This window comes from Carya illinoinensis, chromosome 10 (genome assembly GCF_018687715.1).
Source record: "Carya illinoinensis cultivar Pawnee chromosome 10, C.illinoinensisPawnee_v1, whole genome shotgun sequence".
Classification (NCBI taxonomy): domain Eukaryota; kingdom Viridiplantae; phylum Streptophyta; class Magnoliopsida; order Fagales; family Juglandaceae; genus Carya; species Carya illinoinensis.
The window spans coordinates 6,591,974-6,734,992 of record NC_056761.1 but is presented as its reverse complement, the minus strand read 5'-3'; the positions used below and the strand labels follow the sequence as shown (position 1 = coordinate 6,734,992).

Here is a 143,019-nt window from a genome sequence, read left to right as displayed (position 1 = left end):
AGCATGATTGTTTGCAATGGATCACTGCAAAGGATGCTATTGTTGCTTCCGAGTAGGGGGGAGTTCGGTCCGGTTCGGTTCGGTCCGGAGAGGTTTTGTGGACCGGACCGAACCTATTCGGTCCAGGGTTTTCTCACCCTGGACCGGACCGAACTCCCTCAGGACCGGTTCGGTCCGGTCCTATTCGGTCCGGTCCGGTCCGGTCGGTCCATTCGGTCCAAGGTTGACTTTTTTTTTTTTTTTTTTTTTTTTTTTTTTTTTTTATCTAATGACATTTTTTTAATACTTATGTAATTATATTGTAATATATTTAATATATATATATAGTATACTATTATATATATATTAGTAATATGCTAATACTATTAGTCTATTAGTAATAATACTATAACTAATAACTATATGTAATAATAACTATACTATAACTAATAACTATATGTAATAATAGTTATAGTGATAACTATATATGTAACTATATGTAATACTAATAACTAATACTATTAGTCTATTAGTACTAATAACTATACTAGTATTAATAACTATACTAGTACTAATACTATAACTAATAACTATATGTAATGATAGTAATACTATATGTAATACTATATTAAATAATAGTAATACTCTTATTACTAATACTCTATGTAGTTATAGTGATTTAATACATATTATAACTATAGTCTATATTAGACTATTAATATTTTTTTATACCATATATAATTATATAATTAATTATATACAACTATTATATAAATAATATATATAAATATATTTTTTTTTAATTTCTATTCGGTCCGGTTCGGTCCGGTCCGGGGTGAAAAGCTCCCGGACCGGGACCGGACCGAATCCTCTCGGTCCCTTAAAAATTGGACCGGACCGGACCGGTCCCAATTCGGTCCGGTTCGGTTCGGTCCAAACAGTGCCGGTCCGGTCGGTTTTGCCGGTCCGGACCGGCCGATACTCACCCCTACTTCCGAGTTTCCTTATGGCCCTTGGATGCGGGTGGGGGGTGCTCCTGCGACATCAAGATCTTGTATGGCTTCGTCCGCTGAGGATGACTCTGGCCATTCTTCCTCTATTGGTGATGATGGGACCAATGCACCAGTGATGGATTTGCGGGCTATTTTAGTTTCTCCACCACAACCGTTGATGGTTGATGATGTAAATTCTTCGCGTCAACCTGCTAATGAGGCATGTTCTGAACATGCGGCTGGGAGGTATGATGGGCTGGGTATGGGCTTTGGGTCCAATCCCACTTTAACTCAACAGGTTTCGGTCTCATTGGAGAAGCCCCAACCGGTCATTTCCATTTCATCTTCTCGCAAGGAAAATCAGAATCTCTCCAGGGTGAATCGCTCCCGTCGTGCTGCGTTGCCTCGCCTTTCGCTGACTCCATCGAAGCGATAGTTGCAAGCAAAGCTTCTTGGAGACTCGGGTCAATTGCTTCATTTGAAGAAGCATAAATTTGTCGAGGATGATTTCCTGGTGGAGGTTCCTATCATATCAGTAGAGGCTGAGTTTTAGCCCTGCCAGAGCCATGAAAATCATGAGTTGGAACTCCCGAGGGCTTGGGAACCCTTGGGGAGTTCGAACCCTTCGAGATCTTGTTCTGAAGGAAGATCTTGATGTGGTGTTTGTTATGGAAACCCGATCAACTAATGCCCATATGGAAGTCCTCAAGGTTTAATTGGGCTTCGCTTGCTTCTTGGCGGTAGGCAGCATTGGCCGGAGTGGTGGAGTTTGCCTCTTCTGGCATCGAGAGGTAAGTCTTGTTTTAGGTACCTACTCTCAATTTCATTTTGATGTATTTGTTTTGGATACAAATTCTGGTGTTTCTTGGCATTTGACTGCAATTTATGGACATCCAGAGACTACTCTTCGACGACATACCTGGGATTTGTTACGTTTATTGAAGGACCAAATTTCTGTACCGTGGTTATGTTGTGGGGATTTTAATGAGATTTTGGATATCTCTGAGAAGTTGGGTGGTCGGGAGACGCCTGCTAGTCAGATGACGGAATTTTAGGGATGCATTGGATTACTATCAATTGCGTAGTATACCTATTGTAGGACCTTTGTATACATGGAGTAATTTTCGGGAGGGATCTGCTCTTGTCCATGAACGGTTAGATCGATTTCTTAGTAACGTGGATTGGCTGGATTTATTTCCTAATCATAGAGTTTCCAACCTTATTACCCCTGTTTTTGATCATGCTTGTTTGGTGTTAAATACGGAGGGTTCTATGCAAACTGCACCTAGGGAATCTCACTTGTTTAAGTTTGAGTCCATGTGGGTGGGGGAAAGGGGTTGTGAAGAATCTATTGCTAGGGCTTGGTCTTTAAATTCTAATACTTCATTGGCTGATAAAATCAAGCAGTGCAGTAGCCATTTATCCGATTAGAGTAAGGCCTATTTTGGCAATGTTCGACATGAATTGGCTCAGAAATGACGGGAACTGGAGCAGTTGCAAAATATATCTTTCCCCTCTTATCCTTTGCAGGATATAAGAAAGGTCAAGCATGATCTTAATTATTTGTTGGAGAAGGAAGAATTAATGTGGCAACAAAGGTCCTGTCTGTAATGGTTGGCAGATGGGGATCAAAACACAAAGATTTTCCACTTTAAGGCTTCACAACGGCAGCGGCGTAATTTTATTGCCAGGCTACGGAATGACGATGGTGTTATGCATAAAGGGTCAGAAGTGCTTCTATTAATACATGAATATTTTTCCACTTTGTTTTGTACAACTCACCCACATGATTTTGTTGCAGCCCTACACCCTGTCCAATCTTGCATATATGAGACTATGAATAGTGAGTTGAAGCGTGTGTTCACAGATGCGAAGATAAAAGCAGCTTTGTTTCAAATGCAACCTTTGAAAGCTCCAGGTCCAGATGGCATGCCTCTGTTATTTTTACAAAAGTATTGGCATTTGGTGGGTCGTACTGTTATTCGCTATGTTTTACAAGTGTTGGACTCAGGTGTCATGCCTCTTGATTTAAATTTAACCCATATTGTGCTGATTCCGAAGAATAAAAATCCTGAGTATCTAAAGGACTATCGACCTATTAGTCTATGTAATGTGGTTTATAAAGTCATTGCAAAGGTTTTAGCTAATAGGCTGAAATCAGTTTTACCAGGAGTTATTTCTGAAAACCAATCAACTTTTGTACCTGGACGGCTAATTACAGACAATGTTCTTGTGGCTTTTGAGACTGTGGATGCTATTCGGCGAAGGAAGCGTGGGAAGAAGGGCTAGATGTCTATTAAATTAGACATGAGTAAAGCCTATGACTGGGTTGAATGGATTTTTTTGGAAAGATTAATGCAGCGTATGGGTTTTCACTCTAACTTTAGTTGCTTAATAATGATGTGCATTACTTCTGTTTCGTATAAGGTTCTTGTGAATAGCTTCACCACTCAACCTATCACGCCATCCCGTGGGTTACGTCAAGGGTGTCCTCTTTCTCCCTACTTGTTTGTTCTTTGTGCTGAGGCTCTCTCTTTATTATTAAAGCAAGCTGATGCGCAACATCATTTGAGGGGGGTTAGTGTGTGCCATAATGCTCTCCGAGTTAGTCATCTCTTCTTTACCGATGACTATGACCGGGTCAAATGGATTTTTTTGGAAAGATTAATGCAGCGTATGGGTTTTCACTCTAACTTCATTCGCTTAATAATGATGTGCATTACTTCTGTTTCGTATAAGGTTCTTGTGAATGGCTTCACCACTCAGTCTATCACGCCATATTGTGGGTTATGTCAAGGGTGTCCTCTTTCTCCTTACTTGTTTGTTCTTTGTGCTGAGGCTCTCTCTTTATTATTAAAGCAAGTTGATGCGCAACATCATTTGAGGGGGGTTAGTGTGTGCCATAATGCTCCCCGAGTTAGTCATCTCTTCTTTGCCGATGATAGTATTGTATTTTGTCGAGCCTCTGTTTCTGAAAATGAATATATCAAAAATCTGGTCTATCGTTATGGTATGGCATCGGGTCAGCAGCTGAATATGGGGAAAATAGAACTTCTTTTCAATTGTAATACCGAGCCAACTATTCAATCTGCTATAAAGGGAGTGTGGGGTGTTCAGGATGTTCAGCACCATACTAAATACCTTGGCCTACCTTCTTTTGTGGGCAAATCACGTTTTCAGACCTTTAAAGCAGTTAACGATAGAGTTTGGGCAAAATTGCAAGAGTGGAAAGAAAAGTTGTTGTCACAAGCTGGCTGTAAGGTATTGATTAAAGCTGTTGTGTAGGCCATACCGACCTACACTATGAGTTGCTTTAAGCTCCCAAAAGGTTTCTGCAAGGAAATTGAGGGTATGTTTGCACGATTTTGGTGGGGCCAAAGGGATCAAGAGAGAAGGATGCACTGGCTGAAATGGAGTAATATGTGTCAGTCAAAACTTAATGGAGGCTTGGGATTTCGGGATTTAGAAACTTTTAACTTAGCTTTATTGGCTTAGCAAGGATGGCGATTACTTCACTCACAAGGATCTCTTTTTGCATCTATATTTAAAGTAGAGTATTTTCCCAACTTTGACTTTTTACATTCGGTGCTTGGCTCTAAACCTTCATACGTATGGCGTAGCATCTATGAAGCGAAGGCTGTGATTAAAGCTGGTAGTTTATGGCATATTGGTCGGGGTGACAAAATAAAGATTTGGACAGATCATTGGCTTGCCGAGTCAAGTCCAAGGAAGGTTATTGCGTGCTGTATACGCTCATCGAGGATGCTGTAGCTGATTTGTTGGATAGTTCCTCCCCTAATGGGTGGAATACTGGCTTGGTGCAACAGATCTTTCTTCCTTTTGAGGTTCATTCTATTCTCAACATACCGTTATTCCTTCATTGGGGTGATGATAAATTAGTGTGGAGTGGTACTAAAAATGGGGTTTTCACTGTCAAGTCAGCCTATTATATTGCTCTTAATTTGAAAACTGTTGTGGAGTGTGGTTCGAGTAGTCCAGTGTTGGCTTTCTCTTCATTTTGGAGGGTTTTGTAGAATTTACAGCTCCCACCTAAGATTAAAAAGTTTATTTGGAGGGTTTGTAAAGATAGTTTACCTACAAAGAGACTTTTATTTAAACGGCATGTTCTGGCCTCTTCCACTTGTGACTTTTGCCATGATGCTTGTGAGGATGTTTTTCACATTCTATGTCAGTGTCCTTACTTTCTTAGAGTGTGGGAAATGTATTTTGGCAGGGATTTGAGACTGTTACATGGCTATTATGAGTTTGATAATGTTGTTAAAGCAGTCATAGGGTATAATGATCCTATTCTCTTAACCCGTTTTGTATTGACCACCTGAGGTGTGTGGAAATTTAGAAACCTGAAATTATTCCAACAGACAAGCCTGGATGTGTGCGTTGTAGGTGGAAATTGTTTTGATTTTGTTGAAAACTACCAATTAATCCAGCAACATGTCAAGGTTCACCCCAATATCTCCTCTCTGCGTTGGAGTCCTCCACCATGTGGGGCTTTTAAGCTAAATATTGATGGGACTATCTTTGACTCCTTGAACATCAGTGGGGTGGGAGCTATCTTATGGGATGATATGGGTCGTATGGTCATCGCACTGTCTTGGAAGGAATTGGGTATTCACGTGGTGGAGGATATAGAGGCCCTTGCTGCTCTACGGGGCTTATAACTGATTTCTCACATGGGTATATCTCATTTAATTTTTGAAGGGGACTCCCTTACTGTGGTCGAGGCTTTACGTTCAACCAAGGGGGATGCATAAGTGCAATATTTTAATTTGTGAGATAAAGAAGCTGTTGGCCACCTTTCCATCCTATGAGGTTATGCATGTTGGACGACATGGCAATATGGTTGCACATTCTCTAGCACACTATGCCCAGTTTGTTGATGATACCTTGCAGTGGTGGAATGCCCCTCCAGATTTTATCTGTAACAGACTTGAAGTGGATGTAAGGATTTTCATTGCAAACTAGTGCTTATCTGCTGTTGTTATTGTTCAAAGGATGATGTCTTTGTATTTGACTTTTACTTCTATGAATGAATATCGAAGTGTTCTTAAAAAAAAAAAAGAAGAAGTGAGTTATGATGTGTAATTTTTTTCAATTGAAGTCGGACCGAAACCTATAGAAGTTGGAGTAGGAGTTTGGAATCAACACTAACAAAGCAGAATTCGAATTTAGGAAATACCAAGTTCCAATTCAATCGGTGCTCACTCCAAAGGCAACAAACATAAAATCATTCTATCTATAAGTTATTTTTTAAAAATATGTAAAACTTGATTACGGGTACTAAGTATTCCTTCGTAACTTACATTATATAATCATACCCGCATTCAGAAAAGAGTTTGTGTACAAAATCTGGATATTAGACCGGATGAACCCGATTTTACAAATTTCGGATTGGACTAGAAAGAAACTGGCCGGTTGCACAGTTCTAATAAATGCAAAACTTGGAACCCTAAACCTATAATTTATGACAAATATTTTAGCCACAAAATAATTACATAATCCCATAAACTAAAATAATTTGTCAAATCGTAAAGTTAATTTTATTGTAGAACAGATCTGATAAATCACATAAAACTATGTCAGTTTGTGAGATTACTTTAATACAATTCCTTTGTGGTTGTAGCACTTCTCATAATTTATATAATTCGCTGCAAAATCACTACACTACCCCTTGAAATTTGTTACTTACATTTTTAATTTAACTCCATGGTTATATATTCCCATCAAAATCCTCCCACCTCTCATCTTTCAATATCCCAACCGACCTCTACAAATTAATTCAATCCCCATGATCATCTACCTTATCTCCTCCCCTCCTTCCCATATTTATAATTCTTCATTTAAAAAATTAGGTTTAAACATATATAGGAATAATAAAACTAAAAATAAATAAATCTTCACAAGTCGAACAGGGCCTAAATAGTGTGCGTCAATTACTTAGAATGTGGAAATAATAGTATATGAGCACATCGAAAGAGTAATATGTGGCCTACAAAGGAACCAATCAAACAAAAACAAAGCAAAACGAAAGGTGCAAAGCGGGTGTTGTGCACAATGGTACATTCATACAAAGATTTAAGCATACTCATAATCTTTAAGATAGAACTCCCAGTCCATATTGGTTACACCTTGAACTCCAATCTATTTCCAGTCACTGAAAAGATGGATACTCTCAATGCATCTGAATGAAGTAACATAAGCTGATATAAATACCTAAACCATGGACTAGTAAGGAAGTTTTCCTTCAGATTTCATGATATGCATCTTGGAAAGCAAGCAGATGGTAAATGCAGCATATTGATTGTGAGTCTATATATATTATAAAGTGTACCCCTTCCACCACTAAAGAGAGACCAATCCAATGACATGCTACTTTGAGAAAGCACATTCACAAACAAAACCTTTTTTTATTTGTACACAAACAAAACTTCAATACATTTCTCTAGAAAACAATTCCCTTTTTCGATTGCCTGTAACCTGTCTATAAATGTGTTGAGCATCACAATCCTAAAATGTTGGTCAGAGCACAAGAGCTGAAACTTGTGGCCCAACTCTGGCTGAATGCAACCAACCAGCAGAATTGGCCGGATGGGTAGGTGAGGTGAGTAAAACATAGTCTCACCAAATATGTTCAGCAGCAGAACCAACAAAATTACACGACATCAAACAACAAAACAACAGATAATCCATCTGAATCAAGAAAATTCTAATGAACAGCCTAAAGATGAGCTTAGATTAGGCATTGAGCACCTACTGGATCAGGGGGCATTGAATTGGGCTGCTATACACACATCCAACCCTTGAATTTGAGAAAGGGCTGGATTTAACTAACCCAGGCCAGTAACTGAGGGAACACTTGGTCCTTTGAATCAAAATAGAAAGAAGGAACGGAAATCTGTGCTATTGTGAAGCAGGTGTCTTCAGTTTCAGGTATTTCATCAATATCTCACGTACAGATGATCTTCTGACATATATTTGATAGATGGAAAATAGAATACTAAAAACCTAGATGCATAAAGGAAAAATATCCACTTTGACTTGGCAAATTTTTTTTGAAAACCTAACTGATCCAGACTCTTGAGATTCTGAGTAACCACCTAAATCCTACATCACGGTAGGGCTGGCTTTAAGAACAACCTTAAAGAGTGAATTTAGCTCCTTCATACTAGTTCAACCGACACAACCAGCTCAAGCAGCAGGGTACAAGAGCTTCACCCTTTTTTTTTTCCCCTTTTGTACGGTTACTGACAAAGCAGCCACCCCTGAAATAGTGTGTATAGCTAATGAAAAAAAAAAAAGAATTCATAAGAACAATACAACACTTTACTTCCACAAGCATGACCTTTCAACCACGAAGCTAAAGGTCACTTGGAAAGCCCTGCAAATACCATTGAGTAAAAAAATTAATTGTAAAAGTTTTTAACAATAAAATGGCACAAGAATGCGAGTTATCTGGCAGTTGCACGAAGAAAATATAGGGCCAACTTCATCAAGTCATCCATTGTGTGAGCTATTGAGCAAAGATGTCTACTAACCTCATGACAACCAGAGGATTAGGAACCGAATATGATTGTCTTACTTGTGCTCCACTGCATCCTAGGCTGTATCTAAACCAAGATATAGAGCTTGACCAAAAAAAAAGTTTATTCTACCAATTTTCCTATTATGGCGATTCTCGCAACAAATCACTTAAAACTTTTATTATAAGTAACAGGTCACTTAAAAATTTTGCTCCACATGCCCATTAAATGATATCCATTATAATCTTTTTTTATAAAATAAATTATATCTATTTTAACCCTGCAGAAGAAAAGCATAGAAATTCATTTCTTTATAGGTAAGATAAAAGTTTTATTGAAAGAATAGCATAGAGATTCATATAAATATATTTTAAATGAGCCTAACACAGTATGAATGTACAGCACCGAAGTTCCTAAACTTTATGCAGACATTCTTGTGCATGGCGCACAGACAAGGATGGCATCCAAACTCTTTATAACTCAAGTGAGAACCCCAAACATATGCCAAGTTTCAACATTTAAGTGATGCTAACGAGACAATATTTCCTTATAGAAGATTGTAATTCAACTTCTTTCTTTCAAATTAGCACACAAGGCAGTAAACAATGGAAATAAGAGGAGAATCCTCGCACAACGTTTAGCACTCTATACCCTAACAAGCAAAGCCCAAAATAAATAAGACGTTTTGAAATTGAACGATCAATGCAATACAGTGTAGATTGTCTACTAATGAATATGATTATTTGTCAATCTCATAAAAAAAAAAGTGTAAATTTATCATGCAATCGTCAGCATATAAAAAAGTCTAATTCAACTTCTTTCTTTCAAATTAGCACACAAGGCAGTTAACAATGGAAATAATAAGAGGAGAATCCTCGCACAACGTTTGGCACTCTATACCCTAACAAGCGAAGCCCACAATAAATGTAGCGTTTTGAAATTGAACGAGCAATGCAATACAGCGTAGATTGTCTACTAATGAATATGATTATTTGTCAATCTCGTAAAAAAGTCTAAATTTATCATGCAAACTCCAGCATATAATATAATCTCCAAAATATACTAGAAGGGTAGTTGCATTCTGTAAAATCCCAAGTGCAAAAAATATATTTTCCTAAAGAGGACGCATCCAATGGAATTCAGAACAGCACCAAAGAACTCGAACCTGCTGTTTTATTTGGGAAAAAAAAAACTAATAAGCAGGGATTATCCACTTAGGAAGTTTTTCATCAATGTGCACAGGGAAATGACTCTCAAGATCAATTGGCAACCCAAAGAACAACATCTCCACCAAACCAGCAACCCCGCCCCCCCCCCCCCCCCCCCCCCCCCCCCTCTCCTCTCTCTCTCCCGCAGGCATCACATCCATAACTTTTCACTGCCTAAGCGGCTTCGCGTTGACCTCAAGATGTAAAACACAACAAATCCATACAAAAAGAAATAAAATAAAAGACTTTCCTTTTAGGAAGCTCTCGGGTCGGTTCCGTGCTGCCAAACATAGACGAGCTCGTCCCAGCCGGTACTGGCGAGCAAACCCTCTACAAGCACGCTCATATCCACCCCGACTGCAAACTCTGTGTGGTGATCGTACCGCCCCACGAGAGCGTCCTCCACCATATAATCCCACAAGCACACGGTCATGTCGTACGAACACGAGACCATCAGACTTTGCCTGTGCGGCGAGAACTTCACCTTCCTCACTGCGTAGCCGTGCCCATTCAGAACCGAGACCGGGACCCTGTAGCTCCTCACGTCCCAGACCTTGATCGTCTTGTCCACGGAGGCCGTGGCGATGCAGCAATCGTCGTACTTGTTCCAGTCGCAGGAGAGGACCTCGAATTCGTGAGCGGGGATGATCATGGTGGAGCCAGGCTCACGTACATCCCAGACGCGTAGGGTGCAGTCGCCGGAGGCTGAGGCGAATACGTCGCCGTGGCGGGGGTTCCAGACGGCCGAGTAGACGCAGTAGGCGTGCTCCTTGAAGGTGCGGACGGAGGTGGGGCGGTCGATGGTCCAGAGCTTCACGGTATCGTCCCAGGAGGAGGAGAGGAAGGAGTCGCGGCGGACGGGGTTGTAGTCTGCCGAGTGGACCTCGCGGGTATGCTCGTGGAAGGAGCGGATGGGGTTGGAGGAAGCGGGGAGGGCAAGGTCGTAGATCTTGAGGGAGCCATCGGCGACGGCGGCTACTAGGAGGGACTCGTGGGACTCGGACCAGGCAAGGTCGTAGACGCCGTCGGCAGTTTCGAAGGAAGCGAGCTCAGAGATTTGGGGAGTTGGAGATGAAGGCAGGTCGAGGACGTGGAGGCGGCCGTTGCCTAGGATGCCGAAGTTCTGGGAGGTGGCGACGGCTAGACGGGACTCGTAGAAGGGGCTGAACTTGACGGAATAGCCGTTGAATGGGGTTTTGAAGACCGGCATGGCTGCGACGATGGCGGGGGAACGATCTAAAGAATCTGAGGTCCTTCGATTTTATCTTCTGCACTGCTTGGTTGGCTTGAAATTCTGGAAAAAGTAAATTAAAATTATATCCAAAGTTATTTACCTTTTTTCCTTTTCTTTTTTTTATAATATTTTCTGAATTTCATTTTGGTTCAACATATATAGTTTTTTATTGTTTTTTCTTCTGAATCGGATAAAACACTGATTCATTGACTGCTGTATTCTCCTGATGTGAGTATATTTTATTTTATTTATATTTTTTTTTTGTTAATATTTTTAAAAAAATTATAATATTATTAAAAAAATTCTTTCTTAATTATTAAATAAAAAATAATGAGAACCCACCACGAGAAAACCCAACGGAACACGAAGCATTTCTCATTAATAAATATTCAATTATGGACAAGCTTGGTGGGGTTTAGGGCTTTCACTCTGGAAGAAACTTTTTGACCCATTTTAACTCTTAATTTGATTCCACCCTACTAATTTGAATTTATTATATTATTATATTAAACTCTTAAACTACTTGCCTTGCTGTTTTTGTATAATATTATATTCATTGCAATTATGGACAGGCATCTCGTGAGAGGCGCTAAGGGATGAAGAGGATGGATATGCAACTGGGGTGGTCAGCCACAACCTCTAAATTAAGGCTGATGTTTCACTTTTCCATGGACTGGTGGTAGTGTCGTCTATGGATTATAGATGCACGAGGGGAAGACAAAAAACAAAACAAAACTAACTAGCTACAGCCATAGGCCAGAGGAAGACTGGGGTATGATTGATTGCTTTCCCACATGTAAAGTGGGCCATTGATAAAAACTAGGATCCAGAAACCATAATAAACTTTTATTACGGGCCATCTTTGTTTCATAGCTTATAATCTGGGTCCCTCTCCCACTCTTATTACTTTAGGCCTTTGGGTAAAGTGTATCCAAACTGATTTTACTAATAGGCCCAAATTCCTATTTTCTAGCGACAAAATAAAACCCAAACCCAAACCCATGGTCTACTACTGATGACATGCTGCCTGCCTTTCATGACTTTCTCTCACCCCACCAATAAAATGTTGGTGCATTTTTATTTTACAAATTAAAGCCGAATGAATAAAGACACGACACTCAGCATAATTAATTGATAAGTAACACCGAGGGATGGCTGCCATGACCGATCCAGCAAGAGACTTAGATTATGATTCCAGCTAGCCACTCATACTTGCCTTGGTGTTTTTGTATAATATTATATATTAATCTATAGTAGCACCAAAAAAGTGTTCTTCCGAAAGTTTACTCTATTATTATTATTATTTAGTTCCATACTGTCTGTATAATTTGGGAAAAAAAAAATATGGGCATGAATATGGATTGAAGATCATAATGGATCTTCCCTCCTTACTCAAAGACAGGTCTCCCCATCTACATGTGCAAAGGAGGGATTTTGTCTAGAGTTGCTAATTCATATTATTAAGTCAATTTGAGTTAATCTTAGCTTGACTCATCAAATATTTAATTTCCTTGTAGTGAGTACTGTACCTTTTATATATATGGATGAAGCCTGAAGGGGAGAGTTTTTGGTAAACTACGATCGATCGAGCTCATAGTTTGGTGTAACAAACGTACAATCCTAATGCTATATATATTTAACTGTTGTAAAAATGTGGGAGAAGTACTCAGCACATGACCTCCTGTTGCCCGGTAGAAATTAAATGCATGTCATGATCCAAACTCATGCATATATATGGCCGATATATATAGAAATGTAGACTGGCAATGACATGATGGCAGCTTTCTTCAGGAGCTTCTAGTAATGGGTGGACAGATACATGTATATACACACACACACATTATATATTTTTACACACACATGATATATATATATATATATATATGTTGTCTGGTTTTTTGTGGACTCCATTATTCTATATGATGATAAGTAGTAGTGCCCAAGCATATAAAAATACACTGAGAAACTTTGAGGATGGCAAATCATTTTGTGAGAGTTCTGAAAAAGAGATGATGATCCAACTTTCCGCTTAAAAACTTGCATGCAATTTAATTGGCCTTTTCTGAATATATATTTAAACATCGATCTTATGGCTAATGACAATCATGGCTTCCTTTTGCTTGGATATATAGTTGGCATCCCAAAGCACCTCTGTTCCTGAAATTTAGATCTAGGCCGGTAGTACTCATCCATATATGATATATGTACTATAGTACCTAGCACTTTGAATCCAAATGCATTTTCTGTCCTTCGAGAAGGAAATTGGGAATGCAACCCTGCTAGCTATAGATCATAACCTTTTGTTTTAGTTCAAAGTAGCTAGCTAGCTACATGCATGCATTGAACTTTAATGTGGATCTTCAAAAGAAAATGTGTGACTTGGGAACCAGCTAAGTGTAGTAGTACAATATAACTGGGAATGTTGCATGTATAAGGGTTAGCCTCTCTAAGATGGATCCTGAAGGCCGTTGGTTGATATAGTTTCCAAAGGAGAGGGTTTTGAGCTGACCATTAATGATATATTTTGTCTTTTTAATAAATATCTTAATTTGTAAATATTTTTTTTTCTTTTTATTATTGTTCATCACTCGGCCAAGCTAGGCAACGGAAATGCCAATTTTTCTCAACCCAAAGTCATCATTGGATGGCTAGAGATCGATTGACTTCAAGGCAGTAACTCTAGCAAATGGATAATAGGATAAAAAGCAATATTATTTTCCATGATCAGAACCCTAGCTAGCTAGCTTTTATGGGCCCTCCCCCCCCCCATACCTACTCACATGTTACCCACTAACATCTACATCCCAAAGTACTATTCAATATGCATGTGGATGATGAGACACAACTAAAAATAAATATTAGGCATGCAATCGAAGTACTTGAAAACAGTACTCTTGTTAACTACGTACGTACCTTGAAGTTTCCATCGATCTTAATTATAGCAAATGATCTTCAGGTTAGCTGACAAGTAAAGTGGCATTGATCCAAAGGTCAAGAAAGAAATTATGGACATCAAATCAAATCATATATATGAACACTTGCTCGATCTTAAGAGATTAGCATGAAGAATTTTTCTTAGTGGCATGTCCTTTTACTTTTTGAATTTCATGGCGTACTTCCAAAAGAATCTGCTATTTTCTTCTGCAACTGAAAAAGAAAAGAAAACAAACAACCACCCCATTCAAAGATTTTAGTCATATACTTTTGTTTTTCTTCGTCAAATCATCAAATCTTTTGGTTTCTAGTGCTTTATTTGGTTAGATTTTTGTACCATATTTATTTATATTTACTCCATGGATCAGTAAATATTGGGAGTAATAATATCAATTAATTAAGGATTCAACTTCTTCTAGTTAGAAATCGGGATGCTAAGTATATATTCTCTTGTTTCGTTTATTTCTGAAAACAGCATGGGATATTAACACAATTAATAAAAACATTAATTAAAAAAAAGGAATTTTTTTTTTTTTACACGAATCTAATAATAGAGACACGTACGTACAACAGCTTAATCTAGGATCGATCTCTCTTATACATTAGCTAGATGAGAAGCAGCTTTCACTGGAGTCAAAGCACCTCACAAAACCTAGATCAAGTACCAGGAGAGATAGAAGTAAAACAAGTCTTTCAGACCTCACTTCCCAAAGAAAGCTACAACGCACATGATCTTGCTTGGTGACATTGATAGATCACAATCCTCTCTGATCAGAAGAAGATTTTCTCAATACATGCCCCATTTTCCACCCCGGCCTCTTTTTCTCTCAATTCAATCCAAACAAACCCATCTTTCTCTCGTTGACCCTACACAACAGTGGCTAGCCTCCTCACCAACCATTAATGAGCATCTCTTCCCATCACGTTTGGCCAGATGTTAGCATTTTGATAGAAACAAGCAGGCTGGGTCTCCCCTGGCAAAAGGTTCTTGTTTTAGCTTACTTGGCAGTCCCAATCATGCACCGACATGTGTCACCCCGTGAGTCCCCCCCTCCCAAACCCTTTTTTTTTTTTTCCCTTTTCTGATATTTAACCTTTATAATTGAACTTAGTGAACAGGAAGGGAGGACTATATGATGAATCCAAAAGGCAAAAGCACAGAGTGAGATGCAATTATTCATGTCATGGTTTTCTTTCTAAGCAAGTGCGAAAAGAAATTCTCTCCCCCAAAAGCAGAAAAAGGGAAGGGATAGAAAGCATAATATAAACATCACTTGCTATAAAATTTTCAGGTGACTGATTCCCACTCTCATTGTGCCAAGCATCAAAGAAAAGATCCTTCGCTTTCTCTTAACTATTTCTCTCTCTCGCTCTTTATTTCCTTTCTCTCTCTTTATCTTACTCCCACTTCTCCAACTTTCTCTCTCTATGATCAGACACCAACTGTTATAGAGGGAGGGGGGAGAGAGAGGATTAACCATGAAAAACACCATTAGATGCTGCATCTCTTGCATTCTACCATGTGGAGCTCTCGACGTAATTCGCATAGTACACTGCAATGGCCACGTGGAAGAGATCAGCGGGACAATCCGAGCCAGCGAGATTATGAAGGCCTACCCTAAGCACGTCCTAAAGAAACCCTCTTCTTCATCAGACGAGGGTTGTGTACCAAAGATTGTGATAGTCCCCCCGGACGCAGAGCTTCGACGCGGAAAGATATACTTCCTCATGCCGGTACCTTCAAACCCGGAAAAAAATCGATCGAGATCATCATCCACGAGAAAGAAAAGAAGATCAGAGCCCAATAACAACCCCAACAACGCTACGTCAATGACAAAACCATTGATATCGGATCAGTACTTGAGTGAAATACTCTCGGATCAGAAGCTTTCCACGCAAAGGGATCGCAGCAGGCGAGACCGTGTTGGGGTATGGAGGCCTCACTTAGAGAGCATTTGTGAGTCACCAAGTGATCATGTTTGACGGCGACCGGAGTTTGATTATCTTCTCGTGATTCATTTAATTTGTAAGGTTCCTCCATTAGGGTTCATAATCTCCATTTGTTTCTTTCACTTATTTTTATCGTTCTTCTTCTCCTCCTTTTTGCTTAGTTTTCCTCTGTTTTGTTTATGGCTGTATATAGAGGCATGTGCAAGAAAAAATAATGCGATATTCTGTTAGGGTTTGGAAATGGTGGCGATGATATGAACAGTTTTGTCTGGTAGGAATTCGGCATCCGATAAGATCGTAATTACGCTACCATTACCGGAATTCGGATTGTGATGTCCTGAAAAAGAGGTAGAGGGAACTCCAAAGCATTGTGGGGTTCTTTTTGTTATATATTGAAAGAGAGTGATCACCAGGGGAAGAAACTGTTTTTGAGGTAGACCCACTTCTACTGTTCACTGTAAATTTCGCACATGAATAATTATTGGAAGGTGATTGCTCTATCATGATCATTGTATGATCTTATTATGTGGACGGATCGGACTAGTTTGGCCATTCAATATTAGGCAGAATTAATGTTGTGGTTTCCAAATATTGGTCACTATTTTTTTCAAAATTGTTTTTGATCTATCTCCTTGTGTCGGCAATGTTGTAGCCACCAGTTTGGCTATATATTTATATATATACACGATTCAATAAGCATAATTAATATTGTGGTTGTTTGCAAGCATTAGTCATCCTTTTGTATCCGTGAATGATGTAATAATGCTGTCATCAAGCCATCAACCCTTTGATTCATGGAAGATTAATACAGTTATCTCATAGTTAAATGAAGATATGTGCTACAATCATAAAAATATCTTAGAAAAATAAATCATTAAATTGATGTCTTTATATGATACGTTATATCTATTTTATAATAAAAATAGTTTTATAATCTCATGTACCACGTCTAGTCACGTTAATTTGTGGATTTACTTTTGTATAATATTTTTGTGACTAAAACATTTCTCTTAAATGAAAATCAAATCAAATTAATAATACCATTCATACACAAATCATTGTTGGGTTGCATGTAGAACCTAATTCGTGATTAAAAAAGGTGTAACTCGTGAGTTCGCTCAAGCGAAACTCAACCCGTGAGTTCGCTCGAGGTGCACTCGACAATGCGCTTGAGCGAAACTCAACTCGTAAGTTCGATCGAGTCTTCATAGACAATGGGCTCGAGCAAGACACAAATTCTAGTGTTCACTTAAGCGCAGACACACTACTCAAGCCAATATTCATTGGTTGTTCGCTTGAGGTACGCTCGACATGCTGCTCGAGCGAATGACTTATTTTTTTTAACAATTATGATTTCCAGTGTTGTTTTCTATAAATATGTAATATTTTGACTTTTTTGTATACGTTTTTCAATAGTTTTTAGTGAGAACAAAGAGATGCAAAGTGTGAGTACATATTGTGAGAGAGAAAAAGCCTTAAAGGGTGTGAGTTGAAATTGTGTGAATGTAACCTCCCCTAAATCAATAAAACTTGTATAGTTCTATAAATGTAAGCACGTTACCAAACCACGTAAATTGTGTGTCATTATATGATGTTGATCGTTACTTTAATCTGTTTGTCATAGTTGGTGAGTGTTTTTCACAACAATTATAATAGTCAACTTGATGATTTTTCTTTATTTTGCGCACACATAAGTCAATTTTCATCCACTCATGAATTTGGCATTCCCATTTGAAAATTGACCCATATCACATTTCATTTATATATTTTAGTATTTTTGATCTTCAATTTGGGTGGCAGGCATACAATGCAATTAACTGCACGTTCATTCGATCGGAATTTGAAGGCATTTGATGAAATGGATTGGCATCAATTGCTGTGTTTTCTCACTTTGTTATTGACTGATCAATGCATATTCGATACCGCCAATCGATCTAATCGCCAAACCGCATCGACCAAATAACAATCATCACCTCTATATATATCCTTCGTGGGAGAGAATATTGAATTTTGATATATAGAGTACTGCAAACCCATTATGTATGAAGTACTAGTTCTCCATGATAATAAAGTGTTTCTTTAGATGAACAAAAGTCACTTTCAGGGTGGATCATGAAATGATAGACCCCACGTTACTTTCCACCATAGAATAATGCAACTCTAGCTTGCACTAACAAGTGGGCATGTCTTTAAGCATTCTGCTCTCTTAGCTAGAGAGGATTATATGGTTCCCATGGCATCCTGTAAAGGTAATTGCACTAAATTTTGACCTCCCCTATATGCATGTTGTCTGACTGGCAGATCATGCATGCATATTATATGGTTGAGCCTTGAGCAAGCGGCCCATGCTCTGATACCATGATGTATATATATTTGCAGTTTCCAGTCCCACCAATATCATGACGGCCAACGAAAAGGTGATCGATCGAGTTTCAGATCAATATCATTTAAACGTAATATATATAATTAAAACCTGGTGATCATGATCATAATTCGTGCATGCATGGCATGTCATGACGTCCAATATTAACAGTGGGTCACTTCAATACTTCATCTTACCTCAGCAGTTTGAAGCATGAATCCTCTTTCTATATATGCTCTGCATCCGAGGCTCTTAAGAGAAGTTCTTGATCAATCAAGAATCATATATGAAGATAAAGATGAAGTTCGATCGAAAAATTAATAATTAGCTGACTAGACTGTTCTACTAGCTAGCTTTGCTGATTCACCCTAAAGTAATTAAGCCATATACATATATGATGGATAAAAAAGAAAACATCACTACAAGGAAAACGGCCTTTTGTGGTCAATTTATAGCGGTGAAAAGACTATTAACAATTAAAATTAGTTACTAATAATCTTTTCGCCGCTATAAATTGACCGTAAAAGGCCGTTTTCCTTATAGTGCATTGATTTATAAATAGGGAAGTCAAATTATTTCGATGCTTAATTTAATATTCGTACGTAGTCGAAGTAGCTAGCTACGTACAGATAATTAAAAATATTTCGTTACTTATTCAGATGTATAAAATTATAAATCATATGAAAATAAGTACTTTTCATCATTTTTTCTTTTTTGTTGGCTATTAAAACTATCATCCTTTTATAGCTTTATGTCCGCTTGATTAATGTCAACGAAATACAAAAACTTTTGTGACGCATTAGCAATAAGAAAAAGCTAAGGTCACAGAGGCATTCCCATGGGGATTGAGTTGTCTTAATTGTGACTTTTTTAACTTAATAGTTAAAGAAGTATTTTATAATAAATTTTTTATTTTATTTTAAAAAATGATTGAAGTTGTTTAGAAAGGACTTGAAAAAAAAATCACACAAAATTAAAAAGTACAAAATAAACTTATCGGTAGGCAGTGTTGAGCACTGCCCTTGACAATATGGAAAAATCTAGTTGCAAGTACAACTGTGTATTAATATGTGCACCAATTTAATGTAATTGGTCAAGAAGTTGATTTTATAGAAAACAGTACTAATTTAAATTTTGAATATAAAAAAATCAGTATTAGTATTTAGATTAATACGTGACTTTATTTATACGTAGCAAAACTCTAACAACATATAGGATATATACAGTAGGGACATCAGTACACGACGGAAATGATTAATTCAATGCCCTCTATTTTTTTTTTCTTTTTCCAACAGCGAGAGTGACCTAGCTAACAAATTAGTTTGGTCTTTTATCTATGTAAATTTATAAGAAACCAATGCCCTAAACCTTGAGTAATTTCTTTTAGGATGTCATATATACACTCATGTTTTAATGAGAAATCAATACATTTTTAAAAAAGTTCACAGCACTGGCATTGACTTAGCCAATTTTTGCCTGACTTTTATTAAAGCGGTCTATATTGGAGTAGTTAAAATTTCAATACTCCACTTTTAAGCTACAGTAAAATCAAACTATTTTTCAAATTTGGAGTTCTACTGTTATCTACAAAACAAATTTTTAGTCTAAAAATATCCTCCAAGTTCTATTGTTCTACAATTCTGCTTTTCAGTTCTCATTTTTCTTTTTTTTTTCTTTTTTTCTTTTTTTAGTTAGACTTTATTTGATAGGTAATTAGGTTGAGGAAAAAATAGTTGTGAAACAATAATTTTAAATAAAAATTACATTATTAATTAATTTATGGAGTGTATTTACAAAATATAAAAAATTAAAAATTATTATTAAAATATATAATATTATATTATTATTTTGACTTTGAGTCAAATAGTTCAATGTGAATTAATATCTCCAATAACTTTACCTTCAGTCAAAACTTGAAGTCAAATTTTAAACTTAACAATGACTAGACCATTGCCAATTCTCTAAGACTGGCCTAAACTAAAGAAGTAAGTTGAAATTATTCTCTTTTATCTCAGTCTAGCTGGTAAGTGCCCTAACTAGATGTTAAGGCCGCTCGAATGCGTTTTAAATAAGTCATTAATTATTTCATAACACCGTTCGTCTTGATAAATTTTTTCAACCCTAATCTAAAACTTGGATAATCGGATTCTAGACACAATTATTGACTCGATGATGGATTACAAACCCGCCCATATCCGAGTGTGGATTTTAATTTTACAAAATTAGATTATGCTCAATCCAAATATCCGAATATGGTCCAGATTATGACCCGAGCGAGTATCCGGCCGCATTGTATGTCGGACCTGTACCCAAGTGAACAACACTACTGTTTTTTATAAATTTGAGGGAGAAACTATCAGGAGATAAAATGGAAGAATTAAAGTGAGAGACTTTCTCAAAACTCTGAAAATGAAATGTGCAAAAAGAAAAAATGTCTAGCAAGTTTTTTGGTAAAATAATGAAGAAAAAAAAAAAACTGATACAGATTTTGTGTGTAAAAGTTACCCTCTTGGTGCAGGATACCAAAGATCGGAGATGCAAATCGCAATCTGTTGGTGCCGGGGCCTTTGCATCGATCGAGTTTGGTCGCTGTCTCTTCACACTTTTACCGTCCTGTCTTCTGCTGATAGCGACAAGCAATCTGGGTAGATTTGAATTTGGATAAAACTCTATTATTAGATCTTGAATTTGTATATATAGATTATTAACAACCTAGGTATACAAGTTACGCGAATTTCAGGTATATCTATTTTTTCAAAAGAAATTTATAGGACTGACATATCTTATGGTTATAAATATTATTTGTTATAAATTATATATTTTTTCCAACGGACTTGTTTTTATTTAAGTAAAATGCCAATTCTAAACCATATATAGATTGATAATTTTGCACGTTGTACATGTTCGATAATCTCATTAATTTATAACCCAATTTCTTATGCAGCATATTTGTAATAAAAATAATGATCAAATAAAATTATATTGGGTGATTTATCTTGTCTTATTATTATATAAATTATCTATAAATAATACTTATATTTGGATTTCGTCCATCGAAAATAATTCTTATTTTGTTTGGTTACATTTTTATTAAAAAGGAATAGTCATAAGAATAGACCTTCTTTAAAATCAAGAATAAGAGCACTCACAATGAATTTTGTAAAACTCATTGTTACGTAAAATTTAAAGAAAAGTTATTTAAAACTAGCAGCCAATGAATGCTTCATTTTATTTCTATTTTACATTTGTATATAGTGTTGCTGCTAGATATAGAAGTAACTGTACACAAATATAAACATATTTTTATTTGTTTTTATCTCTTCTTGTACTTTTTCTCTAAAATTAATTTCTCTTATTGTACTTTTTCTCTCATAAAATATTAAAATGATATGAAGAAAAAATAGATAACCTAATGTATGATGTATTGTAAAAATTAGTACGTAAAATAGAAAAAGTGAGATTTAGTGATATATTTTAAATAATAGAATAAAACATCCATTGGGAGTGCTCTAACTATTCCTTCCAAAAGTCGTTCTCTAAAATAAGAAATGACTATTCCTCCTAAATATGGCATAAACAGATATAAGAGAGATATTATTATAGAAATTTTAAAAACTTTTTTAACAAATATTGTAGTTGGCCACCAATGAGAGGCATGTAGTTTGTATATTTAGAATATTAAGTGTATATCTAATTAGTAGTAAAATAATTTGAGTTAAGATTTTTTATTAAGTTTTAAAAATGATTGAAAAAAATTAATAAGACTATTAGAAAATTAAAATTTTATTTGAATATAATTTTTTAATGTATATATATTTAATTTAGGAAAAATAGTCTTGTTTTAGGTATTTTGTTTAAGAGTTGGAGAAAGTTGTAATGATTAATTAATGGTTAGATAAAAAAGTTGTAGATTTGAATTTGAAAATTTTTTATGTGTTGAGTGATGTTTGAGATGGAAATATTTAAAAATACTTGAAAACAGTTGTGTTGTCAAATGGACTCTAAGTTCTCGTTTGGATAGTCAGATGAGATAAGATGAAAAATTTGTGAATAGTGATAAAATGCTATGTGAATAGTAGTAAAATAGCTTGAGTTAAGATTTTTATTGGATTTTGAAAAATGAGAAAAAAATTAAATAAAAATATTATAAAATTAAAATATTATTAGAATATAATTTTTTTATGATTTAAAAAAGTTAAATTATTTCTTATATTTTATATGGAAGTTTAGAAAAATTATAATAATTAAATAAAAAAATATAAAAGAGAAATTGAAATATATTTATATTTAAATAATATTTAGATATTGCAATGAAACAAATTGCGTATCCAAATATACCTAAATCAGAATATTCATTCAGTTTATAACCATCTAAAATATTGCATCATATTTTATTACAATTGAGGTGTGCTAAATTGTAATATATGTGTTACTTGAATAGTGAGTTGACATTATATAAGTTAAAATGAAAGTTAAAAATTAAATAAAATATTATTAAAATATTAATTTTTAATATTATTATTATTTTAAGAATTGAAAATATTATATTATTTATTATATTTTATATAAAAATTTAAAAAATTATAATAATAAAATAAAATAAAATATTTTTACTATCTAAATCAGACCATAATCAAACTGAATTGAATTATAATAAAATATAGCTAAAAATTCAATCTCAGCGTGATTAGTTTAAGTTGTGATTGGTAAATTCTTTAAAAAATAATAAAAAAATTAAAAAAAAAAAGGTGGGGGTGGGAGAAAGAAGAGAGGAATCCGAAAGCAGATAGAGCAGGAGAAGTTGATCGTCTGGTCCACAGAGCAGTGGCAGACACTGGATAATATTGCCTCGTGGGTAGCATCTGCGGCTCCACTAATAGTAACTGCCATTCCAACGGAACAGCCGAGAGAGAGAGAGAGAGAGAGAGAGAGAGAGAGAGATAGGCCCACGTGAACTAACCAATCCAAGGTACATAAGTTAGGAACCTCAGTTTGGAAGCTCAATTCAACCTCCTTGCCAGCTCGACGGGACCGGACCGGACCGAGCCGAGCCGATTCCATTGCAATTACATCGGCCCAAAGCCGATAGCCCAAATGGTCGATCCTCTCACCTCACGCGCCCGCCCCCGGCGACCCCTCAACGGCTCGACCGTACCGTATGAACCCCAAGACTTACGGCTCATGCGCCCGGCACTTCATCGCCGCTTACTCACCGACCATTACCCCCCCCCCCCCCCCCCCGTGTTTTTGTTTCTATGCTTTGCCTTCATTCCTCCTTTACCCCCTTAAACCAACCATCCCCCGCTCCCACCCGAAACTATAGTCACCACCACCACCTGGCTCCTGATGGGTGACCTTACGGATACCCTCTCGCCTCCGTCGACGACCCCACCGGCCGCTGCTCACTCCCGCCCCTTGCCGGTCCGAGAGGACTGCTGGAGCGAGGACGCCACCTCCACTCTGATTGACGCCTGGGGCAGCCGTTACCTCGAGCTTAACCGGGGGAACCTCCGTCAGAAGGACTGGCAGGACGTGGCCGACGCCGTCAATGCCCTCCACGGCCACACCAAGAAAACCCACCGTACTGACGTCCAGTGCAAAAACCGGATCGACACCATCAAGAAGAAGTACAAGATCGAGAAGGCTAGGGTTTCTTCCTCCGACGGAACCCTCGTCTCTTCTTGGCCTTTCTTCGAACGCCTCGACGCTCTCATCGGATCCAACGTCTCCGTCAAAAAACCGCCTCCGCAACCGTCTCCGTCCTTGTCGCCTTCTCCGCCGCTGGCCGTCCCTCTCTACAGCAAGAAAACGGCGCCGTCACCATCTACTGCGCTGGTGGTGTTGCCGCAGAAGAGGACGGTTTCGGCGATGGACGAGGGGTCTTTCAGGAGGAACTACTCGGCGATGGCGGCTGCGGCTGCTGCTTCGGCGGAAGATGACGTGGAGGATGAGGATGAGGAGGAGGAGGAGAGGGAGAGCGAGGAGGTGGAGGAGATAGAGGGGATGAGGAGGCTGGCGAGGGCGATAGAGACATTCGGAGAAGTGTACGAGAGGGTGGAGAGGGAAAAGTTGATGCAGATGGTTGAGTTGGAGAAGCAAAGGATGCAGTTCGCTAAGGACTTGGAGGTGCAGAGGATGAATATGTTCATGGACACGCAGGTTCAGCTCGAGAAAATCAAGCGTGGCAAACGTTCTAGATCCAACGGTGTGGGAAATTTATCATCTTTCTACAATTTGTTTTCGTTCTAATTCATAGATTTTGGACTTGGGTGAATATAGATATGGATCTATAAAGGAACAATATTAGATCGTAAGCACAATCCGGTATTCAAGATTATGTATGTTGTCAAAACTCATTGACTGGTGAAACTTGATGACTCGAATGGTTTGAGGAAGCTATACATCTTGAAGGTTTTAGGGAACTCTCCCCTTGATTGTTTGTTGGTGAAAAGAGTAATCTTAGGCAGTTTTTAAATGCTCTAATGTGAGAATTGTAATGACATGGCGTTTATAATTTTTTACTATGAAAGCGGACGCTTGCCTTTTTCCTTTTATTTCTCGCTTTGCTAGTTTGAATGAAAAGGTGCTCATTATTTATTAATTAAATGAAAGAAGGTAACTGTAAGGTCACTGCACTTGAAACAGAAAATAATAATGAAGCCAATTGTGAAGTTGGCATTCTCTTTTATCAATTGTTCAAGCATTTTGGGCGTCAAATGGCAGTAAGTTGAAAGGTCTTTGTTTGAGTTACATTTGTGTCTTTGAGGTTCCAGAGCGCCCATGATCTTGAGGCACGGACCTTGTTTTGAGAATTAGTGATGAGCTTTTGGGCTATGAAGCATAATAGCTGCTTAATGCATGCATGTTTCATATTACTTTTGCTTGTTCTTAGAATTCTATGGCATCTGACTGATAGGGTATTTGTGAGGCACGGACTTTGTTTTGAGAATTAGTGATGAGCTTTTGGGCCATGATGCATAAGAGGTGCTTAATGCATGCGTGTTTCATGTTAATTTTGCTTGTTCTCAGTTTGTTAAGGAGGGATCCTTTCAATTAAATGTCTTTTATAGGTTGGCGAGTTGGTCCTGGATTTATGCTTTGAGAATGAGTTTACTTCTGGAGGCTTGAAATGGTGTTAAATAGTATGTGGAATTGCCTGGACAGGATGTAGATTCATGAATTTCTAGCGCTTTTCTGTTTTCTAGTCAGGTGGTTCTCTTGTATACTTTATAATGGGGTAACACACTGTTTTCTTATTAAATATCAATAAAATTTACCCTATAAAAAAGGTTGGAGATTTGCGATGTGCATGGTCCGATCATTTGTCTAAAAAAAATTATACAATAAAATCAGGGTTTTGAAAAGCACTGGAAAAATTTTTTTTTTTTTTCTTCCCATCGAATAAAATATTTTGATAATTATAAACTCAAAAGGAGAAGTTCCAGCACTAAGGTGGTTGGTGTGGTAAGGTGAGCAACTCCTTTTTTCAAAGAAGAGTGCCATCCTTCTTTCTTCAGTCGAGCATTCCATAACTTAGTGAGCACGGTTATTGAATCTTTTTGTTGAGCGTTTTGGTATTGTAAGATACGGTTGATAAGAACTGTCAACAATTACATTCTGCTTTTAGTAATGGAACAAAAGACTCACAGTTCGAGTTATGTAGGATCTTTTGAATTGCAAATATCTGAATCCCTTGGAGGGAGTTTTATTTTTTTTAGTAATATAAAAATTTATGGAAACTAGTAAATACCCAAGTGTTGGGTCAAGCTTTATAAATTCAAATTAGTTAAAATGGACTGCAGAAAGAGATGGTGACCCAATGTGTATGAGGTTATTCTAGGAGATTTCAGCTTCCTCTGAGAATTATGAAATGGATATTCATCTGCCAGATTTTGTAAGTTGTACTCTCCTTACCTGTTTTAACACAGTTGGTTAGTCTGTGTTGAACATGCATCACAGTCCTATGTGGTTTTTAGCACAGGAATGCAAGTAAAGGTTTTAGCTGAGAAACATTCAGGAATCAGGATGCTGATTGGTTAGGAGATTGTCATAAAGAATGCATTTTGTATTCTCTTGAGTCGATCAAGTAGCTTGTCCTGTTCTCAGATATTTGAGATTCTCTTGAGTCGATCAAGTAACTTGTCTTGAATCAGGATGCAGGTTTGGGGTCAGTAATTTTCACTATTATGCTGTTATTGTTCTTCTAGTTGCACTTCATACAAAGTAGACCCATTTAAGTGGGTTAACAATTAACCTTCTACTGGGATGGGGTTGGTTTTGTTAACTAGGTTGGAGGTGCGTTTTAAGATGTAATGTCTAAACTTGAGTTGTCTACTTTCTTTCTTTCAATTTTTTGTTTAGTTTTTTTATTTTTTGTTTGTTGTTGGGGGGAGGTGAAGGGGGTGTTGCAGTGACCTTAGGTTGGGCTGGAAGAACTCTGTCTCAAACCTGTCTATGCTATTTCCCCATGGAGGCACTGTGGTGAGATATGGAAACAATAACCAGTATGTTTTGCATGCACTAAAAAAATTGGGCTCGTAACTCTCCCATCTGGATGGGAAAGTTGTCTATCTCTGTTAGTTGGAATGGAAATATTCTGAGGACATGAATTAACTCCCATTTCTGTGGTGACCAAGGTGCAGGTCCAATTGATTTAATTATATTTTTTTAACACAGAATATTGAATTTGTCAGTGCAGTTTGTGGTGAATTCTATTATCTTAATTTTAATTTTTTACCAGTATATTTGGACTAGGAGTTTATGAATAGGTACATACTCTCCCTTTTTTCACTCCCCACTTTTTTATATGTTCAAGTATTATTGACTGCTTTTCATACTCGATTGATTTGTATTCTGGGGTGAAATTGGTAAAATGATGATTTTATTTATATGGTTGAATGTTGATAGGTTTTACATTATGTAAAGCAGGTATGTTACTGTCTGTCTGGAGATAGATAATAGCTTGTAATGATATTCTTTACAGTTTGGTTCTCTCAAATACATGAGGCTGTTAGCGATGTACCGGGCATTTCATTGCATGGAAAACCTCACTTACGCATCATCGACATTTGTTTTATGGCCATTCGAAATGCACTCACATACTTTAAATGCTTGTTGAGCACTAGAAAGAGTTGAAACTGTTGCTTTCAACGCCAATTGAGTAATAGGAAGTGAAACAGTTTTTAGCATAAAAAAAAAAACTAAGGCACTTTCCCCATCCTTCTTGATTTTTACATGGATGTTAAAAAATGGTTTAATTCTCGTGCATGATACCTTTACCCTTTGAATCATCCTAGGACTAAAAAAACTTTGGTCAAATTAAAGAAATAGTCGCCTCCAGTTATCTTACCATGTTGATGTTAGATAGCTCAGTGCCTTGACATGTACCACGCACATGAAGAGCTCGAACAATTTCCAAAATGCATAAACTTAAATCCTGTCTTGGGATACTCCTTGTTTAGTTCATCTGCTCTGTTAACCAAAGTGACAGATTTAGACAATGATAATCAATATAATAGCTTGATATTGGGCGTCCCTTTCCTGGATAATTAGCCTGGCACTGGAAGATCATGGTGTGGTCATGCCTGTATGCATTTCACATATGAAAATGGCAATTGAAAAACATAACCACAGGTTTCTGAGAGATGTTGCTGGTTTCCATTGGGTTACTCCTCGGTATTTCTGGATTGATTTCGTACTATGGAATAAAAAGCCTATATAGGGCGTATACCGGGTAAAGAAACAAGTTACTCCTAGAGTCTTCATTGTGCCTGCTGTAGTCTTATATATATGTTTTCATTTCCTATCTGTGATCAGTTTCAGTTCTGAATTTTGTAGCAGATTTATACAGTTAGCAGCCTAGCCATGGACAGCTTTGCCTGGGAAGCATGTGTAACATCTTGAATCGACAGTTGTGACGAAGTACATAATTGTTCTAGCAGATAATGGCATCGGAAAATCTCCCGCAGATGAATTTGTTAAAGAGTTATGTGATGTCCTGTTATCTGGGACATTTCTTTGCCCTTTCTTTTTCTCTATCATGTAACTTAATTGGGCGGCTGCACTAGGCCTGAATGTCGTCCAATGTATTTGATTCTAACTGTAATATCCTCTTGATTTTTAACTAGTTTCAGTTTTTAGCTTGATTTTTGTCCAGCATTAAATGAGAAAATCACCATTCAAACGATCTAGTCTCATGATCGAAGATGACAACCTAGTCAACTACTGGTTCCTCCATTGTCTTTGTCTAAGTTGTCTTATTAAAGCTCGAAATAGGTCAGGGACATATATCTCTTGGGTGTTATATATGAATGTAGTGGATTCTGGGTCTCTCTCTCTCTCTCTCTCTCTCTCTCTCTCTCTCAGCTGCGATTTTGCATATATATATATATATATATATATATATATATATATATTCAGTTGTTCATGTTTATAAATATCGAAGAAAAAACTCCTTAAAATGTAAACAATGATTATTTTATTAATGGGTTTTAGGAAATTTGATTGTATTATGATTCCATTTACTAACTAACGTGTACAATTTTCTTCAGGGTTGTATTAATAATTTAATGTAATTACAACGTCCAAGCTTTCTAGTAGAGTTTTGTTATATATAAGCACAGTCTCGTATTAATCTGTGAATTAATACTGATTCATTCATATTTAAAATTTAAATTAACATTATTTTTAATAAAATTTACTTTTTGACTAATCACATCATATTGGTGTACAGATTAATGAACAATTGTATTTGTAACTATATTTTTCCAATTACCAAACGTGCCCTAAACATTACAATTAATACAAACTAGACAATTCGATATAAATAATCTAAAACTGATCACCTCTTTGCTGAGGGTTTAGGGAAATATATATATATATATATATGTGTGTGTGTGTGTATGTGTAATTAATTATCTAAAAGAGAAATTCTTTGAACTGAAAATTAAAAGAATTATACATGAATTAATATGATCATGAAAATATTCCAACATGCATCAGCTTACGTACGTACGTTGATGAAAAGACAATCCATCCAATAGTTAGAACATTGGTAATAACCTAGTCATTGTCAAGTATAAAATTAAACTAAAATTTTAACTTTTGGTCATGATATTAACTTTTAGCTAGATGAGTTCACGTTAAACTAATTATCTTAAAGTCTAAATAATAATATAATATTATATATTTTAATAATATTTGATAATGCTTTTTGATATTTTACAAATACACTTCATATATTAATTAATAACTTTATTAAAAAATAAAATTATTATTTTTCAACCATTTTTTCCCTCAACCTAATTATTCAATAAATATATTTTACCAACCATTCACCCAACAATCACATATACAAATATACCAATATTTCTTCTACCCAACATTTACATTTAAAATCGTAGTTGCCACCAAACATCTAGTTTTGTTGGTGTAGATATTTTGCATGGTCACCATCTAGTTTTGTTTAGAAAATTGTAAAAAATGCCCTGCATTTCACCAATAAATACAAGCAAGCAGATAACATGTACAAATTATGTATATTATGTGACGCCCCCAAATTCCGTTTGGGATCAGACGGACATTTGAAGTGTCGAGACATGCAACACAAGGTTACCTGCCCCCGTTCATGACATATAAGATGCAATATTCCTAACATGCATCTAACAATATGCAATATTCGCAGCGGATAAATTTTTTCTTTAGCAATACATGCACCAAATTGAAAATATCTCAAATGCTTAAAACATATTTCATACATAAAAATCCATTGAACAACTAAGATCACAACACTAGTCTAAAATGGTTATGATCCAAAAAGTACTAGAGATGCAAATCAATCGTACAAGTAGTAATTTACGTTAATTACTATATTAACATTTATGTCGCACCAAAACATAGAACTCCTAAAAGCTGTCCGAGATAAAATATTTGATATCTTTTAAAGGAACGTGTAAATGAAGATAAGTTTGTAGGTGATGGCTGGAGCTACTTATGGACGAGATAAGGAAGATGATAAGGCTGGAGTTGAGAGTTGAGTGTAGTTTTCTCCTACCCAAAATATCTATAAAAGATTATCTCATAATATTCTATCCAATAATATCTACAAAAAATCAACTTAAGATATTTTTATCTAATAATATCTATAAAAATCAACTCAAAATATTTTTACCCAATAATATTCATGAAAATTACCTCAAGATATTTCTTTTTATCCAATAATATCTACAGTTTTGAACAGACGTTTTGTCCGAAAATATGAAAAAATGTTATTGCGCCATAAGACCTTAAATAACCCTCCGAGTCTAATGGCACAAACCATAATACATTTTGACACTTCTAACTATCTCCAATAATTAAAAACACACTTCTGATATCATAGTAAATAATAACACTAACTATGTAGTTAGACAAAAACCTATACGATTAATGGATTCGTGAAAACTTATGGGGTCTTCACGAGGTTCGTAAAGTTAATAGAAATTTTACAATTGAATTTCTAGCGGGCTGTTACACATTATCTACCATTATTCAGAACCTGATGCAGCCACACGAGAGCACAAACATCCATAACATCCTCCTCCCTTTTTTTATAAGTCTATGACATCCAGTTTACAAATAGCCAAAACAGTCCATAAAATTAACCCAAAACAGCTCACAAATTACCCACATAGTTTAGTTTTTAGTAAATCACAAAATATCAAGTTCACAAATAGCCAAAACAGTTTACAAATGGTGAAGACAGCTCACAAATTGTCAACACAGTTCAGTTTTTAGTAGAAAATAAAATATCCAATTCACAAATAGCCTAAACAGTCCACAAATTACCCCAAAACAGCTTACAAAATACTAACACAGTTCAACTTCTAGTACAAAAGATGATATCCAATCCACAAATAGTCAAAACAGTCCACAAATTACCAAAACAGTTAACAAATGCTTTGTTCATTGCAGCTCACAATCCACTAAACCTTTTATATGACCAAGTCTCCCAAATGTTTTGTTCATTGTAGTTTGAGGATTGGAGCCACAGGAGTATATTATCAACTTATGTTTTCTCTCCGTACACTTTCCCATCATCGCTCCTACATGTATGTTTCCAGCCTTCACTCCGGCGCTTCTCACCGGAGTTGATCCCCTCTCCCTCTCTCCCCCATCTTTTTCCCTCCTTTTTACTTCTTCCTTTCTTCCCTTATACTTCTTCCCTTCCTTTTACGTTACCCTCAACCGCGATGGAAAGTAGAAGGCATTTTTCTGTGGAGTCTAAAACCTTTATTTTCTCAAAGATGAATGTCAACTGTTATCGTATTATTGAGAAGAGCAAGCGTATGGCTACTTCCCTCCTCATAAATGGACCGGCGGCTTCATGGGTGGTCAATACGGTGGTGGAAGCCACCAAGACCAGGTGGTGTGAAAATTTCTTCAAAAAGATGAGGACTGGAAATGGGATCCTCACTCTCCATCTTCTTAGAAATAATAGGGGTTGTTATCTTCACTTGGAGGAGTTCACAAATGGCAAGAGAAGAGGTTCTTTAATCATCCCTGAAGGTGCCAAGTGTTGTGGTTGGGAGGATTTCGCATACAACCTTAGGAAAGTAGCTGAAAATGTGGTGGTGCACTCAGTGGGAGAGCAACGACGGGGTGGGAAGTCAGTCTCCTACGCTGCCATTGTGTCCGGTGCTGTGGCAGAAGGCAGCTCTGCTATGGCGTCCAAGGAAGAAAATTTTGGTCACTGCTCAATGGACAATGAGGAGCTTTCTGACAAGGGTACGAAGTTAGGTGAAGTTGAAGGGATTTTTTGGGATGTCAAGGCAAGATTTTTGGGTGTCCTCCAGGAAGTCACTTTTTTGATGAAAAAAGTAGATATGGGTCTGGGTATGGTGATGGGACTGAGCAGGGAGATCTCTGTGATTACACCCACTGCATTACCGAATACCTTAGTAGATACGCATGTTATACTTCCCAAAATGGGAAGACACGTCTCTGCAAGGGCAGAGAAAGATTTCTCTCTTAGGCCCCCACCAAGCGCTGGGTCAGGAGGGCCTTTGGTGTGCATTGGGCCCAATGGGCCTTTGAAGCCTCAGAGGACTTTCACCCTTTCAGCCCAACGGAGGCTGCAAGCCCAACGGAGACTTTCAGCCCTCCTCTCTCTCAGGCTGGGCCTTCCTCTCGGTTTGGGCCTACAACCTGGCAACCCGAATCACTTTAATCCTCAGCCCATCAACCCGGTAGCCCTAAATCCAGACCCGGTTGCCCTAAATCTCAACCCGGTTGCTCTAAGTCTCGACCCGGCAGCTCACCCGTAAGCTCGAACAATTAGTCCCAGCCGGCAACCTCTCCGGCAGCACAGACAACACCGATGGCCCCCCTGGATCTTTCCGGCAACAATAGTAAGAAGTCTTTGGCCACGACAGCGTCCCTAGGGTCTTCGACAGAAACACTTGGAGCAAGAATCGACGCAACCGTCGTTTCCCAGGCCTCCGATGGATCGAGGCCATCTCAAACAAGGCCAAGCGGCCCTCTGGTGTCCCTGGAAGGCCACCTGCACGCACGGGATGAGGCCCATCCCCTTCCAGTGGTCTGCGCAGGTGACCCCTTCACCGAAATCCCTGTTTTCCCTTCAAAGGTCCTCTGTACTGTTGAAGAAGAAGCGGTTCTAAGCTCTGAAGAGGAGGAAGAAGATGAGGGTGATTGTGGGTCAGGTCATCTAGTGCCTATCACGGTAGTGGGAAATGAAGGGGACGACCTTAGCCCCATTTGTTCTCTTCCCCTAGCACTATCGTGGTCTGACCCACAGTCAGATTGGGTGCTAAGGAAGATAGAAGAAATTTGAAATTGTGCAGGGATCTCTTGCGTCGGTTTCGAGGATCAACTGATAGCTCTTTTCACAGCTATCACAGCGGAGCAGTCACACTTTAACCGTTCTGCCACCAAAAGAGAAAGGGAACTAAAGAGACTCTCATGCTCCGTAAATTATGGCTCTCGGGAAGGAAGCACTAGTAGGGAGAAGACTATCGATAGGGTGAATCTAGGGGATCCATGAAGCCCAAGATCCTCTCATAGAATGTTCGGGGTTTAAATAACCCGAACAAACGCCTTAGAGTGAAGAATTTAATCCGGGATTGAAAGGCTGATATCTTTTGTTTACAGGAAACAAAATTGAAGCTTGTGGGTAGGTCAATTGTTAGAAACTTATGGAATAGCATCAGGGGGTATTATAGTGATGTGGGACAAGAGAGTAGTTGATTTGGTGGATGAATACATTGGCAAGTTCGTGGTTGCATGTTCTTTTATGTCGCTGGAGCACGGGTTTGAATAGGGCTTTGTAGGCGTGTATGATCCTAACAATGACATTAGCAGGAAGTTTTTATAGGATGAGATTGCTGGTTTGTGCAACTGGTGGGAGGGTCCTTGGTGTATTGGAGGTGACTTCAATACCACTCGGTTCTCGAGTGAACGGTCGGGGGTCTCTACTTTGGGGTCAGTCGACTTCACAATCTTACTCTTTGAGCTGGATTTGGTAGACCTATCCCTAGCGGGGGGCGACTGCACCTGGTCAAACGGGAGGACATGGTCTCGCCTGGACAGATTTGTTGTCTCCCCCTACTGGGAGACACATTTTCCCACCCTATGTCAAAAACGCCTCCCCAGGCTTTGCTCAGATCATTTTCCACTCCTACTGGACTGCGGGGGTCTTCACGAGGGGCGGAGATACTTCAAATTCGAGAATATGTTGCTGAAGAAAGAGGGATTTATGGACAAAATCAGATCTTGGTGGTCCTCCTATCAGATTTCGGGCTCCCCCAGCTTTGTCTTAGCTAGGAAACTTAAAAACTTGAAAAATGATATGAGGATATGGAACAAGGAAATTTTTGGGAATCTAAATGATCAAAGAATAAACTTTTTTCAGGAACTGCAGAGACTTGAGGAAAAAGAAGTGACGGGGGCTTTCACGGTGAATGAAAAGGAAAGGAAGACGGTGGTAGTAACTGAATTAGAAAAAATCACGCTTATGGAGGAGATATCATGGAGACAAAAATCATGGGCCCTTTGGTTGCAAGAAGGGGACAAGTGCACTAATTTTTTCCATCGTGTTGCCAACTCACATCGAAGAACCAATGCCATCGAAGTCCTACACAACGAAGGGAGGACTATCTCTAATAGGGTAGCCATCAAAGAACACATTGTTCACTTTTATGAACAGCTTCTTAAAGAGCAACACCCCTGGCGACCTAAGGTAGATGGACTCACTTTCGACTCTATCGATGCACCAAGTGCAGCATGGTTGGAAAGGCCGTTCGAAGAGGAGGAGGTGCGCATTGTTCTAAAAGGAATGGATAAAGACAAGGCCCCAGGTTCTGACGGTTTCACGATGGCAATTTTTCAAGCTAGTTGAGACATCGTCAAAGAGGACATTATGAAGGTATTCCTCGAATTTCACTCTTTCTTGAAATTTGAGAAAAGTCTCAATGCCTCTTTCATTGCCCTTATTCCAAAAAGGGTAAGGTCGGTTAAGGTGCAGGACTTTCGCCCCATCAGCTTGGTGGGTGGGATCTATAAAATCATTTCCAAAGTGTTAGCCAGGCGGATGAGTGTAGTTATGGGGAAGATTATATCGAAGTCTCAAAACGCCTTTGTGAAAGGGAGGCAAATTCTTGACTCCGTCCTTATTGCTAACGAATGCTTGGATAGCAGGGTTAAAACTGGCAACCCATGTATCCTATGCAAGCTAGACATGTAAAAAGCCTTCGATCATGTAAATTGGGACTTCTTGTTGTACATTCTTGGCAGGTACGGCTTTGGGGAAAGGTGGTGCCAATGGATAAAACATTGTATCACTATAGTCAGATTTTCTGTCCTGGTGAATGGCACTCCTGAAGGCTTTTTTAATAGCTTCGGGGGTCTGCGACAAGGGGACCCTCTATCCCCTCTTCTCTTCATTTTAATAATGGATGTCCTAAGCAGAATGTTGTACGGAATGGTGGAGAGTGGTTTCATCTCGGGCTTTTCAGCGGGCGACTCCACCCATGGTAATCTCTCAGTTTCCCATCTTCTCTTTGCTGATGACACTTTGATTTTTTGCGAGCTAGACCTTGATCAAATTCGCTCCCTAAGGGCTCTCTTGTTATGCTTCGAAGCCGTCTCGGGACTCAAAGTCAATCTCGCAAAATCTGAAATCATACAAGTTGGTGCGGTGGATAATCTAAGCGAATTGGCTGGTTTTCTGGGTTGTAAGGTGTCATCCCTATCTATCAAGTACCTTGGTCTCCCTCTGGGGGTTCCTTATAAATCCAAAACTATATGGGATGGGGTGGTCAAGAAAATCGAACGCAAACTTGCAGGTTGGAAGCGACTCTATCTATCCAAAGGAGGCAGAGTCACTCTTATCAAGAGCACGCTTTCTAACCTTCCCACATATTTTCTCTCCCTATTCCCCTTGCCTACAGGTGTGGCACATTGATTGGAGAAGACCTTTCACGACTTTTTGTGGAGTAGCTCGGAGGATGTAAACAAATTTCATTTGATCAAATGGGATAAGGTATGCACACCTATGGCTAATGGAGGTTTGGGGCTCCGTAACTTGAGAACCTTCAATAAGGCTCTTTTGGGTAAATGGTTATGGAGATACCACAAGGAAAGAGATGCTCTTTGGAGGGAAATAATCGATGGCAAATACGGGAGCTTTCGGGGAGGTTGGTGTTCCAATGTAGCAAGAGGGGCTCATGGAGTGGGTATGTGGAAATTCATACGCAATGGTTGGAAAACTTTTCTCACTAATTTCAAGATGGCGGTGGGACGAGGCAACCAAGTTAGCTTTTGGCATGACAATTGGTGTGGCGAGGTAGCCTTGAAGATCACTTTTCCCTCTTTTTTCAGGATTGCATTAGATAAGGAGGCCACAATTGCCGACAATATGGACAGCTCCTCTAATTCCACCCATTGGTCAGTAAGATTCACTTGGGCGGCATAAGATTGGGAGTTGGAAGACATTGCTGATTTTTACAGCGCGTTACAAGTGTCAAATCCACAAACTAATGGAGAAGATCATCTGCTCTGGTTGCCAACAGGTAACAAACGATTCTCAGTACGTTCCCACTACAAGGTACTATCGGCATACCCCTCCATTGCATTCCCTTGGAAGTGCATTTGGAGGACCAAGGCTCCTCTAAAAGTTGCATTTTTCGGTTGGCTAGCATCCCATGGGAGTATTCTAACTATCGAAAAACTAAGAAGACGTGGCGTCTACCTAACAGATTGGTGCTTCATGTGCAAACACAACACTGAGACAGCGGATCATCTACTCCTACATTGCGAAGTAGTTACGATCTTATAGAATGACATCTTTACAAGACTAGGCTTGGCATGGGTAATGCCTAGAAAGGTGATTGATCTGTTGGCATGTTGGAGAGGTGTTCGGGGAAAGGGGCAGATTGTAGACATTTGGAAAATGGTGCCACTTTGTTTAATGTGGTGCATTTGGAACGAAAGGAATAGTCGCTGCTTTGAAGATAAGAAGCGCTCACCGGAAGGGCTTAGGGATTTCTTCTATCACACTCTAGTTTTATGGGCCTCCTTTATTGTACTGAATGGCACTACCTTTACTGAACTTTACGCTGCCCTTCGCAGCTCCTAGACTGTAGCTAGGCTCTATGTATACCCCCTGTGTACTCGGGCCTTGCCCTCTTTATGATTTAATATATATCTTTTTACTTATAAAAAAAAATTGTTTTGTTCATTGTAGCTATATATTTCTAGAGCCAAAGAGTTCTGTTGGAAAAATAAGTTGAGAGATTGCTTTGAGGTACAAGTTCTCACAGTTCATCAACATTTGGGTGGTATATCTTGTTCACAAACCCAATAAAAGGAGACTTGTATGGATAAGCATCAAGAAGCTCAACATGGATTTTCCAAACCCCGCCATCATAAAGGCCTAAAACCAAAGGTAATATCACATAAAGAATACAACATTAAAGAATGAGATTCTAAACAACCAAAAGGGTTTTAAATAAGAGCTTAAGAAAAATACTTTCTTTTTGGACCATGGAATTCTACATTGAAATCATTGAGTCCATCGTTTATTGTCTCCACTGTGTAATCACTCATCATCCTGGATAACATTAACACATGTAAGATCAGGTGCCAGAAAGAAGATTATCACTCATAAGTTTAGCATGTGAAACTGGAACTGCAAGTCGTAAGTAGAACTCATGATAGAAGGCCAACTTTGTCAAACTGAAGTGGATACACACACAGATTTAACAATGGCGATCATAAGAAATATTAATCCTTTGATATTCCAATAATTTTATGAGCATATACGATCATTTTCAATCCAAAAAGTTGAAATTGCCGTAACTTGCTTGAGTTTCCAATGAAATTAGAAAGAACACTGGTGGTTAGAACAAGTTGAAATTGCCTTAACTTGCTCGAGTTCCCATATCATCATCAAACAAACCTTCCTCATATCAATTCGGTTATTACTGAATCCGAAACTTTGATTTTTAAAAAAATAAATAAATAATAATTCCCTAGTTATCCAAACTAAAGAAATTCTAGCCATTTCCAAAGCCACCGTAATTCATGGGTACCTAAATAAATTAGGAAATCAGCAAAACAACATTGAGTATTGAGTACCGTAATTCAAGGGTACCTACATACATACTTGCCTAAACGTATGCAATCAACACAGACCCACACAAACACAGAGAGATAAGTTTCCAAATAAGGACTCAATGCATTGAGTATTAGTCTCTGTTTCCCAAGCAGTAATTCATTTTCTAATAGAATCGTAGAGTAAGCTGTCCAAGGAAACCAGTAAGTCTTTTACCCCTAAGAAAAAATAAATAAAGGCTCTAATCTTAGTCTAAGTGGAATCTCCTATTGTTGCTAAAAAGATATATGGTATCAAAAGATAGATGTAAATATGGCTTATGATCAAAGCTAAAACATGAGAAGAACATAGAAAGGAACATAGAAGAATACTAGGTCAAGGACATGAACGAAAGCTTTAATACCCTTCTCATCCATGGAATGAATATGATCCGCCAACCAAATCCAGTTCCAGAAAGCCTCGTTGTTTGCTCCTATATAACAAACTGTTAAACAAGCGTCTCTTACTCTCTTCTTTGGAGAGATCGATATCAGACGACAGAGTATCGTTGCTATTGATTGAAGAAAAATCGGAAACCCCACAATATCGAGGCCGAAAAAGGCCTAAGACGAAGGGGCTGCGGCGGAGCTTCTATTGGAATTAAGGATTCGGTGCATGCCGATCAAACTTCTTCGAAAAATCCCCATTTTGCTGTTCTGTGGAATGGGATCGTATAGAAACTAAGGCAAATAGAGGAAGTCCTAGAAAATGATTTCTGGAGAAAGAAAAAAGAGAAAGAGGAAATGGAGACTTTCGGGATGAGTAAAGAGAATAAACGAGCGAAAGATAACAGTAGGTAGTAGAGAAATAATAAAATATTTATTTGGTCCCAGAACAATCCCTTGCCAGACATGAAGAGCTCTTAACATATACTGTACCTTATATCTCAAACTTTTCCACTATCGCTAGGCCAATGCAGGAGATTTTTTTCACATTTGCTTTTAATTTAGATTTGCATTGAGCAATGGCGAGGTGCCAATGCTCTTAGTGCTTATATAGACGCTCCTAAACCCCACGCGGTGTGTATATATATATATATATATATATATATATATATATCTTGAAAAGACTCTTGATCTTGATCCTAATATATATATAGAGGCGCCCGTAATCCTAATTACTGCTAATTAAAGTGGTAATATTTCTAGTCGTCTTTTGGATAAGGGAGATCGATCATTCTTATTCATCTGCATGCATGGCCTGGAGTTTAACCTATATATTGAAGGGTAAATAGATTAATTTAGAAGAAAAGGTACGTAATCATCATCATGTATATATATATATATATATATGCTTCCCTATAATATATTTGTGCTGTATATAAGGATGGCACACAGATTTTGATCTCATGACTATTCGAACTTTAATATATATAAATTTCCCAGATGATCTGTCTAGTTGGTAGCTATAATATGCTTAATTTTTGCGGAGCTCTTTCAATATATATTATATATATATATATATATATATATATGTTGTTCGAAGCTTTTTCATAAACTATATATTTATATATATATATATATATATATATATATATATATATATATATATATTCATAGTTTATATTTATATATTCTTGAGAAATATGTATAAGATTGCTTTAATTAATTAAAAGAAGTAAAACGTAAGCGAACTTCAATCCTTAATTTACCAATGCAGATTTTGTAAGTAGTCATGTCATGAGAATCTGAAGAATACGAAGAGACTTTTTATTTAGAGAAAACTGTACTTAGAGGTCAAATTAGGAGTATGCATTTGGTTATTCTTATATTATATATGCCTTAGTTAGAATATTTCACTTTAACCCACAAATTAGAATTTACAATTCATGACTAAATTAATCTCTCTCTCTCTCTCTCTCTCATCGTCAAAAGAACTTCATTTCATTCATCAATAAAATTAAAAACAAATTAATCAATACATGGCTTTTTCTTATTAATCATAGACATAATGTCATCTGGTTCATCTTCAATCCAACACACATCTCCAGCCATCTGTAATGCCCTCTTTGCCCGTTCATGTGCTATATTATTACATTCTCTGTAATTAAACTTGAGTTCCCACTCAAGTCTGTGATGGAGGATGAACTTGATATCTCTTGAATATTATGTTTACAACATTCGGTAGGATTTCAGAGTCTCCCTTTTTTTAGAGTGATTCTACATATAACTGTGAATCGTAAATTGTAAAACTGTCGCATAATCACTTTAAAAAAAATGTGGTTTATTATTAAAAAATTAATTTAATTTTTTATGTCGGTCTTATATTTTATTCACTTTTTTCAAATGGATTATGCAGCAGTTGCACAATCCATAATTACAAATATATTTTCTCTTTTTTTAATAGGTTTACAATATGATTAAGGGTTGCCCATAAATTAAGGCATCATGTTCTGCCGGATATATACTTGCTGCATCCTAAACAATCTCAGGAGTGAAAATATTGATGTTATATGGTATATTAATGTGATCATCATGATCATATTATGATGCCAAGAAGTATCTCATGTATATACGATACATATAGATGCATATATATATATATATAGATATACAGGTAGGTGCATCATGACGTCATGTAGAGTTGCGCATGCCAACTTTTTAAAAATGTCTACAATATTGCAATATAAGAACATTTAAAGGTGGTGTATGTTTCTAGTAAATTGAAAGACGGGCTGCATGCGCTCTGAGACTAGCTAGCCTTGCTATCACAAGATTATTCAAAATTAGACTCTTAACATACATTAACTCTTTTCAAACAAGAGAACTAGTCATCATCATCATCATCTTCATGTCCCGCAGCTGAGACTTGATCTAAATATATATATTTGTTTTTCTGTAACCCGCCTACTTCCCATTTTCATGATCTGTCGATCGACCTGTTGTTTGACCCTGCAAAAGAATATACTTTTTCCTTGGATAAGTCTACAAAACTACAATATTCAATTAATATTATATGGCCCAAAATGATACATTAAAATTTCAAGAAAAGTCGAATGCTAGCTCTTAGGGTTGGTTAATTTGTACGTAGACCTTCTGTGGGCATCCAGTTTTAACTCTCAAGATCAAAACCATTATAAGAAACAAATGCAACTTTCTAAACTGCAAACAGAAGATGGTTTTTATGTGTTTCTGTTCTAACATCTGAACTGCATACAATATATACCTTTTTAATGAAGCAATACATCAGATGCATAAGGGCAAATGCTTTGTGCTGTACGTACATGATATCTTCTACATTAAGGGGTTAAGTTGTCTAGACGTCCGATCGATCTAGTTATACTAGTACAGAGGCTAAGTTCGACCTAGTAATTAACTAGTGGAAAGAAGCATGATGAGCTTTTGCAGATTTCAGGATTGTTAGCTGGGCAGAATCTATTACTTATCAGGGAGTACTTAATTAGGGTTACAGTTAGTACTTGTTCTGCCATGATCGAATCTCTGAGCTTATAAAACCCATATTTCAAATCTGTCATCAACATGATCTCCAAAAACTATAAGAAACCTTAATGCGGAATCCAAGCGTATCCTTGGCCAGTAAAATAATGAAAAATAATGCAACCAAAGCTGCAGCTTCAAAACAAAAACCGCGGCACTCCCTCCTGCTCTGCTCAGTGCTCACCTAACCTGGCCGGGTTGGATATACAAAGGCTGTCCATCGATTACAGCGAAAGGAGACTTCTCATATATATATGGACCCCCTTTTCTGATTATTCCCCCGACTTTTTCCTTTTCGCCAGAAGTAGTACGTTCGCAACATATATATAGTCCTGGTGTTGTGTGTGCATATCAATGAAAATCTCTTCGACATCATGTGTTTATATGCTTTTCGTTTTTGTTTTTTTTTTTTTTTTTTTTTTTTTTTTTGCTACATGGTGCTGCTAAGTCAAGGAAAACAGAAACATATCCTATATATTCGCGTGTATATATGGCTCTGGCCTGATTATTTCCGAGCCATAATATTAATTATTAATTACCAATTTACCAGATCATGAATGCATGATTAGAAGCTTGCTAGCATATGCGAGGAATAATTACCAGATGAAGCACATTAAGAACGAGCTAGATCTTTATTTTTTTAATGACTACAAACTTTAAAGTAACAAAAATATATATCTAGAAGTCTCAAGGATTAATGGCTGAAAATACCTATTCTATACTTGATTACCGGCCTTCTAATTAATTAATTATCGTTATAGTGATTAAAAATGAACGAGCAGCATATATTGAAGTTCAGTACTTTATCTACTATATATCTAGCTAGGCCTCATTGATCAGTAGTACTGTATACGCTTGCATTAATCCTTGAACAAGCATCAACCACAGTGCCTTTGAAAGCTATATAAGAGTTCACATGAATTAATTCCCAGCCAACACGTATGCGCTCAGTTGAAAAAGGAAAAAGTTCCCCCAAACCCCCTATTTCAAGGGGAAGTTCCTCCCAAACTGCAGATCGAACTGCATCCGAAGCAGCAAGTCGGGAAGAAAGTGCTTATATACTATATATTGTGATAGAAGAGCATCATTCACAATATTTCAAATCGATGTACTTTTTCAGTATAACAAGGAATTTGAGTTTGAGTTCTATTATTGATAACCAACATAACTAAAATAGCTTAAAGTTAGTGTAGTATTTGATGTTGTCTAATTCCCCCAAGGGCAACTAGGGGGGTAACGATCCAATCTAATATGTAACCAATAAGCTATGAGTTCTCTCTGTCTTTATTAAAATTCAGTAACTGAAGCATTTAATGGGTCTTTTTAATCAGTATAGGAATATGTAAGTACTACACCTTTATTGAGTTCTTGAGTGTAGTCTTTTATTTTGTATTTGATTGTTTGCTTTAGTAGATGGTTTCTTTCTATTGGTATTCCTATGTAAACTCCCCCCCCCCCCCCCCCCCCAAAAGAACATGATCCAACTTAGATTTAGATCCCTACTCAGCAAGGGCAAGAGCTGCCTACTAGCTCTAATTCACCTTTGGTGTACCTGTAAGCCTTTGTTTCACTCATAACATTAACAATTCACTCAGCATTTGCTTCGCTGTTTCTCTTGCCCGACTCGCTACTTCAAACACCATCAAGTTGGTTCGGAGGGGGGTTTGGGGGGAACACCCCCCCCCCCCCCCCCCGACCCCCTTCCAGAGAATCCCTCTAAAAAGAAAAGAGTTTGGTAAGTACCTTTTTTTTATATAACAGGAAGGCTAAGCCTCCATATAAATATTGAAACTCACTTTTAGCTGAGAAACCATATGACAAGTGACATTACAACCCAAAAAAAGGAATATGACCTCCAGCTAAACAATTCTATTAAAGCAGAAGGATAGGACCTTTACGACACATTTTTAAAATATGGGAGACCAAGTTTATCTGTCCTAATTAACCCCTTCAAGAGGAGGGGGGTGGGTGCCAACTTTGTCCAAAAACCTGCAATTTCGTCCAAAACTTTCTGGGCCAAGAAGTCAGCTGGTGCATTGGCTTGTCTGAAGACATGTTAGATTGAAAATGTCTTGCCTCTCAGTGAGACTATCAATTCCTCCCAGAAGTCTACCGGGTACCAGATTGGGCATTTTTTCTTTTTAAATCAGTTTACCACAATTAAGGAGTCCATCTCTATTTCTATCTTGTCCAAGCCTCTTTGGCAGATTTCCCTCACTCCCAAGAGGAGTGCCATAAACTCAGCAAAGTTTTTTGTGCCGTGGTTGAGTGAAGAATCAAATGCAAAAATCATATTACCTATGGCATCCCGTAAGATTCCTCATGCACCTGCTTTCCCCGGGTTACCTCTACTACTTCCATCCACATTGAGTTTAAGCCAGCCATGCTTAGGGCGATGCCAGTAAACGAACTGCACCTTTTTCCTCCTCTGATTTTTTAGTTGGATTTGCAAACCTTCTAAAATCCTTTCATCTTGGAACGATAAGGCCTTTGTTGTGTGCAGCTTTTCACTTAGCTTCACAATCCAGAATTTAATAGTCCTCCAAGTCTCCTCCACAGTGTGGAGCTTCCTTCCATTCTTACCTTGCATCTATGAAGCCAAAGCACCCAGGTGACAATGGTAGGAATTATGCCAATAAGTAGGCCTCTTATAGTCGACTTGGAGGCTCTGTTGAACCATACCTGCACCATTTCTATCCAAGTACTAAACTGAGGTCTCAGCATGCCAACCTGGGTAGCACATTTCTGCCATATGTACTATGCCACTTCCCCATTAGCTAGCACATGGTTCAGGTCTTCATAGGTGCCTCTCACACAGTAGTTGCACTTGGAGGCTAGAGGAATACCCAATCGTCTTACTCTATCATCTAAACTAAGAGCATTATTAAAGTTTTTCCACATTGTGATAACCATCTTTTTTGGGAGGCACGGGTGTCAAACCCAATTAGACCACTTGATTTTTGGAGCTCTAACACGAATGCACTCACAGGCACTCTGCGTAGAGAAGATTCCATCTTCCTTGGGCAGCCAAATAAGAATATGATCACCATTTTGTTGGCCACTATCCGTATTTATTATCTCTTGCGCTTTTTGAGTTCCCACCAATCGATGTAACAAATCCAGGTCCTAGCCATCCTCGAGCCAAATATCCTTTAGTTTCAACTTTGGAGCCGTGACAGGAGTGTTTGTGGCTAGTATTTCCTCCCCCAACCAACTATCAAACCAAAAAGAGGCATCTCCTTCATTTGCCTTCCATTTAGAGTGGTCAATTACCTTCGGAATGCATTTCAATAATAGTCTCCAAAATTGTGACCCTTTCGAAGGGGTTACAAGAGAAATATGGCCCTCCTTCACATATTTAGTTTTGAAGAAGTGAGACCAAAGAGAATCAGTTGTCAATAGCTTCCAGGCTAGCTTCATGTGTAAAGATTTTTGGACCTCCTGAAAGTTGCAAATACCAAGACCCCCAACCAACTATCAAACCAAAAAGAGGCATTTCCATCATTTGCCTTCCATTTAGAGTGGTCAATTACCTTCGGAATGCATTTCAATAATAGTCTCCAAAATTGTGACCCTTTCGAAGGGGTTACAAGAGAAATATGACCCTCCTTCACATATTTAGTTTTGAAGAAGTGAGACCAAAGAGAATCAGTTGTCAATAGCTTCCAGGCTAGTCTCATGTGTAAAGATTTTTGGACCTCCTGAAAGTTGCGAATACCAAGACCCCCTTCACTAGACGGACTGCATAGTTGGTCCCAGCTTTTCCAGTGTTTCTTTGGCTTGTCGTCCTTGTATCCCTAAAAGAAATTGCTCGTTAATCGATTAAGTGATCTCAATACTGTCAAAGGTACCTGTAAAATGGAGAGTAAATTGATGGGGATGCTGCTGAGAACATGTTTAACTAAGATCAATCTGGCCCCACTAGATAAAAGCTGAGATTTCCAGCCTCCGATCCTGGCTTCGACTTTTCCAACCAGGTCATCAAAATGGTTTGTAATTAACCTGCCAGAAACCATCGGAACACCCAAGTATTTGAAAGGAAATGAGCCTTCCGAGAACCTGGTGATCCGCAGTAGTTGTCTTCTTCTGGCTAGAGATATTAGCTTCGAAAAAATAATGGCAGACTTCTCCTTACTTGCTTTTTGCCCATACCATTTTTCATAAAGCGCAAGAGACTCCGAGATAGCCTTTAGAGATGATTTACTGTCATTAGAGAAAATTACTATGTCATTTGCATAAAGGAGGTGCGATGAGGTAAGAGCACCCCTAGGGAGTAAACTGCCCTTCCTTGAGGCTTTTTTTTCAGAAATCTCGAAAGAGTTTCCTCCACAACAATGAACGGATAAGGGGAGATGGGGTCTCTTTGTCACAAGCTACGGCCTCCTTGAAAGAAACCTTTAGCAATCTCATTCATCACCACTGAGAACCAGGGAGAAGATATACAATGTTTGGTACGTACCTTAACAGTGAGTGAGTATCCCAAATAGGAGCGAAGCTCTTTAGATATGCACTCATTGTTGAGTCTTTTTCCAAAAGCCATTTTTGCTATTTTTGTACTGAGTAAGACTAAGGCCCTCAGACTTTTGATAAGTGGTACAATATGAAGCCATCATCGCAATATAGTGTAGCATCTTATGCATTTTGGCACCCTTTCGATAGACAAACTGTAATAAGAACTCACTTGAGTGTCATAATTAAACTGGACCCGAAGGGTTTAATGCCACCACCTTCAAAAGTGAGTTGCATTCCTCCCTAGCTCTTTATTATATCTAGGAACCTGTATGCTAGTTCTCCTAAGAATGCGTTACCTTTTCACATACTTTCTTCTTGGCTAGCGCATCTACACAATTGAATAAGGTCTTTAGAAGGCTTGTACTGCACTCAAAATGGTGACTGGACAAGGGTGAGATCGGCTACATCCTTGTAACATAGTTACTAGCCAAATGTTTATGTTGCCTTACGAAACTAGGAGAACAAATAACTTTGTATAACAACTAGAGCGAGAAAAACTTACTTATCCAGATGAAATTCTAAACACATCATCACCCAGCTAATTGAATCTAGTTCAACCAAAATCAGTATTTTAATATATCTGGAAGGCGGAGGCATCGAGAAATTATATATCCAAAAGCATTATAATGATCTAATCATGAGTAGAATGCCAAATTAATTTGGGGGCCGGATCAAACTAATATTATAATAAGTCAAATAATTTTACTATGGGTAATGATACCCTTACTACTCCTTACAACCTATCTACTACCCAACGCCCACATGGCTTTATTTTATCTCGTCTTTTACTTCTTGCACCAGCTGAGATTCAAAATCACAAACAGACTATTTCCTTCGTGCCCACCCAACCCAACGCTCTCCTCTCCGTGCCAAAGCTCTTCCCTGCACCCAAAAACCGCATTCAATGGCTACAACCCGAGACAGGATAGTGCCTGTGACTCTCTCTCTCTCTCTCTCTCTCTCTCTCTCTCTCAAGAAGCTCCCTACTGCGTCGCACCTCCTGAGAGGTTCCATTGCCCAGAAATACTCTTCCAGCCATCTCTCACTGGTATGGAAGCTCCCGGAATCGACGAAACTACTTTCAACTCCATTATGAAGTGTGATCTGGATATCAAGGATGATTTATATGGAAATATCGTGCTTAGCGGTGGATCGACCATGTTCCCTGGAATTGCCGATCGGATGAGCAAGGAGATTTCGGCTCTTGCTTCCAGCAGCATGAAGATCAAGGTGGTTGCTCCTCCTGAGAGAAAGTACAGTGTTTGGATTGGGGGATCAATCCTAGCTTCTCTAAGTACCTTCCATCAGGCAACTCCCATGTATCACCTTTTTGCTCTTTAAAAGAATTTTTAAAGAATTTATGATTACTTCATTTGATTTATGGTGGATGTACTAGCATGTGGGTGTTTGTGGATCTTGCTTGTTTGTTTTATTGATATATTTTTTTTCTTTTCATGTTTCAAATGTGGATATCCAAAAGTGAATATATATGATGAATCTGGTCCAGCTATTGTCCACCAATAATGCTTCTGAGTTATTGAGGAAGAGATTGGTGGTGAATCAAGAGTCTTCTTCACTTCAGTCTTGTGTCACATGAGGTGAGTTAAGCTTATTTGATTTTTGAAGCTCTGTTCTACCAATGGAGAAGAGATATGATAAAAGTACTGGATGCTTGGGGTTGTAAGCTACAAACATGTTGTATGTTGTCTCGGTGAGTCTTAGAAGCCAACATACATTAGCAATAGCTTAATTCCAAGTTTTTAAGAATCAAACTGAGTAATAACCCGAGGAATTTAGTGTATTATTGGATGAGCCTCATTTTCTCATGAATTCATATGCTTCTTGTTCTAGAAATTATGGGAAGTGTTGTCCTCTATCTAGAATGGGTCATAGGAAACCATCGATGCCATTAGAGGTCCATAACGTTTCCAGTATCACTTCTGGCTCGAAAAAGTTTTGGGCATCTGAGGGGAGCTTCTATAGAGAGAGAGAGAGAGAGAGAGAGAGAGAGAGAGAGAGAGAGAGTTAGTGTGTCACAAGCACTTTCTTGTCTTGGGCTGCAGCCGTTGACAGTGGCTTTTGGGTGCGTAGGGATCAAGAGCTCAAGCGCGGAGATGAGAGCGTCGGGTTGGCTGGGCACGAAGGAAATGGTCTGCTTATGATTTTGAGTCTCATCTGATTTTGAATCCCAGCTCGTGAAAGAAGTAGAAGAAAGAAAGAGAAAGCTGACACGTGGGCATTGGGTAATAGAGAAGTACTTGTAAGCAGAAGCAAGGGTACCATTACCCTTTCACTATATGGAATAATAAAAACTTTACATGAAATCACTTTTATGTATACTTTTATATATTTTATTAATGTGATAGATTGAATATTAAAAAAATTAATACAGTCAATTATATTAATAAAGTGCATAGAAAATATACAAAAAAAACTGTATGGAGTAATATTTATGTAATATACACTTTTCTAGCTATATGATCAACAATATATACAAGAATTATAATATTTAGGAATTTCAAGAAAAGAAATATTGTTAATATATATTATATATATAATTTATCAACTCAAGGATGCATGCAGTACTATGTTAATTTGCACGTATTAAAGTACAACATATATATTATATAATTGAAAACATGATAGTATCCTCATACGTACTGTTTCCTTTCTAAATTATACTGATCAATGTAGAGACGAGAGAAAGCAATTAATGAAAGCAAGATAAAATATTTTTTAAAGGAGGCCATAATGCAGCTAGCTAGGCTCCTTTTATGTTATTTCGTTAGGCGCAGTAGGCAAGCTAAGTAAAAGTAGATCCAACCTGTATTTTTCCATATATAATCTATCACGTCCTATACAATTTTTTAAGTATTTTCTATGTATTCTATCGAGCCACCTCATAATTTTATAATTTTATTGGTCTATCTCAACCCTCATCTATTAAAAAAAATTCATTGCATTATATTGCTTTTATTATCCTATATATATAATATAATTAGTAGTACTACAACTAAGCCACTCGATTTTGGAACGATTGTAGACTGAATGATGAAAAAGATCGAGGAGGATAGTGTTAAGATGGACAAGTAGTACTACTAGTACTACCTAATGGCCAAAGAAGGAAACGGATCCATCGAGAATTCTATTGCATGGAATCAAGAAAGGACATTAATGGTTGTTCCACCAATCAAACAACAGTACTACCTAATCTAGCTAAATTGGAATTTTCAAAATATAATATAGTTTGAAAGATATATACAGCCATATGCTGGATCCATCATCAGGTCGAGCAAGCGGAGAGGAATGTTAGGGGAGAAGTCTTTAATTTACTTGAATACTTTGCCTGCATCATTGTGAAGATCACTGAGATCATTTTGATAGTGTACGTGGGTTTTAATTAGTTAATATGTTTTAATTTGGATTGGGGTCTTTGTGGGTTTGAAGCATCCACTTTATTTCATTGGTTAATAAGACCAGTAGTTTGTCTCAACTAGGTTATAATATTATTCAATGAGTTGAGAATTAAGCTTGATGAGTTTTGAAAAATCTCTGTATAAACCTAGCTAACACTCCTCATTTCGGTTAGAGATATGATATTTGTGGTTTATCTTGATTAAGAGTCATTGTCTATTAGGCTATGGATTTATACTATTATTTAAGGAGCCAGCTTTGAGCTAGCATTGGTAAAATCAAGTCAAAGATTTTAAAAAGTACTATTATTTAAAGGAGGGCCAAATTCCTCTAATTAATAGCCTGGATTTATTTTCTTCTATTAAGCACCATATATACATATACATACATACATACATACATACATACATACATACATATATAGCTTGCATAGAAAAGACCCAACGTCCTATTTTTCAGTTGATGCATGGCCGGTCCCATATATTAAATGTCATTTGTTGTGTCAGCTGGTTTCATTGGTTGTGTGGCCCTACACGTCAGATAACTAATATTTAAGCATGATCGATCTGCTTAATGATCATCAGCATGATCAAGATCAAAGTGTAAACACGAGTATATATATAAATATACCTAATTAATTACCTCGAAAATAAATAAATAGGAAATATCCTTTGCGCCCATATTTAATTACTAGGTCTGGGTACGTAGTATCCAAAAGGTTGTGCAAAATAGAATATATTCATCTTCCTGATCTTGTACGTTTCAACTTGAGAATATGGTCATGAAAGAGTTAAATGCAGATATATATACATATAGGAAGTAAATAAACAGTTTAATAATTAATGATTAGAAGACATATATATATATAATATACACACACACACACACCCCTCGCCTGAAGACTCAAATTCTTAGCTAATTGCACTCAAACACAATTACCAGCGAATAAGGGGACAATCAACCAGTATGTAAGAGTCCAGGGCAGATATACAGTACAATTTGGATACTTTCGCACCTATTTTAATGGAGAAAGATTGATGAGGAGGAATTAATGTATACATATGTTGGGTTCTAAATCATGATCGCATGTATTTAAATATTGTTTATACTTTAATTATGCCAAATAAATACGATTAAATTACATGCAACTAATTATGATATATGGCATGGTCATCCATGCATGGGGCACACAAAATCTCACTGAATCAGAAAAGTGCCAAAACAAGTGAAAAGTAGGCGAGTGAGACATAATTAGGAAGCTCCAAGAGCAGCTAGAGTTTTTGCATGATTAGAGAGAGAGAGAGCGAGAGAGAGAGAGGGAGCGAGGGATCATCGAGGGAGCATAGACATTGCCCAATCCAATCATGGCATGCTGATCTAATATTAGTGAGGGTTGGGAAAGCTCTCTAGCGACCACAGTTTTTCCAGCCTTATAACTTTGCTTAAGAGTATGCAGATTAGGGTTTTGGGATCTGGGTCTAGGGTTTTGTGAAAGAAATCTGAACCTATGCAACACAGTAATGTGTCAATGTCTCCAAGTCATGTAATTGTCCAGTACTGAATTGATCTCTCCGTTAATTGTTTGGATCCTATCCATTATTCCCTTTTCTTTTTTTCTTTTTTTCTTTTTAATGAAGAAAGTGGTTTTTATGCTCTGTAAACAAGATTTCCTCAGCCAAATAGCTATTTAAATTTTAGTATTATTTCGAGGAAACTTACCATTAATCCGAAGATCTGAGCCAAGGAAACTAAGCAGCTTGCTTCGAAGCCTTTGTCTCGTCGGTGGCCTTAATTTGATTCCTTTTCTTCTTTTTCTTCTTATAGGGAATACCTCTTGCTTTAGCCTGACACTCCTTAATTTCACGCAAATACACCCGAATAGCTCCGTTCCCAAAAGGGTTCGTCTCTGGTGAGCCTCCATTCTCCTCATATGCAGCTCTGAGCCTTCCGATTAGTGCGTCCAAGCTCCCCCAAGCTTGTCTGAGAGGACATGTGCAAGGAGCAGGCGGTTCAGGCTGGCCAAAGAAGGCGCAACTATGTAAATGAACCTTGGTCTTTCCGAACTGGTCGAGGTACCTAAGGAAGTCCAAGACATGGTTGAAGTTGCACTGAGAGAGAGCAACTGGGGGTGCTTGATTTCTCAAGTACTGCCCAAAAGTGTTCCAGTCTCGCCGTTTCTGAGACTCATACCGGCTCATCAAAGGCGCTGCCTGTTGCTGGTGCTGATGGTTGCCGGTGGAGGTAGTTGCCGATCGTGACGTCGACCCTTCTGCGGAATCGTTTCTTCTGTCTCCTGACATGATAATTGGATGGGAATTGTTCTGTGTGTTTTTTTGGCAAGGAATGGCAGCGAAAAAAGGGGGAATTCAGGTCGTGAAAGAATGGGGATAGTGCAGAAGAGAAAGAAGAAAATCACTTCTTGGGGTCTATCGAGGAGACATGTCATGGGCCCTATGAGGGTGCCTTTGTTCCCCTTTTCTCTCTCTCTCTCTCTCTCTCTCTCTCTCTCTCTCTCCATCAAGAATCAACGCACTATATGCACTAACCCTATTTTTATTAATACAATTAATCTACAATTTTCGTATGCTATGATCATCAATTTAATCATAGCGTCATCATTTGCATGTTGATCATACATCCTTTGGAACTCAGTGACTCGGAAGTCGGTGCAAATAGTCGAGTTAGTCAGTGAGTGGACTCGGTCCTACGTACCTATGTGTGTGTGGCTTCATTTAGTACTCATACCTTCTAATACCAATTAAATAAAATCATACTTTGCAAGAAATTAATAAAGGCTACACTGAAAAAATAATATTTAATTAATTAGTATACCACAATCGACTCATCAGTCATCACCACTAAAAAGTAATGATGGGCAATTATCAATTATACAGAATGGTCTATTTATATATTAATTAATTAAAGATATTGCTGATGTTTCCCTTGATTTTTTTTATTTTTTTATTATTTTAGTTTTGGTGGAGTATTACTATTAATATTATTATTCAAACACTTGATGTCTTTGTCTGTGTCCCTTTTTTCAAGATTTACTTTGAAGGAGCATACAAAAGCTGTAGGGAATATCAGAGGTATCTTAAATCCTGCTTCGTGGTTCTGAGCTCTCTATGTCAGTTTTTCCCAGTGCAAGTACATGCCAGATCAAACGATATTATATATAGCATTTCGTATTCATCATGTGCAAATTGTTTTACTGTTCTACATCATATATATAATACAAACAGTAAAATAATTTACACATTTCCTCTGCAAATCCCATGAAATATTCATGCCGTGAGCACACGGAAATTGTTTTAGAGTTCAAACGAGATGGAAACATATTTTTATTAATTTATTTCTTTTTCTTTTCCAGAAAACTAGTATGTACCATGGAATCAACTACAAATTACAAAAAAAGTTTTCAATTTTCAGCCAAAAGTAACTGGAAAAAATAAAAAATTAATAATTCCCTTACACTAGTGGTATGTAGTACAACGTACATATAAATGTATAATCAAGGTTGAAAAACAAAAGACACCGAAAAGACCGATTGATGAAATTCGAGGGAATCTTTGTGGATGTTTCCAACACAGACTGATCAGTGTCGCTGATGCGCGTTCTTAATGTTATATTGCTCTTTGGAGTTTGGTGCTGATCATGTGCCTTTTACATTTCATGTTTTCACTTTCCAGTTGTTTTGAACTCGATCTGTAATATTACGTCTTGGAGAGTTTCCATTCTCAACTATTTAGAACTTTTGAGAAGGGAAATACATGCTAATTTGTTGTTATTGAAAGATAATAATTTTGATCTCCTGTACGACATATTATGAGGCCGCCAAGTGCAAAAACATAGGCTAAAGTTTAGAAACATAATTAACTTTAGAAACATATAATATGGTATGTATCTTAATTGTTTGTCAGGATTTTTTTTTAATAAGTAAACGATAGTATTAATAAAAATATGCATAGCCTAAGTACACGTACAAGATGGTATACAAGAGATAAGACCTATCTAGGTCGCTATAGTAGAAACAAGAAAATTATGTATATTTAGGCTATTAAAATCTATAGTTATAGTCCAAAGAAATAAGATGCTGAAAAATAAAAAACAAAGCTCATCTAGTGTCTACTCCTTGTGTTTGAAAGTCCACTCATCTCTCACCACATGTACCATATAATACAGATAGAAATCATCTTTCATACAGATTTGATTTGTGGAGGGCCACCCGGCATCACCCAACTGCCAATAATTTAATTACTGTGGCAATTTGTCCGGAAACTTCTGTACATATATACCCACAAGTAATTTATCGGTTCCTGATTTCTCGGTGAGGTTTATGTTGTCTGCTTGTAGAGTCAGTACTTCCGTAGTATCTATACTGTGTATGTACGTGTAGTCTAGTTGGAAATCTATAACTTTTTGTACAATCTACAAAACTTCGGTCGTAAGGTGTGTTATATATATATATTGTTCTTCAACTTGAAAGTTAATTCTTTAACTTGAGAAGACTGATTAAAAAACAAAAAGATCGAAGAAGATATGTTCCAACAATATTACTCTTTTTTGGAGAGGATAGGAAATTCTCAACGGTTGTTCAAATATATAATATAAGTAAGGTTGAGTACTACTGCCCAAAATGGGTGGAGATTCGCCTTATCACGAGGTCAGCTCTACCTCCAGTTAGACGGATGGATTGATCAACACTCTTGCTAGGGTGCATTGGGTTAAGGGCTACTCGCTATCCAGCCCTGATATAAGAGGTTCGATTCTAAGGTGAAACACTGTATATAAGCCAAGTGATCATACTCAAAATTAAACTACTCTTTGTCCTTCCTATGTCTCACATTAAGGACATCAATAGAAACCTCAAGGCCTAGCTAGGTTGAGTTCGTACGTACGTATATATAGTTTGTCTACGTGGTGTTCAAATTACTCAAAACTCACTATATATCCCAAGTTCCAATATGATCAATCAAGATCCGCTTACTAGTTTAATTAATTAAAGAGAAGTTCATCCACACACGTCTGTCATTATGGTGAGAGGTCTTCTCTAATAATGATAATATTGCATGCTCATGCCATATATATGGCAACAAAAAGAAAAGGAATCTGAATGATTAACCTCAGACCGGGATTGCCGGAAAAGCAAAGACACTTATCTCTTTATTATTGGCTTTAACTGGGTTGAGCTCAATATTTCTACCCACATGGTACATATTATGAAGAATTTTGGAAAGCTTTTTTCGTCCTTGCCTATTCTTTAGCTAACTTGTACCTGATTCTCTCACTTTTGAAAGAATATCTGCCAAAAGTGAGAATGCTACTTAGTCTAATGATTAAAACCAAATGTCGGAGTGCAAAGATTAGTAGAGTGATTTACGGCCCTCCTCATATCATTTCCAAGTTATTATGATTGTTTCTGATCTGATTAAAAAAAAAAAAAAAAAGAGATATATATAAGATCATCAGGAGGAAATATGATTGGAATTGAGATGATCAGCCTGTAGAAACTTGACACAATTGGATTGATGGCTATATTAATTGGGGTCTGTAAAGAAATTCTTGACCAGCTTGCAAGAACATGGGGGCAGTGAGTGTTTATATATGTGATATTGTAATAATATTCATGACTTTACTGATTAGCAGTAAAAGTGAGTACTAAACCGTGTAATGATGACCTTGATGATAAGTACTGTTGATCTCATACATATTCATGTATAATCGTTTTTATCAGCTCTGAGTTTATTATAATTAGCTAGCTAGTCACGTTTACAAAAATTTAGATTTTCAAACATCACATTCTCAGAAGTACGGATGTCGAGGTAATTAATTATTAGATTCCTCGAACAAAATGTCGAATTAGATTATTGACAATTTGGCGGATCGATTATCAGGAAGATATATACTTGCCGACAGTTTTTTTTTTTTTTTTTTTTTTTTTTAAATATACATGTTTTTAGAATCGGTGTAGCTCACTGGATTGATCTTTCGTAGAGATTTCAGAAAATCATTCATGCATTAAGTGTCTGCTTACTGTTACCAGATATTTTTAAACTATTTTATTATTATCTATAAACAATTTATCACTATTGTTTATAACTTATTCAGTACTTTTTATTATTATTTATCTATTATTTTATCTCTTATCATCAAAATGGAGCCTAAATCCCCCTCTAGCAAACAAAATAGGAGCGTGCATGGTGGGGCAGCTAGCATGAGGGTTAGGTTAAAGCTAGCTAGATTACAAATTTAAAAAGAATTAAGATAGTCAATAATTGGCTGCCTTATTCTGTAGCATTGTTCAATTCAATTGATCTATACTTTATCGATGACAATATAGTACTACATGTTGAACTTTTGAGACGATTTTAGGACCTTTTTGAGTCAAAATGCGTTGCAACGTCTCATTCCTACGCAACCCGGCCATAAAAGCCGCCCATTTTGCACTATATGGTTGGCTATGTATAGCTCTGCATGACCAAAAGTTCACGTAAATGCAATGGCATTTGTTTGGATCTTTTTTTTCTCAAAGTAACTATATCTTATATCTTGTACGTACCTCATGTTTAATTAAGCCAGTCAATGTAAATATCAGTGAGTATTGTCGTTTCTTTTCAGCAAAGTATAGGATTTCTTAGTGTTGGTTGAAATAGTAGTACTGGTACTGATGATCTCGGCCATTTATTGTGGTGGATGATCAAACAGTGTGTTACAAGAAAAATAGATTTTTGTGACTAATTTATTACAACAAAAAGATTATAATTCTCGACTAAAATTAGTTACAAATAGTCTTTTTATTGCAATAAATTAATCACAAAAATCTATTTTTCTTGTAGTAGCATCAACTAATTTAAAACTCAATATTATTAATTGTTTTAATAAAAAAAAATATTTACTAGTACATGCACTTTAATCACATTCGGCCTATTATGTGTCATTATTTATCAACAATATTTGAATCAGTTGTTTTTAGAAGTAAGAGTTGATTTAATGATCGATGGCGTCAAGATTAATATAAGTTTGGAGGAACCTAATATTTTTAAACTAGAATAATTAGTTGATCATGAATTGAAATTTAATTTTAAGAACATCATCAACAAAACGATACGGCTAACAAATAAATAAAGTGAGTAAAAATATTATTTGAAAGAAAAAATAAATAAATTTTGAAATTTCATTCTGCTTAATTATAATAATTTTGAAAACTTTACGTATAAGATTTTCATGTTGCAATTAAAAGAAATAGACTAAAATTTGGAAATAAGTTATATATGAATTATTATAAAAATAGAAGAGATAATTATAAGTAAACGATCGATAAATTAACTAAGTTATGAATTTTCTAAATAATCTATAAATAAATTATATTAAAAAGTCTTAACTAGCACATGATCAATTACATATTGTGTAGTTAGCTACCCAGCTAAACGTGATTTTTTTTTCATTAAATAGTTCATTAAGATAATTATAAATCCTTAAAAGCTGAGAAATAATATAATATTAAATTGGGTGATGCTATACCCAGATCAGGATTCTCACCCAATCCTCACCGAACAGCAAAAAGTTTTTCTTTTTGTTTGCTTTTTTTAAACATTATTTTAAACACTTTGAACATTTTTAAAAAATACAATTATATATAATTGCCCACTTTAAACTAAGGAATATCATGTTAATGATACATTATAATAATCATGATCACCACCCTGCCGTACGTAGTAATTATATAGATCGAGCAGATAATCTTTGTGTGGGACAATTTTATATATCTTTGTGATATAATATTATTCCACCATGCAGTACCATACGCGACCGTATGTTGCTGATCATGATCATGATGAATGTACGTAAGAATTCGTATCGATCAGTACAACTACTATATATATATATATATATATATATATATATATATATATATATATCCTGATCATAAATATTAATTATATTTATGTGGTTAAATTGAAATGTAGATTCTTCCGATCCTGCATTGAATTCATTAATTCAGTCGTCCCAATCTCTAGATTTTTTAATTTTTTTTAATTTTCAGAATAATTGGCGATCGACGAGACTTAGAAAAGGTCATTGTTTCTCAAAATCCGTATTAATTATGATGGTTAAGTACGTACGTGAATATACTGTATATAGATGGACCCATGCATATATGACTTTTGCTTGATAAAGATTGATTAGCAATTTACCAGTACCGGGTCAAATCTTTTCTTGCCTCCAACCACTTGTAAATCTCCAAATTAATAATTCAATTTTATATTCAGCCAACTAATCCTTTTCACGAACCAACAATCCCACGAATCAAACGCACATTTTCTCCAATACATTGAATTCCTCTCTAGTAAGTACATTCAATCCCAAATATTACTTGAAAAATAATATTTGTAGTGGAATGATAAAGTTTCGCACATTTTAAAAAAAAAAATAATAAATATGTGATTCATATGAGAAAAAAATTAATAATAAATCTTATTTTTTTTCAAAATTATTATGCAGTATTTATGTAATTTACGACTATATATAATATTATCCATATTATTTCGTGTGCCAAATAGTATAGAAAACCTGCAACCCCCACATTCCGTGTATCGGATCAAAGATTATCTTTTGCATTTGAAATGTGAAAAGAATCATTTGGTTAGTAAGAGTAATTATAACAAGTATTTATAAAATATTAACATTATTGATTTTGGGTAAGCATTCTAACAAGTAAAATGAAAGGTAAGTATAGTTAAGGATATATATGACATTACGTGCATGAGTAAAAATATCATTTATATTTTAGTCGATCATAGGCTATCTAATAGTCTATTATGATCTTGAAAATTAAAGACTTAACTAAATTAGTATCTAATAATTCTAAAGTTGTTAGATACAAATTTAAGTGTCATGTTTTAGCCACATAGAGATTTCACAAAAGAAAACTCATAAATTGGCATTATTTGATATGGTATGTTAAATTATAAAATAAATCTAACATTACTATTGAGATAAAATTAATTGAATCCAAACCATCGCTAAAAATAAGGGAATATATAAAGTCAATAATCTAGTCCAAAGATAAAGCCAATAAGGGATAAAGCAAGTTGACTCTGATTCTTAAACGGAAAGAAACTCAAACTTCTATGAGGAAAAATGTTCATAAGGCAAGTTGAACTTAATCACTCTGAGGAAATATATCTCTATACAAGGAGAAGATCTCCACAAATCTACGGAGGCTTCCAACATACAGACTTACTACGCACAATAACTCTAAAGAATCTTCTCTCAAGAGATGCATCGTTTTCAACCTCTTGAAATCTTAAATTCTTCCACTATATTGTGAGATATGTAAAGACATGAGAGATTGTAAAATCATCAATTATAATGAATTTTGCCTCCAAATAATATGTGGATGTACGTAGACATGATTAACAGTATATTAATATAAAATCACATTAATTTATAAATTTATTTTTATAAAATTTCTTGATGACTTTAACAGTTTTCTTAATTTAATTAGACTTTTAACGGTCGTATCATAACATAATTACTGTTTAGACCTCATATAAATATAAAGAATATGGTAAGAAAAAAAAAAAAATCACCGATAAACAGTCTTATATATACTTTTTGGTGGCAGTTTCTTTTTGTGAATTCCAATGCTTCAACCACCCAACTTGTTTCCTTTTCATGCTAAAGTAAAAATGGTTGCTTCGTATTTATGCTGCTTTGTGAAGAAAGATGCTTGTTTCTTTGGCCCCAACATTGTTTGCAGGGTATATCTGGTCTTGCCCTATATCATATAAGTAGGTATGAGGAGGAGGTCCTACCAAATGATTCCCTTTAACTGGACAAAATTGGTCCGTGATGCCTTCCTCCACGCTCATGTCTATGTTATCCTAAACAATTCTATAATCATTTGCCCAAGTTTTCAAACCTCAAAAAGAATTCCATACTTTTACGAACCACATTTCCTACCATTCTTACCAACATTAAAAAAAAAAACAAAAAACAAAACAAAACAAAAACAAAAGATGAAAAATAAGTTATTATATCCTCAGTTTGATCTCTCGTATTTTTAGTACAACACAAAAAGATGTGTTGTGTGAGTATTGTCACTGGGAATAAAAACATAGTTATGAATCATTTGAAGTCTAGAGAAATTAATTCAAATCAGTTAAAATTAGTTTGAATCAACCAATCTAAATCGAGTTATTTTTTCCAGATAAATATTTTAATTATAAAAGGATTATATAAAAGTAAATTAACATAATAATGCGATTTGATGTGCTATATTAAATTATAAAATTATTTTTATCATAAAATAAATCATTTAAAACTACATCAATTTAAAAACTTACTTTATATATGTATATATATATATATATTATATCTATAACACTTCTCTTTTTAGATCTTAGTCATAATATCGTTACCGATCTTATAAGAACATTCACATTAAATTATCTAAATATAAATTTATAATTTATATAATATCACATGATTTTATATTTGACTATTCCACCCTAAACATTTTTTCATATTAGATTATTCACCTATTAATCAAAATAATAATAAAACATCAAATATATGGAAGAGAGAGAATGTTTATGAAAGAAAAATAATTTTTTAATGTTTTAATCAAACTACAGTAACCATAATAATTAATTTACTGTAACTAAAAGTCATCTTGATTTGCATTTAAATAATCTAATATAGGTCATTTTCATTTTCTTTTAACTAAATTATTCATTTTATTTACAATTTATATAATCCGGCCATTAACAATGCACTAAAATGGAGTTGTGTTTTATAGCAGAGAAATACTACACATTATCCTACACCACACACTTTATATATTAAAATATTATTTTTTATTTTTTTTATTTTTTATTTTATTTTATTCTTATTAAACTAATTAAATTATTTTATTTATCATCCACACGCTACATATTTATTATAAAAAAAATGAAAAAAAAATTAAAATAAATGTAGTGTGTGAAATGTGAGGATGACAAATAGATTTTTCCTTTATAGCATGGTGCAATGACTTTCGGTATTGCTTTCTACGATGCTCTAATCTTTCAAGTGGCACGCTATTCTAGGCTTCTGGCCTACTTCTCATTATTATAATCGGATTTGAAAAATGAGAAATCGAACAGCAATGAGTGGACCCGGATTGAATTATGAATGCATGCTGATGCCATGTATCCCATAAAAGAAGATACAAACACCTGTCAAACATCTAACGCAATGGAGACTGGACCTAAGGACATGTTCGGATTCTATAAAATTTTTAAGATTTTTCGTGACTTTATTTATAAACTCTTACAAATAAATAATGTCAAACAAAATCACGTATTAATCTGCGTATTAATACTGATTTTTTTATATTTAAAATTTAAATTAATATTTTTTAATAAAATTTATTTTTTAACCAATCACATTAGATTAATATACATGTTAGTACGTAATTATACTTACAATTAAATTTTTCCTATTCTCAAATATCACTTAAATATAAAAATATTTTTTAATTTAAAATTTTTAACTTTTTAATTTAATCATTAATTAATCATTATTTAAACATAAAAATCAATACAATTTTATAAAATTTTAAATAAAAATTATATTCAAATTTTTTTAAAAAAATTTATAATATTTTATTCAAATTTTTATTTTTTATTTTTTCAAAACTCAATAAAATATTTTCGCTCAATCTATTTCTTTACTTTTCACAAAATTTTGAAATATTTCAAGTGTCTAAATATAACATTAATCTGAATAATTACTGAAAATCAAGTTTAAAGCAACAACTTGATGCATGCAAATGCATGCTTATTATGCAAATTCGAAGATCCTTATATATTCAAATTGATTTTATTTTTCTTAATTAAACGTACTATAAGCAAGTGGGGCCGCTTTAAAGGCAAATTGGCGGTGATCGGTTGCTCCGGTGGAAGTAATTAAAGGCATTCACTAGTGATTGTACTGCATGTGTCTCGGTCACAATGTCAAACAATCTGAACTCCAGACCTCTTTTATCCACAATGCTTTTAATTCCCTTAACTGATTATCAAAGACTACCCACATGCATGCACTCGTTTGCATTATTTGTCTTACGCTAGAACACTTCCACCTTCTCCTCGAAGGTTCTGGGGATTAAATGTTAGATACATTTTTATAGCGTGTAAGTACTTTTTTTTTTTTTTTTAAATCGAATTTATTATTAAAAAATTAATATTTTTTATGTAGAATTTTTATTTATTTAATTTTAAAAAATGCACAAAAAGTACACATATTAAAACTGCAAGTATATTTTTTCTTAATTCCTACGCATGTCATGCCCGTCTGAAAAGTGAAAACTCCGATTTGGATTTATAGGCAAAGTGCACTAGTGATTGTGTCCAGCCCACTTTTAGTAAATTAATAACTGTTTTATAATTTACAAAGGGCCCAGGTTTATCTCAATGGGACCTATTTCTCTTCGTTGTTCTCTCTGCAGATTTGGGCTTTCTGAACAAAATACTTGCTGAAATGGGCCTGCTAACTATCCCATGATATATATTTACCTATTGGGCTTGACACTCTCTATAGTATTATTTTAAGTTAAATAAAAAACTAAATTGGTTAATTGGGTTCAGGATGTGTTTGTTTAGCTGCTGAGTTAATCTCAGACTACTTTAATATTATTTATAAATATTTTATTATTATTCATAGACTATTTTACCACACACAAGTAATGTGAGTTGTTTGTATTCAAAGGTGCCAACTTTAAAAGATCACATTGGCCTCTAGGTAGACTATGACTTGATAGGTCGAGTGTTCCAAAAATAATTTAAAAAATAAGATTCTTTTTTTGGTAAAATTAAACAAAAGCAACTGGTAGCAGTCTGATCTGCTGAGAGTAGACAAACCAGTATGATTTCAGTCTCCATCGTAATTTATATCCAGAAAAATAAAAGAAACAAATAAAGAAACCCAATCCAGCAATCTGAAGTAGATATGCAGTTTTGCACCTCATTGGCTGGATATCAAGTCGTCCAACAAGTGGAGATCATGTGAATGAATCCCTTTCGTTATTCATTCTGTGTCTTTTATTGTGCTGTGCTTTGTGATTAACGTAGCTAGGGACGAACTTTCTTTTCCGGAGAAACTGTCCCACATGCAGCTCTCCTAACTGGACATTGGGATCACATTATTATTCACTGTACCCCGTCCCAATCAAGCAATGCTTGTTTTTGTTGGCCGTGCAGTGCCAATCGATCTCTAACCTATCCATCAGAATACAGCTAACATCCACAATATCTAATACATTTATCCTCTCTTTTTCTTTAGGTTTTGATCATCCTAACATTAAGGATTGGGCTTTTGGAGGTACGAACTATGCATCTCGACCTCAAATAAAAAGCGTCTTGAGTTCCACACAAAATGTTTGTCCTAATATAAACGACTATCAATTATGTAACTTGAGAAAATACCCAGGGGCCTTAGGCCTAGGAACACAGTCCTATGCACAAGGTGCCTGAGTTAATTGGGTAAACCCTTGCCCACGGGGGGCCTTCAAGCTCAAAGAAAGATGAAGAAGGGACATTAAAGTTAAATTAAGTTCTCGCACTGAGTCGCTTGGCCCCGTAGAGATTGAATCGGGAGGTAGATTGTATAGGCAGAATACCTACAATCCTTTGACAACAAGTAAAAAGGGAGGGACGACGCATCACACATGTGAAAAGTAGACGGGACAAAAGACCATGCTGCATTAAATACACATCTTAAAAAGCCACACCGTGTTAAATAAGTATGGTTGAAGAAGCTACGGGGAGGATACTTCCCCTACTGCAGGGCATGGGCGCCTGATCATAGAGATCAGGTATGAAAACGACTTTCAGGTATCGAGATAAAAATTAAACTTTTTGAAATCTTTCTACAAGCTTAAGCATTCTGCCAAAGGTATACTGACTTTAGCATCAGAAACTTCCCGACCACCACCCTGGCGGACGTCTTGTGGTGTTTTTCTTGTGTTCATAGGCCCAAGACCAAAGACCCAAATTGTTGAGAACTTATTTAAAGGCATACGAAACACGACGTTTGTCCTAATATAAATGACTATCAATTATGTAAGAAAATACTCAGGGCCTTAGGCGTAGGAACACAGGCCTATGTGCAAGATGCTTGAGCTAACTGGATAAACCCTTGCCCACAGGGGGCTTTTGGGCCCAAAGAACATAGGCCTTCGTAGGGATTGAATCAGGAGGTAGACTTTACAGGCAGAATACCTACAATCCTTTGACCACAAACAAAGACGGAGGGGCGACCCGGCGCATCACACTTGTGACAGGTAAACGGGATAGACGACCACACTACATTAAATATACCTCCTAGAAAGTCATGCCGTATTAACTAAGTATGACTGAAAAGGCTATGGAGAGGACACTTCCCACTGCTGCATGGCATGGACGATTGATCACAGAGATCAGGTATAAAAACAACTTTCAAGTATCAGGATAAAGATTAGACTCTTTAAACTCTTTCTACTCACTTAAGCATTCTATTAAGAATATACTAACTTTAGCATCGAAGACTTCCCGGCCACCACCCCGGCAATCGTCTTATAGTGTTTTTCTTGTATTCACAGGCCCTAAAACGAAGACCCGAGCTGTTGAGAACTCGTCTAAAGGCATACAAAACACGAGGTTAACAAATAACATTCACCTCACATCTAGTCATTCTCACTACAATAATATAGTTTAATCTGAATTTAGATCCTCTAAAGTTTGTACGATTCCAACAATGTTTATTATAAATTAGTAATATATAATCTATTTTATGTATTTATCTATCTCATTTTCTAAATCTTCAATTTATATAAGAAATTATGTAATTAAGTTCAACTCTATATCGTAAAACCTTTGTGCAGTAAGTTGCACACCTAACAAAGACAGACCTTAAGCATAAAATTAAACAAAGTATAAAATGGATCTCGACCCCATTTTTGAGAGGTGATATTCCTTAACCCACACACAAAGAAACAACAATCGAATACTCATTTGTACGTTAACCTTGGACATCACTACTACATTTTCCCTCTCCATCTACCGTTGGAGCTAGGCTACTGCAAGTAGGGACTGTCTTCATATAAAATTAATGTTAGGTACAAATTCTAAATAAACAAGTTCTGCTCATGTCTTTTGTGAAAAAGTGGATCTTATTAAAAAATAATTTCTTTTTTTAAAGGTGAAATATACTTTTTTTACAAAGGGATGAGCAGAATTGGTCTATTTTGAGACTTTTATAAATAATTTTTCATGCATTAACTTGGGGGACTTCAACCACAATATCCAACTTCCAAGCTAAGAAATAATTTTCCAAAATATGTGATGAACAAATAGCTTGGTCTGTAGACTGCCACACTTTTTTTTTTTAGTATACTTATTAGAAGAAAAATTCTATACACCGGTCCATACTATTATTTCACTTTTATTCTACTATGTAAGTATGGCATATTTATCATTATTGGATGATCTTTTATTAAATAATTTTTTATCATTTAATAATAATAAATGTGTCACATCTTATATAATGAGATAAAAGTATGATGAAAATGTAATGTATAACATTACTCATGATATATATATATTGAAAAAAATATTTATTATAATTAAATAATAATTTATTACATATATTTTATTATTATTTAATAATAATAAATAAATTACATCTTATTTATATGATAAAAATAAGACGAGAGTGATGCATACTTTTATTCATATATATTAGGATGCATGAAGCAAGTACCAGGATACTGATTTTGATCACTATTAATTAATAATAGCGTTGTTTGGGTGCAGTAAAAGCCAACTAAAGATTCTGGGTTTGCTCATCCATCTCAATCATACACTCAAACCTACGCCAAATCAGATCCCCGTAACAGTCAACTCGACCAACTGACAAAGATACATTAACCTAAATTAAGCACAAAAATAAATAATGTGTAATCCACGTGTATCTATTTTTTTATTTTTTTTTGTGTAAATAATAAAAATTGCAAGGATCCTAATCTTTAATACATCTTTCCTTATTATATACGTGGCTTTTTCTTTTAAATAAGATGGATGAAATCTTCAATTTTATTGATAAACAGGATGAATATTTTTTACAACCGATGGAAAACATTTTGGGGGCTACATAAATTTTGAAACTAAAACTCTTGTAAAAACCATATATTATAAGAAATTAATCTATATAATAATCGTTTCAAACTATTAATCATAATCCCTAAAGTGAGAACTCATGCTTTATCCAAAACATATATTTTATATAAATGTTTTGGTAAGTAAAAAAAAAAACTCAATGAAAAAATTATGTAAAATGATACAGTCAATAACATTAATAAAATGCATAAAAAAATATGTAAAAAAATGATTGTACAAATATGTTTATGTCACTACTCAAATGACAAACAAAATCATAAACAAACTTATTATAATGTTTTTTCTTAAATAAGTTTGAAACATAGGTGATAATTATATTTTTAAAATATGGAGTTTTATAATTGGTCAAAAATAAGAGGATTGAAGAAAAGGATAAAATTTGTTTGCCTGGGGTTGACCGCCTTGCTTGACTATGGTTAAAAAATTTTGTTTTTTTATTTATTTAATAATTAAGAAAGTGATTTTAAATATATTAATATATATAATTTTTATTTTTAAAAAATATTTAAATATATTAAAAAAATTAAAAAAAAAAAAAATTGAACTGGGCACAGCTTGCCGGCACAGTAACCCCTTCTAGAGAGAATACTTGATAATTAGTGGTGCCTGACACTGTGACCAAAGACTCGGAACAATTTCTCTCTCCTCTACAGCTTTCATAATAATTAATAAATAACACCTCCGTTCTATCTCTGACATTTATTACAATCATTCCTTCATTTTGTATACTGAGAATTCAGAGAAAAAGAAAGAGAGAAATAAATGCCGTTGGTAAGGTTCGAGTTGAGGAACGAGTATGGCCTCGGGCAACCGGACATTTACAGGCAAGTCGACCGAGAAGATCCTAAGGCCGTGCTCGATGCTGCCGCCGTTGCTGGCCTCGTCGGGATCTTGCGCCAGCTCGGCGATCTTTCTGAGTATTGCTTCTTTCGCTCCTCTCTATTTTTGCTTTGCTGCATTTATTTTAGCGCTCTAGTTGAATACAGAGTTTTTGAGGAGTATTGCTTCTTTCGCTCTAGTTGTTTGTATTTTAAAAAGGCTCATTAATTTCTTAGAGCTTCCTGGCTTGCTTGCTTTGGGAGTGCAAGCAAACCTTTATTTGGGATGTTTTTATAAAAGTTTTGAAATTTTCTTCGTGATAAATATTAAATTCCTCTCTGTGCGTCTCTACGTTTGGGAGTTTCTGGATGGTTCCTGGAAAGAATGAGGGAAATATATGTTCTTTTGTTGTTCCTGAGAACTTTTCTGCTTATAGCTATCATAGTGCATTGAGCTTGCAATTAGGTGTTGTTTTTTTTATAAGTATCTTGCAATTAGGTGTTATGAAAAATAATGCAAGAAAAATAAAGTAAAATAAGAATCAATTACACACGACACAAATCAACATGGTTTGACAAGGTCCTTACGTCCACAGAGATGCAGATGATTTTATTCTCTTCAAAGTCAAATGCAGTGCGGCAAAATACAATATGTGGTCGTACAAAATTGTACAATATATATGTGTGGCAAAAACCCTAATTAGGGTCATTAGCGCATAAAAATTAGTGGTCAGGTCAGACCGGTTTAAGCTCTAAAGCCGGCTCAAAATTTTTCCCTCGGAGCTTCAACCCCGGACCCTCATGAGGCTTGTCCATGTTCGCTTCGGCTTGGGACAAGCTTGCGCTCCATGGCCCAAGCCTTGTTGAAAACCCACCAAAAAAACTCAAAAGAATCATTGTCGGGTCATCAAATCGGGGCACCATGTAACAAAACCAGGCTCCACACAAAAAACCCAACATTAGGCTATGAGAATGTCTTTTTGAAATTTTTGGTGGTTCTTGTTTGGAGCTAAGATTTTATTGTGATCATGGAGCCTTCATTACCTGTTGTCAAGGCCTATAGGATTTCAGCTATGTTGGAGACAACTGGATGTTGTGAGACTGAGAATCTTGAAATTATTGAGCTTTGTAGGAAGGCAAATCAGTTGAAGGCATTCTGGATAAGGTTTGACTTTTTGCTGATGAAAATGTAGGACTCCAGGCTTGGTTTGGCATTGGGAGGTGATCTCACCTTATCTCAACTCATCTCATCTTATCATTACAACTTTTTCAAATTTCCACACAAAATATAATAAACAATTCAACTTTTTAAAATCCCAATTCAATTTTTTCAAATCCCAAAACAATAATAACAATATTTTATTTAACTTAACTTTTTAAAATCCTAATTCAATTTTTTCAAATCCCAAAACAATAATAACAATATTTTATTTAACTTTTATCTTTCATCTAAAACCATTTCATCTCATCTCATCTCCCTGAATCCAAACCAGGAGGTTTGTGCTTGGACGTTCAAGGTGGCATGAACTTTCAAGTTTAGTGGACCTAGTAATTGAACATGACCAATGTTTATTTTGGCTGGAGATTGTTGTTGCTGTTGCTATTGCTAAATGGGAGCTCCTTAAGCAGAGTGAAAGGCCAACAACTGTGGGAATACTCACTACTTGTATCCATAGTATTCATCTGACAATATTAGCCATGAGATGTTAACTTGTTTACCTTGGCACACAGACCACAGTCTTTTACTGAAACCTTTTTGTGTCTGCGCCACTCTTTTCCTCCTGCAACTTGATTCTGGAGTTTTTTATGGTTTTCTAAATGTGCATCATCCTGGTTGTGAAATATGGAAAAGTATACAATTTTGGACCCTTTGAAATACTCCTACTTTTCATCCCCCCTTCCTTTTTGTTGAGCGTGTGGTGTAACACAGAGCAAGTATGAGGGCTTCTCTCTTCTGTTAGGGGAATCAATGTTCTTTATCCCTAGTTTTTCATACCATGTAAAATGTTTCTCTATAATAGCTTTAACATAAATACATTATATTCTCTAGAACAGCTTGAAATGGATCAAACATTCAGTTAAGTATATTATATTATTTGGCACAACTGTTCTTTCAAAATGTACCGTGTTTGTATCTGGCTTTAACTACCACACAACAATTACACCTGATATTGATCTGTGAAATGGTGTAGGTTTGCAGCAGAGGTATTTCATGGCTTGCAGGAGCAAATGATGACTATAGTGTCTAGAAGCCATAAACTGAAGGCCCGTGTACAGCGCATTGAAGCTGCACTTCCTCCCATTGAGAAGGCTGTTCTTGGCCAGACAAGCCACATACATTTTGCTTATACTGCCGGTATGGCTCTTTACCTTTGCCTTAACCTGATGTCTTATATTTTATTTTTCATATGCCATCAATTCTAGGAGTGCTTGTGTGGTGCCCCTTTGTATTTTTTAAAAAATACTGTCTTACTTGCTAACAAATATGTAATAAATTCTAGAGAATATGGTATCATGTGTGAAGTGCTGTCAGCACATACTTACAAAAAAAAAAAAAAAAAGTGCTGTCGGCCCATGAAATTACATTCACAGAAGACCATTTCAGCAGAATTAAATCACTTCTTTTATACCTTGTTGAGCTTTGAAAAAGGATCGACATTATTTCATTGATCCAAAACCTAGAAGGAACCTTGTAAATTAAGTACTTTATGTATCTATAAATATACTATTAGAAGAAGATTCTAGAATATTTCACCAAATTTAATCTTACCCGATTAAAGGTTTCATCTGATGGACACACAGTATCATAGACACAGTGTGCACCTAACAGTTCTAGCCTTCTAGTGGACAAAATTACGTAAAGTCGAGTCAATGTGGCACTATTGCAGGCAATAAGGGCTTGCATGGTGCTCATAGATAGTCTGGTTCAGCCTTAATTTTCATCTTAACTTTATATTTTTGGGAGTTCTAATGTAGCGATTTTTGCTACATACTCAAGATTCTTTTAGTAGCGCATGACACTTTCCACTATTCAAATCCTTTACGAAAGCAGTTTCTTTGCAGGTTCTGAATGGCATCCTCGTATTCGAAATGGACAAAATCACTTCATCTACAATGACTTGCCACAATTTATTATGGACTCCTATGAAGCATGTCGCAATCCTCCACGTTTGCACTTGCTTGACAAGTATAATTAACGTTTTCTTAAAATAGTCAAAATTTTGTTCTCAGTATTTGTTTATTATATGGATGACAAATATGTCACATGTTGAAGTTTAAGGTTGATCCTAATTATTAGATATTGGAACCTTTCTGCTTTGCCATTCAGGTTTGATACTGGTGGTCCGGGATCTTGCTTAAAGAGATATTCAGATCCAACTTTCTTTAAGAAAGCATCAGCTACCTCTGATGAAGTGACTACTGAAAGAATCCGAATCAATAAAAATGCTCATAGAAGCAAGGTATGTACTTGCATAATGAAGAAGCTCAACAGCAGTATTAAATAATTATAAGAACCATTTATCTTAATAAAAATAATGATGTACCGTCCTCTTTCTTTAAAAAGAAGAACCATTTTTATAAATAATGATGCACTTTAAATTTGTCAGTTCGTGATTTGTCTCCCTACTCCATAGTCAGATTGTAAAAATAAGATTATCTTTAATTTATATAAATTTCCCGCATAGAAGATTAATCTTCTTTTGAAATCATCAATGGATATATTTACATAGTTGTGCTGATTGACTTAGTCATGGAATGCTATGGCCTCTGAAATATATTTCATTTCAGCTGATTATAAGGTTTCCAGATATTGCTTCCATACAACATATTCTAAAAGTTGCACAAACTTATGTACTTAAATGCTGCCGTTATTTGGATTTGTATATTGATTAAAAAGCTAAAATGGACAGAAGAAAAGGTCATCACAGTGGAATCGAAAAGGACAGCGTGGTGCATCAAGATCCAATAGCTGTAGCAGGTAGGATTTCTTTATGCATACAATTGACCTAGGCATATCATCATTTAATTTTGTGGGATTTAAAAGGTATGGGGCATTTGACTATGCAGATTGCAGTTTGCTTCTCTTCCTGTTAATGGTCAAACTTCCATGCAAACTGCCTCAGCTGTAGATGTGGCTTCAAATTCTAAACTAGGAGACCATTCAAATTCTTTTGATTCAAGAAATGGTCCGCAGTTTACTTCTTATATTGTTGATGACCAGGCCTCACCTCAAACAGCATCTGCAGTTGACATGACACTGAAACCTGACACTGGAGACCATTCAAATTCTTTTGATTCAAGAAATGGTCCGCAGTTTACTTCTCATATTGTTGATAACCAGGCCTCACCTCAAACAGCATCTGCAGTTGACATGACACTGAAACCTGACACTGGAGACCATTCAAATTCTTTTGATTCAAGAAATGGTCCGCAGTTTACTTCTCATATTGTTGATGACCAGGCCTCACCTCAAACAGCATCTGCAGTTGACATGACACTGAAACCTGACACTGGAGACCATTCAAATTCTTTTGATTCAAGAACGGGCTCAGGAGATATCGAATGTGTTTTCCATCTGATTTCCATGCAACCTGAACAGCAGGAATCACTCTCTTCTAGGTTGATGCAGCGTAATGATACTCTTGATTCAGTTTTTCCTGACGAGCAGACCAAGGCTGTCGATGATAACATTCCAGGCAGTTCCTTACTAGAAAAAATTGCTTCCAGTTCTTCTTGTGTTACCTGGGATGAAAAGGCAGAGATAGTGGAGCCCAACAGTCAGCAAAGTGATAGAGAGGAAGCTCCAGAGATGCCCTCGACAAAGTCTGATGTAGATACACATGGGGAGAGAGCTGTTAACTTTACAAATATTGATCAAATGCATAGCCTGCTTGATTGTAAAAACAGTCTTGAGTTTATCTCCAACGGTATTCAGATCAACAGCATTGAAAGTGAGCCAGTTTTTCCTGATGAGCAAACCAAGGCTATGGATGATAACTTCTCAGGCAGTTCATTACTAGAGAAAATTGCCTACAGTTCTTCTTGTGTTACCTGGGATGAAAAGGCAGAGATAATGGAGCCAAATGGTCAGCAAAGTGACAGAGAGGAAGCTCCAGAGATGCTCTTGACAAAGTCTGATTTAGATACACACGGAGAGAGAGCTGTTAACCTTGCAAATGGTGGTCAAATAGATAGTCTGCTTGATTGTGAAAACAGTCTTGAGTTGATCTTCAACGGTAATCAGATCAATGACATTGAAAGTGAACCAGACAACTACATGGATGCACTCAATGCCATTGGATCGGAATCTGAGAATGATCTTGACTATCAAACAAAAAGAAAAGTGGAGCGGTATGCCTCCAACACCAATGATGAAGGAATAAATGAAATCCATGAGCTTCCTGCAAATAGCTCAGACCATAACCATCCAGAGTTGGAATCTGATATTGCATCCTGCAGTTTCTCAAATGAAGAAGTGCCATCATATATACCAAACTCACTTTCCCCGGAGAGAGTTGTACAAGAACAGATGCCTCTGATCACTAAGATGCCTTCTAATTTAGAATTTTCAGTAGACGATGATTTCAGTGGAGGTGCTGATGCTCACAATGGTTCCAAATTGGAATCTGTTGTTACTGGTCCATCCTCTGCCCCCAAAACTTCTGATTTCGGGGATCTATCGATGGATAAGATGTTTAGCAGTTTTTACAAGTCTGATGAAACTCCTGCTGACTTTTCTGGTGTTCGTTCAATTTCGTTCTGGACTAATGGTGGTCTTCTTGGACTTGAGCCATCAAAACCTCCTGCTTATGGCATGTCAAATGCTGTGGGTCAGGATTTGGTAAACGGAAGTAAAGACGACACAGTTTTCCCTTCAAAACATGGGTTTATGCTAAAAGGTGATGAACTTGAAGGTAAACTAGATAAGTTGGACAAGAAAGATGGAGGCATTGAAAAGGATCCAAGTTGTGTTTGCTCTACATCATGCCAAGATGACCAGGAAGATAGTATGTCAAAAACGAAGACATTTGGGCGATTTTCACCAGCTGATTCAGATGCCAAATGTGAAAATTTCAGTGTAATGGCACCTAAAACTGTAGTGCCAGTCTCACCACATATCAAATCCATATCTGCCGAATCCAATCAAGAGAATGATGAAAACTCATCTCTAGTGTTTGGACTCAGCCAAAGGTTACTAGCAACTGGTTTATACAAAAAAGTTTCACATGTCCATGATGACAATCTTGAACCTGCTAGTTCTATGAATGCTAGTGGTTTGGAGCAATTCAGTGGGCAACGTAGAGTTGTGAATCAAACAATTCCTGAGAAAAAACTTGAAGAGCGGTGTGGACATGGCTCTCCTGTAGATTCACTTACTTCTTCACCACCACTAGAACATATGAAAATATCTTTCCATCCTCTAAATGGCTCTGAGGCTTCCAAACTGAAACTGAATTTTCCTGATGCGAATCAATGCTTTGAAGGCATAAGAGACATGTTTCCATCATTTCAGTTGGTCCCTGAGGCTGGTATTCCTATGAATGATTTTGGTTTTGAGTCTGACGATGACACATTTTGTAGATCATCTCCTTATATGTCCGATGATTGCCACAGCCATTACTCTGCATCAAATTCTGAGCAGTGGGAATCTGGTGAAACTCCTAAAAGCAAGGATCCCGAACCCCATGATGCCTTATGTGGAATCTCATCAGCGGAATCTATATCAACTTATCAGGAGTTTGGGAGAACGATCAACAATGGCATCCACATTGATTGTGGAATTAGAATTGCAGATACTGGGAACGGTGTGGAACCTTCTTTGTCTGGTTCTCTGCTTGATCTTCCCAACTTTGATACTGTGAACCCTGTACTTCAGCAAGTGACAAATGAAGATTCTAATCTCCTCAAGTTGGAATGTTCTGGACGGCTTGTACCACAACCGCCACCTCTCCCTCCAGTACAGTGGAGGGTATCAAAACCTAATTTTTATGTGATAGAATACAAACAAGATGATGTCCCTGACGCCCTAATGCATGCATCTGATCTGAAACATTTTGGATCCGCAATGTCTCAGCAACCAAAGCCAACCCCAGAGAAGCAACAACGAACTAATGAGGAGGCTGCTGCAATAGTACAGATGGGCAAGGTACCTTGGTAGTGTTGTCAATTTTTTCTTTTGATAAGCAGTAATGCTGTTTGTTGTTGTTTTTCGATTCGTAATCTTCAATTAAACAGAGTTTTATTTGTGTAGCAGCAGGACCAGCAGAAGTTGAATGAGCAGAAAGAAGCGAATCGAACTATGAATGACAAGGAGATGGACGAAAGGGAAAATTTCCTACAACAAATCAGATCAAAAGTGAGTAGCCATTTCCTTTTGTGTTTTGGCTGCTTTTAAAATTCTGGGTGAATATGAAAGCTATCCCTATATCAGACTTATTTGGATTAGACCAGGGAGTGTCCAAATATATATTAAAACAATTTGGGATTCTTGAGATTTGAGAATTTGTGCTTGTGAGAGTTAGTTGGCCTTTAATCTGCCTTAACTCCCTTATTTGAGGATGCAACTTCTACTGCATTAGTTCTGCAGGATTATAAAGAAAGTTCATAAATCTTTCTAGATAAGTTTTGTTTCTTATCCGTGAAAGGAAAAGTAGGGAAATACCAGTTTCACCTTATTTTGCCAGTGCAAAAACATTTACTCCTTTACGTTCTTTCTTTCTATCAACTACCAATTCACCTGATGAAGTACATTTGTCATTTAGCTTTGAATTTTCATCATCATGATTGATATCCACTTTGTCCCGAATTCTTTAGTTCTAATTTCTCAATTTTACCTCCTGTTGTCCCAAGATTGCCATGTTGGTTGTTTCAGTGTTTTTTTTTTTTTAAATGACGGGGAACCACTTTACAGCAGAGCCCTTAGGACTCCCACCTAAATCGCAGTTTGATCCCAGGGGGAATCAAACCTGTGACATGGGACTCATGCATACAAATTCACCTTTACCACTTGGATTTGTTGTTTCACTCTTTTTTCTGTCTTCCTTTTTTGGGGGCAATGGTAATTGTCCTTTCTATTTGTCAGCACAATGAATTCATGAGATTTAAATATCAAACAACAGCACTCATTTTGTAATATCATAATTATCTACATTCTGTGGTACACATGCTAACTTCCAGCAGGACTAACTGTGGGGTCCATGAGCCTGAAGTTAATGTGCGTTTTCAGCATGTTTATTTCTGACTGACTGTATATATCTAAACTCCTGATTTTAGTTTACATACTAAATCCAATCAAGAGAGTTTAGTTTGCTCGCTAACTTGTGATCTTTCAATATGATCCCAGTCATTTTGCCTGAGGCGCACAATGACAACCAAGCCAACTGATACACCAGGACCTGCTACAGATTTCAAAGTCACTGCCATTTTGGAGAAAGCTAATGCCATTCGCCAGGTTCGCCATCCATGCTGCTTCCCTTCGTTTCCTTCATTTTCATTCTCCTGCTATGTGTAACGCCGTAAAACTCACAGTTGAGAAACTTTTCAGGCTATTGGGAGTGATCATGGGGATGATGATGATACCTGGAGTGATGCTTGATTTATTCCTTTCGGTTGGTTCCATGATAAGAAAATCTCCTATAGCTTTGAGTACAGTTGTGAGGGGTAGCATTACTTTACATGTGAATAATCTTTTCTTTATTTTTTTCTGTAACTATTTGTAGGGGTTCCTTGTATCATATTGTGATCAATTTTTTGATTCCTTGGTAAATGTATGTTGTAAGCAATTAGATAAACACTTGAGCTTGAGCTTGAGGACAATGTAATCTGCATATTTGAGGCAGCAATGTATCCGTGATGCCCGAAAAATGTGATGGTTATGTTCAGGAAGCGTACAATAAAGTCGGATGGCCCACCCGGCCCGACTCAAAATAACTGACCCTGTAAGAAAGGGGTCGGATGCCGGAAAGTTTCGGCTATATTTTTAAAGTTGTCGGGTTGGGTTGGTTAATAACCGGATACCAAATCATCTATCCACGGTACCCGAATTATTGAAAGTACGTGTTAAACGATGTCATTCAACTTTAATTAAAAGAAAAAGATCAACAAAAAATAAAATGGAAGTGGATCAGGTTGGAAATGTCGATTTTTTAAGAATACTTCTTGGGTCAGAAACTTGGCGTACCTTTCTGGTTCGGAAATATTTATTCCCACTCGAAAATAATTTCAGATCGGGTCAGAGATTCGATTTCAGACCGGGTCGGGTCTAACCTTGGGGGGTTTATGGAGGGGACCTGAGCTTCTCTGACTTGAACTTGACCATGGATGAGGATCTTTACAAATTCTTTATCCATACATTATAATTTTTAAGATAAGTTCGGCATATTCTCTTAAATAAAAGTGGATAAATATGAAATTTATGTTTAAAAAAATATTTTTTAATAATAAATTTAATTATTTTTTAAAAAAGAATTACAGATTTTATAAATTACGAGAGCTTTAAAGACAGAAAGGATAGATAAAAGAATGGCTAGTTGGGCCACTATTTTCTTACTTCATTGGACTTCCATACGTCAAAAAGTACTAAACTGGATATTTCGGCCTTTTTCACACTTTCCAATCGGCTTTTTGTTCAGCATTTATCAGTCTGTTTTGTGCTCTCTTTTTTTCATTCCTTTTTCTCTTTTTCTTTAGCATTGTGGAAAAGCTTGTTGATCGGAAACATGTCACAAAATGGAAAGTGATTCGTGAAACTAATCAACCTGCTTTTGGGCATTTGGGAAGCCTTTCTTTCCATCGAAACATTTCACAAACTTTAGCTTTTGATTTTTCATGCATGTCCCGGGACAACGTATGGGAGAAATGTCATTTGAAGTGAGTAGTAGTGTAAAATACATTCTAGGGCTTTATATTTTTTTATTTTTGTAATAAAATTACAACACAATTATTTATTTAAATATAAGGAAGATTGGGTACTCATATAAGGAACTTGAAATCAATAAACTGCCCACCAATCTTTCTTTCTTTCTTTCTTTCTTTTTAATCAAAAACCTATTTTATTTGGTCAATGCATGACCATGTCACGATCGAGGGATGTCCCAGATTCCTTTACTCCTAAACCTCTTTACAAAAGTTCAAGGAAAAAAAAAAAAAAGGTGAAAAGAAAAGAAGACTTTGACGCCTTGAACATAAAATAGCTCTAACGTATCAGAATAAGTTATATCAATTTGTGAGCTTTTTCTTTACGAAATCTTTTGGGAGCCAAACATTTCTGATCTTATCATCAATTTGATTGTTTGGACTTTAGGCAAATAATAATGGACTTCTATGCACAATTACGTACACAACGTGTTGACTATTCTAAACGGGTCAGTCTCTATCTTTTTAGAATAAACAAAACCATGATGGATGCGTGTGTTTGGGACTATGTTCATTGATCTACAATAGCAATTTGCAGCTTAAGATCAACAAAGAAAAATTGAAGTGGGAATAAAAAAAAAAAGTTGTAAAAGAAAGAAGATAAAAATTATAAATTGGATCCAGAAGGTACCAAGAAGGCAGTTTATTGATTAATTAGGTGCCCTATATCTTTATAAAAATGGAGGCACCCGGCCATATCATGATTATGTGTCATGTTGAAGTTACTCTTCCATTTTTTTTTTAATATAAAGAGACACTTCCAAAGCATCCTAAAAAAAAGTGCATCTCTTTTCAAGCAAAAGAAACGAAAATGCTTCTCCTTCTTTATCTGCATTATATATATAATATATATATATATATATATATATATATATATATAAGCGGGAATGAGGATGGAAATAAGGTGCTTTTGCATTAATTTAAATAAATATCTTTGGTCATAGAAAAAAATGGGCTTTGTAGTTGATTGTATGTGTTATTCCCTCTTTCACAAGCAATGTCCCAAATTGACTCTCTCTCTCTCTCTCTCTCTCTCTCTCTCTCTCATATTATAAGAAAATTGAATATTTATGATGAATTATTTGTAATGAAAATGATTATTTATGACGAGAATAAACTCATTTTGATACAAAATAATCATTTTAACAAAAAAATAACTTACTTTAAATAAATAATTTTCTTGTAGTGTGTATATATATATATAATATCCCAACACATGACAACACCTCTTATAAATTTAAATAAAAAAATAAGGATCCTGTCATTAAATAATTCCCATATCAACCTACTTTCCATATCACTTCCAATATATATAATTAAACCTGCTTTCCCGGACCAGAAGTAATCAAGCTATGAAAAGGGATCGACAAAGTTAATAATCAAAATCCATTAAAACCTGAAAATATGGCTTTGAAGCAAAAGGGAATAGCAATCCCATTAAAGCATCCGACTTTAGGGATAACTCTTTTTGAGAACTTGCACATTATAAATCTGACTAGTGGGTCATGATATATATATATATATATATATCTTAAAGTTCCTAAAAATGTATGCACTGATGCTGCACTTGCGAGGAGGCAAAGTCGTACTTTCTGATGGAATCTGATCTATATGGATGCTTTGCACAATTTTATCTTTCTACTTAGGAATTAAGTGAGTTCTATAGAATTTATTTCGAGTAATATATATAGTTATCAATTAATGTTAACAAAACAACTCTCTGCAGTTTTTATCAAATCTGAAACTTGATGATGATGATAATGATGATGAATAGTAATTAAATATGACTATTTTATGACCTAATTAAAGACATTAATACCGCATATCATTGGCCATAGATACATATATACACATAGATCTTCTATACATCCATTCGATGTTAGCCTTATGATGAGGCATGGGGATTTTTTCAAACAAAAAAAAAAAAAAAAAAATCAAAAGCTCTTTCAGTTTTTTTCTCTTTATTCCACTTTTGGTTATAGAATATAGATAAATTCATTGGCACAAGCTTTTTCCCTCTTTATTCTCGTGTCCACCCTCTATGTTACCTTTGACACGTTGTACGCAACCTACCTGGATTGGGACCCACAACTTAGACTTTCAACACAGTGAAATGATGACGGCAAGCAATGATGTATACAAAAAGCTCACCCTCAGGCCTCAGCTTTTCTACTCCACCCTACCTGTAACCTCTGCCTTTTTGGCGGCTGTCACATTTATATTTCGCAATGGTTTGGAGCACTTTTGAGCCCTCAACTCTGTATATTAACACATCCGTAACCTCTCTCCCTAAACCACGAAAAACTTCTCTCTCACCCCTTAAATTATTCTCCGCCGGCCATCTCTTTCATTAATTTGGACTAACCCATCTCTGAGCAATCTCTCTTTAAACCCGGCCACCTTCATGGCTAACGTCCAAGGAGGCCAAGACCTGCCCGGAATCAAGCTTTTTGGGACGACAATTAAGTTGCAGAATAGATCACAAGTAAAGGAGGAACAGAAAGGACTAGATCAAACGATGGAGAAGAGGCCAGATAAGATCATACCATGCCCAAGATGTAAGAGCATGGAGACCAAGTTTTGTTACTTCAACAACTACAACGTTAATCAGCCCAGACATTTCTGTAGAGGATGCCAGAGGTACTGGACGGCCGGTGGGGCCCTCCGAAACGTGCCGATAGGGGCCGGCAGGCGGAAGATCAAGCCACCGTCCGGCGAGCTAGGCGGGTTCTCTGAGGGTTCCTTGTATGATGCTGCTGGGGTACTGCACAAGTTTGACCTGGATGAGGTGCTGGAGGAGTGGCATGTCGTGTCGGCAGAGGGCGGTTTCGGGCAATTTTTCCCTGTTAAGCGGCGGAGGAGTTGCTCAGATGGTTAAACATGCATGCAGTAGTTGATCATCAAGCTTTTTGATGTGCTTTTAAATTTCAGTGAGATCAACAAGATATATCCACAACACCATGCATGCATCTTTTTGATAGACTAATGGTGTACTATATGCAGTACAGACTGATTCGGCTCCTCTAGATTATGTACTTAACTAAATTAATAATATTAATTATTAGAATAAATTATGTACGTCGAGAAAAGACCTATCATGTTTGGTGGTGGTATTTTTCTTATTGGACTGCAGCATGAAGATCAACAATTTTTCATATATGTTTTCTAGTGTAGAAATGAATATCATGTACAACATATATATATATATATATATATATATATAGCCAAATTGCCGAAATCATTCTGATCAGAGGGCTATATATTGTCAAAATTTATCAAATATAAGCCAAAGCCATAGGAAGTCGAGTATTTATGCAATTAAGTTAGATTTGATGTGCCCTTATCCACACACACACCTTTTTTTTTTTGTTCGTCTTACTAAAATTATATCAGTAAAAGCTCGATCGCTAGTTATGGATATCATCAGTGGAAACGTTTTTTGAAGAATGGTGCTGTCTTTTGAGGATGCTAGAACATTTTGAGTGGGTTGGGAGATAAATTTGAATCTTGATATTATTCTAATTCCTTCATTTGCATAAAGTCTAGCTAGCCCCCTATAATTAATTGATTAAGGCACTAACCTTTTTTGTTAATTCCGATCCTTTTCTGAACCACGTACGTTTAAGATGACTAAAACCAGGCTTATCTTTTGTTGTCTTTTGCTCTGGCAAAATCTGCCATGGGGAAAAGTAAAAAGTCATGTGATTTCATATATTAGAGAGGATAATCTTGACTAAAGGCAGGTTTAAGCTAATCTAATTAATGACCTTTTGCTTTTGTAGATAGATTCCCTTCTATAGAGCTGGGGCTCTTTGTGAACAAATATCAAGAAAACGATTAACTTATTAATTAATTACTGCATGCTGCAATCCCTACGTCCCGACCTGGTTGGGTACATCCTTAATTATATCCAAGCGCTAAGGGTATCGTGATATCAAAGCAGCACGATCGAACATGATCGGATTCTGTGGCAAGAATCATGCATTAACAATATATATAGATCAACTACCTCATATATATATGCGCGCGCGCAGTAAACAATTCTGGCAACTTTATTCTACACATGCCTTTTGGCCTAATAATTGCATATCTAAATTTATTGATGAACGAAGAAATCACCGATTTATGGGACAAAAATGCCAATAATCACGGTGCCATGCCCCAAGTGCATGAGGAATAATGAGATTCTAGTTCTACAACTTATCATATGCTTCCTCTCTCTCTGTCTCTGTCTCTCTCTTCTTTTTCCGAGTAACTTATATCATGCATATACTTTCATATTAATTCAGTTGTTGAATACTAGAACAAGGGGAATTGGAGAACAGGATAATATATGCCACTCTTAAAAATAGATAATTAGGAATTTGGCCGGGAATTACTTTTTGTGAAAGCAGGTACCCTCTGATATGGATTCTCCACCCACCCACCCAACCTTATCTTCGTTTTGATCTATATATATTCAGATAATCTTCAACGGCTTTGTTGGTATATAGGCCAGTCATTTAGTCAGAGAGATCATCAAGCATTATTTTCTTTTTATATAAATATATCCTTCTGCACTAGCAATATTGAGACGGTATTAGAATCCTTTATCCATTACTCGTAGATATTCAGCCAGTATAAGCACATGAATACACATGTTGGAGACACAAAATGATTAGAAATGAATCATCCAAACCCCAACCTTTTCGTAGTAAGTGAAAGGAAAAAAAGAAAGAACTCGGTTTATTCGGTAACAAATTAAAGTGATGCGAAATTATGGTCTTTATTGTTCGTCTTCTGCTGTTAACCCGAGCTCTTTGAGGACCTGGCCGCAACCAGGAAGATGCTCCTTCCTCATGAAGCCAAGAGGATTGGCAAGGCGTACTGGGGATGTAATGCCATTGTTCTTTGTGAGGCTGATCCTTGCACTCTTCTTTTGGAAAGGATCCTTGCTGACCTCGCTGCAGTCGGGATCGCTGCTCTTTAGCAGAACAATTTCGCAAACCTCCTCTTCGTGCTCGCCGTCTACCTGAAGGTGGTACGTTCCCAACTTGTCCGTCTCCGACTCTACGCTGTATGTTATGGCACCGTCTCCACGTTTCCTACACTCCAACCGCACCTTTGCACCTGCACCCAACACGTATAGATTCTAGTTTCAGACTTGACAATGCTATATATAACACTACTTCAGACTCAGTTTTCCGGTCTTTTTATGTCAAAATGAATAGTTAAACAATATTACTGTTGCACCAAATTGCAGAACTTGGAATTGTAATCTGTACCTTTCATGTACGTGCTGAGCCTTGTTACAAATTGGGTACGGCAGGTGTCACAGTAAACTTTGCCCTCCACGGAGAAGTGGCTGTCGCAGTAAGCGAAACCAAGGAGGGACAAGAAGCAAAGGGCAGAAGCCGCCAGGAAGATAATAGACTTTGCCATTGGTCCTGCTTGCTTTTCTTATTCCAGAGGACTATGCGTAAATCGATGGGGCTGTCTTATATAAGGGAAAAGCACGCAGTTGCTCTTGGGGGAAATTGTTAAGGCCACCTTGCTGACTGTTATTTTTTTGAGGTTGCCATTTTCCCCTTGTTTTCTGGATTCTGAAAGACAATGTGAACCGCTCTTCTGTTCCTTAAATCTCTCTGTGTCTTCAATATTAATAAATAAATAAAAGATAATTGAATATTGAGCATTCACAATATTATAAGTTTAGGTAGTTCTAGCTGTTTTGACATCCAAGTCATATCAAACGCAAATCCAAGTTTCGAAAAAAAAATCAAAACCCAACCTTCAGAATTAATAATAAAAAAAAAAAATGGTTTATAATCTTCCTCTTGGTTTCTAAGATGTCTAATGGCCGGTAGATGTTTGTAGTGCAAAGTGTTTGCTTAATACATGTGATGTTTCCGAGGTTCCAAATGTGCTAGTAATTAATATACTCTCGCTTTTCATTAGTAGTTGTGTATGAGAATGGAACATGACAAGAGACAGCCTAAATGACCTGTCTAGCCATGTAATATAGCTTGAGAATTTCTTGCCAAAAATATAGGGCTGCCAGTGGCCGAAAGGCCACCCATGGTGAATTAATTAGATTCGTTTCTTTGGAGGTAACATTCATTGGGCTTGTTATTGACAATCTGTCAAGGGAAAATTCAGTTCCAACTCAACCCGGTTATAATGCCAGCCACAAAGCCCTTTCATTTGCCTTCTCTGCTATTGCGGCCACAGCACAAAATAGTCCCTACGTCATTCTTGCATTCTTCGGAGAGGGGACATAATATCTCCCCAAGTGTAAAAAGAGATTTATGGTAAAGTTACCTTTATAATCTCTATGGTGGCACAGCTGTGGGTGAAAACTGAAAATAGGGAGGGAGGGAGCATTAGCCATCAACGTTTTCCCAATTCTTTTCCGGTTTCCCCACACAGCCTACCTTCCAAAATCTCAGCGTCCAATCCCATCAGCTGTATGTTATGGCAAAAATGATCATAAAGAGCGCAAGCAACTCACAGATTGGAAATAAATAATAATAATAACAAAGAAGAGGATTATTAAATCGTAGTGTAGCTCAGTCTAAATGGTGTCACAGTTCCAATAGAAGAATATGAAGAGAAGGCCTCCAAAAGAAACCTTTGAAAACCTTGACAATCTGAGACAAACTACAATCCCAAAGGTAGGATCCACACAATGATAAAATGATAGAACTTGAAATCCTCTCCAGAGAGACAGAAACACAGAGAAGAATAACACCCTATAGTTCAGCAGTCATTAACTTTCTCCATGTCTACACATTTTTAACCCCAAGCAATGGACTGCTTCACTTCACTGTCAAATAATTAATTAATATAAGAAAAAAGATCAATAAGCACAAGAAGAAATAATGATAGAGTAATACTATACACCACACTACCATCCCACTATGTAAGAAGATATGACATATTTATCACCATTTGATGATAAAGAATCATTCAAGGTGATAAATGTGCCACATCTTACATAGTTGGATGAAAGTGGAATAGTAATGTGGTGTATAGAATTTTCCATAATAAGAACACCATAGTTGTTAAAAAAGCGATAATCTACCTCTGCATCTTCACCTCCACTTGCTTTAGCAGAGCTGTCTGGTTTCTGGGCTTCTTCAGCTGCAATACAAAAAAGAAACAGAATACCGACTCACCCCATTATGGATTATTGGACCAATGAAAGAAATGTGACAGGGAGATTGTAGGGCCAACAATATAGGGATTACAGGAGATTGGTTTGAAACAATAATGAGAGGGAAAAACCGAGTTCAAATCACAGTTCCACAAGATCTTGACAAACCATTGGATTAATCACCCAGTGCCCAAAATATTCCTCTATTTCATGCAACAGTAACAATCTAAACTATAGGTGAATGGTTATGAAATCCAATATTAACAAGAAAATCCATCACATCATTTTGAGATACTAATAGAATAAACAAATACTAGCTTTTATGAAGAATCTACTACTTTTGGCACTCTAAATTTTTCATCTGAACATGATGTGGATAACAGGAGGAGCAAGAGAAGAATGCTTATAATAAGCGAAGTTTCTCTCCCTACTTACAAATAGGCAAATGTATTATGACATACAATTATGGCACCCCCAACCACCACCATAATCAAATCATTGCTTTTTCTGAAACACCTCTTTGATTAACTTCCATTTAGATCTTAAGATGATCGTACAGATATAAATAACTTAAGTTTACAAATTCTATTCAAGACCCAGTACAAGCATATGCATCAACGACCAAGGAAATCCAAGTTGTGTGTGAGTTTGTACTCGAAAATGACTATTCAAGAATACAATTAGAATTTTGTTAGAATTATTATAATTGCTAAGAACTTTTCCCTCTTAGGAAATGTGGGATCTCCTTCACTAAATTTCTTATTCCCAATCCGGAATATTACAAACTTTCTCTCTCAAATACTTGACATCCTCATCAGACCATTCCTGATATAGCGCGGCTACGTCCCACAATTCTGGCAGGAGATTGATTCTGATACCATTTGTGATGACTCAGGGATAGCTAAAGTAACATCTGAATTTATATTCTAAAATAACTAGTTAAGATTACAATTAGAACTACCTTGGACTCATTACAAGCGTTGAGAATTTTTTCATCCCGAGCAATGTGAGGTCTTATTTATTGCCTTTCATATATGATATATCCAATTTGAGGTATCACAAAAAGTTTTTTGTATCTGAATCTAAAACGTTCCTATGTTTTCTTTTGTTTTCTAAGTATTATGTTGCCTTAATTCCTGTAGATAATACTTATCAAAAAATTCCTCTAGATAACACCCCATCTGACTTAATGTTGCCACCCTTAAACTAATATACCCCTAGGTGTGATTGCAAATTTAAAAAGAATGCGAATGCCCTCTCCCTCCAACATAATGAAACAATAAAAAAAATATATATGTTTGACTGTGTAACAAATTAGATGAGTCATGAATTTACAAAAGTCTGGTTTACACTAATTTTCCTATTTGTGAGTTACCTTCATTTTCTGGAATGTCAGAAGTCCACAATGTGAGGTTGTCCCTCAAGAGCTGCATAATAAGTGTGCTGTCCTTGTAAGATTCTTCACTCAAACTATCCAACTCTGAGATAGCTTCATCAAAAGCTTGCTTTGCCAGGTAACATGCCCTGGGACACAAATTACCATGTAAGAGGTAAAAAACAAGTAAATTCTCTTTCTCACAGCACAAAACAAACTTTATAATAATAAATGAATAACAAAGAAAAAATGTTGTGATATCTACACCTTTCAGGAGAGTTCATAATCTCATAATAAAATACAGAGAAGTTCAAGGCCAAGCCCAGTCTGATGGGATGAGTAGGAGGTAAATCAGCCTCTGCCGTGGTAGAAGCTGTCTGAAAATAGAATTATACCACGGGTGAAGAAATTGCAGCAACCAAAAAGGACAAAAGATCAGGAAAACAATTTTGGAGTTCTCTAACCATTAAACATCTCTCTACTGTTTTCATCATCCACAAGGTTTATTTATAAACGGCAAGGATCAAAAGCAACCGATAATTCAAAAACTGGATGAAAGGTGACGAGGGGTAACTTTTTCATGAAAGATGAATGCTTCAGTCAAAACGTATAACTTCAAAAATGGCCACCATGCACAAGTGATGTCCTTGCACAGTCAATGATCAAGTACAAACTATACAAAATTTATTTAAGTCATAAATACAATGCGTCAGTGGACATCCGAATTTCACCAAAATTTAAACAATAGGTAAGATGGTAATACATGCTTGCATTTTGCATATCCACCACCAATATCAAAAACCTTAACCCATCCATTTGATTGCTGCCAGAACACAGAAATATATTCTTTTTCCTTTTATAAAAGGCATATACATCTAGGATTCATAACTATTTTACGAGTAAGCTGGAATTCGTAATTTGTATTCCCTTTCTTAGCAAACACAGAGTAAAAATCCAAACCAAGAGCATCATTACCTGATACGCTTTCATAGACTGATCAGCAGCCTCTTTCCTGTCATCACCAGTCTTGAACTCGGCCAGATACCGGTAATAATCCCCTTTCCTGCAGCCACAATAAAAGAAATTCCAAATCCCTTAAAACCCTATTCCTCGCGATATCAAATAATTAATTATCACAAAATAGAGATCATTCACATTTTGTAAAAAAACACGGCGGACTCTCCGGCCGAGCACGCGGGGATGAGATGCTCGTCGATGACGCTCATGATGTCGCTGCAAATGCTCGAGAGCTCGGACTCAACCTTGTGTCTGTACTCCTTGATCCGCTTCACGTTCTGATCGTGCCCTTTGGCTTCCTCCTTCTGCTCGATCGAGGATAGGATTCTCCATGAGGCTCTACGAGCTCCAACCACGTTCTTGTACCCGACGGAGAGTAGGTTACGCTCTTCCACGCTCAGCTCCACGTCAAGATGTGCCACTTTCTTCATCGCATCCACCATTTCTGCCAAATTTTAAATGATTAAAGCAAAACCGCAGCCGATAAAATGCAGGAAAATAATTAAACCAAACGCCAGAGTCCTGACATTCAGCAAGATTTTTTTAACTAAAACAAATGCATTTTGACAAAAGTATTCTACTTGGCAGAGTCGAGATCTTTTTCATCTCCAAGGAATCAAAGATAAAATCAATTCTTTCCAGGAAACATGTTTACTTTTTCGGATTTTCATTGAATTTACGAGAGTCCAAACAGAGAAGCATGGCTTATCGAAGAAGAAAAGAGTCAGTCGAACAGAACAAAACAAAGCAAAGTAAAGAGAGCAAACTTTAGACAAAAGAGAGAGTACCATCATAGCGCTCGGCTTGTTCTGCAAGCTTAGCGACGTAGACATAGTTTTCTCTTTCTTTGGCGAAAGCCATGCCCGATCTCTCTCGCTCTCTCTCTCTCTGTATGTCTGTGTGGGTCTTGTAGTCTGTAGGGAGCAAGGCAGGGTGGGGGTGGTTTGGTTGGGTGAGCCGGTTGGAGGGGCCGACCGGGGTTGGAAAAACCGGGTTGTAAGAGAGGGACAGAACATTATGATTGAATGTAGATGTACCAGGTGAGGTTGGGAGTGGTTGAGGGCCACTTTCTTTTAATTGGACCGTGTTTCTTACCACCATTAACTCGCGACTGGGGTTAGATTGTGGGGTTAATGATGATGGACCAGACGGTGGGACAAATGTTGTTTGTACCTTTATAACTTTTTTGTTTTTTTATAACCAGTGGATTAAACATAGCAGCATGTAAAAGCTCCGTAAGTTTGAGGGAAATATTTTAATCATAAATAATTATATAAAATTAAATATATAAATTGATATAATTTAATAAAATATATTAAGTTATAAAATTATTTCTAATATAAAATAAATTTAACGTATTATGCGAAACAGAAATTACTTTAATTTATTTTTTATATAATCTCTTTATATATATATAATATTTTTTAAGTTTTATATAAATTTTTTTATAAAAATATTCTTACAAATAAATAATTATTTTTTTATTTTTTAAAAGGAAATTTATTTTTTTATAAATACTCGTGAAGATTAATCTATCCGAGATCTATACAGATTATTTTTCAAAATATAAATGGCAATAAAAAATATATTTCACCTTAAAAAAATTTAAATGAGTAGAATTTTTTATTCAGAAATGCTTTTTCCTATTAATATTATTTGTTTAAGATTATATCATTTGTTGTGTCATATGATTTGGACCGTAAATAATATTGATGAAAAAATAGGGTAGAGATAAAAGGAGAAGGAAAACCTAAGCATTATTGATTATTTAAGTGGATTATTAATTTATTATTATTATTATTTTTTTTTTTTGAGTGATTTTTGTGTTCAAAATACTTCTAGGGAGACTGGAGTACTCATCATTCAGCAACAAGAAAAGGCGCTGTTTATAGGCTGATGATTATGAGCAATATTACATATAGTCGTAAAATTATAAACATCGTGCAATCGCTTTGAAAAAGAGTGAAGTCCACGATTAAAAAGTTAGTTTTTTTTATATGGGTCTTATATTAATTTATTTTTTTTAAAAATAACTGTACGCCGCTTGCACAACTATAACTGTAAATATCATTTCTCTATAATTATTGATATAATAAATATTTTATATGGTAAAGTCGCCTTGTAAAAAAGTCACGTTTCCAGGCCTAGATAAGTCAACCCCGTTCCACTCCAATAAATTAACATCATCAATATTGACCAATGATTATTCCACGTCAACGTAAATTGAAAATAAAAACATATTGTTATTTATTATTTTTTATTATTTTATTTTATAATATAAGAATATTTATTATATTCAGTTTATGAATCAATCAAATATATATCTAATTTACAAACTAATTATTTGATGCCATATACGAGATACGGAGAAAATAATAATATCATAAGAATCATCACAAAATAAATGATAAACACAAAGAATTTGATCTTTTTACATATACTTATATTTATATTAATCTTATGCCTTCTGGGGTCGATTCACCGCTAAGATATAATAAAGTAGTGTTATATATACTTATATTTTTATTTATAATTTTATTTATAAGACTAATCATTTTGTTATTTTTTAATTTAAATTTTAAATTTTCAGTATATCAATAACTAATATATAAAGAAGTAAGTTTTTTTCTTTTTAAATACATTTAACATTTTCCTATATATATATATATATATATATATATATATTAATAGATAGCTTAACATACTCTTTAATTGCTCACACTTGGTGAGAGCTTGTAAATATAAATAATTGTGATAAATACCGGTAATAAAAAAGTTTTCTACAATCAAACTACGTTAATAATAACTGCTGATATTTTCTTTCCTTTTATCTCCGTACTTTTATTTTCTCATTACATGCAATTTATCTGACATATACAGCTAGCCTCGCAAGAGCGATTCAGTACTCGAGAACATGAAGAACGTACACCAGTCAACACTGTTTTTACATTGAACTCTTTTTACATGCATGCTATTTACTTTTAAGTACTACCAACCCGAAGGAAAAAAAAAGTAAACATTGCAAGCAATCAATTAAACCCATGCATCCCAACATACGCAAGACAGGATTGAACATTGGCAATACTGATCTTCCTTAATTCCCTCAAAAGCATTGAAATTTGAAAACCCTTGAGAATATCTGCCATGCATGCATCACATTATAGAACAAGCATGAGGGTTTTCATCATTGAATATGGCGGTGGCCTGCCAATCATTCTGATGATCACGATATATAGTTGAATACGGTGGCTGCTGATCATCGTAAGAACCATAGCCTAGTTGAGCGGTGGTACTACTATAGCCATGTATATAGTCATTGTAGGAAGAGTTGGGCAAAGATACATAATAGTTCAGTGATTGATTCTGGTCAAGATCACGATGCTGATGGTAATTATACTGGCGCATAATGTTGTAGTATTCTGGGTCTTGAGGATATGGCCATAGATCGGCTCTCCGCCCCATCTTCCTCATTGTCTTTAGGACTTTCTCTTGCTCTACCCATCCCATTACCGTCACTTTTTGCATGTTCAAGTCTATATCAACTTCATTTACTCCTGCAATATATATAATATATATACGCACATGATCATTTATTTTGTTAAGATTAGAAATGATGATAAATAAGGAAGATTGTGTTAATTACTCATGGCATTGAAAGTCGAATTGGCAATAGCTTGTCCTACTTCATGTGGAGTACTCATGCATGGAGTCGTAGAAGTTCATGATCGAGGATTGAGAATGTCATTTTCTACCCAAAAATTAACAAGCTAGCTAGGTACAATACCAGGATAAGGCCGAGTGCAGCTAGTGGAATCAGGGACGAGGGGCCCAAATAAGATTGAAATAACTGGTCAATGGCCCCTGATGTTGATGCCCAAAATTAAAGTCTAACCGGCCCTCCTATATACATACACACATATATATATATATATATATATATATATATTTACTTCTAGCTTCGTTTTTGAATAAAGATCTTCATCTTCATCCATTGGTTTTGTATTAGTTTTATTTATTTTTTAAAAGGATTTTGTATTAGTTTAATGTCAATTTCATCACGTACATATATATATATATATATATATATATATATATATATATATATATATATCCCTTATATTTGGACTAAATGTTACACTTAATTAATTAGTATCATCATATATAAAATTTGTAGTAGATATGATATTAATTATTTTTCTACCAAGAAAAAGGTGCTGTATATATTATATATGCCTGGTATATTCTTCACACATGATATGTAAGCTAGCTGTAACAATTAATATGAAATAGACTGGCGTGAAATTAGCATTCTGACTTCTCCACAAAGAAATTAGTATATATAAGAAAAGTTTACTGCTTGTTACGATAACTCTTTTAATTTGTTGTGTTCCCCCTAATGAATTTGGAACTAGCACACCTTTTTTTTTTTAGTTTATGGTAGCAGTATCCATTTCGAGACAAAAAATAATGCTTGCAGTAATAGGATGTGCAAGTTCATTGCAATTCTTTTAAAAAAAAGATAAATTTAAAATTTACATAAAAAGATTATTTTTTTAATAACAAACTCTATTTTTTAAAAAAGAAGTACGTGAAAATTACCATGAGTGTACGTGATATTACTTTACTTTTTCAAGATTCGATGAGAGATAGATCAATTGAAAAAGAGGGGGTCGGATAATATTGAAAGTACCATCAAGTTTCCGGAGAGCTTTCTTTATCTTTCTTTCGCAACCGGCACAGTCCATGTGAACTATCATCTCCACTATCTGAGAAAAAGAAAACCATGTCATTTAGGCGCTAAAGAACTTTACAGCAAATGTGTGGGCCTCATATAAACGCAGGAGGCATGCATGCAGAATTAGAACCCAACCATCATAACCAGAAACTTAACGAAGGCTTAGTAATTAATTAGATGCGTGCAACATCCAGAGGGACCAATTATTGCTAGGGAAGAAGCTGACGTCTTTTTCATGACGAGGGACGCTAACCAAAATTGAGTTTTGGCTACAACGGAAGGAAATCGCTCAATATATATATTATACTTGCCCTTGCTTTTTGTATATACCTGTGAATATTCCATGGGAGTTTCAACGATTTGTGTAAAAACTAGTTTTATCCGATTGAAAGCTTCCTTTGGCGGAACATTCCCCATAACATAGTGGGGTGGACGAGATCGATCGGTTTCTTCCGACCTTGTGTCATGTGTGCAGGGTCGACGCACAAGAACTGCGATAAGTCTCCCCATCGGTACTCCTCATGCACCCAGCCAACATATCTCGCACAATTTATTGTACACGAAGTGTTGTATATTTTCATTTATATAAATATAACAGCTTATATGTATACTTGCATGCGTTTATCTTTAATTTCTGCCGGAATGAATATGGGAAAATCCCCACTGATCGTATATTATCCTGCAGCAAGAATATAACAATGGAAGATCGAGAAAAGGATGGTTTCCCTAATTGATCACAATGGCGGGGAACAAGATATATTAATATATGGAATCCCGTATCATATATGACTTGGATTAATATTAATGTAAGGATCTTTAAAGCTTGACATGCATGCATGCCTTGCATCTGCATATGTAGGTTTAATACTTAGCGAAACCAAAGTCTTATGCATGCATGATTTGAGAAGACATACAGACTTACAGTACTGAGATTTTTACGTCCATGAAAAGTTTAGATATAATATCGCGTGTGATGTACAAAAATATATATACAAAAAGACATCGCATACACATTGATAAAAAGTGCTAGACCAACAACTGAAAAGAAAAGAGACTAAATTAAGAGAAAATTCTCACCGACATGTTGAAAGCTCAGAAAGCGCTAGGCCTTTGTTCCTAAACTATTTGAGACTTTGAAGATGAAGAGAAAATACATGAGATTGCAGTCAATATATAGATTGCAGAAGAACGCATCTTTCCCTAATCCTTGTGAGGAAAGGGGGATAAGAAAGAATATTTTGCTGGGCGGGCAGTGCCCACCTGATTTTTTTTATCATTCTATTCTTCTCTCCAACTTGGCTTCGAGGTGACAGACTTTAATGCCGACTCTTCGGAAAGTGCATAGCAATTGCACTGATTAATACCCTTAGGTAGAGGCCATGCCAGCTATTGTAATGGTCAAATTTAATGGAATAAAAAAGTTGCAGATATTTTTAAATACAAGCCTTCGTCGTCATTTTTGTTATCATCATCATTTTCGTTGTCGCGATCGCCATCACTGACAAGTTTAATTCATCCTAATCACAGACTCACAGGCCAGCCCGGTCATCTTAAGATAGCAATATTATTAATTCATAAATATTTACAAGGTCATTGTTTTTTTTTTTTTTTTGGAGGGTCTTGATGGAGTTTCATGGAGTGATGCCATGCATATTGTGTCAATCTCATCGTCTCCATTACGACATTACGTTTGGATGTTAACATCATCTCATGATATGATTTGTTAATAATAAAAAAATTTAATAAATAATTTATAAATAATAATAATGAATAATAACATATAGTAGTACTGACCAAACACAGCCTAAATGATCCACACAACGTGGGTCAAACGTACGTTTTATTGATAATTAATTAATACATAAGATAAGATAATTAGGTCTACAAATAAGCATCGAATCCTACTATACGTTTAAAAATAGAAGCTAACAAAATTTAATTACATGGAGTGATGCCATACTTGCAAACAGGTTTTTCAAAAATAAAAAAAAAATAATCAACGATTGACTTTGCTAATAATTAAGTGTTCATGCATGAATAATTTTCATGGTAGTTGACAAAGTACGGTAACTTGAACATAGATTCTCTGTAATTTTCTACTCAAAAGATTATTTTTTTATAATTTTAAAAAATAGACACAATTTATGAATTAAAAATCTTTAGAGCATCGGTCTTTATTATATATAATCTCGAGATCGAGCATATCTATGGTGGGTGTGTTAATTTGTTTTCCAGCTCGATCGATGATCGATCTGCAACTTCAAGCTTACAGTTAAGTACTATAATTAATTGCAATTAATGTATATATTGACAAGCATTAGTGAAAAAGAAAAACATTTATCATTCTTAAAAGCCTACTCAGCACCAAGTACGTTAATGCAGATAATTTCGAGGAAGTAATGTGATGTATAGTCTTTATTTAGAGATTATTATGCTAGTCTAGGTAATTTTATTTTTAAAATATTTTAAAGTTATAAAAATATTATTTTTTAAATATTTTTTCTCATTTAATAAAAAATTTACAGATAAGTGCAAATAAAATTTGTCATGACTTAGGAAGCAAGTAATTATATTTGAAAAAATATAGTTATAAATATAATTGTGTATTAATCTGTATATTAATGTGATGTGATTAGTCAAAAAATAAATTTTATTAAAAATAATATTAATTTAAATTTTAAATATGAATGAATCAGTATTGATACACAGATTAGTATGTGACTATATTTATATATAGCAAAACCCATTCTATTTGTGTGTCGTTATCAACGTTCCTCCTTCCTAGGAATTAAGAGGCACAGGGCCGGAGTCAACTAGCATGCATGTCTCTTCCACCTAATATTGGTTGGGCAGAAAATAAAGAGCAGATTTTTTTTTTTTTTGTTAATGATCGGTAGAAAACAAAAAGCGGATGGTTGCAAGGCAACTTGCCTTGTTTGATTATAAAGATAAAACAAAAGTTGAATTATTTATGAGTTTATTATGTACAAGTAAAGTCACGTACTAATCTGTATATTAATACCGATTTATTTATATTTAAAATTTAAATTAATACTATTTTTAATAAAATCTACTTTTTAACCAATCACATCAGATTGATATACATATTAATACGCAGTTATACTTGCAACTAGATTTTTTCATTATATTTAATATATTTTAATAATGTAATTACTTATCATCTCATTTCATGATGTGGCATTATATGATTTGAGACTATTTATTTCTATGAACTTATTTTACTTGTAAACATATCACTTAATACCACGTCATGAGATGATAAGAAAATAGATGATAAATTGATTTTTTTTCAACTAAAATAACCATCTTAACATGATCAGTTGCACATTTCAATGCGAAGAAGATTGTGCCGAAGTACGTACGCTTGCAATGACGATCAACTCAAGACAAAGATCTTCATGTACAAACACAATTAGCTCTATCTCAAACTCATCCGATTGATGTTTAAGAAGAAAAGCTTGTTAATCATGAATATAATGGTAATTAGTGATCAAATTATATATGCAACAACCGATCGAGATAACAACATTATAATCTGCTAATTGTATCTTACTCAAGTACCTTGGGTTGTGTTTCTTCATTCATTGAAAGCCACCCTTTGAACCCCGAATCCAATTAAGATGCTTAATTTTTATTATATGTACAAACTATGGAATGCATATAAACATTAAGGTGCGTTACATTTTTTTTATGCAAATCATATAATACTCAAACCGAATCTTTAATGGATTAGTTGACTTCTTTTTTTTATGGGGACTTCAGGATTATATTGCTATTAGGGTAGATATTACTTATAAAAAAAAAAATTTATAATTTTTTTTTATTCATTCCGTACAACCGACTGCACGCTGACTGCATTTGCTGACTGTATGTAGCAAAGCCCATTACTTATTAAGTTTGAACTTTCTAGCATAACAGGGAAACGCCGCAGGGCTTTTTGTTTTTTAAACTACGGCCAACTTGCATGTATTGGTCTCTCTCTCTCTTCTATTTTTTTATTGAGAATTTATATTTCGTAACTACTACATATTCATTTTGAAAAATAAAAAATAAATATAGAATTTACATAAAATAATTAATTTTTTAATAATAAATCTCATTTTTTAAAAATAAATGTGAGATATTTACACAACCCATAACTATAAACATTATCTCTCTAGTATTGGATTTTATATATATATATATATATATATAGACAATATATAGACACACACATACCATGAAACTGCGATGCTGATTCCAAGAGATTGGTCGACCATTTTTAAATGTTGATTATCTTTTAGGCTTTGTTTGGTTAGTAAAATTATTTTATCTTATTCCATTTTATTATTACAATTTTTTTAAATTTTCATATTAAATATTATAAAAAGTTTATTTGTTTTAAATTTTAAAATAATAATAATATTAAAAAATAATATTATAATAATATTTTATTTAACTTTCAATTAAAATTATCAAATCTCACTATTGAAACCCTATATTTGACCGGTCAAAATTGGTTTTTTTTAATAAGAAAGAGCCGAAGATAGCTTGGGCCTTGGGGGGCTTTTTAACAGGATCCTTCAAATCTTTTGATGCTGCTCCCTCTCGGTGTTGGTAGAAGCGTACTCTAAGCTCCCTAAAACTACTTCTTGGGCGGGGATTGAAGTCGTGACATTTCTTTGTTAATTTGCTTAATATATAACTTGTATTTATAGGCGTTGCATATAACTTGCTGTAATATGTAGGTGTCATAAATGGTCCTCAGGACATATATATATATATATATGGAAAATTCTATATGGAAAATTACGAAATAACATTAACGAAGTCATTAATTAAAAAAATATATGACCTATATATTCAATTATCCGTGTTTATTTACAAATAGTATATATGTTTCGATTCCAAATCCAAGAGAAAAAGAGAGTAAATTTCCAAGTATTTTTATCGTTATTTTATTCCTATATGGCTTAATACCAGGGAATTAATGGTAAGTAGTCAAAAGAATATAAACAGACCATGAAAATGAGGGGATGGGCGACACTAGAAAGTAGAAACCATGACCATGATCTTACAGCTATTTAGTAAATGAATTTTATCTTGCAAGCATGGAGGTACAAACATTGTAGTTCCAGTTCTGTAGCATCTCAAGCAATTTATCTATCTGCTTTCTAAATTCTGACTCTTCATGTTATGACCAACTCAGTTGGGAAAATCTTCAGTACTGGACTATGATTGAGCCTACATATGGAACAATACATTGATAAATTATGAGGGGTCACTGCTGAATTGTATACTGATAAACTACAATGTGCTACAGAACCCCCAACTATCAAGCAGCAATAGAGAGAGCTTATATGAATGCCATGGCCTGTTTGAATGAATTGCAAGAAGTATTAAGTGATCAAAAGTACCACAGCAAAAAGAAAGAAATTCTTTTTGATAGGTAATCTAAGAAGTTTTATTTATAATAAGTGGCATAGACAAGTACACGGGAGGTGTACATGAGTAATATCTAACTAGGATTTACAACAAAAGATCACTGTAAATTAATACATAATGATATTCAGACAATTATTTTGTGAGCACATTGCCACCTGAAGTCAAAAGAATCACGAGCATTTTTGAGAAAATTGAAACTCCAGAAGAAGTTCAACAATTGGAAAAGTATCAATATCCATTCCATCTAATCCCCTGTCACAGTCAGTCGAAGTACCAGTTCAAGCTCTAAGTAATGGTGACCTGAGCAGAATAACAAATCTATGTTCTAGGAGTACCTCTTCTTCCTTAGCATTGAAGCACTCACATAAATTATTATATTACCATTGTCCAGTCCAAAAACATATAGTTACATCTTTGATAAAGAGATGCGACAGGATGGAAAAATATTTGCGAAAAAAAACAAAACAAAACAAAAAACAAAAAACAAAGAGCAAATTTAACGAGAAAAAAAAAAAAAAAGAACCTTCAAGCCCAAAAATGGACACATTGGGAGAACGTGTACATATCAACACAGCTCAGGGGGAATAATAATTATCCGTAAATGATTATGCATTTACAAAATGTAATACTACAAAAAGCACTTAGTTTCTTCCTGCAGCAGCAGTTAGAACAAAAGATCCGCTGAAAACCACCTCTTTGATCACGAAGTTGCAAAGGCGAGCAAGTACATTCCAACCGCTATTCCTTCCTCGATGGAATCTGGGGCACAATTCCACCGTTAAAAACATGTAGGTCGAGCAACGTATTGTAATGCCCCTTCTCAATTTCCTCCTCGTTCACCCCATGCAGAAGGAGAGTTTCAATAATTAAATCTTCCCAATCAATATCATATATTCTTTTTCGCTTTCTTTTCTTCCCATCATCTACATATTCCGAGTGTATATCACCGCTGTCAACTGAATCAGTTCTTGATGGATGCAAAACTCTATTAATTCGCCATTTAGCAGCATCAATTCTTTTTTTCCTCCTCTTATAATCCCTGCAACCACTAACAAAGGATGGGGGAAGAGCATCCAAACCTACATCTTTCTCCAATATTTGCTTGAGTAAAAGCTTTTTGGTCAGCTCTGATTTTCCATTCCACCAATCCCTACACGGACGAGGCTCGAACCCTCTCATCGTTTTATTTATCCGAACCTCACCATCCCCTTCAATGGACTTTGAATGACTCATCTCATTCAAAAACTCCGTGTACATCAATGATAAACATTCATGCGAAATCGTCATCCTATCTAAATCATCATCCCTGGATCTAGCATATCCACTATTCTTTTCAACTTCAAAATACCGAGAGTCATTCTCCACACTTCTCAGATCAGTCCCATATTTGACATCTTTCCTTAAACATTGGCTAACCACATCTCCCAAATCAACCCCAACACCTTCTACTCCCTTTGTATTCCTCGTCTCAACAGGCTTCTCCATTGATTTCCTCTCCATATATTGAATCACAAAAGGTGCATTCTTAACCACGTTCTTGAGCGTGACATCCTTCCCCCAAGGCAACACTTGGGCCACCTTCACTAGTGACTCCAAAAGTTCCCTATACCTCAACCTACACGTTGAAGCCGTGGCGTGAACGTCCTTGGCCACATCATCAATACGCACATCCACCCCATTCAACTCTGCCACGAGAACCAGCACTGCAGCCACCACTGGAAGCGGCCTCCGCCCTGTCGTTAAGAACCACTTCACAGCACACTGAATGAGAAATATCCCCTGCTTGAGCATTCTTGCCACCTTATCCCTCCCGACTCCCGTAAACCTCGGGCTATTCCTCACTGTCCGCTCGAAAGAGGCCACGATGTCGAATTCCGGAAACTCCTCGGGCCCTTTCAGGTCCAAGAAATCGACCACACGCGAAACCATTCTACCTAATTCGAAAATATCACAACCAATAATCGACGCCACCTCGGCAATCGGTAACAATTTGTTATCTTTCCGCATCACGACATAGGAGCAAGCGCCAATTAGAATAGGGAACCAATCGCCTTGGCCGAATTCGTTCTCAGTGATCGTGGCGATCATTGTTTTGACGTCGTTGGATTTGGAACTAGACAAACCTAAGTTAAACGTGATGTTCTCGATTAGGTTTTGGGCCGCGAAGACTTTCGTTTCCTTGTAATTGTGAAGGGTGCCCGTACCTGCGGTGCCGACACGAACGAAGGTGCCCTGTGGGCCATTGAGGCCACCGAGCTGGGCATCAAAGTTGTCAAACTCCTGGACGAGGCCGCAAGCCGAACATACCAGGCTCCCCGTGATGTCGTCGCGGACGAGGGATTTGCTGCGGCAACCGTTGCAGCCGCATGAGCCGCTGGACATTGTGCATCCGTATTTGATTTCAGCGAAAACCTGGGATCTAACCAGAATTCTTTGATCGGGGGTTCCTCTCTCTGTTTGAAACCCTCCAAGTGGAAAGAAGCGTAAAGCTTTAAAAACGCTTCGTTGCGAGAATAATTTATGGAAGAAAATCTTGAGAGGAAGAACTAGACATTGATCGGGAGCTCTCTCTCTCTCTCTCTGTTTGAAACCCTCCAGTGGAGAAATAGCGTAAAGCTTTAAAAACGCTGCGTTCCGAGGCGAGAATAAAATTAAATTATGTCACGTAAATTATATATAATAAAAAAATTTAAATAAATTATTATTAAAAGAAATAATTAAGAAATTAGCACATTTTCTTTTTTATTTTTCTTCTCTTTTTCCGACATATGTCCTTTAAGCGTGTGAGAAGCATATCTATTTTTAATTTTTAATGAATTGATATATGTCAATTTTTTAAGTTATATTTCTAAAATATTATGTGCTTGTCACATGTTTAATGAACATTTATAGATTGTTCGGAAGAAACTTCCTCCAACCTACTTTAGAGGAAAACTCTATCTTCAAAACTTGTTAATTTTATCTTTTGTCGATAGTAATACTTCGAATCATATGTCAAAAATAATGAATGTGTGTTGGGTAGAAAAAACAATATATATAATTAAAATAAAATTAAAATTAAGAAATATATTTTAATAATATTTTATTTAATTTTTAATTTTTATCTTGACTCATTTCATCTCATATGTAAAAACAAATGAATCTGAGACAATCAAAACGTGCCTCAGCCTACGTGACAGTTTTAAATTATGTTATGTTTTGGTCCAGATGTTTCATTCTAGAGTAATATAAATTATCATTTTGTTTCATTTCAATTTGGAGCTCATTGCGATTAATTTTGGCCGAAATTTGTATTCATGACTACCTTCTATTTTGAATTATTTTAATGATCAATTAGTAATTTTTTTTTTTTTTAGTAAGGATTACATTGTTGTAAATTTTAAATTTAGATAATATTAATATAATTTTAAGATTTAAAAGACACTTAAAAAATATATCCACGCTTTTCTTAAATTTCATTATTTTTAATAATTTATCATTTTTTTTTTCTCTTGTGTTAACTAAAGTTTGTGATTTCTTTAATATTATCTTTTAACTTTAATATCTCTACATTTTTTAAAATAATGTTTTTAACATATATTCATTTTAAAAATTTTCAATTCTTCCGTAAATACACACAAATCATACATTATACTCACTTACATATAGATAAATGTATTTCTTTTATTAATTATCAATTTATACATAGGTAATCTTGAAATGTTACACTGCAATGTACCAATATCAAAATATTATTTGTTCTTAAATTGAAATGATCAACGAATGAAATTTAAAAACAAATGGGTGCCATGTGTCATTTGAATGGTATATGGCTATGTTTGGATACTAAAGTGATTTTAGATTATCTGTTTATTTGTAAATAGTAATATTTTGTAAATCTCTTTGAAATGTATTTGAATGTAAATGATTTGATATATGTGTTTAAATGTATGAAGTAAATTGAAAGGAATTTAACTTTTCTATGAGAATTTGAAAAAGTAGTAAATCTCATCAATAATTAATTTGAGATGAGTTGAACTCACTCCAACAACAAAACAAGCCTCAAGAATGACTCAAATGATAAAGTTGAAAATATAATGAAAAGTTTTAAATTGGAGTATAAAAATCTGTAGTCACAAACCATATGCCTATTTAAGTATTTACTCCAAAAAAAAAAGTCCAAAAAGCTCTACATGTTTCTAATTTTAATTATTTTAATCGTAGGGGTCGAAAGTTTTTGTAATTAACTCAAACTCATGGTAAGATCAGCTCGAACAGAGCCACCCCTGTCCGACCACTTCTAGAGTAATTGGGGCCACCACACAAGGGATACCAGCACATCCCCATTTTTACAAAATTGAGCTCAATAATAGGCTTACTGGGCCTGACATTAGGACTCCAAAGCAAGTTTCTACCGATTTCTTGAAACTTTATGTTTCTGTACATGAGATGCAAACACATTCAAGAGAAACCATAAAGGCATAATTTCTATATAATAACAAAATATTTCCAATACAGATAAAAATAAAATAAAATAAAATAAAAGAGTAGTTTAATGAGCAATGCCACATAAGTTTGTTGTGTAATAACTAGGCTATATTATAAGGCATCAACTCATTTAAGATGGAGAAGATCCTGATAAAAGGTTCTTAATAATCAGCTTCAGCATCATTCCAATCAAGTGGCTAGCATTCAGTAAGGGTAGGCCCATTTTGAACATCTACATGAGTCATCCAGACAGGCTAAACGCTTATAGGAACCATAACAAAACAACTTCTATAAACTATTTACAACCATCTATAAAACAGAAAGTTTAGACTCTCTTGCTTGCATAATTACTAGAACTTCCGACTACTCTAAAAGGAATAAGAGTCGCTATCCTCATATAGGGCACTCATCTAATCTGCTTTTGTGCAGCTGAAACGCAGGATTAACCCAAGCTCCACAGCTGCACTGCATGCCTGCCCAGTTGAAGTAACCCAAGCGTGCTTTGCAGCCAATGCAGTGAAGTCTCTCTTCCACATAACCATCTTGCACTGCCCAATTCAAAATCCAAGCTTTAGCATTTTATGAAGGAACGTATTCGGCAAAAAGAGACAAATGTGTAAACTCACCTGCTTCCATCCATTTCATGGGCTCCACAAAAATGGAAGTGCACTCAATGGGTTCCTTTTTCTTTCCCCAGGCATCACCGCTTCTCTTTTGCCACTTGAAGCATGATTCTCCCTTACCACGATTGTGGGGAACTAAGTTATCCTGCGCAGCAACAATTCTCCGACATTTCTTACAGCGGTATATAACTTCAGGTTTTTGAATGGCTTCCAGATTGGAGATTTCTGCATCTGCCACTGGCATATTCTTATCAGATGTTAGTTGAGGTTGTTGGATGGGTTCCAAATCAGAGTTACCGGCTGCAGCCATTTGCAAATGCTTCACAGACTTTCCTTTTGCTATACACTGCCAATGTGGAGAGAGAGAGAGAGAGAGAGAGAGAGAGAGAGAGAGAACTTGCTAAGAAAACCATTCCAAATATGTATCAATGTTTTAAGACCGCATCATAAGAGCAGTGAAATAAAAAAAAAATAGACATGATTAAATAAGAACAAATGCTTAATTCTTACTAGGTGCTCTGACTTGGCCCCCGTATTTATAACTAAAATTATACATAATTCAGAGGTTTAAGAGTACAAAGGAAAATTCCAACTGATTAAATTTATCACCATGAGATACCTTTAACAGAACTCTTGTATGTTCTCAAAATCACTTCTTCTCAAGTGGGTACAATGGATAACACCGATTTAGTCCCATGTAGAGAACTATTTTTTTATCGGTATTTGTATATTTTTATTTGAAAGGTAATTTAGTCCCATGGATAAACTATTACAGAAACAAAAAAGGATGTGAACTTTGAAAAGTGACAATAAAAAGTAAAGACGGAGAATAATGCAGATAAAAAAACTCAATTTCAGAAGCAATTGCATGGTATATAGTGCACAATCCATTGCATCCCCACTTCCTTTAGAAATGCAACCCCTGTGCCCCCACAGGCTCTTATACCAATACTACGATTGACAACTTCTGTGTAATCCATAACCTTGATCTTGTCAATTGAAATTGGGTGTGGGTCAATATCTAACCTACGCTGGTGGATCTTCTTCTCGGTATGTTTGTGGCATTCATTGCATATAGCTAACTATTTTGGATAATTTTCCCTTATCAGTTAGCCACTTACACTCTCCTTTAACAAAAGAAGCATGCATGAAAGCAGTTAGAAATTATAATTGCCTTAATGGGATCGACTTTTCTCCCAGCACCATTCTATATCCACTGAACCTGGAAAACAACTGTCGCAAAAGGAGCTCCAATCCATAAACCACCTTGAACTCAGCCTTCTGGGATTCCACACCGTGAACAAGGTAGCTGCTAGATGGAGTATGGCATAGGCTTCATCCCTCAATAAGAAATATTTATGTATTCATCCTCCAATGAAATCAATCCTCATGCAGTATGCAGTAAGGAGCTAATGTCCTGGGTGCCTTTAGATATGATGGACATCTTTAAGCTTAGATATGAACCTTACCATAAGGCCAGAGATGCCCCGAAATGAAGCATGTTCAATACATTCCTGTTTGGTCAGAAGCACAGACCTAACATATGATGAGATACATAAGACTAAGGTAAAAAAAGTATCAAATAACCCCACGTCCTCTCTTATGCTCAAACAACAATGTTACAATGGTCTATGGCCAAGTTTGAGGATATAAAAATGACCTCTTTGCGACAAAACACTTGTTCTCACATTGCTTATTTTGGTACTCCTATAAAATCAACTACTGCAAAGGCTTATTCAATATGACACAAGTAATTTAGTCCTTTTTGCCTGTCCTTACCTGAAAACACGCCATACTCTACAAATACAGGGAGATTTCATTTACTTCACAATTGTCGTTCCTGTCTTACATCATGGTTGGATATCATTTCCCCGATTTGAATTTCTTGACTGCTGCAATAGTTCCTATAAAACCTAGTTTGTAAACAGAACCACTTCAAACCGATGTACCCAAAAAGAAGTAAACCTGTCACAACTTGCACAAGGACTTTATTTATTTATTTATTGGCAACGGGTTTCCGGGACAAAGAATCCCGGGTTCAAGGAATTCACAATACAAAAGGAAGCCTTCCTTGAATCACTATTCCCCCCCCCCCCCCCCCCCCCCGGGTAATGATGGGAGTAGCCACTGGTCAGTGAAGATCATAGCGCCTACGATTTCCACTAAACAAGTAAGCAGCAATTAATGGATCTGCCTTATATTCCAAGATAAAGGATTACACACTAGCGGCAACAGATATTGCAGATCCAAAAGAGAGAAACAAGCAAAGAAAAAAACCAGAAAGAAATAAAATAGAAACACGCAAAGACGCCCTCGTAAACAAGAAAAGAAAGCAGAGCCACAAGTACCTTAATCTCAATGGTACTTCGAATGAATCTTTTTCGACGTATTTTCTGTTGCAAGGCTGCACACGCCAATGCAGAGGGCTTAAAACTTTCAAGAAAAGAGAGAATCTCACTGGGAAAAGGAGACGAGGCCCAATCATTTGACCCTGGGCTGGGCTTGGGCTCGGATAAAATAATATTTTCAAGGAATTAAAGTAGAATTAGAATATTGGGGCGAGCCGGCCTACGATTAATCCAAAAGATTTGACTCTGGGCTGGGCTCGCTCTCTACGCTATCTATATTGTACATTTCTTCACTAAAATTTTATGATGCGTATTGCGTATGCTGCATGCTTATCAATCCCAAAATAATACTCTATTCTTTAATAATGTTCAGATGAATTTAATTATCACAATCGTTTGTCCTTAATTTATATTTTTCATATACTTTAATTTATTTTTTGTATAATATTTATAGATGTTGATTTAACATAAATTTAGAAAATAAAATTCTGAACGTTTTTTTTTTTTTTATAAACTCTAAAATCTACAATGAGCAATAAATAGGGGTGGGCCAAATCTCCATCTGAGCTCCGATAGCACTCCAACCCCAATGGAGTCGGAGTTTTTGGAAATCGGAGTCCAAGTCAAGTAACCTAGTCGGAGTCAGGAGTTCATGTTGATTCTGAACTCTGAATTCTTTTTTTTTTTTTTTTTTTTTTTTTTTTTTTTAAATTTGCATAATCAAAACAACATCCAAAACACAAGATCCCCTTCTTTCCTCTTCACTTTTGCTGCTTCACAATTTGCACAGCTACAACACCTTGCATCCTTTATCTCTCTCCTCTCCACACGATGCTTCACCTCCCTTGCGGTCTGCCGTCACCTGAGGCCGCTACAAGCTACCTCCTGGAGTTTATCAAACTAAAAATTATTTGTAATCCACTCACTCACTCACTTAGGTTTTTTTTTTTTGGAGAATTTTAGGGTTTTAAAATCATGTAATTGTCACATTGTAGTTTGGAATTTGTGAAATGTGTATGATTTATTGTTCATTTCAATGATTTGTTGCTTGGACTTCAATTATTTTAGTCTTTAGGCTATTAAATTTAAGAATTGGGAGATTTAGGTTTTGGAAAAATCGAGATTTTTTATTCCAGACAACGTTCGCTCAATGCTCGCTCGAGTGTGGCTCGAGCAGACATTCAGTTTTTGTGTTTTATTTATTTTTAAAACCATAAACATGAATAGATACATGGTTTTCCTTTCCAATGTGTTTCTAATGTGTAGATAATTTTCATAACATGTTAAATGACGGTTGTTTGTTAATTGTTTCACATAATTTTATACCAAGACTGAGTAAACTATGGATGCTACATTGTTAATGCCTTCGTTTTCACACATAACTGGTTAAATTTAACACTCATTGGAGTAGATACTGTTGATGCCGAGAACTATAGACTTGGGTAACTTTCTAGTTTTAAATGATTATTTACATAATTTTAATATTTTTATTATTTAATTTATAATTTATATGATTTTATAGACTTAGTTTTGAATCCCAAACTAATTGTGGATGACTGAGTCATACTCACTGTGGGATGGAGAACCTCCTGACCCTTTAATTGGTAAGAAAGTCAATACCATCATGGAAAACTCATCAGAGTTAGAGGTGAATGTGAGTTCATAATGTGCCTTATTTTATATCATGTATCACTTGGCTGATATTTAGAAGTCTATAGTTAAATGACTAAAGAAAATATAATACATTTGATCAGTAAAACCTCATGTAGGAAATCAATATTGAGTCATCGATTCAAATGCATGGATTGTCAGGATTGATGCGGGACTGTGTCTATTTGAATCAAATATGTGACATTATTTATATTTTAGTGTTATCAATTTAAATTCATTACGAATTTTTAGTTTTAAATTTAAATGTATCATTTGCACAAATTAAATCACCTATTTTTGTATTGTTTGTGACTTAGTCATTTTATTTAAATTTTAGCTTTTAACTTTTTTTTACAATATTTTAGATTTTTAATTATTTTTACATTTTTATTTTTTTAAACAGGAGTGGGCCGATTTGAATTTTAGATTGGGCTTTCAATATTGGGTTGTGGGCTAGACCCAATCTGATTAGGGCCCAACAGATTAAGCCCACTTCAAGTTCAATCGGAGTCCCAAGTTTTGACTCTGAGTTCTGAACTCCGAACGGAGTTGGAGTCTATTTTGACCTTCGACTCAGATGTGGGCATTTTGATGTGGTCGAAGTCAGAGTCCACCCCTAGCAATAACCATTTTGTTTATTTAACTTTGACAAGTTCTTCCACCTCAAAATTCAAGTGTGCGACTAGTTTTTATAAGGATTATTGAATTTACTCCTAAAAGTTGTTCAAACTCCATTTACTAATTAATGATTTCAAGCCAAATCATTAAAAAAAAAATACAAAATGATAAATGATTGACAATCACTTTTTATTTTTTAAAAAAATTTTCCAAGACTTAGAATAATTTATATATTCATGATTTGATCTTCATCGTGAGCTTCATTTAAAAGATTGCTAGCTTCTTCTTGAGAAGTTATTATTAAATGATTGCTTGTTCCTCCAAAAGAAGTTATTCAGTCAAGCTTCAACGTGGATCTTAAATCAATATTTTAAGAATGGGTTCAACAAACCGACTCTTAAAACATTAAACATCCCACAAGAAAAAGTTGCCTGCCTTGACTCATGATGTCGAAGGGCTTTATGTTCTTTTTTTTTGTTTTTTGGTTTTGGCCCTTTCTAACTATCCTTGTTAGTATCGTTAACCTACATGTTTAATAGTTGTATTAAGTTAACCATGCATGAGTTAAAAAGGATTAATAGAATCATAAAAACTTCAGATCTGCCAATGATCTATTAATTGAAATCTAATGGCATTGCCTCGCTAGCTAGCTCTTTCAAGAAGGGTAGGGTTCTATTCAAGGATCGAGTCTCTATAACTTATAAAAATTAAAATTAAAAAATCTTGTTAAAAAAAACTCAAATTCAGAAATATTATAACTTGACCGAGCTGGTTCCTTTGACTTCTGAGTTCTGAGATTGTTTGGTTTTGAAATTCAAAGACAAACAAGTTGCAGTTTAATTATATACAAAAAGTTCAGCAAAACACCACAATCCATGCAAACCCTCTCCCTCAAAGGGTTACTATCACGTAAAAAATAAAAAAAGTCAACTTGATGAAACCCTTTTTTATTACAATTTACTTAATCTAGATCCTTTCTAATTAATTGGTCGAATTGGATGGTCAATTGCACAATAAGATAACAAAACATTAAAATAGTTCACATAGGGATCATCATATTGTCCAAAAGTTTTATATGGACAGTACAAATGTTGTAAGAACCACATGATGTGTTATTTCTCTTCAGAACTGGAGCATCTAGTTCGATCAAGAACTGAGAAAAACCTCTAATCCTGTATATTATATGTCATTAAAGAAAATCAGGTTGTTTGAATCGAATAAAAAATAGGTATTAATGTATGAGCAAACGTATTGCTAACGTCATGATTAGATATAAATTCAGTCTCCTCTTTAATTGGTTGGTCAATCCCGACAAACATTGAAAATATAGATTGAAAAATGTTCTTGGTATATTGTACGATAGATAACAATGCAAGGCCACCATGGCTGGCCTCTAAAAACCAAGTCTTCGTGTATACGACTGGTCCCTTATCATAGGAGGCATTTCTTTAGCTCTTGTTGTTTAAATAACAATTGGAATCTTAATGTCAATGGGAAGTTGTTAAATCTGAGTGGAAAAGATGTTCCTTTTCCTCCAACTATTTTTATCGATCTCTTGGCTTTTGAAATGTTTTCATGAGGATTTAAACGCATATTATAGCCAAAAAAAGAGAGCAAAAAGTGAAGGTTATTACATCAAATAGGTCTAGCTAACTTTGCGTGTATGCATGGAATGTGGGTTCCATGCATGATCAATAGCCATGATCCATCCACTCGATCGAGCATGCTTCATGAAGATAACATAGCAAATACGCATAATTAGAATGTGGAGAAGTGACCAATGATACATGAATGCTAAAGTGTCTTTTGCCAAATGCACGCTTACTTTCATATTCATGCCATAAATCAGCTCCATTAATACTACCATCCCATATTGAATGGGAATAGTCTTTATCTTTGGTCGTGGCATCTTTTTATTTAGTTAAAGATGCTCGGGCGACTAATTAGGTTTTGCGGACCGATGATTATGATCTTTTTGTTCTGTTGTTTTTATTTATTCCTTTGGCATTTGGGCACAGATAACCAATCATTATGGTTTGACATAACATCATGAATTGTGAAGCATCCATTGTCAGATTTCTCGCTGTAATGAGTGAAATATTTAATTAAATAAAATAAAATATAGAGTCAAGATTTGAATTTAGAACTTTTACTATAATATTATATAAAATTATTATTTATTTAAAAAATTTAAATTGATAAAAACAATTACATATATTTTATTATTTATATTATATTCTTAATATAAATTGTGGCAGTGACATACAATAATATGTTGCATGATTGATATATATATATATATATAATATTAAAAAATCTAAGGACAAGTGGTCAATCGCTACAAAAAGAAATGGGAAGAAACCTAACAGTAAAAAAAATAAAAAAAAATAAAAAAAAAGGAGAGGAATATGAATATGATGGAAGTGACCTGTGCATGACGAATCAAGACGTTGCCAAACCAAATCTAGCTCGAGCCTTATAAATTAATTTAAAGTATACATACAATTTCCTTTTTACAATTCTTTTTAAATAAATAGAAATTTATGTAATATTTAAATCTAAAATAAATAAGAAACATTTTATTAATGTAGAAATATCATTATTTATTAACTTACGCACAGGGATCTTTCACAATTTCCGATTTGTTTTCCTTCGTCTCAATTATTGTCTTTCTTTTGTTCCCTTTCGGGTAGGAAAACACAACAAGATTTTAATTGGAAGAAGGAAAAAAATAAAAATAAAAATTAGAAAGCAATAGTTTTCGTGGATGCAGTGAAACTGGAATATGAGTACACGCAGCAGAAAATATGACAGGGTTCCACGTCATATATACCGATCTACTACAATAAAATTATTAATTTTTTAAAAAAAATAATATTTACAGTTTTAAAATATATAAGTTCTAATACTCTTTCGAAAAAACTAAATAAATCTAGAACTTATATATATAACTATTTTATTAAGAGCAATGCTACATACAGTCGTGGAATTGCAAACGCCGTGCAATCGATTTAAAAAAGAGTATAGTCCACGATTAAAAAGTTAGTTTTTTTTTCATGTGAATTCCATATTAATTTATTTTTTTCAAAACGATTGCACGCCGCTTGCACAACCACGACTGCAAATATCATTTCTCTTTTATTAATGATAGATTCCATTTTGCCTAACTGACATGACGGGTTGATTTGGATTCAGAGATGAGATTGTTTTAACCATCTCAATTCAAATTATCTTATCTCATTTCAACTTAACAATCTCACTGCTATTTACAAACTATTTCAACTCATCTCATCTTATCTTTGAATTCAAACTAAATGTCCAAATCCATAATGTAATGGGCATATCTATAATCTGTTTGTAATGTCAACGACCTTTAGATCATATATAATCCAGTAATTGTAATTAGGAATAATATTTATTTATAGGGATTTGAGTATTTAATTTTGCTAATGCGAGAAGATCTAGGCTCGTTAATTTATTCACTGGCGTATACAATGGGGACCAAGGTATTGAAAAATAAAAAAATCAACTGACCTAATTTTTTTTAATGCAAACGATACAAGAATCTACGTACGTAGTTGTATTTTAGAAAAAAATAATATTTTTGTTCAAACATAAAATATAAAATAGGTACGCTGTTCAAGTAATTCTTTATAACGAATCATATAAGAAAGGAAAGAATCAATATTATAATATATAATGCGCATCAATTCAAGGACCAGAATTTTTTTTTTATTTCCCCTTTCAATCAAACCCGTCGTATTATCTGCACATTTTCCGGGAAGCTAGGGTTCGTGCAAGCAATAATTTGAGCAGTCGCTTTCAAAAAAAAAAAAAAAGATTTTATTATTTATAAGTGTGATTTATTATTATTATTATTATTTTTATAGAAAACAAGTATAGTATTTATATATTTGAAACTTATATATATAATATTACTCAATTTATATTATTTGAAGAAGGTAAAAAAAGGTAGGAATAATATATTTGAAATTAATATTATTTTTCATCTTGAACTTATCATCTTTAATTATATTTAATTTTATAACATATTTTCAGTAGCTTATTATATCAATCATTCAAATGAAAAGTTATGTAAAATGGACCGTGTCAATTAATATAATTACATAAAAGATGAAAAATAATATATTAAAAATAAAAAAAAAAACTATAGACGAGTTTCTTCAAATAATTGTTTTGGGACGCGAATTTGGGTTCCGAATATCTTTTTTTTTTTTTAGTAATTAAGAAAATATTTTTTAATGATATTATAAATTTTTTATTTTTAAAAATATTTAAAAATATAAAAAAATGAATGAAAATATTTTTTTACGTTATTCAGTGGGCCGCTCTCGAGATATAGCATTACTGTTTGTTCAATTTTATAAACAATTTCGAATGATAGAGAGATTTGGCCCTTTCAAAATAATGAACTTAGGACTAGCTCTAAATATATAGAGCAATGCTACCTATAATCTTTAAATAGAAATTATAATACAGGTCTAAATAATTTTATCTTTAAAATATTTTAAAATGATAAAAATATCTCTAATATAATGATGTTTGTTCTTATTTAATAAAAGGTAGGGGTGTCAATATATTACACGACCTGTTAACCCAACACGAACATGACACGATAATAGCGGATTAGGATTTAGTCTTAACGGGTTTGGATCAAAACGAGTTGACCCGTTAACCCAACACAAACACGACACTATAATAGCGGGTTAGGGTTTAGTCTTAACGGGTTTGAATCCAAACAAGTTGACCCATTAACCCAACACGAACACGACACTATAATAGCGGGTTAGGATTTAGTCTTAACAGGTTTGAGTCAAAACGAGTTGACCCGTTAAAACACGATTGCTTAACGGGTTGATAACGTTATAACCCGTTATGATACGTTAAGAAAATTAAAGTTACAATTATACCATTCTACTTAAAAGTAAAATTGTTAGAATTTTAATTTTGATATTTTTATTGTTTGGATTATAATTTTGGATTTATAATTAGTTTTATAAGTTTATATATATTGTGATTTTAACATTGATATGAAATTATGTTAAATTTAATCAGGTCAAACAAGTTAATTTCGAACCTCTTCAACTCATTTATATAAACAGTTTGAAACATTATTTCTTAATATTCACTAATGGGTCAAAACAGGTTGATACAATATAATCCATTATGTTAACGGATTGTGTTAAGTTTGAGATTTTGACACGATAAACTTAATGGGTCGGATTAGAATTGACCTATATAGTATAATATACATATTTTGACACGACACGAATATGATCTATTAATATAATTTGACATCTCTAATAAAAGGTCTACACATATAATCAAGTAAGAACTGAAAATAGAATTTCTCAAATATACATTTCTCTCAAATTGAATTCTGCAAAATAATTTAAAACTTGGAAACCAATGCTATTAATACGGTCATACGTTGTGATACAACCCAGTGACTCCCTCGATCGTGGCAAACCGTCGTTGCTTTCTCCAAGCTAGCTGGTCTGTGTCAACGCCATTAGTTTCGCCTCTTATCGAGCTCGAACTCGCATCCAAATCCCAGTTCTCAGGATCCCTAACTCTCGGTTCCCGAAGTGATCGAAAACTTGCCCTCTTCTAGTTACCTCGAAATGCTCCAGTTCAACGCCACAAACACTTCCTCCCTTGTTCTTGAGCCTATTAATGGAATGTACGTATGACCAGACACACCACAAGAACGAAGAAGAAGACCACCACGACGAACACTCTAAGCAAGAAAATTGTTCACAAAGCGTAAAGCTCTCTTTTTGGTTCTGCCCAACTGCTCGCCCACCCGGTTTACGATATACTAGCTAGCTTTGGTTCATAATATATATTTGTATCAGAAACTTTGACGCAAATGGCTTTCTACTCTTTTAACTCCAATTCTTCATATGGTTATAACCCAAATTCTTCACTCCACTCTGATCATTTTGAGAGGCTGTTCGACCCTTTTCCTCACGGCGTAGAAGGTTTTGATGGGGTTATGCATGGCCGATCGGCGCTATCTCACTCGTTAGTTTTGGATAGCGAGAAGGGAGAGCTTGTGAAAGCTCCGGTAAGAGTTGGAAAGAAAGGGTTGTCGGAGGCGAAGGCTTTGGCGGCTTTGAAGAGTCACAGTGAGGCAGAGAGGAGGAGAAGGGAGAGAATCAACTCGCATCTCACCACTCTTCGTGGTCTGATGCCCTTCACTGAAAGGGTAAATTAATTTACATTCTGCGTTGTTCATCATCAACAATAGTAGCACAATGAATTAATCGAGTGTCTTCGTAATAAGCGATGGTGCTAATTAACACTAGACACAGATCTGTTCATTTCTTTCGTCTAGAGCTATTTTATACTATTTTTGTTTGGTTCCTTGGTTTGCCTAAATTAATGTTGAGCTTTAAAGGTTCGAGAATTTGCTTCTTTGATGAAAAAAGGCAGCATGTAGACGACCCTGATAAATTTAATCATGAATTTCTTCATTTAATGCTTATTTTTCCGTGCCCCTTTCTTCCCGCAACAAGAAGTAAGTTTGAATTAACTATCAGATTTTCATCCGGTGCTATGATTTTTGAAGAAAATGTCTGTTGCTGGTATGGTATTTGCTAGTAGCTTCTACTGTGAAATATAATTGCAGGGGCCATTTCAGTAATGCACATCAATGTTTTATACATAGAAATAAATCGTTTGAATCGGTTAAGGTAGCTAGTGCTAATTAATGGAAATTCATTGCTATTCTTAGATGGACAAAGCCTCGTTGCTTGCTGAAGTAATAAGCCAAGTGAAAGAATTGAAGAAGAATGCAGTTGAAACAAGCGAAGGTTTTCTCATTCCCATGGATGCTGATGAGGTGAGAGTCGAGCCTTGTGATGATGGAGCAGAAGATGGAATAATGACTTACAGGGCAACTCTCTGCTGTGAATACCGACCGCAGTTTTTCTCTGATCTAAGACAAGCCATTGATCCCCTTCAGCTTGAGATGCGGAAGTCGGAAGTTTCAACCTTGGGTTGCCGGGTGAAGAACGAGTTCGTTTACGCTTGCTGCAAAGGTGACAACATTAACATGACAGAATGCCAAGTTATTGCAGATAATGTCCACCAAGCCCTCACTTCTGTAGTGGATAAAGCTTCTGTCGTACCAGAATACTCCCCAAGTATAACACTCCCAACTAAAAGGCAAAAGGCCTCTTCCTTTGACACCTCATCTAGTTCATCCTGAAACTCTAGCTACACATGCACATGCTATGCTATTGTGGGTGATTGACATTCCGCGTTACTTGTGAAGGCATATGAATATCTGCCTCGAACATATATGATCGGGACTACTTGTACTTCAACTTAAAACTGCAGTATGTGTTATTCTTTCTAATTATAAGTCGGTATGGTCTACGAAAGACACCCACCCTACAGTAATATAATTTTTCTACCTTCAAATATCATTCTACAGTACTTCAATATTACTGGAGCTTCTGCTGTTACTTCTGGCACTCATAAATGGCGATTTCCTCTTTGTAATCGCAGACACGAAAGTAGGAAGGTATTCATGTATTGAAACACAGAAGATTCGAGATAACGTGAGACTATCCTTTGTTCTAAAAGTTTATGCTAATAAGAACATATATGTTTTAATTATTATATTTAATATTTTCTTTTATGCATGGATCAGACTTTTTCTTAATGAGTGGACATTTCTTTCTTTAAAAACGAAAACAAAGGCATGACCAATGCATCATGTGGTGTTACTCGTTAAGACGATAATACTTGATTTATAAGATATTTAAATTTTAAATTTATTTTATAAATTAAATTAAATTAATTAAATTAATTTAATATATCTTTAACTTGAGAGGATTTAAAATTTCATTAATTAATTACAAATAATATTGAAATATTACAAATTTAATATGAAATCATGTTGTGAATAGGAGTTACATTACTTGAAAGGAATAAGTTCTTACAATTTAGAATGATTTAAATGAAAGATTTGTAATAATTTTAAAGGACTCCAGTTATAAGGTTAGATTTAACTTTCTTTATATCTCCACTCATTCAATCTAATAAATCTTGAAGTACTTAACATCATTGCTAGGCAAATGTTAGGATTATCATGGACTACAGTTGCAACAATAACAACATATACTCATTAGAGTGGGCCTAATTTCTTATAATCAATCACTTTCTTATAAAATTCTTTATATAACTTTTATTGAAGGATATACACTAAAGATTTTTAATTAATTAAATATTTTATATAAATTCCTTGTAATCTTTCAAAAAAGAAATGAAATTTACCTAAACAATAAATTCTAGTTTTTTTTTTCAAAATATTTGCACGAGACTCAAACATCGTGAACATATCTAACATTTCTAAATTAGAATCCCATTATGCTATAAAAAAAAAAAAAACCCATTAGGCTTAATTTTTATATTTTTGATAAATTACAAAAACCCATCCCAAAATTATGATATTATTTTTAAATATAATTCCGAGTAGCGACTCGTAACAAACTCACTCCCTACATCGATATGCTTGGACTCTTTTGCTAAAAGTAGGGAGTTAGTTTGAAAATGCGATAATTAATAAACTTTGAAAAATCACAAATAATTAGGGAGTTAAAAGCCGCTACATGCCCAGATAGGGGATCTAAAGGTGACGTGGCAAATCTTGATTGCTCCGAATATTACAATCGAATCGATTAATATTCGAATCGATCTAACCGAAGAGAACCCACCGAACGTGGCAAGAGGCCGAGTCACCAAGGAGGGGAAGGAGGAGGAGAAGAATAGGGATAAGAAAGTCGCAAATCAGAGGGGACCGAAAACGGAGAAGAAAATTCATGGCGGGCCACGATAGTGGATCGATACTTGTATTCGCGCAATTCCAGAGCGCGGTGGACGAGGGTTTCTGGCACAGATTGTCCTCTCTCAAGCTCAACAAGCTCGGCATCGACGAATCTCCCATTCCCATCACTGGTACCGCTCGCTCTTCTTCGCTCTATGTGCTTCTAATTTGTCTTTGTGTTTTTGTTGCCCTAATTAGTATTCAGATTTTGGAATCTTGTTTTTTGTGCTGGTGTTGTGGTTAGGCGATCAGCATCATCATCATCATCATCATATTTTTTGGATAAATTTGCTGTTAGTTGATGAGAAAGTAGGGGGGAGTAATAGAACCTTTTAGTATTATGTGTTTCTTTTCGGTCGTGGTCGTGAAAGGATTGAAAAGTTTTGAGTAAACTAACTCAGATGATTAAGTTAGATTCATTCGGGCGAAAAGTGATATCCCCAAATAGCGCTTACGAACAGGAATTCAGATTCTAAGAGAATATTTAAATAGGGATTCATATGTGCGAAACTGTAAGTAACCTACTGTTGCATCGAACATTATGAATCTAGGCTAAAGTATGTTTCTATTTTCTGAAAAATTCAAGCTTTCTGAACCTTTGCTCCCAATTTTTGACACATTATTGGAATTTCATAGTGTTGTACAAAACTATTTGATATTAAGATTTGTGAGCTCCGTATGTTCTGAGTTGAAAACTGACCTTGTTTTGCAGGCTATTATGCACCTTGCTCTCACCCGCAGGTGTCAAATCATTTAACTCTACTAGCTCAGTCTTTGCCCTCGGAATCTAACGAGCAATCTTCAGCAGCAGCCATGAGTCGTGGCAACAGGAACAGGTGCCCCATCCGGGGCACTCTTTACAACACGAATACAATTGAAAGCTTCCATAAGCTTGACAAGAAGAGCTTGCTAAGGGTAGAAGCAAAGAAGGTGCCCCTTGTAATGGGTTTAATTCTTGAATTGTGTGCTGTAGTCTGTATTTCTATGTCCAGGATGAGTTTCTTTGGCTGCTTAGCAATTTCGGATTGTATTGTTGAATGACTTGATTGGAAGTACAAATCTGGTGTTACAAGTTTACTCATTGATATCTTCTTCTTTTTTAATTTTGTTTAAATAAGCAATCAACTTCTTATTGATATCTAGATTTGGGACGACATTCATACTGGAAGGGCTGTGGAGGATAGTGCATTGCTTTCAAGGTTCCTTCTTATCTCGTTTGCAGACCTGAAAAAATGGAACTTTCATTACTGGTTTGCTTTTCCTGTTCTGGTGCTTGATCCTCCTGCAACCTTGGTTGATTTAATGCCAGCTTCACAGTATTTTAGCTTAGAAGAGGTGCTGAGACTACTTTTATGGTTGGAAATAATGAAGCTAACTATTATGCTTCTATCTCCATTTTAATGCCCAAATTGTTGTTTTGACCTGTAGGCAGAATCTGTTTCTGCAGCTTGTAATGAGTGGCGTAACTCAAGCTTAACAGCAGGTAAATATGTCTGCTCATTATTTGCAATTTTTTTTATGCAATTTTTTAAGTTTTTTTTTCTTAGTTTAGTGAAAATGTTATTTTTGTTCTTTTTAATCAAAGTTTAAGGTGTCTGCTGCAGATGTGCCATTCTTTTTGGTCAGTACTGATCCAAATTCACATGCAACTGTTAAGCATCTGAAGGACTGGGAAACCTGTCAAAGCGATGGTCACAAGGTTTGTCCACATGACTCTTTAAATATCTATAATTCATTCCAGTTAATTAAATACAATATGCTTATTGTGGGAAAAAAATAGGCTTACATGGGGATTTTAAGTTGGTGGACCACATTCTGGATGTGTCATTCTTAAGTCTACTTTGCACTTTATTGGCAGTTGCTTTTCGGGTTTTATGACCCATGTCATCTTCCACACAATCCTGGTTGGCCTCTTCGCAACTACCTTGCTCTTATTTGTGTGAGATGGAATCTCAAGTCGGTTCGCTTTTTATGCTATAGAGAGAGTCGTGGCTTCGCAGATTTGGGGTCGTCCCTTGTTGGTGAAGCCTTGATTACTGTTCCACAAGGTAGAGCGGCAGAAATTGGGTAACAGCTCTATTCTGATTGATTGTTTCTCTCTCTCTCTCTCTCTCTCTCTCTCTCTCTCTCTCTCTCTTTCTGTTTCTCTCTCATTTTAACTTATTTCTATCTGCCTGAATCTTAATGTTTCAGGATGGAGGGATCATCAATCTTTACCTAATGCAGTGGGGTGGGAACATAACAAAGGGAGGCAAGTGCCCAGGTCTATTAGCCTTGCTAAATCCATGGATCCAACTAGGTATGCTGTCTGCACTGTCACTTTATTTCCATATGGCATTAGTCCAATTGTTACCCTAGCATTTTGAGACATTCTTTTTACAGGTTGGCCATATCTGCTGCAGATTTGAATCTAAAACTAATGAGATGGCGTGCTTTACCATCCCTGAACTTAAATGCCATGTCATCTATCAAGTGTCTTCTACTAGGAGCAGGTACGCTAGGATGCCAGGTTGCTCGCATGCTTATGGTGAGAGCTCAAAAACTTATGATTAAAGTATAAGACTTATCTTTTTGGGTGATAAAAAATTTATCATATTGCAGGCTTGGGGGGTGCGGAAAATTACACTGCTTGACAATGGCAGGGTTGCTATGTCGAATCCATTGAGGCAGTCCCTCTATACATTGGATGACTGCCTCAATGGAGGTGAATTTAAAGCCACAGCAGCAGTTAAAAGTCTCACTCGCATATTCCCAGCTGTTGTAAGTGATTTTACCTCCTAGGCCACTAATCAGAAGGGTTATTCTCGAAAGATGTTAATTTTTCGTACCATGCATGCATTCAATCATTCCTTTTACAGGATGCAGAAGGTGTTGTGATGGCTATACCAATGCCTGGGCACCCTGTGTCTAGCCAAGAAGAGGATAGTGTGCTTGAAGATTGTAGACGCTTGCATGATTTGATTGATTCTCATGAAGCAGTTTTCTTGTTGACTGATACAAGGGAAAGTCGGTGGTTACCTACACTTCTCTGTGCCAATACGAACAAGGTCTATGTCTTAATTCTTTTGTTTTCTTCCCTTGGGATAGTTTTTGTTACATTTGGCATTTTCTTTTCCAACAAGCTTGGGTCTCATTCTCAACTCCAACAATTAGTCTTTCATTTATTGATATCAGCCTCACTCGCATACATATGATTTGCTTCTTGCAGATTACCATAACAGCAGCTCTAGGGTTTGATAGCTTCTTGGTTATGCGCCATGGAGCTGGTCCTTTTGTCTCTAGCCATGACTTCAACGTTGAAGCTGCTAATGCTTTATCTGCGGTGGAAAACATTGCCCAAGCTGATAAAGATGAAAGGCAGAGATTGGGCTGTTACTTCTGCAACGATGTGGTTGCACCAATTGATGTAATTTTCAAGAAAGCCAGATATACAATGTTTTATATGTTTTATCTATAACAAACTCAACCATAATTCCTGTGTACTTTTGCAGTCAACTGCCAACCGCACATTGGACCAGCAATGCACTGTTACACGACCAGGGCTTGCTCCTATTGCTTCAGCTCTTGCCGTTGAACTTTTGGTGGGCATCCTACATCACCCTCTAGGGTAAGGCTATGTGAAAAGACATTATTCATTATTTTTTGGAGTTTTGAAGAGATTATCAGTTGGCTGTTGTTTTTGGTGTTGAACTGCAAATGTACAGGATATATGCAGAAGGGGAGGTTGCAAACTCCTTGACTAGTGAAAGTAGTGAGCGGCCCCTTGGTGTTTTACCCCACCAGATTCGAGGTTCCCTCTCTCAATTTTCTCAGATGGCACTTGTGGGTCACTCCTCAAACAGTTGCACAGCTTGTTGCAGCACTGTAAGTTTTGCTTGCTCATTTGATTACTGTTTCTAGTGCTGCTTTTTAGATTCATTTCCTAGGTTATTGTTTTCAAACAACATGGTGGTGTGTGTGTATATATATATATATGAATCAAACATGTATGTCTCAACTTAGATAGATTCTGCACTATCGGATCCCAGTTTAGGCATTAAAAGCTATGGCCTAACCAGTTGGATCTTTGCAGAAGCTGTTTTATTATTAACATTTAGTAATAAAAAAAGTAAACATGGTTTACTTCTTCAGATCAGATCATAAACCTATGAGATTAATTTGCCATACAAGTAGAACCAACCAAAAGGAGGATGGGAGTTTTTCAGTATTACATATTGTTTGTCTTTTTGATCGTTTTCTTTTTTCTCATCTTGTTCCCAGTTCTTTTTGTTTGTCATTTTTTTATCGAGTGTTTTAACTTCCGTCACAATTAATTGATCAGGTGGTATCCGAATATCGGGAAAGAGGAATGGAGTTTATTATCCAAGCAATCAACCATCCAACCTATCTAGAGGATCTCACTGGCCTAACAGAGTTAATGAGATCAGCCAGCGCCTTCAAACTTGACTGGGATAATGAGACGGATCTTGATGAGGACGATTATGTTGATATTTAAGGAATTCCTTTAACTGGATGCGCTTATTTATTCAACTGGTATTAGAGTACGTTATTCTAATGTGAAACAACTTAGTTCTTTAATTCGACATGTTGGGCTGCACAAACATCTCTGGTTGAATCCCCATTTCGCCTCGGTATATTCACAGAATCGCAAGGATATCCGGAAATGTGAACATATGAACACTTCTATGTAATTTATAATACTAGTCTCTAATTCAGCCACCTGTTTGTCTTCACTACTAATGATTCATGAGACATCATTCCTGATCTTGAATTAGCTGAAAGCTTGTAAATCGGGTCCAATTAATTTCTCTTAAAAAAAAGAAATTATATCATTACTCTGTAGATCAAAGGTTTTTTAGCGCCGTTGCAATGGTGGGTGAGCATGGCAACGATTTGGCCATTTGTGGATGCAACGGTCGAGTTTTAAGGTTGCTATGAACCTAATCATAGCCTCATCGAGTGGCATATGCTTATACTTATCATTTTCATACATCATATACTTGATATATTTTAATACTATTTTTTATTTTATTTTAGTATTGTTAAACTAATTGAATTGTTCTATTTATCATTTATACATAACATATTTGTTATAAGAAAAAATATATATATATATATATAATATGGTGTGTGGAGACGAAAAGTAGAATTATTTATTCTTATAATTGTTTGTCTCATTTTTCATGTAATTTGAAGACATCGACACGCTGGGTGAAGCCACTATTTAAGGTAGTTCAGTTTACATTATTTAAATTATTTTGAGATTAGAACAGGCACGATAGCACCAGTGGTCTAGTGGTAGAATAGTACCCTGCCACGGTACAGACCCGGGTTCGATTCCCGGCTGGTGCATTCTATTTTTCTCTAGTGGTGCACTAAATACTATTTTTAGTTGTTTGTTGACCGGGTTAGAACGAGAAGAACCAAAGATTTTCGCTTGGCAGGGGTCCTGTTTTTAATACGAAAATAAATCAAGTATTGATGCCAAATGTTGAAAATATAAAGTAGGGATTTTAGCATTTTTCTTCTCCTTTCCATATCTCCGATTTGGTCCTCCTGACCAAACAAAGATTTATAACTACCAAAGGGTCCCTCTTTGAAGCTACGAATATTTGGTTTTCCAAAACGAAACCAGTCAACAATAATCTCGTTCGGTTTAGTTGTTCATTTGGGTATGATTTGAATGCGTTTTCTAAGCCGAACCAGTACGTCAATGAAGAAGAAACATCACTTTGTTGCTTCAATTGAACTCGATCGATCAGTTTTGGCCGCTTTGAAACAAACGAGGTAGGCACCTCGATGGTTTTGTGCCTAAAAAAGGGGTCATTGGTCTTGTACCTAAAGAGGGTACGTATCATGGTAGCAACTTGATCGCTGGACCTTGAAAAAGAATGTATCATGCAGAAATGCATTTGATAACATCGATTCTTTAAAAAGATAAATAAGTAAATTGTTAGTGTTGTGTTTCGTAAACCTTTAGGTCAAGTTCTAGCAACTTTGGTATTTAGAATTGGACCCTCAGCAGTAGTCTAGTACGATTGTATAGTGTCGGTATGTACATCCATGGTGGTGAACAATATTTAAGTACAGATGAAATAATAAAGAAGACACAAATTTTACATGATTCGGCACTAAACCTATTACGTCCATGGGGGGTTTAGGGAGGAAAGTTTCTACTATAATGAGCTTGTTTAGTCTCTCATAGCCTCCCATCGTCACTATGCAATGGAGATACCGATTCTTCCTTCTAGTTTTTCTCCTCTTCATTGGAGTCTTTCTCTCGTCAGGTTATAGAAAATGAAATCTCTAGAAATTTATAAGTTACTCAAACTGTCCAAAAAGTCCCCAAATTTGTAGGTTCCCCCCATTTTTATCTTAAACCCTCGTTCTGTTTTAAATCACTTCTCTTCTAACACCTTTTATGTTAAATCACTTATTTTTTCTCTCCTCTCATTACTCTCCTCTTATACTGTGCCCCCTGCCCTTGTCCCCCTCTCTTATTGTTCCCTTCCTCCTAGTGGGTCCCCCAAGGGGCTGGGCCTAGGAAATCTGATGGGCCGAGGAAAATCCCCTCACAAACTTTCGTAAACAAATCGCAAAACCACTACTTTGTGGAATTTGACCGTAACCTTTTCATTCCAATTACTAATATTAGGTTGAAGAGTGAAGTTGCAGGGCTTTATAGAGAGCTTTGCTACCAATATAATTCAAGCTTTCTTTTTCGATGACTTCAAAATTTGAACTGCCGGGTCAATCAACAAGGAGGGAACTTGAAGAACACCAACACGCGGTGAACTTGTTCCAAAATTGTGAGCACAAACCTTTTGACGTATATTATCGGAAGAAAAGAGCTGGATAGGTGCTGCTGCTCCAAAGTTTATGCCAACAAGGGTAAAGGAAAAGCAACAGAGTCCTAATTAACAAAAGGGATTCGAAATTCGGAGTCTTTGGAGATGTTGAGTTAGTAGCTTTTGCACTTTTCGACTTTTTAGAGTCGCAAAAGCCATCATATAGAATTATTTCATTGTGGGTGATATCATATCCTACCAAGCACTCTATCCTTCGGCAAATGCAGTTTGTGGTTGTGGAAATTGACCCCTCTCTCTCTCTCTCTCTCTCTCTCTCTCTATATATATATATATATGAGTGGAGTCGCCATTTTGAGTAGCACTTTCGGTGTCACATATATAAATTGGAGGGGGTTGCCAGCATACCTGCATGCCAATATAAAGATTTTGCAAGATACGCACCTAAATGCCTGGATTTTATTCGTTTGTTAGGTCTAGTTAATCCGGGAGGTATATGCGAAATCGAGAACTTGCATGAATCCCCAACTCCATCTAATGACACCAGAGCATTCATCAGGCTATTCGACTGTGTATGGAGGTTCTGAAACCCCAAGAATTTCCTCATCATAGAGACATGAAGAAGCAAAAAAGAAAAAAAAAATGGGCCTACATATGGGATCAATTTATTGATCCCTAGCCGTGAGTTCTTACCATGGGAGTCGACTTAAATGGTGGTTTTTTTTATACAGTCCGTTAGGACATTAATTGTTAAGACAATTATATTTTTCAGCGAGATTCTACCATTGATATTACTTTCCAAATTAGTCTAATTTTACATACATTTAACTTAAATGGATTACATGGTCTAATAGAAACTAAGTTTCTATTTTAAAAAAATTAAATATGTGCATGAGCCAGTTTATTAAGTTTACACCTCACACCTTATGTGGCAAACCGGATTTACTAACAAGTGAACCGGTTCTATCCTATCTCCTCCATCTCAATCTTGCCCGAAGCATGAAACCCTCCCCATCATCTTTGTGGTTTCCCCCATTAAACGTAACATGATTTGCCCCTCCCCTTCATCTCCCCCTCTTCTTTATGATTTCTCCAAATTTGAAACTTGAACCAACCCAAAACTGAGCTCTCTCTCAGAGAGAGAGAGAGAGAGAGAGAGAGAGAGAGAGAGAGAGAGAGAGAGAGAGAGAGAGAGAGAGAGAGAGAGAGAGAGAGAGAGAGAGAGATATGGCCTTGTGCGATTATTCAAAACGTCTGCTTTAGTACGAAAATAAATCCACTTAAAATGTAAAGTGTAGGGTGAATAGTAACTGATGTACAGAACTCATCTTTTAAAAATTATATATTTAGAAATGTATGCTTACATGCTAGCATAACTACAACAATGTACTTTCAAATATTTCTTAAAAAAAAAAACATGTACTTTCAAATAAAAAGTGTTTTTCAATTTTAAGAAAAAGGAGAAAAAAGTGAAGATTGTTCTTCAAAACATATACGACTCTCTTGCAGTGGCATGTGGCATGTGACGTGGAAATGCCACGCAATTCAAAGGCCTCGTAATGCAATTCCACCCATAACTTGTACAGATCGATTGAGTTCTTTCTTCTTCTTTTTTTTCTTTTTTTTAATTGGTTAAGATGGGTCAATAATGGTGAGATGAGTACGTGTTAAAGTCGTGCACTAATGAGTAGTGAAGACTCACTGTGCCGTCCTGATCCCAAGTTGGTACATCAAAATTCTTCCCATACTCATTCCTTATCAGTTTGCTAATTGATCAGGGGCTATATATTGAACATGTGTTGTATCTCCAAACAAAAATATATTGGTGTGCAGTTTTTCTTTTGTATACCTGAATTTGGCTCATAATTTCAACAAAATCACTAAAATTTTCCAGTCTAAAGCAAAATCCTTCCAATGGTAGACGATAAACATGCGATCAATCATTAAAAACAGTCTATTATAAAGATAATATTTTCGATATCTATATGAACATATGCATTTTAGGTTGTTTTACTTTTTAACATATTCGTTATTATTATTTTTTAAATATGTGCTATATTTACAAAAAAATCTCACAAAAATAAATTTACAAATTAACTAATTTTATATAATACGTCAAATCTGAATGAATAATATGTACAGTAAGAAGACCTATTTCTAGGGAAAGACACCAAGTGAAATAAAGAAAAATTCTAATTAAAGTAATATGATCTAGGTACTATTCTAATCAAAATAATATAAATATTTTTTATAATAAAAATAATTTTACAATCTGACATATCAAATTGTAAATTTATTTTAGTGGATTTTTGTGGATAAATTGTTTTTGTTTATTTATTATTAGAATGTATGCAAGTGAATTCAAAACATTGTTTGGTCAATTAACGTGGTGATACATGACCTAACCACTGTAATCTATAGGACTTGACGGCAAAACGGAGAAGCATCGTGGAATGAGCTGCATTGTCGTGACAAAGCAGGCCATATTTGGCAGCCGTAAATCCTAGTGCTTAATGTCCTAAAACACTACAACAAGAAAAAAAAGGAAAAATGCACGAAGGACTCCTCGATTTGAAAATTGTTTTCTTGGTAATCTATGTTCTGTTTTTTGGTCTATTGACTACAAAATCGCTGACAATAATCTCTCTTTGTCTAACACAAACGGGGATTTGATCATGATTTTTTGTTTTTTGTTTTCCCTTTTGTTTTGTATTCTGTAAGCTGCATTATGCAGCAAGTACCAACCATGCATGTCAGAGGATCCCACTCTCAGAATTATGATTTTCTGGCCAGTATATGGTAAGGAAAATGATTAAGCAGAAGCACAACAATTTCATGGTTTGCAAGCCACCTGTACTGTATATAATGTCAAACATTAATTTATGATCCTTCGTGCAGAAACCGGTGCTGGTCCTGCTCCTATACACCCTGCTTCGCACATGCCATTAGTGTCGATTAAGATTGTTTATGATTAAAGAAAGCAAAAATGCAGGAAACACGTACAGTGCCATGCCTGATGCCCAAAACTTAAGGCTTAAAAATATTTATTAAAAATTTGATATTATTTTTAAAAAATATATTTAAACAATTATAGATACCAAACCCTCGTTCATTTTATAACTTCAAAATACGTGTCAGAACTTGAGACATCTTCTTGATACAATAGGTTCGCTAATTTGAAAGGGGACAGTACTGTTCTTCGGCATGTGCTTTGTGCTGCCCTCTGTTTTTGTTAACAAAGTCTTCCTCCTCCTTCCACTAATCCCTATTCTCTGCAATAAAGTCAGAGTGTCAGGCAAGTTTTGAAGTGTAGAGAACCAAACCCAAAAGCCATATTCCCAATCCCTCTCCTTCCCTGTCTCTTTAATTACCATGTCTTTGTGCACCTCACAACGTCCAAAAATGCCCGATTCTTCTTCCTCTTCTCCTCCTCCTTGTTCTCCTATTTGGTTATTGCCCCGCAAAAAGCTCCACTTCTTTGCTCGAATCCGACGGTTCCTGCGACTGAAAGCAGCTCGTAAGAGATGCGGATCGTCGGGCGAATTCAACTTAGCGAGTGCCAAAGGTGTTAATAACGAAGTAGTAGTCCAGGCTCTGGAGATGGAGAGTGAGGACGAGTCGGCGGTGCTACAGAGGTCAGTTAAGAAGCTTCACTTCGGAAGCTGGCTGGAGAAAGAGATGGCGGCTAAGGAGATTGAGAGGCTTGCTAGAGAAGACGGGAAGATAAGGAAATTCTTGGCGCAGCTTGGGGTTATACCTGTGCTGGTGGCTATGGCGGCTTCGGAGGTGGCCGCGCAGCGGCGTGTGGCGGTGACGGCTTTGATTGAGCTCGCCAATGGAAGTTATACGTAAGTTCTATACGTTTTTTTAAAACATTTTTGGCATTAAAACATGGCGTTATATATGAGTGATAATCTTGATCATGATATATTCTGGCTGTTCAAATATCTCAATTCTTAGACTATATATTATTTTTTTCATTTTCAAATGATTGAGATCATGATCCTTATCGAGAGGATTAACAAAGAGTGCAGCAAGACTTTCTCTGTGAAATTACCAGCATGAACATTTGTCCTTACAATTATTCATTCACCTGCATATGAATAATTGGAAGTGGAGTACATCTTTGTCTCCAAGATGATCGCTCCAAAATCTTAATTTTGCTTTTGCATTTATTGGGAAAAAAAAAGATAATGAAAATAGAAGCTATTTTAAAGGGTTGGTGATTCATTATGGCAGCTAGCATACCGTATTAGGTAAGGATGGTACAACCATATAATCAGTCAAATAAAAAGAAATCTAGCTTTCTTTCATAACTTCTGACCTAATATTTTTGCATGGAGAAAATGTATTTGAAATGTTTGGGAGAAAATAGAATTTAAAATACCTTTGAATAAGGTGAGAGTTCTTAATTTTTCGAGATTGTGGAGCCCAAAATGAGCCTTGGGGCACCACCATCCTTTGACATTAGGGGGTGTAAAGAGTCTAAGGATAGATGATTCAGTATTCACAAGGTAGTTGGTCTGCAGGATATGGACTGGAGGACCCAGATTCCTAGCTATTTTTCATATATATATATATATATATATTTAAAGAACATCATGGATATAAATATTCCAGGAATTTAAAGATAAGGATGAATGAGTCCTCGTGCAGCAATAATGGAGCTCTCCATCTAGACCGTTGCATTTATCTTCATTGAATCCTTTTCCATGCATGTAGATGGCAGGAGACAACCAAGAGGGTGGTGGCCTGGTGTTTAAAGACTTAATTAGGATTTCATGATGACCCATTATTATTGTTTTTAAATAAATGATATTTCCAGTATGCAATACACGCATTCTATTTAAAAAATATAGGGAAATTTAACATTCACATAAAAATATATTTTTTTAATAGTGACTTTTACTTTTTTTCAAAAAAAACATATGAAATATTCTAAAACTCTATATAACACTAATTAAAAAAATGAAGTTATTAGAAATCTTCGTATTTATATAAACACAATCCTGAATGGAAAATGCTAGTAAAGTTATCCAAAGTTACCGTTCAATTATTTTAATTTTTTATTTAATAATTAAAGAAATGACTATTAATAAGATTGTATATTTATTTAATAATAAAATATATTAAAAAGTTATTTAAAAAATAAATAATAAAAATAATAAATAAATAGACCAGCAGCAGTTATCACTTGGCCGCCCGCTAGCAATGAACTTGAATCAGAAGTCCCCTAAGGTGCGCGCTGACTGTACCCACGGTGGCAATTGGAAGAGTTGCAGGGGGAACATGAGTACTGTTTGTTGAAGTGACATGTTTGTCCTTTTAGAAGTAGAAAAATTGCAGCTCGGAGATATAGTGCAGTGGCTCAGATTGCATGAAAATCTTTGGACAACTAAACACTTCCTTTGTTGACTTTCACTTTCCAACGCAGATCTAGTCCCCGAATCTTTGACTTCAGCAGCTTCATGTTCTTTATTTTATTTGATTAATGGAGATTTCCATGAAGTTAAATCTGCAATAATGGACCGCCATATCTGTTTTTGCTTGTTCTATTTAATTAACCAATGCAAGTTTCAAAGTCATACCTGATGCAATGATCATTCTTGTTTTCAACATAGATTGAAATCCTCTCTAATTGCTTGGTAAAATCTAATGGTCTAATGTAAGACAGTATTAAATGTTGTAGGGTTTATACTGCCGGGAAATCTAACATGGATAGTATTAAATGACGAAGGATTGTGTGCGCGTGTCTTGTCTTTCCAATTTTCTTTCTGAATCGGTCTGTCTTCTTCCCTCAGGAACAAGGCGCTCATGTTGGAGGCAGGAATCTTATCCGAACTGCCACAGAACATTGATACTGTCGATGAACTAACGAGACGTGAATTTGCAGAACTGCTCTTATCGTTATCTTCTCTTGCAAATGATACCCAATTCCGTCTAGCCTCGTCCAAAACTCTCCCATTTCTCTTGAGCATTCTTCAATCCGGTTCAAATGTTGAAACTAAAGAGTTGTGTTTGGGTACTACGTACAACATCTCCACCGTCTTGGACCATGCAGGAGCCCTGGTCTCTAGCGGATTGTTACAAACACTCTTGACGCTCTCCACTTCAAAGGAACTTTCAGAGAAAGCCCTCGCAACGCTCGGGCATTTGGTGGTGACTTTGATGGGAAAAAAGGCAATGGAAAACAGTCCAATGGTGCCAGAGAGCTTGATAGAGATGTTGACATGGGAAGATAAACCCAAGTGCCAAGAATTATCAGCTTACATTCTAATGATTCTGGGTCATCAAAGCTTAACCCAACGGGAAAAAATGGCAAAGTCAGGAATTGTGCAGGTACTTCTTGAAGTGTCATTATTGGGTAGCCCTCTAGCACAGAAGAGGGCGCTAAAGCTATTACAATGGTTCAAAGATGAGCGGCAAGCAAACATGCGACCCCATTCCGGACCCCAAACAGGAAGGATTGCAATGGGTTCCCCTGAACATCCAAGGGAGGCTCAAGAAGGGAAGAAAATGATGAAGAATTTGGTAAAGCAAAGTTTACATAAGAATATGGAAGTGATAACCCGACGAGCCAATATTGCTGCAGTTCACTCCTCTAAGCTCAAAGCCCTTGTGATCAGCACAAGTTCAAAGAGCTTGCCTTACTAAAGGTTTTAAAAGTTGGAATTTACACTTCAATTTTTAGGCTCCTCTGCAGATACAGAGGAAATGAACTTCATGGATTGCCACAGATATGCATTCCTTGTGCAGTATGAGTAGTGACAATTTTTTATCACGGACAAAAAAATAAAAAAACGAAAGTTTTCTCAGGATACCTTTACTAGTGTCAAATAAATTATTTGATTGAGTGAAAACAGGTCACAAAAGAAGCCCACACTCCATTCCTTCAACCATGGGCGATGAGACCAAGGTCTCATGCTCTGTTTTATAGCTTTCTTCATAGTAAGTGTGCAAGTCTACTATCAGCCATGCACTGTTGGCCATCTAGTTATAGCCATCCTCAAAAACAGAGTAATTAGGACCATCAATTTTATGCTCAGTAATCCCTGGATATGCATATAGATGTGCTTAAAAGATTATGTTGAACAAACCCCCCAAGTATGAAATGGGTTTGGGTTTGTAGCCACCCACCCCATTCTCACCAACCATCCACCCACCCACTCACCTCCAGAGGCTCTTCTGGTCAAGAGAAGTGGGTGTGTGTCCCCCCATTACTCTTCTATAAAAGGAGAGCTCTGCAAGTGTAATTAGTGCAGTGGGTGAAGAGAGAAAGAGGGACGTGAGAGAGAGAAATATAATTTTGTAGAGTATTTTGTAAATCTCGTACAAATTCTATAAAAGAGTCTCCAGTGGACGTAAGCAATTTGCTGAACCACTTTAAAATTGTCTTGTGTGATTTTTGGACAGTCCGGAGGCACAACAATTGGTATCAGAGCTCTGGTTCGAGCTGTCCAAAAATTCAAGTTGCTCAAAATCAATTTTTGACAACTCCAGGGTGTTCCTCGCGTCGAGACGAATCCGTTGCCGCAAACGGAATCGAAAACGGAGGTCGGAGTAGCCCACACGAGCCCCTAGAAGGTCAGCGCGTGCATCTGTTGTCATCCATGCGCCCCCACGCGCATCGGAGGTTGAAGACAACTGAGCCACACGCGCCCACGCGCCCTCACACGCTCTAGAGGTTCAAGACGCGTGACGGACACGTGCCTCACTCACCCCCACACGCCCTACAGAGGTTCAACGCGTGTAATACACGCGCCTCACTCTCCCCACGCGCACACAGTGCTGTAGCGCGTGTAATCCACGTGCCCACTCGCCGCCCACTCTCACTGTGCAGCGCGTGCGTCCCACGCGCCAGAAAGATCACAACCGTCTATTTTTCAGATCCATTTTCGGCTTGATCTAAGCCATTCGGAGTCCGATTTCAGCAATCAAATAGTGCTTTCCTACTATTTGGATCGTTCCGGACTCATTCGTACGGATGGAATTTTGAAATTTTGAGTCTAAATTTTTAAAATTCAAATGAAATGATCTGGAAGAGACAGGAGCTCTGAACATGCCAGTAGCTCAGGACGTCGGTCCACTGTGTCAAATGCCAAGTTTGAAGTTAAAAAGTTCTATGGAACAAGCAACTTCGGCATGTGACAGTGTGAAGTCATGGATGTGTTGATCCAACTAGAGTTGGATATTACGTTGGGAGGAAAGCCAGATGATATGACTGATTAAGGTTGGAAGAAGCTTAATACTCAAGCTTGTAGTACAATCCGATTATGCCTTACCAAAGAACAAAAATATTTTGTCATGAGAGAGACAGATGCTAGGGTACGTTGGCAGAAATTGGAGGATAAGTTCATGAAGAAGAGCATTGAGAGTCGTTTGCACTTGAAGAAGAAGCTCTTCAGATTCCAATTTCATGAAGGTATTTCAATGTCTAAACATCTGAATAATTATAATCAAATTCTTGCTGATTTGTTAAACTTGGATGTTAAAATCGAAGATGAAGATAAGGCTTTACTACTGTTAAATTCCTTGCCTGATACATATGAGCATTTAATTACTACTCTATTGTATGAGAAGGAAAAAATTAGTTTTGAAGATGTATCTAGCTCTTTAATTAGCAATGAGTACAGGAGAAAAGATAAACAGGTACAACAAGATACATCAAGTGAAGCGCTAACAGCAAGAGGGAGACCACAGTCAAGGTATCCCGGAAGGAGGAAAGGTTTTCATTCGAAAACCCAGACCACATCACGTGGTTCATTAGTCGGCAGAAAACTCGCCAAAGACGAGTGTTCCTTTTGTCACAACAAAGGACACTGGAGGAAGGATTGTCCCAACCGGAAGGGACAACAGCAGAATCAACCCACCACAGCCAATGTCATGGACAGAGATGACGAGTCAGATTTTGCCTTGGCAAGTTCATCATCCATTTGTCGTTCCGATGAATGGATTATGGATTCCGGATGTACCTATCATATGTGTCCCAATCGGGACTGGTTTACTGACTTCACAAAAATTGATGGTAGAGTAGTACTTATGGGCAATGATAGTGCCTGTAAGACTCAGGGAATAGGTAGCATTCGGTTAAAGCTGCATGATGGCAGCGTCAAGACTCTGACAGAAGTTCGGTACGTTCCGGACTTGCGGAAGAATCTCATCTCACTGGGATCTCTGGATTCAAAGGGATTCAAAATCGCCATTGAAGACGAAACTCTCAAAGTACTAATGGGAGTTCAGGTGGCAATGAAGGGCTTGAGGCGAGGAAACTTGTACTTCTTGCAAGGAAGTGCTGTTGATGGAAGAGCTTCCACAGGCTGTGAGAAGCTAGATGAGACTAATACCGACACCACCAGTCTTTGGCATATGCGTATGGGACACGCAGGAGAAAAAGCTTTGCAAACACTGGTGAAGCAAGGCTTACTCAAAGGTGTCAAGACAGGTAAACTGTCTTTCTGTGAGCACTGTGTATTGGGGAAGCAGAGGAGGATTAAGTTTGGAATCGTAGTACACAATACACAGGGAATTCTTGACTATGTACACTCCGATGTTTGGGGACCTACCCAAAATACAACTTTGGGAGGTAAACATTGGTTTGTAACTTTTGTTGATGATTATTCTCGTCGTGTGTGGGTGTATACGATGAAAAATAAAGATGAAGTGTTGAAAATCTTCCTTGATTGGAAGAAAATGGTTGAGACTCAGACCGGCAGGAAGATCAAGCGGCGATCTGATAATGGAGGTGAGTACACTTCAGACCCCTTTATGGAAGTATGCCGGAGAGAGGGAATTGTCAGACACTTCACGGTACGAGGTACACCGCAGCAGAACGGTGTGACAGAACGAATGAATCGTACTTTATTAGAGAAAGTGCGATGTATGTTGCTGAATGCTGGATTCAGTAAACAATTTTAGGCTGAAGCTGTGACATATGCCTGCCACCTCATCAACCGACTACCCGCAACTGCCAATGACGGAAAGACACCCATTGAAATGTGGAGAGGTAAACATGCTATTGATTATGATTTTTTACACATTTTCGGATGTCCTGCTTACTATCATGCTAAAGAAAGTAAGCTTGATCCTAGAGCCAAGAAAGCAAAATTCTTGGGCTTTAGTACTGGTGTAAAAAGGTATAGACTCTGGTGTGTAGAGTCCAAAAAGGTAATCATCAGTAGAGATGTTACATTCAATGAATCTGAGATGCTTAAGTCACATAAGCATAAAGATTCCAGTGAAGGCAGCAGTGATGGCGAAACATCAGATGATTCGCAGAGTGTGGAGTTTATTACTTCAAAGAAGTTGGGAAAGCATGGACAAGATGAAGTTGATAATCTAGTCACAGTACCTCCAAGTCAACCTGAGTCAATAGCAACCAACAGACCGAGACGAGAGAAACGTGTACCGACACGTTATGCAGACTATGTGACATATGCATTACCAGCTGAAGGGGGTGAGATCCCAACCACTTACAGAGAAGCCGTACAGTCCAGTGAACAAGTTGAATGGACAAAGGCGATGAATGAAGAGATGCAGTCTCTTCACCAGAACCAGACTTAGGAGCTTATGCCGCTTCCGAAAGGAAAGAAAACAATTGGTTGTAAGTGGATCTTCAATCAGAAAGATGATCAAGCTGCTAAAAATGGAGTGCGATACAAAGCTAGGTTGGTAGCCAAGGGCTACGCTCAGACAGAGGGAATTGACTATAGTGAAGTATTCTCTCCTGTTGTGAAGCATTCATCCATTCGGATATTGTTAGCTTTGGTTGCACAATATGATCTTGAGTTAGCACAGCTTGATGTAAAGACAGCTTTCTTACATGGTGATCTGGAAGAGGAGATTTATCTGTCTCAACCAGAAGGATTCAAAGAAGCTGGCAAAGAGAATTGGGTATGCAGTCTGAAGAAGTCTCTCTATGGCTTGAAACAGTCACCTCGGCAATGGTACAAGCGTTTCGACCGCTTTATGTTAGATCTGAAATACACTCGTTGCCAATACGATCATTGTGTATATTTCAGAAAACTTGCAAATGGATCTTTCATTTATTTGCTTTTATATGTAGATGATATGTTAATTGCATGTAAAAGCAAGGGGGAGATAGATCGCTTAAAAACTCAGTTAAGGAATGAGTTTGAAATGAAAGATCTAGGAGAAGTACGAAGAATACTGGGGATGGAGATCAGCAGAGATAGGATGAAAGGTACAGTTCACCTTACTCAGAAGCAGTATCTGAAGAGAATACTGCAACGATTCAACATCGACTCGAAGACGAAGCTGGTGAGTACTCCTATGGCCCCATATTTCAAACTCAGTACATTGCAGTCTCCTAAAACCAATGAAGAGCGGGACTATATGAAGAATGTCCCATATGCAAGTGTTGTTGGAAACTTAATGTATGTCATGGTGTGTACACGACCTGATATCTCCCAGGCCGTTAGCTTGGTGAGTCGCTATATGCATAATCCTGGAAAGGTTTATTGGCATGCGGCTAAGTGGATTCTATGGTATATTGCTGGGACCGTAGATGTTGGTTTGAGGTTCGAGAAGAGTGAAGATAGTCTAGTAACTGAATATGTTGACTCAGACTATGCAAGTGATCTTGACAAATGCCGATCGACAACTGGTTATGTGTTCACTATGGCTGGAGGACCAGTTAGTTGGCGATCAACTTTGTAGTCAACAATTGTACTATCATCAACTGAGGCTGAATACATGGCTGTAACAGAAGCCGTGAAAGAAACTATTTGGTTACAGGGATTGGTAACAGATTTGGGCTTTAAACAGCAAGAGGTTACCGTTTACTGTGACAGTCAGAGTGCAATTCATTTGGCCAAGAATCAAGTATATCACTCTCGAACAAAACATATAGATGTCCGATTTCACTTTGTACGTGAAATATTAGAAGAAGATGACATCAAACTTCAGAAGATTGGCACTGAAGATAATCCAGCAGATATGTTGACGAAGGTCGTCACAGGGATCAAGTTCCAACACTGTTTGGACTTGATCAGTATTGAACACTGTTGAGCACCCTCGGGTGCATTGGAGCGCATTCAACAACAGAAGTCTCTCATGTCAAAGAATGGGGTGCATTCATTTGAAGAATGAATCAGTTTGTAAGCATCATGGTATGGCACACTTGGGTGGAGGGGGTGATTGTTGAATAAACCCCCCAAGTATGAAATGGGTTTGGGTTTGCAGCCACCCACCCCATTCTCACCAACCATCCACCCACCCACTCGCCTCCAGAGGATCTTCTGGTCAAGAGGAGTGGGTGTGTGTCCCCCCATTACTCTCCTATAAAAGGAGAGCTCTGCTAGTGTAATTAGTGCAGTGGGTGAAGAGAGAAAGAGGGACGTGAGAGAGAGAAATAGAATTTTGTAGAGTGTTTTGTAAATCTCGTACAAATTCTATAAAAGAGGCTCCAATGGACGTAAGCAATTTGCTGAACCACTTTAAAATTGTCTGTGTGATTTTTGGACAGTCTGGAGGCACAACAGATTAAACATTGTTAAGGCAGTACACAAGGGACCTGCCTCTAGTACTCCAGAGCACAAAGAATTAGTCGTGGCCGTTGTACTCACACAAATATTCCAACTGTAGCATAACAGTACATAACAGAAAGCTGATGTGGACCAATCATTTCATATCTATTGTAAAGCCATTGTGCTATAAATATGTGTTGATATTCTCTGAATTGAAAAGGGAAAATCAATAATACTGAAAGAGTTTTGCTACATACAAGCACAGTCGCGCACTAATTTGTGTACTAATATTGATTTATTTATACTTAAAATTTAAATTAACACTGTTTTCAATAAAATCTACTTTTTGACCAATCACATCACATTGGTGCACAGATTAGTGCACAATTATGCTTGTAACTATATTTTTCCATACTAAAATGAGGCTTTAATTCAATATTTCTTCATTCAGAACTTTTGTCAAGCATCTTCTCTATCTCTCTGTGTTACCGTGCTTCAATATGGTATCAAAGAGCTACTAAGGCCAACGCCTTTTTTCTTTATTTTTTTATTTATATATATATATATATATTCTGTTCTTTGTTCTGTCTGGGCACCTCCATGGCGTCCAAAATTCCTCCCCCACCTCCCCCTCCCCCTCCCCCTCCCTCCATTACTCCCTTTACCTCTTCCATTGTCACCGCTGCGAACCATTTGGTCATTGTCAAACTCTCCATTGACAATTATCTTCTTTGGAAGGTTCAAATTCTTCCATTTCTTAAAGGAAATCAACTTTACCCCTATGTTGATGGTTCCTTTTCGTGTCCTCCGTCTACAATCAACGGTATTGTAAACCCATCTAATCAACAATGGGTTCTTCAGGACCAGTTGGTTATGTCGACACTTACCTCATCCTTATCAGAGACTGTTCTTGCACAAGTGCTTGAGTGCAACACATATCATGGGATATGGACAACATTACACAGTTTGTATGTCGCTCAATACACGGCTCATATCCTCCAAACCCAGTTTTAGCTTGCCACATTAAAGAAATGAGTTGAATCTCTTATTGCCTATTATCATAAGGCCAAATCCATGTCTGCCTCCATGTCGACAGTAGGTCATCCTCTTTCTCAACCCCAATTTATTGTGTATCTTCTTACGGGTTTAGGTTCTGACTATGAGTCGGTGATTTCTTCTATTACCACTCGTCCTGAACCTCTCTCAGCTCAACAGATTTACAACTATCTGTTAAATCATGAATCCCGCTTAGCCCATCAAAACTATTCTCTTCTCTCTACATCATCCCTCTTTGCGAATGCCACCTCTCGTTCTCCCATGGCCGCTGGTCAGCTTAACAGAGGTTGTGCGGCATCTCGTGGGGGAAGACGTGGTAGAGGATTTGGGCGAGGGCCCAACATGGCCCAGTCCAGTAACTTTCCTTCTTCTCGCAAAGGCTCTAGGCCCATTTGCCAACTCTGTTAGAAAATAGGCCACATGGTTTGTGACTCCCCCAAATTCCGTTTGGGATCGGACGGACATTTGAAGTGTCGAGACATGCAACACAAGGTTACGTGCCCCCGTTCATGACATATAAGATGCAATGTTCCTAACATGCATATAACATTATGCAATATTCATAGCGGATAAATTTTTTCTTTAGCAATACTATGCACCAAATTGAAAATATCTCAAATACTTAAAACATACTTCATACATAAAAATCTATTGAACAACTAAGATCACAACACTAGTCTAAAATGGTTATGATAAAAAAAGTATTAGAGATGCAATTCCATCGTACAAGTAGTAATTTATGTTAACTACTATATTAACATTGACGTCGCATCGTTGCTTAGTCAACTGTGTCTAGTTGGTCAGCTCCTGATTCTCCTTCAGGTCCTGTAACAAGATCTACCATTTGGGGGGAATAGTAGTTGGGACTACCAAAGTGAGATTTGATTACAAATCTCAGTAAATTAACAAAAAACTTCTATACATGCTAATGATGCATGGATGACAGTAAAAGCATGAATGCATAATCAAATTCATAAGTAATTAAAACATAACTTGATGTACAACATAGCATAACTGACATAATTTAAATTGAAACGTGAACTGAACTTGACTTGACATGAACTTGATTTGAAACTTGACTTAACATGAACTTGCTTTGAAACTTGACTTAACATGAACGTGATCTGAAACTTATTCTTTAACTGCTTAAATACATACTCCACAGTTGTTGTGACCCCATGTATTCTACGTGTCACAATTGATGTGTCTCACGTAGTGTATGCGTCACAATTACTGTGACCCTATACATAAGTAATCAAAGCATAACTTGATATACGACATAGCATAACTGACATAACTTAAATTGCAACGTGAATTGAACTTGGCTTGACATGAACTTGAACATGAACATAATATGTATGTGAACATAACATGATATAACATAAACTTGATCTGACACTTGACTTAACATGAACGTGATCTGAAACTTATTCTTTAACTGCTTATATATACACTCCACAGTTGTTGTGGACCCATGTATTTTACGTGTAAATACATACTCCATAGTTGTTGTGGCCCCATGTATTCTACGCGTCATAATGCAGTTAAATACATACTTCACAGTTGTTGTGGTCCCATATATTCTATGTGTCACAATGCAGTTAAATATAAACTTCACAGTTGTTGTGGCCCCATGTATTCTACGTGTCACAATTGTTGTGTCTCACGTAGTGTGTGCGTCACAATTGCTGTGACCCCATATTTCGTGTGCCACAGTTGTTATGGACCCCACAAAACTGAATGTAACTCAAGATGAAACGTGACTGGAATACGAAAGGACAGAAACCCTGAAGTAACATAACGTGACTTGAACATAACTTGAAAGATATGACCAACTTGAGATAGGGTTATATCGTACATGATTTAAACATGTAACGTACAATATTTCATAACATGATATTACATGTAACGGAAACATAATTAACCTGACATACTTGCAACAGTGAACATGACATGACATACATGTAATAGATGGCATATTTAACATTATATACTTGCAATATATGACAAAATATCTTATGTAACAGATGAAACTCATGACAGAATAAATTTTGTATAACAGATAAATATGTGATAACTTAGCATGGCATGGAATATATGATAACACACATACATACACTGTAGTTCCTTTACGTAGCACACATACACAGTAGACTGCTAGTAAGTTAAAAGCTAACTTACCTCGATCTCCGCATTTTTTATAAAATTTCAAGCGTGATCACGAGGAATTGTACTTAGTGATTCTAAAAGTTAGAACTAAATCACTAATAATTTAAAATATGGAAAATACTAACTTAAAGAGTAAAATTTTCATTTTACTCTCTACATGTAGGAAAATGATCGTTTTACCCCTAACTTAAGGATTTTGCATGCTAACTCCAAAAGTCACCAAAATTTACATACCTCATGTAAATTTTATCCTAAACTCAAATATCAATTTAGAAAAATTTAAAACTAATCATAACTATTAAAACTCCATAGGACTGAAATTCTCATATGCTATTTCCATTGATTTTTGTTTCTAACTTGTTTTGATTAACCTTTTGTCTATGACTTATAAAGATGTGATCTTCAAACCAAACCATCACATGATTTAAAAAGATGTCCTAAAATATATATAAGCTTCTAATTCAAGATCACATAGTTAAACATTAACCAAAACATAAATTGAGCCAAGAACATCCACATTTTGGCCTATCCGAACATCTCTTTGCATAATATTTCATATTTTTGAAACTAACTTCAAATATCTTCAAAATGATATTCTAATATGTATCTAAGAGGTTTAAGATCCTCCAATAAAATTATCAAAGCCATTGGAATAGGTTTAAACTACAAAAAATTTAAACTTTCTTAAAACAGAAACTGTTTTTCCTCTTCCAGTTTCTAAGTTTCTAGATCTAAGAAAATCTTTCACCAAAACCTTTAATCATGAAACAATCCTCAACCAATAATCATATACACATGTTAACAATACTCCATAAAAATTTCGGACCAATATCTATCCATTAGCTTGGTCAAAAACTTCAAACTATAACATATTCTCCAGTTTATCTCCCAAAATGACATTTCTAGAGTTTAAATAATATTTGACTAACCAAATAATCTTCAAATGGAATAAATAAGATACCCACGTAAACTAGACTAAAAAAGGAACAACTTGTATGAAGGAGACTTTATGATAAAATACTTACAAAAGCTTCTAAATGGGTATGCAAAAGAACACCTAAAAACTGTCCAAGAGAGTATCTAGTGTTCATCCAATGAAAGGTGTAAAGGAAAAAGATTTCGTAGAGAGTGGCTGGAGTTATTTATGGAAAAATTATGGAAGAAGATGAGGCTGGAGTAAGAGTTGAGTTTAGGTCTCTTTTACCCAGAGTGGGGGTTAAGTGTAGGTCTCTCTTACCCAATAATATCTACAAAAATCAATTCAAGATATTTTTACTCAATAATATCCACGAAATTAGCTTAAGATATTTATATCCAATAATATTCATAAAATTAGCTTAAGATATTTTTATCCAATAATATCTACAAAAATCAGCTCAAGATATTTTTATCCAATAATATCTACAGTTTTGAACAGACGTTTCGTCTGAAAATATGAAAAAGTGTTATTGCGCCATAAGACTTTAAATAACCCACCGAGTTTAATGGCACAAACCATAATACATTTAGACACTTCTAACTATTTCCAATAATCAAAAACACACTTCTGATATCATAATGAGTAATAATACTAACTATGTAGTTAGACTAAAACTTATATGATTAATGGATTTATGAAGACTTATAGGGTCTTCACGAGGTTCCTAAAGCCAATAGAAATTTTAGCATTGAATTTCTAGAGAGCTGTTACACGGCTATTCAGTGTTACAACCATTTTAATCAATCTTATTAGTCTCCACCTCCATCCTCCTTCACAGCTAATTTTACTTCTCTTCCACCGAATGGGCCTTCCTCAAATTACTGATTACTGGTTTCCCGACACTGTTGCAACTAATCATTTTACCTCTGATTTTGCAAATTTAAATTTAGACTCTATGCCTTATCTTGGCCCTGATCAACTTAGCATTGGTGATGGCTCGACTCTTCCCATCCAAAACACTGGCTCGACTCAATTCAACACTGCTTTTGGAAATTACATCCTTCATAAACTTTTGCATGTTCCCTCTATTACAAAGAATCTTCTGTTTGTTTGTCAGTTTTGTTTGGATAATGCTGTTTTCTTTGAATTTAATTCTTCTCGTTTCTTTGTGAAGGATTTACAAACCAAGGAGGAGCTTCTTCAGGGTTCCGTTAAAGATGGTCTCTATGTCCTTCTGCTGCAAACAAATGCTTCCACTCCTCAAGCCTTCATTGGTCAACGCACTTCCACACAAATATGGCATGCTCGCCTTGGTCATCCCTCTCCTCGGATTACTTCTCTTACTTTACGTCAATTTCAACTACCGATCACAAATAAGTCCACTCCTCAAGTTTGTCCATCTTGCTCCCAAGCCAAAGCTCATGCTCTACCTGATCCTCCATCTCTATCTACATTGGACAAACCATTCCAGCTTCTTTTTCTTGATGTTTGGGTTCCTGCTCCAATGCTTTCCTCTAATGCTTGTCGCTTTTACTTTTCCATTGTAGACGACTTTTCTAAATACATTTGGTTGTTTCCACTTCAATCTAAATCTGATGTTTCTAAAATATTTGTTGAGTTCGAGTGTTATGTTAAAAACATGTTCTCTACAAATATTTTATCCGTTCAATCCGACTGGGGAGGGGAATTCCGTCCCCTTCACAAAATACTACAATCTTGTGGTATTTCACATCGTCTCACATGTCCTTACTCGCATGCTCAAAATGGCACTATTGAGCGCCGTCATTGTCACATAGTAGAGACTAGCTTGTCTCTCCTTACTCATGCCTCAGTTCCCTTTAAATACTAGTCTGAAGCTTTTCAAACCGCTGCTTTTTTAATTAATCGCATGCCAACCCCCATTCTCCATAATAAATCACCATTTGAAATGTTGTTTCACAACACTCTGGACTATCAATTTTTACGTGTCTTTGGTGTGGCATGTTGGCCAAACCTTCATTCCTATAGCATTGATCACAAGGGTTATTGCTGCCTTCATCTGCCTACGGGCCGAACATATATCTCTCGTGATGTCATCTTTGATGAAACTACTTTCTCATTCTCTACACAGCCTAGTCTGAACACGACTCGGCCCTCTCTTCTGCAAACTAACATTCCTCTTCTTCCCCTCCCTATTTTTCCAGCCAGATCACTACTCCTTCAGCCCCTGTCAACTCATGTCCCAATTCACCTACTCGGCCCCTTAGTCCACGCCTAACTAATTCACCAATTCCTCCAGCAAACTCGGCCCATAATCCCCAGCTCGATACACCTACCAGTCCACACCTGCCCTCATCTTCTCAGCACATTATCCCTAATATCGCTATCTCCTCTCAGCTGCCATCAACATACACAGACCCATAGTCTATCTCTCCCGTTGGTCATCACCAATTTCTTCACTCATCACCAAATTTCTCCTCACCACCCACCTCTTCAACCATCCATCATAATTTTCCCTCACCCGATGGTCACTCGGACCAAAACACAATCTCTTTGTCCCCTTATTCGAACTGATGGAACCATTCCTTTTCCCCCTCCCAAACCATCATCCTCTCTCACTTCTTACTCCCAAAATGTCCCAAAAGAACCTTCCTCCTTCACTAAGGCATCCTGTTTTCCCGAATGGAGGGCAGCTATGGCCATTGAGTTTGCTGCTCTCTTGCAAAATAGTACATGGGACTTAGTTCCCTTCTCTTCTTCCTTTAATCTTTTAGGTGCTGAATGGGTCTCGAAATCAAAACGTCAGGCTGATGGTAGTCTTGAGCGCCGTAAGGCGTGACTTGTGGCCAAGAGATTTCATCAACATTCTGGCCTTGATTACTCCCGGTTGTAAAATCGGTAACTATAAGGCTCATTCTATCTCTTACTGTCACTCATAACTGGCCTTTGCACCAGTTGGATATTCAGAAAGCATTTTTGCACAGGGACCTTGAAGAAGATGTGTACATAACTGGCCTTTGCACCAGTTGGATATTCAGAAAGCATTTTTGCACGAGTACCTTGAAGAAGATGTGTACATGCAGCAGCCTTTGGGGTTTGTGAATCCCAATCTTCCCAACCATGTCTGTAAGTTAAGAAAGTCGATCTATGGCTAGCTCAAATTTGATGAAAACAATTAGACAATCACTCAATTACCCGTACCAAGTAAATTTTATGCTGGCAAGAAAGCAATTACCCGATCATCTATCAAAATTGAGGAGGCTACATGAGGTATGGAACAGTCGATGATAGACTGTTAATCATGGGGTGAAGATGGCTACATGAGGATTCAAATAGATTATAACGGTGCCTCAGGTCTTTGCGGTATCGCTATGAAAGCTTCCTATTCAGTTGCTTAAGTAGTCCAAAGGTTGACAGATCAAACCATGCATTTAGATAAATAAATTCTCCAAATGCTTCCCGGCCCATATGTGTTCAAGTCTTATGGACTCTGAAATGCCCGCATTGATATGATGGCCCCTCCTCGACTTCAATGTTAGCTGGATAGTGATAGTTATATTTTCTTGAAGGATGCAAAGTCATTACAAAGTAATTGAAGAACACACCAATTGAATTACTAAAACCAATTAACTATAAGAATAATTTTATTTAAATGTCTTTAGGATCTCCAATTCTTGACATGATCCAGAACCAACACCAACTCGAGATTACTATGAAAAAAATGAGTGTATGCTTGTTTTTCTCTCTTTCTTTTTTATTTCTTGGCTTTGATTATTCTTAATATATATATATATATATATATATATATATATATATATATATATATTCCATATACACAATGATTTCAATCGGTTGAATATATATGAACCTCAAGAACTATATATACTTTTGATCATGATAATTCTTGTTCTTAACTTCTCAATTTTCTGATGGGGAGTGCTTTTCGCAAATGGAGAACCATTTTGTGGGCTCTCAAAGCACATCTAATTTGAGGACAATTGCCAAAAATACCGATAAGGAGAGAAGGCCTTCAAAAAAGTCCTACCATAAATATTTCTTCGGAGGCCAAGAAACTTGCCAGAAATAATGTCAAATATGTGTTGGGGTTGACTTTCTTCTCGGAAAGGAAGGCAAGCCATACATCAACAAGATGTACATACCATGAATATTGAGGACGTTTGGTCTCCTATATATATAGCGAGATTGTGTACATTCTTCCTCACAATTAATTAGACACTAAATTTCTTTGCGGGGAAAAAAAGGCTGCTTAACTTGTTTTGGAAACAATGACTTTTATCACAGTCTTGTTGGTGATTTTGGGAACTTTTACATCTCAAGCGATGTCCCGAAGAATCCTTGAAGTTTCCGTTGCTGATAAACACGAGCAATGGATGGCTAAACATGGACGTACTTATAAGGACAATGAGGAGAAGCAAAAGCGTCTCCAAATATTCAAGGACAACTTCGATTTCGTGAACAAAGTTAACAACGAAGGGAATCGTACTTACAAGTTGAGTGTCAACAAATTTGCAGACCTAACAAATGAAGAGTTCCGTGCCACTCGTACTGGATACAAGCTCTCAACCGAACCGAAGTCAACCACAGCTGAGACAACGTCGTCGTTCAAGTATGCATCAGTGACTAAAGTTCCTTCGAGTATGGACTGGAGAAAGAAAGGAGCCGTCACTTCCGTTAAAGACCAAGGCGAATGTCGTAAGTGGATCATATAATCTAAAAAACTCAAGTTTTTCAATCCCTGCATTTATCATTTTGCTTGCGGTATTTCTGACATGATCGACTTAATTGTATGTAGAATGTTGCTGGGCTTTTTCAGCAACGGCAGCGGTAGAGGGGCTCACCAAAATCAAAACAGGGAAATTGGCCGACCTATCTGAGCAACAACTAGTGAACTGTGCCAGGGATGGAAATAATGGTTGCAATCGTGGTTGGATGGATAATGCTTTTCAATATATAGTAAAAAATCAAGGACAAACAACTGAAGCAAATTATCCATACGAGGCTGAGGACGGAACTTGTGACACAAAAAAGGCGTCTGCTAAAGCAGCTAAGATAACTGGCTTTGAAGATGTACCTGCCAACAATGAGGCGGCATTGCTAAAAGCTGCAGCTTACCAACCAATCTCCGTTGCCGTTGAAGGCGAGGGACGTGATTTTCAGCTCTATGCAAGCGG

General features: G+C 36.1%; 16 protein-coding genes and 1 non-coding gene across 33 annotated transcripts in view; 10 read left to right on the top strand and 7 right to left on the bottom strand.

The window, feature by feature from the left end:
• Positions 1–9,881: 9,881 nt before the first annotated feature.
• Positions 9,882–11,029, bottom strand: LOC122280005 (peroxisome biogenesis protein 7). The gene has a single exon (XM_043090944.1). It carries the CDS (start codon positions 10,925–10,927, stop codon positions 9,971–9,973), a length of 957 nt encoding a protein of 318 aa, XP_042946878.1. The 5' UTR covers positions 10,928–11,029; the 3' UTR covers positions 9,882–9,970.
• A 3,992-nt stretch (positions 11,030–15,021) lies between these two features.
• Positions 15,022–16,424, top strand: LOC122278052. Of its 2 annotated transcripts, none has more exons than XM_043088124.1 (2): positions 15,022–15,911; positions 16,067–16,424. In XM_043088124.1, exon 1 carries the CDS (start codon positions 15,365–15,367, stop codon positions 15,866–15,868), a length of 504 nt encoding a protein of 167 aa, XP_042944058.1. In that variant the 5' UTR covers positions 15,022–15,364; the 3' UTR covers positions 15,869–15,911; positions 16,067–16,424. The 2 variants fall into 2 exon arrangements, with proteins under 2 accessions (XP_042944058.1, XP_042944057.1); XM_043088123.1 differs by having other exon boundaries at positions 16,029–16,424.
• A 6,667-nt stretch (positions 16,425–23,091) lies between these two features.
• On the top strand, positions 23,092–28,526 carry LOC122279269 (trihelix transcription factor ASIL1-like). Of its 4 annotated transcripts, none has more exons than XM_043089779.1 (2): positions 23,092–24,402; positions 28,035–28,526. In XM_043089779.1, the coding sequence occupies exons 1-2, from the start codon at positions 23,544–23,546 to the stop codon at positions 28,049–28,051; spliced, it is 876 nt and encodes a 291-aa protein (XP_042945713.1). In that variant the 5' UTR covers positions 23,092–23,543; the 3' UTR covers positions 28,052–28,526. The 4 variants fall into 4 exon arrangements, 2 of the variants coding, with proteins under 2 accessions (XP_042945713.1, XP_042945715.1); XM_043089781.1 differs by having other exon boundaries at positions 23,094–24,402; positions 28,038–28,526; XR_006229539.1 differs by having other exon boundaries at positions 23,096–27,930; positions 28,038–28,387.
• An 11,892-nt stretch (positions 28,527–40,418) lies between these two features.
• On the bottom strand, positions 40,419–51,680 carry LOC122279860 (protein LIGHT-DEPENDENT SHORT HYPOCOTYLS 10-like). Its single transcript, XM_043090741.1, has 2 exons — positions 50,928–51,680; positions 40,419–40,736 (listed from the first exon to the last, which is right to left on the bottom strand). The coding sequence occupies exon 1, from the start codon at positions 51,506–51,508 to the stop codon at positions 50,957–50,959; it is 552 nt and encodes a 183-aa protein (XP_042946675.1). The 5' UTR covers positions 51,509–51,680; the 3' UTR covers positions 40,419–40,736; positions 50,928–50,956.
• Positions 46,557–48,099, top strand: LOC122278360 (actin, alpha skeletal muscle-like). The gene is made up of 2 exons (XM_043088555.1): positions 46,557–47,113; positions 47,886–48,099. Exons 1-2 carry the CDS (start codon positions 46,557–46,559, stop codon positions 47,971–47,973), a joined length of 645 nt encoding a protein of 214 aa, XP_042944489.1. The 3' UTR covers positions 47,974–48,099.
• Positions 51,681–66,021: 14,341 nt separating the features above from the next.
• On the top strand, positions 66,022–75,107 carry LOC122279063 (protein SCAR3-like). Of its 4 annotated transcripts, none has more exons than XM_043089380.1 (10): positions 66,022–66,324; positions 68,418–68,581; positions 69,289–69,412; positions 69,554–69,686; positions 70,137–70,204; positions 70,294–70,447; positions 70,568–73,372; positions 73,478–73,582; positions 74,570–74,677; positions 74,771–75,107. In XM_043089380.1, exons 1-10 carry the CDS (start codon positions 66,170–66,172, stop codon positions 74,819–74,821), a joined length of 3,867 nt encoding a protein of 1,288 aa, XP_042945314.1. In that variant the 5' UTR covers positions 66,022–66,169; the 3' UTR covers positions 74,822–75,107. The 4 variants fall into 4 exon arrangements, with proteins under 4 accessions (XP_042945314.1, XP_042945315.1, XP_042945311.1 ...); XM_043089381.1 differs by having other exon boundaries at positions 70,294–70,472; positions 70,713–73,372; XM_043089377.1 differs by having other exon boundaries at positions 70,294–73,372.
• A 3,235-nt stretch (positions 75,108–78,342) lies between these two features.
• On the top strand, positions 78,343–79,211 carry LOC122279195 (dof zinc finger protein DOF1.5-like). The gene has a single exon (XM_043089603.1). It carries the CDS (start codon positions 78,545–78,547, stop codon positions 79,016–79,018), a length of 474 nt encoding a protein of 157 aa, XP_042945537.1. The 5' UTR covers positions 78,343–78,544; the 3' UTR covers positions 79,019–79,211.
• Positions 79,212–80,708: 1,497 nt separating this feature from the next.
• On the bottom strand, positions 80,709–82,481 carry LOC122279193 (olee1-like protein). The gene is made up of 2 exons (XM_043089601.1): positions 81,405–82,481; positions 80,709–81,249 (listed from the first exon to the last, which is right to left on the bottom strand). Exons 1-2 carry the CDS (start codon positions 81,559–81,561, stop codon positions 80,906–80,908), a joined length of 501 nt encoding a protein of 166 aa, XP_042945535.1. The 5' UTR covers positions 81,562–82,481; the 3' UTR covers positions 80,709–80,905.
• A 152-nt stretch (positions 82,482–82,633) lies between these two features.
• LOC122279192 (14-3-3-like protein C) lies at positions 82,634–86,618 on the bottom strand. The gene is made up of 7 exons (XM_043089600.1): positions 86,456–86,618; positions 85,806–86,112; positions 85,626–85,713; positions 84,918–85,027; positions 84,651–84,799; positions 83,204–83,262; positions 82,634–82,945 (listed from the first exon to the last, which is right to left on the bottom strand). The coding sequence occupies exons 1-7, from the start codon at positions 86,526–86,528 to the stop codon at positions 82,943–82,945; spliced, it is 789 nt and encodes a 262-aa protein (XP_042945534.1). The 5' UTR covers positions 86,529–86,618; the 3' UTR covers positions 82,634–82,942.
• A 1,839-nt stretch (positions 86,619–88,457) lies between these two features.
• LOC122279194 (heavy metal-associated isoprenylated plant protein 28-like) lies at positions 88,458–91,704 on the bottom strand. Its single transcript, XM_043089602.1, has 3 exons — positions 91,480–91,704; positions 90,358–90,433; positions 88,458–89,221 (listed from the first exon to the last, which is right to left on the bottom strand). Exons 1-3 carry the CDS (start codon positions 91,483–91,485, stop codon positions 88,821–88,823), a joined length of 483 nt encoding a protein of 160 aa, XP_042945536.1. The 5' UTR covers positions 91,486–91,704; the 3' UTR covers positions 88,458–88,820.
• A 4,488-nt stretch (positions 91,705–96,192) lies between these two features.
• LOC122279843 (plant-specific TFIIB-related protein PTF2) lies at positions 96,193–98,446 on the bottom strand. The gene has a single exon (XM_043090721.1). The coding sequence runs from the start codon at positions 98,227–98,229 to the stop codon at positions 96,586–96,588; it is 1,644 nt and encodes a 547-aa protein (XP_042946655.1). The 5' UTR covers positions 98,230–98,446; the 3' UTR covers positions 96,193–96,585.
• Positions 98,447–100,286: 1,840 nt separating this feature from the next.
• Positions 100,287–103,406, bottom strand: LOC122279025 (probable inactive dual specificity protein phosphatase-like At4g18593). Of its 10 annotated transcripts, none has more exons than XM_043089279.1 (5): positions 103,286–103,379; positions 102,717–102,850; positions 102,407–102,473; positions 100,941–101,283; positions 100,287–100,862 (listed from the first exon to the last, which is right to left on the bottom strand). In XM_043089279.1, the coding sequence occupies exons 2-5, from the start codon at positions 102,755–102,757 to the stop codon at positions 100,708–100,710; spliced, it is 606 nt and encodes a 201-aa protein (XP_042945213.1). In that variant the 5' UTR covers positions 102,758–102,850; positions 103,286–103,379; the 3' UTR covers positions 100,287–100,707. The 10 variants fall into 10 exon arrangements, with proteins under 10 accessions (XP_042945213.1, XP_042945215.1, XP_042945217.1 ...); XM_043089281.1 differs by having other exon boundaries at positions 102,407–102,451; XM_043089283.1 differs by lacking the exon at positions 102,717–102,850 and having other exon boundaries at positions 103,286–103,342.
• A 7,640-nt stretch (positions 103,407–111,046) lies between these two features.
• On the top strand, positions 111,047–113,070 carry LOC122279024 (transcription factor bHLH30-like). The gene is made up of 2 exons (XM_043089277.1): positions 111,047–111,785; positions 112,314–113,070. The coding sequence occupies exons 1-2, from the start codon at positions 111,447–111,449 to the stop codon at positions 112,788–112,790; spliced, it is 816 nt and encodes a 271-aa protein (XP_042945211.1). The 5' UTR covers positions 111,047–111,446; the 3' UTR covers positions 112,791–113,070.
• Positions 113,071–114,286: 1,216 nt separating this feature from the next.
• On the top strand, positions 114,287–119,146 carry LOC122279023 (ubiquitin-like modifier-activating enzyme atg7). The gene is made up of 14 exons (XM_043089275.1): positions 114,287–114,544; positions 115,126–115,343; positions 115,557–115,748; positions 115,842–115,896; positions 116,018–116,112; positions 116,272–116,461; positions 116,607–116,712; positions 116,796–116,940; positions 117,015–117,173; positions 117,272–117,460; positions 117,622–117,819; positions 117,905–118,020; positions 118,118–118,277; positions 118,735–119,146. Exons 1-14 carry the CDS (start codon positions 114,409–114,411, stop codon positions 118,906–118,908), a joined length of 2,133 nt encoding a protein of 710 aa, XP_042945209.1. The 5' UTR covers positions 114,287–114,408; the 3' UTR covers positions 118,909–119,146.
• A 548-nt stretch (positions 119,147–119,694) lies between these two features.
• On the top strand, positions 119,695–119,765 carry TRNAG-GCC. The gene has a single exon. It is a non-coding gene; the product is annotated as a tRNA-Gly (tRNA).
• Positions 119,766–124,367: 4,602 nt separating this feature from the next.
• Positions 124,368–128,034, top strand: LOC122279674 (protein spotted leaf 11-like). Its single transcript, XM_043090445.1, has 2 exons — positions 124,368–125,067; positions 127,021–128,034. Exons 1-2 carry the CDS (start codon positions 124,592–124,594, stop codon positions 127,871–127,873), a joined length of 1,329 nt encoding a protein of 442 aa, XP_042946379.1. The 5' UTR covers positions 124,368–124,591; the 3' UTR covers positions 127,874–128,034.
• A 14,010-nt stretch (positions 128,035–142,044) lies between these two features.
• Positions 142,045–143,019, top strand: part of LOC122278797 (ervatamin-B-like) — a 1,420-nt gene continuing 445 nt past the window's right edge. Inside the window, exons 1-2 of the mRNA XM_043088997.1 lie at positions 142,045–142,540; positions 142,641–143,019. The exon at positions 142,641–143,019 is cut by the window's right edge and continues 445 nt beyond it. Coding sequence (XP_042944931.1) covers positions 142,114–142,540; positions 142,641–143,019 — 806 coding nt within the window. The 5' untranslated portion in view covers positions 142,045–142,113. The remainder of the gene's footprint in view (positions 142,541–142,640) is intronic.

What these genes read in the sequence shown, in the direction of transcription:
- LOC122279195 (XM_043089603.1), top strand. Translation starts at nt 78,545, where the DNA reads ATGGCTAACGTCCAAGGAGGCCAAGACCTGCCCGGAATCAAGCTTTTT.
- LOC122279860 (XM_043090741.1), bottom strand. Translation starts at nt 51,508, where the DNA reads ATGTCAGGAGACAGAAGAAACGATTCCGCAGAAGGGTCGACGTCACGA.
- LOC122279024 (XM_043089277.1), top strand. Translation starts at nt 111,447, where the DNA reads ATGGCTTTCTACTCTTTTAACTCCAATTCTTCATATGGTTATAACCCA. An exon ending in TGATGCCCTTCACTGAAAGG is followed by an intron (nt 111,786 to 112,313) that starts GTAAATTAATTT and finishes TGCTATTCTTAG; the next exon opens with ATGGACAAAGCCTCGTTGCT.
- LOC122279192 (XM_043089600.1), bottom strand. Translation starts at nt 86,528, where the DNA reads ATGGCTTTCGCCAAAGAAAGAGAAAACTATGTCTACGTCGCTAAGCTT. An exon ending in ACAAGCCGAGCGCTATGATG is followed by an intron (nt 86,113 to 86,455) that starts GTACTCTCTCTT and finishes AAAATTTGGCAG; the next exon opens with AAATGGTGGATGCGATGAAG. An exon ending in TGACATTCCAGAAAATGAAG is followed by an intron (nt 83,263 to 84,650) that starts GTAACTCACAAA and finishes TTTGTATTGCAG; the next exon opens with CTGAAGAAGCCCAGAAACCA.
- LOC122278052 (XM_043088124.1), top strand. Translation starts at nt 15,365, where the DNA reads ATGAAAAACACCATTAGATGCTGCATCTCTTGCATTCTACCATGTGGA.
- LOC122279193 (XM_043089601.1), bottom strand. Translation starts at nt 81,561, where the DNA reads ATGGCAAAGTCTATTATCTTCCTGGCGGCTTCTGCCCTTTGCTTCTTG. An exon ending in GCTCAGCACGTACATGAAAG is followed by an intron (nt 81,250 to 81,404) that starts GTACAGATTACA and finishes TGTTGGGTGCAG; the next exon opens with GTGCAAAGGTGCGGTTGGAG.
- LOC122280005 (XM_043090944.1), bottom strand. Translation starts at nt 10,927, where the DNA reads ATGCCGGTCTTCAAAACCCCATTCAACGGCTATTCCGTCAAGTTCAGC.
- LOC122279269 (XM_043089779.1), top strand. Translation starts at nt 23,544, where the DNA reads ATGGGTGACCTTACGGATACCCTCTCGCCTCCGTCGACGACCCCACCG.
- LOC122279025 (XM_043089279.1), bottom strand. Translation starts at nt 102,757, where the DNA reads ATGAAATCTCCCTGTATTTGTAGAGTATGGCGTGTTTTCAG. An exon ending in AGAGTATGGCGTGTTTTCAG is followed by an intron (nt 102,474 to 102,716) that starts GTAAGGACAGGC and finishes ATCATATGTTAG; the next exon opens with GTCTGTGCTTCTGACCAAAC. An exon ending in GGGGCATCTCTGGCCTTATG is followed by an intron (nt 101,284 to 102,406) that starts GTAAGGTTCATA and finishes CCACATTGGCAG; the next exon opens with TGTATAGCAAAAGGAAAGTC.
- LOC122279843 (XM_043090721.1), bottom strand. Translation starts at nt 98,229, where the DNA reads ATGTCCAGCGGCTCATGCGGCTGCAACGGTTGCCGCAGCAAATCCCTC.
- LOC122278360 (XM_043088555.1), top strand. Translation starts at nt 46,557, where the DNA reads ATGGCTTTATTTTATCTCGTCTTTTACTTCTTGCACCAGCTGAGATTC. An exon ending in TTCCATCAGGCAACTCCCAT is followed by an intron (nt 47,114 to 47,885) that starts GTATCACCTTTT and finishes TTGGGTGCGTAG; the next exon opens with GGATCAAGAGCTCAAGCGCG.
- LOC122279674 (XM_043090445.1), top strand. Translation starts at nt 124,592, where the DNA reads ATGTCTTTGTGCACCTCACAACGTCCAAAAATGCCCGATTCTTCTTCC. An exon ending in CTCGCCAATGGAAGTTATAC is followed by an intron (nt 125,068 to 127,020) that starts GTAAGTTCTATA and finishes TTCTTCCCTCAG; the next exon opens with GAACAAGGCGCTCATGTTGG.
- LOC122279023 (XM_043089275.1), top strand. Translation starts at nt 114,409, where the DNA reads ATGGCGGGCCACGATAGTGGATCGATACTTGTATTCGCGCAATTCCAG. An exon ending in AAATCCATGGATCCAACTAG is followed by an intron (nt 116,713 to 116,795) that starts GTATGCTGTCTG and finishes TTCTTTTTACAG; the next exon opens with GTTGGCCATATCTGCTGCAG. An exon ending in ATGTGGTTGCACCAATTGAT is followed by an intron (nt 117,820 to 117,904) that starts GTAATTTTCAAG and finishes GTACTTTTGCAG; the next exon opens with TCAACTGCCAACCGCACATT.
- LOC122279063 (XM_043089377.1), top strand. Translation starts at nt 66,170, where the DNA reads ATGCCGTTGGTAAGGTTCGAGTTGAGGAACGAGTATGGCCTCGGGCAA. An exon ending in ACATTTTGCTTATACTGCCG is followed by an intron (nt 68,582 to 69,288) that starts GTATGGCTCTTT and finishes GTTTCTTTGCAG; the next exon opens with GTTCTGAATGGCATCCTCGT. An exon ending in CAATAGTACAGATGGGCAAG is followed by an intron (nt 73,373 to 73,477) that starts GTACCTTGGTAG and finishes TTATTTGTGTAG; the next exon opens with CAGCAGGACCAGCAGAAGTT.
- LOC122279194 (XM_043089602.1), bottom strand. An exon ending in AGCTCTCCGGAAACTTGATG is followed by an intron (nt 89,222 to 90,357) that starts GTACTTTCAATA and finishes TATATATTGCAG; the next exon opens with GAGTAAATGAAGTTGATATA.